Genomic DNA, 144,179 nt, shown 5'->3' with positions numbered 1-144,179 from the left:
TTGACACTTTTAACAAGTGGGGAGATGAATACGGTATAATCGAAAATTTTTGGAGAGAAGTTACTCAATGGGACCGGCGATAATTGTGGCTATTGATAACGAGACCTTGTATGTAGACACACAAAGAGGATAAACTATGCGCATTAGTCATGAGTTAAGCCAGCAATCGATTGGGAGCAAGAAGGGGAGGCAACATGCGCAGGCGCAGCAGCGATGCAAAACCCCTAGATTTGGAGAAGTTGAGTAATAAAAATCAGATAGTAAGCTGGAGCGAAGTAAGGAAGAAGTTTAATTTCTACCTGTTACAATTGAAGACTACAGAGAGAATGAATGGGCTCATTCGAATATCGAACAAATGGATGTGTCAAAATGAACGGCTGCACCGGAACGACAACGCATCTCTTTCAGATCCAAAAAGTAAATGGCAAATATTTTGATTCAAAATTACTAGCTTACTTTGACAGCGACAAACAAAGCTAGATGAGTCATTGACAGCAAACGGCAAGAGCAAACGACAACAGCATCATTATTGCAATCGAATCAATTCGGCAATATTTGATTTACGATAAAAAATTATTCAGAGAATAAAAAGGAAAAAAAGGACTCGACGAAACTTCTTTGAAAGCGAAGGGAATTGGAGGGGAACTCAACTGTGCGAAAACCTTTAATCTAATTCGATCACTGATTTTATTGAATATATTGAAACAAGAGGAAGCGGAGAAGGTGTGCGAGACGGTTGAGAAAAAGAGACAAGCGCAAAAAAATAAAAGATCAAAAGGGTGATTACAAGTACGATAACGACAGTCAAAAAAAAGAAAGCGACGGCGATAAACAAGATGGCCGGTTTAGATAGAAAGCTATATGTCGTCATGCTGAAAACCTCTCGATAGAGGAGAGCGTAGCAGAGTCTTATCGGCTAATGAACCAAGGGATGATTTTAAAGTAATTTTGTATTTACATAGCAAAGATTGGAATGGTATGGAATTGAGACCAGTTCTGACAGACGTGGCGACACCAATTCTTTTAGAAAAACGATTGACGGCTCAAGATGAAGAAAAATTGCAAGATGTCATAAGGAACTGTGGAATCATGAAGACAACAGTGGAAAAAGAACGAAGAGGAGAGAAGGACAAGAATGGCAATGTAATCAACGACCAGTTGTAATCAGGAGAAGATGAGAAAAATAATGAGAGCTCAGGTGATGAATGTGGGGATGGCTGCCCAGACGAATTCGGAAATGTAGTACCAAAACTGGCTTCGCTATGAGCGTGTCGAAGAGATGCCAAGCAGTGAGGAATTGAGCTAAGAGAGACGAAGTGACACGGGGTATACGGAGGATATCAGTCAAGAAGAAAGACTGAAACGAACGGCACGAGAAGACTGAGAATCTCTGAGCTCATGACAGGCGCAGCAATTGAGTTGTGAGAATGCCGAAGCTCAAACTCAGCAGAGTGAGATGGAAATGGATACCTAGACTGATGATCCAGGGATGGACAAAAACTCGACAGCCGCATTGATCGTACAAGTGAGGTTGGGAGAATATAAAAAAGAAGACTATTAACTAATTATACGTGAGGCAGCTGGAAACTAAAGGTACGTTCGAGTTGGACAGAGGAGGAGTACTCAGAGCAAAGTTCATAGGATTACTACCGAAAACGGTCGCGAGCAATTATCCAATGCTTTCATTCAATGTGATTGGCGACGATATTCCAATATTACTGGGAATTGAAGCCATTGAAAAGCTTAAAGTAAAACTAGGTTTTCCAAGTGTTCTGATGAAAACGCCAGAAATATTTCAGGTTTTACAAAAGTCGATATGGGCTTATAATCTGGAGTATTATAAATTTTTGAGAGAAGTTACTGGATGGGACCGGCGAGAATCGTGGCTATTGATAACGAGACCTTGTATGTAGACACACAAAGAGGATAAACTATGCGCATTAGTCATGAGTTAAGCCAACAATCGATTGGGAGCAAGAAGGGGAGGCAACATGCGCAGGCGCAGCAGCGATGCAAAACCCCCAGATCTGGAGAAGTTGAGTAAAAAAAAATCAGATAGTAAGCTGGAGCGAAGTAAGGAAGAAGTTTAATTTTCACCTGTTACAATTGAAGACTACAAAGAGAATGAATGGGCTCATTCGAATATCCAAAAAATTGATGTGTCAAAACGAACGGCTCCACAGGAACGAAAACCCCTCGATAGAGGAGAGCGCAGCAGAGTCTTATCGGCTAATGAACCGTGGGATGATCTTTTTAAGTAATTTTACATAGCAAAGATGGGGGCTCTTTTTCCTTTCCCCCCCACCTCACTCAAATATGAATTTTATGGTCTAACGAGTGGTTTTACAAGGTTAATTATGAAGACCATATATGCTTGTTATGGCCTAATTAGTCTGCATGTCAATTTTCACGACAATCGGACAAAGTGAACAGTATTTTCAAATATAAAAATTTGCAGGTGGGGGGGAAGGAAAAAGAGCCAAGATGGGAATGGTATGGAATTGAGATCAGTTCTGACAGACTTGGCGAGACCAATTCCTTTAGCAGAGCGAATGACGGCTCAAGATGAAGAAAAATTTCATGATGTCATAATCATAACAATCCAAATTCGAGAAAAAAACAATCATTTCTGAATGATATATTTGAATTCAATCTCTAGAAGTTACATATTTGAAGGAAAGGGCCAAAAACGCGCGAAGAATTCTGAACCCGGGCTCTTTTTCCTCCTCCCCAACATATTTGGTCTTCATACTCAACCTCGTAAAACCACTCGTTACACTAAAAAAATGAAGCTCATGTGAGGTGGGGGGTAAAAGGAAAAAGAGCCAATCATAGCTAAAATAGCTTCAAATAACTGATTTGCCAGGCTTAAGAAAATAAGTATCATGAAATGAAAAATTATTACGGAAAAATAACAAAAACTAAAACATTCAGAAGTTTCAAGAAAATGTTATTCGTGATTATTCGTGAATTACAGTTTTACGGTTTTGATAGTTCAAAACTTTTTAACTGCATAATTTAAGCATGTTTTTCATTTTTTCTTAATCTTGGATCTTTTTTTTTATATATTGTTTAATTGTTTCAACCCTGATGATGCACAAAAGGTGCCAAAACGTTCTAATAACATTTTAAAACTACTAAAAAATTTATTTTTCAAACTCCTATTGTACAAAAATCACACCTTTTGTACAAAAAATCAAACAAAGTTTGTGCGGAAGTTTGAATCTGAAAAAATAGAAAAAAAACTGCCTCTAGCTATCACAAAAAAAAACAGATGATTTTAAACTTGTTTTGCAATGCAAAACGAAGCTCCATAAGAATTTATCAATTTTGATGTTACTTTCGATGGGTGTGAGCAGGCGCTTTTTGAGGTCCCTTTCAATCAAACGTTGGAGAGCCTGTTTTTTCTTTGTTATTCTGACGGTTCCAGTCGGTCTAATCGGGGGTCCAGCTGTGTCTCTGATTACAGTTCGTAATTTACGTTCCGTCGTTTTTAGCGGTCGTTTTTTTCGTCCCTCTAAAAATGAGAAGCACGAACTAAATAAGCAATAGTAATAATGATCACTAGGCCCCTTTTTCACTCGCACCTGAAAAAAGCATATGTTTTAAGTTGTGAAGAGTCGGCTCTTACCTCCTAAATCCCTCCCCTTTTTGGCGTTTATGGTTTGCTGGTAGGGCTCTTTTCCAGTCCCCCCCCCACCTTTCAAAATACCGAGTTTTATGTTTGTTTTACGTGTTATTGCGGCTAAATGCGTGATGTTACGCTGTAAAGTAAGAAGAACAAATCTGTTCACAGTTGTCGATTTGTTCACCACGCCAAATTTCACTGCATTATGACAAGGTTAAATAAGCTTTTCGAAGTTGAATTTGAAAGGGGGGAACTGGAAAAGAGCCGCTGGTAGTATCAAGACAAAAAGCCCTTGTGAATAACGGGTTTGGTTAGTTTGTCGATATAGACTCACCATCTGGCCATTTTCCTTCCATTTTTTTAGAGTTGTAAGTCGATCTTGGTTACTTTTTATAATAAAATTGGTTTCAATTGGTTAATTTTTTATGCAATTTACCGAACTGCTTTTTTAATTTTATAATTACTTTGATCGCAACTTCCCACGTGCTCAGTGACTGATACAACATTCCCGCTTTTATACCACACTTCGCATAAATTCAGGGTTACGTGTATTAACCAGTTTAACTTAGTATGTTATGACTGGCTCTTTAAACCAAATTAATTATCTCCTATCTCCACACCCACCACCCACCTCCCCCCGCTAAATCGATTGAGGTAGGAGATTGTTCAATTGGTTGAAAGCTTTCTTTTTCAGTAGATTGGAACTCAGAATTATGCTTGCTGGCTTTACTGCTTTAATGGGAAATTTGGTTATAGGGTGATAAACAACTAAGCTAATATAGGAGCCCGGGTTGAGGTGTTCGACTCATGATTCGACCGACACGATCGAACGGAGTCCGATTTCCGTCGCAAATTAAGACTGATGAATGAACACTATAGTCGAACAAAGTCGAATCATGAGTCGAACAGGGTCGAATCATGAGTCGAGCAGGGTCGAATCATGAGTCGAACAGGAACGAAATCATGAGTCGATCAGGGTCGAATCATGAGTCGAACAGGGTTGAATCATGAGTCGAACAGGGTTTGGTTTGGTTTGGTTGTCCCGGGCTTTTCACTGATTAAGCGGCATTGATCATGCCAGTTCGTCGGATGAACGAAACCACGCTCTCGGGGGCGTTCTGCAGGATTGACGGATCTGGAACCGCTCCCAGGCAGTCGAGCCTCTCCTTAGTCCAGCGTGGGCAGGTTAGTAGATAATGTTCGGCCGTTTCTTCTTGTTGAAGATCGCAGTTGGTGCAAATTGGCGAATCTTCTTTTCCGATTCGGTGTCGGAAGTGTTGGAGATGTGTGGCGCGGTTTAGTCTAAGGCGATGTAAGGCGACTTCTTCCTCCCGCGTTCTGGTCGTCCAGACTGGGAGACTCTGACCGTTTGTGCACCTTCTGTGCCAGGAGTCTGCGGGTGTGTGGGAGAAGTAGGTCGCTCTGGCTCTGTCCTCGCGGTCCTGGATTATCTGAGCTCTGACCGACGAGCCTCGTGGAATTTCTGCGATCCGTCTGGAGGCCGTCTGTCGCCAGTCCTTGCGGAACGAGCTTTCTCCTCTAGACTTCAGTCTTGGCCGCGTGGCAACCGGCTTGGTCAGGTCATGAAGAAAGTGACTTTCCGGGAATCGAGTGTATTTATTAAATAACAGAGTCGCTTCTTCCTGAATGACCTGCTCGATCGGAATAAGCTCTGCTTCTGAGCAGGTTGGGGCAGCAGGGGAGCCAGAGGGGGCTCCTATGATGGTCCGAGCTGCGTTGTAGTTGCAGGATTCTAGTCTTCTGATGTGGGAGTCTGCGAGGAAACAACCCCAGCTACCGGCCGCATACAGCCCTCCTGGTCGGACATACGACTTGTAGAGCTGGCGGAGGTCGCATGCCCTGAGACCCCAATCTTTCCCGGCAAGAGCTTGGATGATTTTCGTCCTGTTTTTCAGTTTCTTCACTGCGATCTCGGTCTGTTGGTTGAAACGAAGCTGCGAATCGAACTTCACACCTAGGATATCCGGGCCAGTGGTCTTCTTCGTCTCCGGGTTGTAGGCATAGGAAACCTCTTCGTGGTTTAGGCGGAGGGTGGGTTGTGCCTTGCCGCAAGTCTCCCGGGGATCCAGGGAGATAATCAGCGCCTCCGTCTTGTCCATGCTGAAAAGGACGTGGTTGTTGCTTGCCCAGTCCGTAACGGCGTCCAGAGCTGGTTGAACAGCCTCGGCTGCAAGCTCTGGGGTCTTCGCAGATGCAACCAGCGTGAAGTCGTCTGCGTACTGATCGGTCTCACTCTCTGGGGCTGCCTCAAACGCTGCACGTGGCAGCCGCGCGGTCGCAATGCAGTACAAAAGGGGCGAGAGCGGACTGCCTTGAGGGAGGCCTTCTTGGAAGAGTCTGAATGGGCTGAGGGTGTCGTTCCAGCGGACGGCGGCGTATCTGTCCGACAGGAAAGCACGGAGCCAGCGGAGGCATCGGGAGGGGAGGCCCCCGGCCGCCAGGTCTCTCAGGAGGCCCATTTTCCACACGCGGTCGAATGCTGCCTTGAAGTCGACTGCTACCAGGACTGACCTGTCCCGTCGCTGAAGCGAGTCGAAGGCTGACTGTGTGACGTGTGTAATGACGTCGAGGGTCGATCTCTTCGGTTGAAACCCTGACTGTTGCGGAGGGATCGCGTCGTGGTCGTTGCACCAGGAGCGGATTCTTCTCTCAACCAGACTCTCGGCCACTTTCGAAATGCAAGAGAGAAGCGAGACAGGCCTAAAGCTCTTGATTTCGTGGGCCGGCTTCTTCTTCTTCAGAATGGGCACTATGACCGCTCTTCTCCAAGCCATGGGGACTCTCCCTTCTACCCAACTGCGGTTTATGAGGTCAAGCAGGCGAGTCTGCCCGCAGTCCGGGAGGTGCTTTAGAAGTAGAGGGTGGACAGTGTCCGTTCCCGACGCTCCGAACAGGGTCGAATCATTAGTCGGCTCTTTTCCAGTTTCCCCCTTTCAAATTCAACTTTGAAAAGCTTATTTAACCTTGTCATAATGCAATGAAATTTGGCGTGGTGAACAAATCAACAACTGTGAACAGATTTGTTCTTCATACTTTACAACGTAACATCACGCATTTAGCCGTAATAACACGTAAAACAAACATAAAACTCGGTATTTTGAAAGTTGGGGGGAACTGGAAAAGAGCCCATTAGTCGAGCAGGGTCGAATCATGAGACGAACAGGGTCGAATCATGAGTCGAACAGGGTCGAATCATGAGTCGAGCAGGGTCGAATCATGAGTCGAACATGGTCGCAACATAAATTTGGGTTGCGCAAATCGCAACATGGGTCGCGCAAAATCGCAACAAGGGTCAAGCAAAGCTGAAGCAATGAAATTGTTGTCGGATTTTTTTTGCTTGCACAAGCGTTATACAGATGCAGATCGCAAAATCATCCAGTATATAAGTATTTTTAATGTGCAGTTAGCTAGATAAACAAATTTGCTGATCATATACAGGACCGCCATGAGAAGGCCTACACATGGTCGCAACCTAAAATATAAGCAATCTTTTTAGGGCAACAACTAACTCGTTACCACAAAAAATGAAAGCTAGAAATCATCCAAAGCAAACATAAATCAGAGGAGTTAAATTTATGTTTACAAAAAAAAGACGACAACTAAATGAAACACACTTACCACGAAGCTAAAATTAGAAATAAATTTTAGTACACTATGCTCAAATCAACATTTTCAAAATATATTTAGAATTATTGCTGAAAAACAGTTTAAAAAGGCGCAGTACACCCTTCGCGTGTGAAATAAAAGACAATCAAATGAGAGTGGAGATTGGTAAATCCAAAATTCGAAAGATAACAAAATTTATACCTTCGAAAACCCGACAAAAATTAAAACAAGATGCTTTTTCACTGAAAGGTCAGAAAAGGTTTTTGTACAGGGGATATTTTTAAAAGGTTTTTGTACAGGGGATGTTTTTGTGTTCTTCACATGCGGGCCGACTCTCACTGACGAGAAACGAATTGCAATCGATTTTATACAAATAAAGCGGCAAAGACCTATGAACTGTTTGCATCAATTTGAAATTATTTTAGTTTGATTTTAAAAAGTAAGGGTTAAAAGCGAATTTCAAGAAAGAAACTGTTCTGTAGTCAATTATTGCTCCTACAGAGCAATGTAAACTCTAGAATGTACCAAGTTTAAATTCTGTATTCTTTCAAAAACCCATTTTCATTTGGATATAAAAATTTTAAATCCCCGACTCCCTGGCTGAGGTGTTCGACTCATGATTCGACCGACACGTTCGAACGGATTCCGACTTTTGTCGCAAAATAAGACGGTCAAACGATCAATATAAACGAACGAACTCGAATCATGAGCCGAGCAGGATCGAATCATGAGTCAACAGGGTCGATATAGTCAAACAGGGTCGAATCATGACTCAAACATGGTAGAATCATGAGTCGAACAGGGTCGAATCATGAGTCGAACAGGTTCAAATCATGAGTCGAACAGGGTCAAACAGGGTCGAATATTGAATCGAAAAGGATCGAATCATGAGTCGAACAGGGTCGAATCATGGGTCAAACAGGGTCGAATCATGAGTCGAACAGGGGTGATTTATTGGTCGAACAGGGTCGAACCATGAGTCGAACAGGGTCGAATCATGAGTCGAACAGGGTCGAATCATGAGTCGAGCAGGGTTGAATCATAAGTCGGCTCTTTTCCAGTTTTCCCCTTTCAAATTCAACTTTGAAAAGTTTATTTAACCTTGTCAGAATGCAATGAACTTTGGCGTGGTGAACAAATTAACAACTGTGAACATATTTGTTCGTCATACTTTACAACGTAACATCACGCATTTAGCCGTAGTAACACGTAAAACAAACATAAAACTCGGTATATTGAAAGGTGGCTGGAAAAGAGCCCATTAGTCGAACAGGGTCGAATCATTAGTCGAACAGGGTCGAATCATGAGTCGAGCAGGGTCGAATCATGAGTCGAGCAGGGTCGAATCATGAGTCGAACAGGGTCGAATCATGAGTCGAGCAGGGTCGAATCATGAGTCGAACAGGGTCGCAACATAAATTTGGGTTGCGCAAATCGCAACATGGGTCGCGCAAAGTCGCAACAAGGGTCGCGCAAAACTGAAGCAAAGAAATTGTTGTCGGATTTTTTTTTGCTTGCACAAGCGTTATACAGATGCAGATCGCAAAATCATTCAGTATATAAGTATTTTTAATGTGCAGTTAGCTAGATAAACAAACTTGCTGATCATATACAGGCCCGCCACGAGAAAGCCTACACATGGTCCCAACGTAAAATATAAGCAATCTTTTTAGGGCAACAACAAATTCGTTACCACAAAAACTGAAAGCTAGAAATCATCGAAAGCAAACATAAATCAGATGAGTTAAATGAATAGTTACAAAAAAGACGATATTTAAATGAAACACACTTACCACGAAGCTAAATTTAGAAATAAATTTTAGTACTCTATGCTCGAACCAACATTTTCAAAACTTATTAAGAGTTATCGCTGAAAAACAGTTTAAAAAGGCGCAGCACACGCTTCGCGTGTGAAATAAAAGACAATCGAATGAGAGTGAAGATTGGTAAATCCAAAATTCGAAAAATAACAAAATTTTTACCTTCGAAAACCCGACAAAAATTAAAACAAGATGCTTTTTTCAATGAAAGGTCAGCAAAGGTTTTTGTACAGGGGATATTTTTTAAAAGTTTTTGTGCAGGTAATATTTTTGTGTTGTTCACATGCGGGCCGACAACAAATTCATTACCACAAAAACTGAAAGCTAGAAATCATCCAAAGCAAACATAAATCAGAGGAGTTAAATGAATATTTACAAAAAAGACGATAACTAAATGAAACACACTTGCCACGAAGCTAAATTTAGAAAATAAATTTTAGTACTCTATGCTCAACCCAACATTTTCAAAACATATTTAGAATTATCGCTGAAAAACAGCTTAAAAAGGCGCAGCACACGCTTCGCGTATGAAATAAAAGACAATCGAATGAGAGTGAAGATTGGTAAATCCAAAATTCGAAAAATAACAAAATTTTTACCTTCGAAAACCCGACAAAAACTAAAACAAGATGCTTTTTCACTGAAAGGTCAGCAAAGGTTTTTGTACAGGGGATATTTTTAAAAGGTTTTTGTACAGGGGATATTTTTGTGTTGTTCACATGCGGGCCGACCCGTACTGACGAGAAACCAATTGCAACCGATTTTATACAAATAAAGCTGCAAAGACCCATAAATTGTTTGCATCAATTTGAAATTATTTTAGTTTGATTTAAAAAAGTAAAGATTAAAAGCGAATTTCCAGAAACAAACTGTTCTGTAGTCAATTATTGCTCCTACAGAGCAATGTAATCTCTAGAATGTATAAGTTTAACTTCTGTATTATTTCAAAACCCCATTTTCATTTGGATATAAAAAAATTATAAATCCTCGACTCCCGGGCTGAGGTGTTCAACTCATGATTCGACCGACACGGTCGAACGGATTCCGACTTTTGTCGCAAAATTAGACGGCCGAACGATCAATATAAACGAACAAACTCGAATCATGAGCCGAGCAGGATCGAATCATGAGTCAACAGGTTCGATATAGTCAAACAGGGTCGAATCATGAGTCAAACATGGTCGAATCATGAGTCGAACAGGGTCGAATCATGAAACGAACAGGTTCGAATCATGAGTCGAACAGGGTCAAACAGGGTCGAATAATGAATCGAAAAGGATCGAATCATGAGTCGAACAGGGGCAATTCATTGGTCGAACAGAGTCGAACCATGAGTCGAACAGAGTCGAAACATGGGTTGAACAGGGTCGAATCATGAGTTGAACACGGTCGAATCATTAGTCGCTCAAAGTCACAAGATCGGTTGCACAGAGTCGCAACATAGCTAATTGGGTCGCGAAAAGTCGCAACATGAGTCGCGCAACGTCGCAACATGGGTCGGGCAAAGTCGCAACATGGATCGCGCAAAGCATGAGTAATGAAATTGTTGTCGGAATTTTTGCTTGCAAAAGTGTTATACATTTACAGACTGGAAAATCGTCACGTTTATATGTACTTTTAATATGCATTTAGCTAGATCAACATATTTGCTAATCAAAAAAACGACCGTCACGAGAAGGCCTTTTCATGGTCCCAACATTAAAAATAAGCAATCTTTTTAGGGCAACAACAAATTGTTACCAAAAAAACTGAAAGCTAGAAACTATTCAAATTAATTATATATCAGAAAAATTAATAAATTTTTAACAAATTTTAAAAAATAGTAATAACTTTCAGTACCCTATGCTCGAATCGACTTTTCCAAAGTATATTTAAAACTATCGCCAAAAAACATTAAAAAGGCACAGCACACTCATCGCGGGTGAAACATAAGAAAATCAAATGAGATTGAAGGTTGGTAAATCCATAATTCGAAAAATAACAAAATTTTTACCTTCCAAAACCCGACAAAAATTAAAACAAGATGCTTTTTCACTGAAACGTCAGAAAAAGTTTTTGTACAGGGGATATTTTTGTGTTGTTCACAAGCGTGCCTATGCGTCCTGACGAGAAACGAATTGCAATCGATTTTATACAAATAATGTTGCAAAAACCTGTAAACTGGTATATGATTATTATCAAAGGAAGACGATAATTAATTGAATTACACTCACCACGAAGCCATAATAAAAAATATTTTTGGTCTAATCAATGCACAAATCAACTGTTTCAAAATATTCAAAATTGTTTTTAAAAACATTTGAAAAGGCGCAGCACCTCTCTTCGCCAGTGAATTATAAGACAATCGAATGGCATTGCAGATTAATAAATGCAAAATATAATATGGTAATGTAACATCAAGAAACATATTGCTTGCAAACTAATCTTTTTGCTCCAAGTATTTATTTTCATGCTGGGGAACGAAAACTTACTGCTCGAAGAATTCTGTAGAGAAATAATCGTTGCAGTTTTTGTCGTGTCACGATGTAGAAGCTCGGTTTGCTGTTCAGTTTCTTACCTGATTTTGCCGGATCGTTTGAAATAGTGGAGGAGACGTATTGAGACGTAGAGACAAATCTTTAAGATTGTCTATGCCCACCAGATGAAATTTTTGTCCCATCAGATGAAATTACCCTAGAAAAGCTTACTCGTAGAGTAATTTCATTAAGGTACACCGTCTGTTTGTCACGCTATCTTGTTTCTGGTCGAAAAGATTCGTGCAACTTCTTATTCTAATACCGATCTTATTCTTACTCTTATATCTCCTAGTCTCACTAAAACTAGTGTATACTGGTATTTGCGGGTTAGGTATCTGGAACATATTCCAAAGTAGAACAACTGTCTTCTAAGTTATATTCAAATTTTTCTGATGCTGAAACTACCCCTAGTTTCAGCATTACAAACCAACGTCATTGTTAGTTATGGATCTTGATTGGTTAGTAAGAAATGTTTTGAAGAGATTCTTTTATCAAGAATATAATTTTTTATCATTACTAGTTTGAAACTGGTTTCAACCATCCTGAGTTTAGGGAACTTATTACTTTTGAGATCATTTATTGTAGCGAAGGATGGATGGAGATGTTTCTTTGTTTTTCAGAGTCTTTTTCTTCTGAAGAAGTGACTGCGTGAAGAAAGGAGAGATGTAGTTGTCTTCGTGGATATTTGTAGTTGTCTTTGTGTTCCAGACGTGTGTATTGTATTATCCTAGATTGTCTTGCATGAGCGTGTCAAGATTTCAGATTGACTCAATGATGTGTCGATTTTGTTATGCTAGAGCAAAATTAGGTTCAAGATGAAGTTTTGACCTTTTTTTGGGAAGCACCAAAGGCTAGGATCTGTACTTGAACTCAACATCGAGTTGGCCATTGGTCTTCTTCAATGAGTTCCTTTGCTGCAATTTTGTGTCCATATTGCTCGTTCCGTTTGCTCTAACAAATTTTTTTACATTGCATAATAAATCTATATAATTTAGATTAAAGTAGAAATTGAGTAATAATGTTGTTTAATTGTTTTCGCAAAAGCGTTTTTGTTTAGTTTTATTTATTTTGAAGAGTCGCTCACGCTAGAGCAGCTCTCGTTCGTCAAAAATAGAGTGCGTGTCGTAAGCGTGGTTATAGCGCGGTGGGTTAGGCTTGCTATAGAACATGCTTTAAACGTCCTACTAGGTGGTGAGGACAGTTGAGGGAGTATAATTTTTCCGTCTCTTTAAGCAAAGTCTCTTTTTGTGTTCAACTTTTGTTCTATTCTATCAGGTGTTTTTCTCTTTTTTAGTTTTTCATTAGGTTCCTTTTATCAAAAACAGGTTGTTGTGTTTTGGGTTTTGCCTTTGAGTTTTTAGTGTTTCAAGTGGTTTTAATAAAACTTGAATGTGGGTTTCAAAAAATAATTTATCCAGTTTTAATCTGAATTTAATTTCGTCTGAGTACCGTGGGACTTTCGTAAAAATGCCGTTCGTTTTGTGGTATTAGTAAGCTGCGTTGGTCTGTTTAAGCTGAGTTATAGTTCCCCCCAGCCGGGTTAAAGGAAAGTTTGAAAGGCATGAAAACAAGTTAGAGTTGTTATCAGTTCTTATTGAAACTGAAATCTCATTTATAAAACATTTCTACATGGGCGAGTTGTGCAAGTTTGGTGGATAGAGTGTGTGAAATATGGTTGAGTAAGAGACAAATATTGAATTATAAAAGGAGCTTACAAAAAAGTTAGTTTCTTGTAATTTATTAGCACCTTTTTAACTTACTACTTCGTATTTTTGAAAATTACTACAGAACTATGAGTTTATTGCATTGGTTATGAAACTTATTGCACTTGGATAATTCAGTTTCATTGCTAGATTAAAATTTGAAGTCATATAAAGAGTTAGTGATTTTTTATTTGGATCTAATTCTTTTAGATGAATGACTGTTGGAATCTAAAAACGAATTGTGAATAAACGCGTATTAATGGTGAGTGTTTTGTCTTATTTGTTAGTGTTAATATCAAAATTCAGCTCTGTTTTAGTGAAAAATCCATGGGGAAAGTAGTTTCTGTCGTGTCGTATGTTATGAAAAGCTTAGTGAGCATGCGGATTACATTTTTAGTGCGAAGCAGAGGCCAAAGAAGTTCAAGCGCTCTGATTTTTTAAAATTCTTTGATAGGTGTAGAAAAATCGTGATTTGGATTAGGTTATACGGCTTGTGATTAAATTTAGTATTATGAATGTGCTCGAGACGGGTTATTTTGATTAGCTGTAAATGTTCGAGGTGAATTATTTTTGGGCGAGCGTCATCAATGGGAAAGGTGTTGGTTAGTGGGTAGAATAAATACATCTGTCTGACGGGATCATAAGTACAGAGGATGCCGTGTAATTTAATAGATTTGAAACAATAGGTAAAACTAAAAAAATATGGTGCCTTGTATTTGGAAATGATACGCATAAAACGATCTAGTAGGTTAAGGGCTGGTGTGTTTGTGATATAATGTTTTTGTAAAAGTTTATAATATGTTTAAGTGTGGGTTAGTTTGGTCTTTGACATAATTTCATGCGAACAGTGCATGTCTCTTTCCTTGGGTGTAAGGAAGTTAAATGTGAGTTCAAAATGGTTAAATTTACTGAAAAATGGTTTGTAGGCTTTGTCGTGTGTTAGTGCGCGTGCGATTATGTTATCAAAATTTTCATTAGTGCTATCCAAGTGGAATATACATTCTGATCTAATGAAAATTTTTTCAGTTAGTTGAGGATTAGTGTTGAGGTCGTCTTCGTGTGGGGTATCTTCCATGTATCTGTTGTTAGCAGTGATGAATGAAAAACCTGTTTGCGCGCGGTGCTATAAATCAGTTTAGGGTTAGGTTTAAGTCAATGGTAGTGAATTGATTCTCGTTAAGTGCGGTGGTTAGTGAATGAATGATGGAGAGGCAGAGTTTGTTATTTTCGAGGTTGTTTTTTAGTGGGCGTTTCAGTGGATTAGTAAAACTGTAGTAGGAAGTCCAGGAGGGTGTAGGAACTGAAACTAGCACATTTTTATCAACGAATAAGTTCAGTTGTTTTATATTGTTCGTTGCATAGTATGTATTTTAGGGGGAAAATGGTAAGTTGTGGAATGAAACGTCTGGGGTTTTAGTGTGTTGCGGGTGATGAGAATATAGTCGAGATGAACGTGGAGACTAATAAAAAGAATGGAGGTGTAGTGTTAGGGTGCTTTCGTTTAAAAGTTTCGGTGTGCTCTAATAGGTGCAATATGAACTGATTGAGTTGAAGATTTGGTTGTTGAGGCTGAGTGAATTAGCTGATGAATGATCATTGCGTTATTTGTGTCATGAAGATGTTGTTGTTGAGTTATAAAATTATCTTTTTCATGCTCTAGTTGATTGTCGGTCATTGGGCTGGGTGCGCCGGGTTGATTACTTGACATTGGGCGAAGAATTTTGGAAGCGTCATTGTATGAAGAAGGGGAGTGAGAGGTTTTACCGGGAAGTTGGGAAGCAAAAGGTTGGAAAGGTAGTTGGGAAAAATATGTAGGGCTGGGCTCGGAGTAAAGGAGTTCACCGGGGGTTTCTGTATCAGAGTTATTAAAATTGGATATGGTGTTGAAAACTGTTTGAAATGAGTCGTCTGAATCCCTGCGTGGTGAGTTGGGTGAAAAACGGGGAAGGGGAGAAGAAGTGTGGTCTGAGAGTGAAATGCGAGATGAGTGGCTTTCGAGGTTTGATGGATAGGAAAGGGAACGGTTGAAGGATCCATTCTGTCGGCTCGTCGTGATTTGAAAAAATGATTGTTTTGAGAACGAAAAAATATTGTGTGCGTTTTCTCTACAATTTGCTCGCATGTGTCGTCAAGTTTTGGTTGATGGAGTGTTATATTGGACTTTGTGGGAAGTTGCTATCTTGAGAGGTATGTTCAGTGATAGCTAGTGTGTTACTATATTTATATGGAACTAAGGATAAAGGGTGATTATTTTGTAGACTGTGTATATGTGGTGGTACTGTGGGTGTTGAATTTGTACTGTCTTGTGGAGTGTCATTTGTGCTTGGTTTTGTTGCCTTCTTTTTGTTCTATTAGCTAGTTTGAGCGTCAAGAAAGATGTCATTAATTGAGGTGGAAAATATTCCAAAAAACCCTGCAAATAAAATGCGTGTTAAGTTTGCTTGTCTATTAACTTGTGTGTGTAATGCACATGTGTTTTAGATTCTTTTGAGTAGTAAAAAGAGAAATGCAATAAAAACAAACATTGCGTTTAATATAGTCAATCATTCTGTTATATAGTAGGGCCATCCTAGAAAAGTTAGGAGCTCGTTTTTTTTTTAAAAAAACTAAAAATAATAACTGGTGAAATATCTTGCAGACGTTTTATTTTTCACCGTTCAGATATACATCATCTCTTATATCTTTAAAGTAGCCGCTATAGTCTTGTTGATAAATATCTGAGAAGCCTGCTGTCTTTGAAGTTTTGATCAATTGACTGTCTTTGTATTGCATCCGTTTTAGAGAGGAGTGCTTGAAATTGTTGGGTTCGAATATGATGCTGTATGTCGGATTTAGAGTAAACACCTTATGATTGTAAATCGATATTTGGGTTATGAGCGATTGCGCGTATGCTCTCGGGTGAAAATTGCTTTGAAGGTGACATTAGTGTAAGGTATGGGGTGAGAAGATAATATTTATCTTCGCTTGGATTAAGCTGTACAACGTTGTGGCTATTTTCAGATCCACAGGGGACAGCTGTATCCCAAAAATATGTGCGTCGTGATAGTTTATCTACAAAATGTACTTTTTAAAAAAAAACATAGGGATTTGTTGGTAGCATCTTTTGTCTACAAAAACATAAAGTGGTGATACTTTTTAGTGCCTTTGTCAGACCAAAGAACGTCTCTTTCACAGTCAACGAATTTAGAGTGGTTGTCTGATAATAGGTATCTTGCGTAGGGTATTTTAAAAACTGCTAAAACGAGTGATTGTAGCGTTAGTGTTCGTTCGAGTTCACATAGATGATGAAGTGTTTCCATTTCAGAGAGTGACATTTCTTGAAAAATTCTACTGATTATGTAGTCCAATTTCATATCAAGATGTTTACCAAAGTGAATCACACCAAAAAAAAACGTTTCATTCATTAGCGAAAGTTCCAGTAGTCCTGAACTATCTTTTTCTTCTTGGCGAAAATTTCTGCCAGTATTTCCTGCATTTTAATAAAATGTTACTGGGATGTAGGATCTTTCGTTGTTTCGACTATGATTTGGGTATGCTGGGTCACTATCTAATTTACCTTTTTCCATGTCGAAACCTTTGTCAGATTTGACAAGAATTTCTAAATATTGGGTTTCGAACAGTGGTTGGGGATACTTACCTGCTACTTCCGTTTCAGGATAAATTAAAAGCGTGTTATTTACATTCTATACAACTATATTTCAATAATTTTGTGAATTTGATCTAATGCGCTCAGGATTGAGTTTATTGAAAGGTATAGATTCTATAAAAATTTTCTGTGAAAATATATCATTCTTGCGTGAATTTTGGCTTCTTGAAAGGTGGTACATGTGTCTTCAGGGAACCAAGTTGGTTGTCTGTGTTTGAGTAGTGGGGTAGCAATGTCCTTGATAATTTTTTCAAGGTAAGCGTTTTCCTTGATACAATATGGTATCGTCTTTTAAATCTCTTGTGAGCTGTAGTTTTTCTAGTTGAATTTTCCACTCATAAAACATTGTTGCTTGGTTGCCTTTATTTTTAGTGTTTGGTTCCCATTTTGAGAGACTAATAATTCAGATGTGTGGTATCCAGTTTTTATCTGGTAAGTCATATGTTAAACGTCAGTGTACGCCATGATAGGGGATTTTATCATTTAATTTAATATGACCTTGTTATCGCTAAAGTTCTGCTTGGTGTGCAGAGCCTGGAAAAACTTGAAAACTAACTATTTTAACAATTGTGCATTTATTTGTGAAGAACTTTAAACGTTGTATTTTGTTTGTGCAATTTGAGGAGAGTAGTGAGATGTAAATGCCGATATTATTTTGATAATAGGATTCTTGGTCGAGTCTATTTTTGTTGCTGTTCGAAACTTGCGAACAATGTTATTTATTTTCTGATAAGGTTGCTGTAAAATTATATCCTGTTAGAAGTTTAGCTCGTGTTTTTGAGTAAGATGTAGCTACTATAGTTGTTGATTCGATTTCTTGTGGTTCCAATTCTCATTGTGTTACTTGATTAATTGAGTGCTTATGAGTGTTTTTGTTGACTTTCTTCAAAATCAGAATGTGTAACAATGAGGTCTTGTGGTCTTGTTCGGTTGGAATGATTTTGACGAGGTATGGGCACTAAAAGTATAGGAGGGGAAAGAGTTTTTTAGAAGTACTATTAAAAGATACATGTGTATAATAATCCTTGAAAGGAGTTGTAAAATGTTTTATAATCTATTGTCTTTTTTTGTGTATCGATCGTACTTGTAGTTAACTGCAGTTGTGATAGATGGAGGGGGTAAAGATTGAGCTGTTGAATTCGGCGAAGAAATTGGTAATGGATCGTGTACCAAAATTCAATTTAACGGTAATTTCGATTTTAAGAGTTAAACTATGTTGGGTAAGGATGTGAATGTTAAGTTCTTGTATGTCTTTATGAATATCGTATCTTCTGTATTGTAGTCTGTTAAGTGCCCAATATGTAGTCGATTACTATCGAGGTGTTGACCAAAAAAAGGAGGGGTGCTACAAAACTGTTCTGATCTAATCTTCAAGGTATACTTTTAATTTGAGGTTCACAATATCTGTCGTCTTGGGGATTTGGAAGTTTGTAGGAAATGTAGTTGTTGGTGTTTGACTTGTTGCTGATGGTGTTGATGGAAGTGAAAGAGTTTCTGGCGATGACAAAGAGGTGTCTGATGAAATGTCTATGGGTTCACTTACCAAGTTTGGTTCACCTTGGGAAAATGTTTGTGTCATCTAATGTTTCTGTCATCCAATGATTCTATGCGAGGAAGTGGGGGGTTAAAAAGATTTTCACGAATTTGTTCAGAGGTTGGTGTTTAACCTAATTTTTCTGATGGAACATTTGGGATATTTTGTTGGGAAATTGTTTGAATTATCGGAGGGGCACTTTGTATTGTGTTAGTGGAAAGATCTAGGGGTCGATGATGGTGTTGAGGGTATGTTAAAATGGACTCCTGGTCAAATGAAGTTTCGATATCGTCGGGAGTGAATATTTTGTCTATCTGGTGAAGATGTTAAATTTTGGTTTTGCTTGGATGTCTGGTTCTATTACGGTCTTGATGAAGTGAGTGGTAGATGCTATTTGTTGGTTCGTATTGTGGTTCATTTAGGGGTGCTTGACGAATATTTGAAATTAATGGTTTGGTTAGTGATGCGTGCTTTTCTTCAAATAAAGAGGGGTTTTCTACAAATGAGATACTTGTAGATGATGGTGTTTGGCTTGTTTGGCTAGTTGTTGGCGTGGTCGGGGGGTCTTGGGATGTAGTGGTTGATGGGAATTCTTTGATAGTATTTGGATTAGCAATTATGAAATAGATCTTGTTTGTTCTTATTTAATTAGGTTTATGTTCTTTATTGTATTTTTCTGCAAAATTTATGAGCAAAATTGTTGCTATTGTAAGGGTAATTATTGTGTCAAAAAAAAGTCGAAAAAAGAGATGGAATGAAGAGTTTCTTTTCTTTGACTGAGTTGAAAAGAAGCATTCGGAAAATGGTTTTCTTGTCAAAGAAATTTTTAAACTTTTTTCATTTGAAGCAAATGTGGTCTAGTTCGCTATTAATGTTTGACGATTGGGTTAGAGTTGAGGAGTTTTTGGTGACAGAAAGTCTGGGTATTTAGGTGTTAGCTTTCTAATTCTTGTTTTCTAATTGTAGGAGGATAAGAGGGTATTTGATATTTATTTAGGTTGTCAAATAGAAGAGTGGGGCTTATTTTTGACCTGGAGGTCTTCAAGATAGAGTTTCAGATCTAGTTCAACTTGGAGAAGTGTCGGCTAATAAAAGTGGTGGCGTTTGAAGAGATATACAATGATTGCAAATCGAAATGATAGGTTGATTTTGAACTAGTTTTTACAAGGAGAATGAATAGTTGTAATTAACAATTACTGTAAAGCTTCAATAAAATGCATTATGTCGTTTAATTAGTTATGGGGGTTTCTGAAATTTTACTTTCCTTAGTATTTTAGATTGTGGGATAAAAATTTTACACATTTTTTCTTGGTTGATTTCTTGGTTGAGGATGTTGTGATTTTTTTTAAAATTCGGATATGAGAATATGTTTTTGTAACTTACGGTCTTTGTTTCTGATTTATTTGTTTTTGGGGTTTGTCTGATATATCAAGATGAGATACATCTGTCGGTTGAGATAGATATTTAGAGTTTTTTGTTTTTTTTTGTTGTATGTTATTTGGTGCGATGTTGTCAACGAGATGTATTCCTGCGAAAGAGTATAATTGTTCTAATTCGCGGAGGGCGTATTCCTTCGGAAAGTATGGTAAAAAATTGTTTCTTTGTTGTATTAATTCTGTTTTATTATTATCTATCAGTTTCTATGTGACATCTGTAGTTTTTTTGTATATTTGAAAGAATCCTTTATGGATAGGTTGTATTTTTTTCGAAATTGCTTTTTGAATGATGAAAAAATACCAGATGCAGAAATTTGGTATTGAAACAAATATTCTTATGTTTAGGTATGATGTTGATTTTTTTGAGATTGAATGTTTGTATAACAGTTTTTTTGCCATTTTAAAATAATTTTCAGTATGTTTTTTTATCTCGATTCACAATCCATTCTGTATGGTTGCAGAGGCTAACTTTAAGATTTGTGAATGGTGAAGATGATCTTTGTCACGAGTGTGAAGTGGTAGGTTATAACAAACTGAATCTTTGTTATATTGATAATAACCTTTTGCGGTTTTTGAGGAATTTGCTCTAAAAAGTTTTGGGTTTATTTGGTTTTTGGTTAAAAGTCATTTTATATGGTCATAGTCCAAGAGTTGTTGTGTTTTGAGAAACATATGCTAATGAGACAGCTTAACGTCTGTTGACCATTCGGTGTACTTTTTTATCATCTCTGTTTATAATACATCGGAGGTTTTCTTGTAATGAACGTTTCATGCCCCTTACTAGTCCATTTGTCCATGGGGGTTGGGAAACTCTAAGTTCATGTCTTATATCATAGAGGTGGGATAATGTTATGATCTCTTTAGTTATAAATTCTGTTCCATTGTCTGTGACAAGGATTTCTGGTAGTCCGAATTTTACTATCCAGCGTTCGTAAAGTGTTGTGTTAGCATGATAAGCGTTAGAATGAGGTACAGGATTGAGTGCTACATAGTGCGTAAATGCATCAACTATTACCATGATATACGAATTTGCTTCTGAGGAGGGTGATATGGGGCCTTTGGTGTCACATGAAACTCTGTGGTTGAAAAATAGACTTTGTGCTTTAGAGTCTTGTTATTCCGCAAATCGTTTTTTATTTGGAAAAATTTTAGCTAGTTGATATTTTATGCAACCGTTGCTTAATATTTTTAGCCAAATTGGTGCAATTGGAAAGTAAAATATTTTGGTGAGTTTGAATATGTTTTTTTTTCTGAATCTGCATGTCCTTCTGTATGTAAGGAATGTGACGTACGAAAAGCAATTAAAATTAAGCTTAATGGGAGGCAGAGTAGTTTTGTTACAGAAGTGTAATGTTCTAAGAAATCAGTATTGTCGTTGATAGCCACACTATTAAACTTTTGGAAATATCGAAGCAAAGTTTAAATAATTAAAATTTTGATGTCAGCTTTTATTGGTTTTGTTTTATATTTGTACCAAGATTCAATTTGCCTGATGACTAGGTGAAGTTTTGGTATTTTTTTGTAATAATTGAGTCTCACTATTTTGGTGTTTGGAAAAATTTTTTTGAGAGAGGTATATTATCCAGGGGGTCTTCATGTTGCAGTGCCGCTTTAACGATGCTCATTCAAGTTTCATCTATGAAACATGGATAAAACCATACTGATGTTTTATTCATGAATCATGACTTACACATGGATATTAGTTCTATGAATCATCCATGAAACATAGATGCAATTTAAATTGGTGTTTCTATCATGAATCGTGGCTGAAACATTGATGTGATTTATATTGTTCTTTCGTGAAACATGGATGCAAATTATGTTAATGTAGGGTAGGGTCCATGTTTTATACTTGGACAATTTTGGAAAATGATGACAATCCTTGCCCGCAGTGACAAAAATGCGAAATCGATCTATTACAGAAAAATTTACAGATTAACGTAAGTATAAAATCGATTTAAAACTTTAAAAACATTGATTTCAAATTGAACAAAATAAAGCAGACTTTTGACCCAAACAAAATCACAAATGAAAAAGAAAACAACGGAATCTTTTAAACTACTACCACAATCTACGACATGGGGATTTAAAAAAAATTGGGTTTTCGAATTGTTTTCAAAAATTGTTCAGACAGTTGCAAAAATTGTTTTATCAATGTGACAGCAATGTATCAATAAAAAAACATAGCTAGTCTTTGTATTTTGACTGGTACATTCCAGAAACAATTCAGAACAATGCAATAGGATTGATAAATTTCTGAATTGCAATGTAGAAGAAAACGTTATTTTTGAAAATATTCTGGTCAAGAAATTTCTTGGTTTTTTATTTTAGTTCCATTTGTGAAAATGTATGACTAGCATTTTCCTTGTGTAGCGATCAACCAGGGTCTACCTTGTAATTATGCAACAAAACTCGGCATGGTGAACAAACTTACTATTGTGAACACATTTGTTCCTCATACCTTTGTTCATAGCATCGCGCATTCAGCTATAATGATCCCGGGTTGACAAAAAAGCTAATATTACACTTTTATGCAATTCCGTAAGTACAGAAAATTACATGAAAGGTCTATGATTAGTGATTTTTGTTATATGGGAATTGTATGACTTGCTTTTTTCCATAAACTAGAAGTTTTGATTTTTTGAATTTTAATTTCTCAAACGTTTTTGGGAAGTGACGAAACCTTGGTTACTCAAAGTAGAGTAACCAAAGGTGTGATTGTCTCACCCTCAAAATGCACTGGAAATGGCCTGAAACATCAAAACTCTGTCTTACCTAAAACAATAAAAGTAAACGACAAATTTTTAAATTTTAGCAAAAATTTTCAACGTTGAATATTTGTAAAAGTTGAATTTTTTTATTATGAGAAATTGATCAAAGCATGCATAACAATGCCATACAAAACAAAATAGCAGTTTGTAGTATTTTTGAAAAAGTTATTACGCAAAAAGGAAAAAATTCAATATTAGTGTCTCCAGGACTACGTTATACACACAAAAAATTAAATTTTGCATGCAAAAATTTTTTTTTGAAGAATGTTTGTTTCAGTACACACTTCGATTTGCGGTTAAAAAAAATTGGGGCAATTTCTAAATTACTTCGACATCAAAAAAATATTGGTCATACATTTTCCATATTTGGAAATTGTATGATTAGCAAATTTTTTGACAAAAAGTTTTTCTTTTTTATTTAGTACAATACAATTTTATGCCAAAACAAGAAAAAATTTCTTCAAAATTTCAATGGCACCATTTTTGCAAAATGTATAAAATTTGTATGACTATATTTTTTATAGAATTAGTTTATGGAATTGTATGATTAGCATTTTTGGTCTATGAAGGTCAACCCGGGATAGCTAAAACAACAATGAAAGTTGAAATTTTGAAATATGTGGGAGGGGAGTGGAAAACCTGAAAAGAGCCTAGATTTTAATAAAGTTCGGTTCAATGAATGATAACCAGCGTGTTTTACATCACATTTACCATATTCAAGGTTTTCCTGAATTGAGATTTGTTTTGGTAATGTTAGTTCATTGCATAATCAAAGTAAATATTAAACCGCCGACTTGACTTTCTTGGTGACCTTAAATCACAAATAAGAAAATCAATGCAATGAAAGGAACTCCAATGATGTGGAATCTCAGTCTTTTTGCTTCATTTTTTGCAGGTAAAGCTAAACTATCTCTTCTTGCGTCATAATTAAACGTATTTTGAGGCTAAAAATGTTTTACGTAGTCCAGAAAAACCATCAAAAAAATTGCTTTATTTAACAGTGGTTCTTTCTGCGATAAAATGACATCATCTTATCTTAACTTGAAGCTTTCATCTAAAATGACAAACAAATTTTTTCCATTTTTTTTAGTTGATATCAGGGGCGGATCTAGGAATTTCTCGAGAGAGGTGGGGCTCATTTCAAAAAATTTCGAAAATTTTGTCTACCTTTTTTTTTAGGTCGACCAAATTGATTTTTTAAGCTCACCCAAATTACTATTAAGACCCTAATTTGACAAACTTTTCTGCGCCACAGTCAAATTTAAAAAAAAAAACAGGCAAAAAAGGCGTTTTAGGCACTTTTGGAAAATGTTCACCAAAAAATCGTGTTTTTCGGCGCGCGCTCCTCCCTCAAAGTTACTCAAAGTTATAATATATTGGCGCATTCAGAAAAATTTTAGGGTCAGTCAGCCAAAAATGGATATCTCAAAATAGCACAAAGGGGGGCCCTTTGCGTCGGCATGGGGTCGAATCCCTGAAAGGGGAGGCGTACCCCCCTAAAATCGCCCCTGGTTGATATGGTATAATGTAATTTGATCTCTACTTTACGTATAAAATTAAAAGAAAATTTTAGAAAAAAAGTTAGAAAAATGGTGTGTATCTATTTAAGTATGGATCAGTTATGGCTCTGCGGGTGACACGACACACTGTCATGGCATCCCCTCTGGATTGAGTCGACTGTTCTATGGAGTTGACATCACCATCCTTGACCTGTTGCCCTTTGACCTTTCCCAGCCGACAGGATACAAATCCGTCCTTCTCAACATCACCTGCGACGAAGGCATTTCTCCCCACCTGCTTATACGATTCCCGTATTGGGCAAAATAGTTCAAAAAAATTATGTGTCTACAAAACATTAGTGAAAATTAAAAAAATATAATGAATAGTATATTTTTTATTATTTTGTGACAAAAAACCCCATTAGAGAAGCACCAGTTTAAAACTCCAGACTTTTTCGTTTTTTTGACAGATTAATTAAACTAGCACTGAATTAACACTGGGGAACTTTTGTAAATTCTAATCCCGGTAACTCAAATTACATTACCAAAACCCTTTTTTTTATGAAAAACGCATAAAAAAATTCCTTAAATAAACTGGCTAATTGGGGAGGAACACATTTCACCGTTCAGACCGCAAATGGGAAAGCAACTTCAATGGGAAAGATTACTCTGTTCCGGATCAGATAGCAACCCTGGAAACGATTCCAGGCGGCTGGATGAACTCTATGGCCCAGATTTACAAAAGTAGCTCAGATGTCAAAAAAATGATGTCTTCAAACGCAGGTTTGAACATGGGTGAAAGTGGAGGCCAGTTTTCGTCAAGTGTTAGTTACAAGTCAATGCGGGATGCTTTATCAAACAGCTCTGTTCGCATTTCGGAAGTTACGACTTTCGTCTCAAGCCTACAAGTTCAACTCGAGTCGTTCGACAAACTGCGGCTAACTCAGTATGCCGAAGATCTGATCACGGCGTTGCCGAGTAAGTTTGTCGAATACCCGAAACCGTACCGAGAGTTTATCGATATTTTTGGAACGCACTTTTTTGCTGGAGGAAACTTAGGTGGTTACATCAGACATTACTTCGAAATTTCCAGCGATTACTATTCGAGCCACGATGAAAAAGACGTTCAAGCTCAAGCATCGGCTTCGTTTTTTAGAAAAATTAACTCGCATGCTGCTTTTAACAACACAAATAATGAGGTTGACAAAAATTTCGATTCAAATACAGTCGACAAACTTTTGTTCTATGGCGGAAGTTTGAACGTTCTGGACGACGAAAGCGTGAAAAATTGGGCTCACACTGTTCCCGAAAACCCTTGGCTGTTTAAAGGAAAGCTGTTTGCCATTTATGAACTGATAAAAGACGCTGAAAAGAAAGAGTCGATGAAATTAGCTGTTGAGTCGCACGTGAATCGAGCTTATTTTGAAGACATTCAGTCTCAATTTTACGGCTATGTGTATAACAGTGTAGACGCTAAGTTGGCTCAAACTGGACAACTTTTGAGCGAAGTGAATGAGATTTTATCAGATGAAAATCAAATCGATCCCAAAACTGCGGAGCATTTGAAAAGGAAGATTTCGTTCCATTGGGGGGTTCCTGGGTGGTGGGACAAAACTGAGCTTTGTTTTCGATGGTATGCCGACGGATCACGTGTTCTATGTGGGGGAGAGGGGGTTGATAACCTGCTGTGTGCGCCTGTTAATAAGTACACGGACTTTTACAGAGACAACTCAGGTTAGATGGAACTTAGTATATTTTAAGTTAAAAATGTCATTTCATTTCTTGTCTTTATATTTGACATCAAACTCTGCTTTGGGGTCGCCAACTCATGACCTTACAAGTCGTAAAAATGACATAAAACATTGAACGAGTATTTTCAAGCCAGTTTTTTTTACACAATAGATACAAATACAGCTTAGCTTGAAAAACTTTAACATTTCATGTTTTAAATTCTTGGGCAATGCTGTAACTTGGAGCTGCTTTTTCCAAATTCCGTTAATTGCAGGCAAGAAAAAACACAGAAGAGGGGGCTGCAAGATGAGCTGGGGTTTGTTCTCGGGAGATGCTTCCATCGACTCTGCACTGGAAAAGGTCAACCTGTGCTTCAAATGGAACAACCATCATTTAGGTAAAGCTGTGGCTAATTTTCTATTTGTATTCTGGCATTCAAAAGTTTATGTACTAATACGGCGCCCTTTAATCACTAGCAGAGTACCCTAATTTAATTTGATACTAAATTGGTTCAAACGGGGAATCGATCCCGGGTCTAAGCTCTAAATTGAACGAATAGTTTTTCCTTTTATGTATGAGTCCCATTTTTTAGTTCCATTTCAGTCCGATTTTAGCCGTTTAGCTATTTTTTTTATGGCGGTGTTTTACATTCTTCATGTGAAAAAGCAGGGGCGGATCTAGGATTTTCTCGAGGGGGGCGGGGCGGATTTCCAAAAAATTTTCGAAAACTCTGACGACCTTTTTTTTGGTCGACCAAATTGATTTTTTGAGCTCTCCCAAAGCACTGTTTTTCCCCTACTTTGGGCTTAATTTTCAGCGCCGCAGTCAAAACTTTGAATAAACAGTAAAAAAAAGCCGTTTTTGGGCACTTTTTGAAAAAAGTTGACAAAAAAATCGCGTTTTTTTGGCGCGCACTCCCCCTCAAAGTTAGCATATATTGGCGCCGAAGGCGCCTTTAGAAAAACTTTAGGGTCGGTCGGCCAAAAATGGATTTCTTAAAAAGTATCAAAGGGGTGACCCTTTGGGTCGGCAGGGGCCGAATCCCTGAGGGAAAAAGGCGTCCGCTCCCCCCCCCCCCCCCCGCGTCACCCCCTAAAAAAGGCCAAATATATGCACTATTCAAAATTTTGCAGAGAACCAGAGTTGTGCCGCAGGTCAAGAGCTACATGCAAATTTTTCTCAAAAACAAACTTTAATTTTCCGAAAGTTAATTAATATATTATTTTTAATCGCATAGTAAATGTTGTTTCAATTAGCTGAAATCTTCGTTTCAATCAATTCGTGCTGAAATCTTTCAATTTTCAATTTTTAGGAGGTTACAGGCAATGTTACGTCGGGGAAGATAAGCCCAAATCAGATGAGCTGTGTGTGGGGCTGAATGAATGGACGGATTACTACAGCGACTATACCAAGAAATTCTCGAACCATCACTACACTTGCTCGATGTCATGGAGCTTGGCACTGAAGGCCCCGTGATCAAATGACAATAAAAAATATGCTAAGCAAGGACGTTTGTGACAACTGATTAATTTAAGCGCAAAAAATTGGGGACAATAGTTGGTCAAAGTTAGCATTTGCTGCTCGCAATGATGCGACAAAAAAGTTTTTGACGGCAAAAAATGTTGTTTTCGAAAATATAACTTATTGCTACAGGACATTAATAGTGCAAAAAAGTTATAAACAATCAGTCATTTCATTTTTTTTAAAATCAGAAATTAAAGATTTAAGCAGGCTTATAAAAATTTTGATACCTTATGCTACTTTTGATCACGGCAATCACTTCAGGATTCTGACCTTGAAATTCCAGAATGGCTGATGAACTCTAAAATCTGCATGCAGTTCTACGGGGACGGAGATGAAGACCAATGTGGGGAAAGAGACACAAAGAGACTGCTGTGTGCTAGGGTGGGCGAGTGGACCCCGTGGTACCTGGATTCAACTGACTCGAGGGAGGGGGGATGTCAAATGCAGTGGGGACTCATCAATGAGTTCACACCTTAGACTATGAAATGAACTCTAAACTAAATAAAACTTGTTCAATTATTAAATAACAATTTTCAATTCAATTCAATCATCATTCAAACTCTAATTTATCAGAGAGAAAGTATTTGCTTAAGTGTGGTGTTTTGTCAACAGAGACCGACTCTGGCCTCAAGCTGAAAAGCACGGACGTTAAACTTAAAGTATCCGTAAATTGTAAAAAAAAAAAACAAATAGCTGAATAACTGGTTAGACAAAATGTTACGACAGGAAAAAAACGTTTGGGCTCAACAATAATCAATTTTTAATAGTAAATGAAAGATCGCGCTTTTCAAGGTTATCCATTGCAAAAAGACTGTTTTACTTGATTAGAAAAAGTTCCTGCGGTATAAAAATAAATGTGGCAGAGACTTTATTAAGAAAGAGTATTGGACTATTCTCAGCATCTATTTTTGCAGACTTAACCGTAACTTTGTTTAAAAAAGTTGGACCGAAACTTCTTCGATTATTTTCTATTATCTGGCAATTACAATGTCATGGCGTTATAATAAACGATTGTATTGAATTTTTTTCGTCTGTTTTCTTGTAATTCAAAAACAATCAATTCTAATCAACTAAAAACCAATAATAATGTTTCTAGTTTTGAACAATGAAATCCATTATAATAGTGTTTCCGAAATTTGTTTGAAATTTTCAAACACAAGTGCAGTATATTCAAACTTGATAATTAGTTTTTTTATACATGTTGCTCAGAAATTTTCATTTTGTTTCAAGTTTTTCTGTTCACATTTTTTAAATTAAAAACCTCTAGTTTTCTCAATTTTTGCTGATTTTAATTTACCATCCTATTATTTCGACTTCTACCAACTCTTTGGAGTTAGGTACCTGCGTGGGTGGCAATGCTTTATTATATCGTTGGGATTGTTAAAAAAAAATTCTCCAAGTCCTAAGAGAAACCGTTTTCAAGATTTTATGGGATTATATGGCAAAAAAAAATTTTAAGCAAAAATAAAATTTTCTCGCAAAAAAATGATTTAATTTTTGTAAAAATCTTTCTTTTGCCCGCATTCAAACTAGAAAAAACTATCGATTAAACATTATCAAAAAAATGGCGATAATTTCAGCAAGATTTTTTTCCCATATAATTTATTTTTATCCAAAAACCTTTGATGTGGACTCACACGTATTTTTTTAATTAAAACATTAGCAATTTTGCTGACTCACTTTCATTTAATGCTCTAAACCTTTCGACAAACGGATGGAATACTTGTGATAGGTGAGTGTTTCTACTGAAAAGTTTTGACTTTTGAACATACAGTTTTGTACATGTCTCCTAATACAGTCTGACAAATAATGATGCACGAAGCATAAAAATGAGCATTTCACCTGCGACTTTTTTTGTCATTGTAAATTCTTTTAGCTGACAACCTGCCAACAATGGCAATTTGGTTGCTTTAGAAAACTGAATTCGCTCTATTTTTTGGTATTATAACATTTGCCAAACTGACAAATCAGTTCATATTGAGTTGAGGCATTTTTTTTGGAACAGCCTCGAGTAGAACTGAATTATTCAAATAACAATTTAAAAGACCATTCCACATTGCAAATCACAGTTTGCAAACAATTATCGCCATTAAAATATACAGTTGTGAAGTAAATAACTTCTTTGTGAGTGATTCATACTCATTTTAGGGGGTTTAATGCTGATAGATAACACACAGGTTTTAAATTGAAAGTAATCAAATTTTTAATCCTTGTCAGGGGCGGATCTAGGATTTTCTCTTACGACCTTTTTTTTGGTCGACCAAATTGATTTTTTGAGCTCTCCTTAGGCACTGTTTTGCCCCTATTTTGGCAAAATTTTGTGCGCCGCAGGCAAATTTTTGAAAAAACAGTCAAAAAAGCCGTTTTTGGGCACTTTTTGAAAAATTTTGACAAAAAAATCGCGTTTTTTTTGGCGCGCGATCCCCCTCAAAGTTAGTATATATTGGCGCCGAAGGTGCCTTTAGAAAAAATTTAGGGTGGGTCGGCCAAAAATGGATTTCTGAAAAGTAGCAAAGGGGGGACCCTTTGGGTCGGCAGGGGGTCGAATCCCTGAGGAGGGGGGGGGGGGGGGGGAAGCGTACGCCCCCCGCTTCCTCCCCTAAATCCGCCCCTGATCCTTGTAATCCAATTATTAGACAATAGATTCTGTTTTTCTGATGTATAAAATCCCTATGTTTTCATATTATTAGTTTTATTATCTAATTGGGTTACGCTAAATAACTTTTTACGGGTAAAAAACTGATTATAATCGATTGCAATCTTAGTTTTGTCGAAGAAGAATGCCAATGATTACTTTTGTACTTCAAACTGCATTTTTTTCTAAAAATTTATTCATAATTTTTGCCCAAATTTACTGGAGACTCATAAAAGTGCAATCGCAAAATTCCGCGGTTTAGCATGGTAACTAGGAGTCTTATTGTTTTTGAAATTCAATAGTTCAATAGCCGGCAATAACAGAACTGCTCTCAACCGCTCATGGAATGAGAAGGAATATTTTGTCCGAACAGCATTTTTTTTTACTTTGTGAGGTACTAAAAAAATATAGTTCGAGGACATTTAGTGACATAAAACTTTAAATTCTACCTAATGTTATCTTTTTTATTGTTTCGCTTTTCCTGTATTAAGTAGTGGCCGTACTGACAAGATTTAGATTACAATCAATTTTAGACAGACAACGCAACAAAAATACAACACAGAGACCAACCAGAGCTTTGCAACACATGCAATGCAAAAAAAACAGGGCGCTACAGAATAGCAAATGAAAAAAAAAACAGAAATTAAATTTAAAATAATTACTTGAAAAGATAAATGGAAAAAGTTGAAAAATTACAGCTACAAAAACTATGTTGCTATCGGAATAAATTCACAAACAGATTTTAAAAAAATTGGAAAAAAATTTGGCGGGCGGCAACCAAGGCGACAAAATTCGGGTCGAAATCTGTTGAGCCGAAAACAAAATTGCTGTCAAAAACAAATTTCATAAATTTCAAAAACTTTTAGATCCATCCAAATTGTACCACATAATCGCTGTGATAAGGGAAGGGATACTTTGCCCTCAAAATAACTATGTCGATACAACATAAACTTGAACTATTTAAAAACTTAGAAAAACGAAAAAAAAAAAACATCAGACGTGGTTAATTACAATTTTGTGAAATTTCAGTTGTAGAAAACGACTGTTTAAAATGGAAAAAAACCCGTGCTTTAAAAGTTAGGTTAAAAATCCTACAAAAAAGTGTGGCGTTAAGAAACACGAAAATAAAACAACAAAACTAGGACGAAAACAACGAATCCTAAAAAAAATGGAGAATTTTTTTTGAAAAGATGTTTATCACCTGAAACGGGCTTTAACTAATTACTATCTAAGCGATTTGATTTCATTTGATTGAAATTTAAAGTATGTCAGAATTGCAAGGCTAATAAAAAAAACTTGAAAAAAAATCATTTTTATTTGATTGCAACTCATCTTAAAACTGTTCTTGCCAGTTTTTGATTTCAGTTTTATACGGATTTTTTTCTGAAAAAAACTTATTTAAATTGATTTTTCGTAATTTTTTGTTCATTCATTTTATACAAATTATATACAACTTATGTTCAAACTTATCAACAGTCAAACAATAGAAGAAACTGGAAATATAAAAATGACGTAAGCTTTTCAAGTAACTTTTCTTGTTGATGTTTGGTTCAAAAAGAAACTCTAAAAACACTAAAATAAACCCAAAAAAAATGCATCTATAGCGTTGATAAAGGAAAAGTCAATTTAGGGTATTTTCCAGAGAATTAATTTTCATAAACGCGGTAAAACTCAGATTTGCTGCTAATTACAAAAGGGATAAAGGGATTCACCCAAACTCAAAAGTTTGGAAAATCAGAGAAGATAAAGGGGTTTACCCTAAACTCAATTGTTTCGATAGGTTTTAGTTCTTTATTAAGACTTATTCGATCCAATTTAAATCAGATTTTAGGCAATTTTTTCTGCAACCGTAGAAGTCCGCTTAAACCTATTTTAAATCGATTTGAGTATCTAAAAGGGCTACTGTAAATCGACATTTATAGTGTATTATCTGTACAAAAATTGATTTGACAGTGAAGAGATACTTCTAGTCCACCTTGCAAATGCTAGATCAAAATCGATTAGAGTTTGAGCTCAGTTCCTATAATCTACTCATTGGCACACTCAAATAAGGATTCGAAAATTTTCCGTTATGGCCCAATAACAAAACCTTTTGCAACCTAAGTTCTTTCGATTGAACAATTTCACGCAGGCATAAATGAAAAAGAATAAGTTAATAGCTATAAACTAAAGACTTCAGAGGTATTAGAGACCCAGAACCCTATGTCGAACAAGGACCAGGAGAACAGATTGAAACAACTGGGAAAAAAAGGAAACTAAGGCAAAATAAATAATAAATAAAGCAGACAAGCGGGTCCAAGCACAGAGGGTAATATTAGTTGAAAAGATGTAATTCAATGAACTGCGTAAGTTACAAGAAGACCAACATATACGCTCGGCAAACAGAAAGATCTATCTGCTTGGGTCAGCTTCAAAGAAAATTCGTAATGCTGGACACAACCTTAACGAAACTTTCCACGACAAAATTTGAAAGAATAAATACCTTAAAGGCAAAAAAGACTGGTAGAGAGCGTATTTGGGGTTTTTTGGAAACTTTAGATGAAGCTTGTAGAATAGCGAAACAAAAAACTGAACGGATAAGAGGAGCTTCGTATCACTTGCGATACAACAAACATTAAAAAAAAGTTCAGTCGACAAAAAAGTTGAAAAAACTAGGTCTAACAAATTTTAAATTTTCGTAATTCACGGTAGAAGTTAGTTTTAGGCAAAGATGTCAGATATTTGAATAGTGAATTGGCAAAAAAAAAAGAAAAAGCCGACAATCTTTGAGCAGTCACAAGTGAGACGGAAAAAACTGATAAGACAAATCCGTAATAAAACAAATAAGCCAACAATCTCTCTTCCTGTCCCCCTGAAACTTTTTAAGTCCCCCTGAAACTTCACTGAACAACAATTCAACAATGAAAGTTGCTTACACGCAAGCAAAGTTTGTGATGTAACAGCTATGCTGTCAAAACTTGAGCAGACAACCGGAAAATTGGGTCATAAAAGATTTCGAAAATAAATTGTCAATAAAAATTGTTTATATTTTCAACTTTTATATTTCAACTGACCTAATTAGTTCCAAACTATAATTTAGACCTAAGCTATAAATAATCATTTTTTTGCCGTTATGCAGATGCCAAATAATTTCACTAAACCAATAAAATATAAACCGAAATGTTTTATGACGAATAAAATTTCTAAGCGTCTACAAAAACGAAACTTAAACCAGTCCGGAGTAGCAAAATTAGAAACTACACAATAATAGTCAACGACACTTGAAATTGAAATAAAAAATGCTTGACCCACTAAAAAAATCTGTGCCGCAAAATCATTCAGTCGACAAAAATTAGTCGGCCTTTTCAATTTTTCCCGGAAAAACTTCTATTTCATGCGCTGAAAATAAAACAAGGTCCGACCGGGTCTTGAATCCCAAACCAAAGTGCGCAAAGACAATTGCATTACCCCAAGACTAATTGGGAAGGGGCCTGGAAGTTGACAAGGTTCGATAATAAAGCAACATCCGTTTCTTACAAATGTAAGAAAAGTTGTTCACAGAAAACAAAAGTCTTATTCCCGATTACAATACAATTGTTTTCTCAAGTGTAACAAGCAAAACTGCAAATTCCGACAGAAATTAATTATGGCAACAATCAAACTATCAGAAACTGCCGATCCTTACTGAAGAAAAATGACATTTTAAACAACTTTAAGTGACAATTTTTGCTGAAGCTTCTTCCATGTGACTCACTGTCCTTATCGAAGAAAATGAACATTTTAGCCGAACTTTTTTCCACGGCAGCATGTTTTAAACAAACTAACAACAAAGTTCAATGAATTGAAAGGATGAATTGTTTTGAATTGAAAGATAATTTTTTAGATAATTTTTTTAGGGGTGAAATTGGAGTAAACGATAGCATTTTTATACATTTTTGCCAGATTGTGGAATCAATAGCTGTGCTTCATCTCTCGGCTGGAAGAGGGAAATGACTATTGACGTCATCGCTAGAACACTGAACGTCATAACTTTTTCCTCTTTGTTGTTATGATCATTTTTTGCATGACATAGATAACTTTAGTTGACTATGCTATGAGCTCGGTTGCTTAAATTAAACGCTTAAACAAATTTCATTTAGTTTCGCAGCTTTATTTTGTTCAATTTGAGCTAGTTTAATCAGCAATTCTTGTTGAGTTTTTCTAAATTGGATTATTATTTTGAAATTTTTTTGAAAACTGTTGATAGTTTTGTGTAAACAATGAATAGTTTCTTGTGTAGTAAAATTGATTCATAGCCGAAAATTGCGTCGAAAAACTGTCAATGAAAGCTCAAAACTACCAAAAAAAAGTAAAGTCCAACTTCGAAACTAAAAATCATACGCGTTTTTTGCATCAACTTTGTTTCTTTGAACGAGAGCCTAGCATGCCGCCTATCTTTAATCAAGTGCACTTGAATGGAATATAATTCCAAACCAAACCGCGAAAAGTCCATTTAGACAAACGTCAGGATACATCAAAAAATGTCTAAACTGCGTTCATTGAAAAGTAATAAAAGTTTAATTGCCAAATATCAAGCTTAGAAAGAAGAAACTTTAATCAAGATTTGGCTGAAAATGAGTCTGAACCCGCTGAAAATTAGAAGTCGACCTCGTTTTTTGTCACCTTTGCAATTTTGCTGTTTGATAGCTGAATTTGCTTTCTTTTCAACAAAGGGTCGAACAGAATTTGAAGAAGAAAAATCAAAAACTAAGACTAAAATTCTAAGATTGAACAAAAGTCACTAAGGCCTAAATAAGGGTATCTACTATGTTCATGACTGTTAAACGTAAAAATTCTGAAGACTTTGTCGCAATTTTAACAATTTAAAGTTGGAAACACCCTTTACTGATTTCCAAAAACGAGCAAAGATAACCGGTGGCTATGCAAGTTGCTCAGAAAGTTGCCCCGACCATAATGAAAAAAAAATAGAAAACCACTTATTCAGGACGTGTCGTAATCTTGTTTCAAAAAAAGGATACAAACGGATAATAATAGTAAACTAGGTAGCTTGACAACAAATTTTATTATAAAATATTTATCAAAAAAAATTGACCGTTTTTTCTTTTTTGGATTTTTGAAAACTTGTTCCAAAAAAGCGGTTGAAAATTCAAAGGCTACTTTTACAGGATAACAGGCTAAGAAATAAAACTTCAAGACTTAACTTAATTTCAAGAACACTGTTACAAACTTATTACAAGTGTAGCATAATTTCTCGATCGAAATAAGCCAAACTTCAAACCGGTCGACTTTAAACCGGTTTTTCTCCGCACAAATTTTTTGCCAAAATTAGGAGCCTAACCGACACAGGAGCCATGAAATACAAGGAAACAAAAAATACCTGACTTTATATTAAACATCAATAAAAAACTTCACAATTCAAACTTCAGCAAAAAAAAAATAAATGCCCTCGAAGATCTTTGAATTTCAAATACAATTCATAGAGAGTTTTTCGATAAAATAAGTTCAAGTTGAAAAAACTGGCGCAAAAAGTAAAATATTTAATTCGGTGGGAAACGTAACAATTATAATCCATTTTTGAATAAGTCGATCAAGTTTTTCAGATTTTTTTTGCTTCGCTGTTCAAAAACGGGGTTTCTTTCCTTTTATTAAGAGAAATAAACGGAACCTAAAAAACTTGAAAGATAAATTGCAAAAAACTTAACTTGAGCGTGAACAATTTTTAGAATTTTTCCTGAAAAAAAACTAACCAAAAAGTCAAATTAAAAATGATATTTTTTCTAGCCGAAACTTACAAGCATATATTCTATGAAACTACACGTTTTTAATTTAATTAGTCTTGGGAGAATATCAAAAAAGCATCAGCCTGTCGGCTTGCGTCTCATCGACTAAAAATAATTTGCCAACTTTTATAGATCGTTTAGGCAGTATAAAATAAAGGACGCAAAATTACCTCAGTCAAAAATAAAGAACTTAAGAGCCAACGCAAAATGTATTTATTAGGTAATTTTAGCTATCAAAATCAAATGAACAAAAAACATGTAACAAAATGATGAAAACATGTCATAAAATACTTTTAAAAATGTCTTAGTCAGAAATATAGTTTTTTATGAAAAAACTAGCCCAAATAATCATTTGTTTTTGTTAACGCTTCAAAAAAATATCATTTTTTTTCAAGTGTAAAAACATATTATATAAAATACGAACCCTACTTTAGTTTGTTTAGCTCAATAAGCAAGCTTATTTCGGCTGCAAAAACTTTTTCCTTGTAATGTATGTGTTAATAGTATCTGTTACCTCCTGTTCAATTGTATTTACCACAAGGTCTTTTTTCCACAAGATAGTCATATAATTTTAACCACGAGTTTAAAAAACTCATATACATGTAACTATCGTTACAGACATGTTTGTCCCAAATCTGTTTCAGTTTTCGCGTTTACTGATTTAAAAACAATGTAACCTCACACGACTCTTTGCTGGCTTTCAATCTGTTTTACCAATACTTATTTAAGTGTCTTCACTAGGTTAAATGACTTATTTTTTAGAAAACGAAAAAACATGAACATACCCAAAGACAATTTCCTCACCATTTTCAATGGCCGGCACAAAAATCTTGCTAAATTGATTAGGCTAATTAATGTTTATCTCACTTAAGTTTTTGTTTGCGATTACTTCTGATCCTTGGGCTCAAAGATCTGGGAGGAACGACCAGCTGAAATAAATTAGTCAATTATAAAAAGGGTTCATTGATATTTCTGAGAATACAAATTTTACAATTACGCACCTTGAAAGCAAAACTTTTCAACTTAAAACAAAGCAAGCAGTCATAGCAACTAATCGAACTAGGAAAATATTTTTACCCATTAAAATTTGGAAAGTACATAATTTCATTCCGAAAAAAGAATTCTCGGATCTTTTTTCAACATTTAAATTTTACATGCAATGCAGCATTTCGCTTAAGCTTTTTAACAATTCATCGAGTTTGATCCAAATCATCCAAACTTATCCGAGTTTGAAGTTTTGCTGATTTCCGATAGAATCTTTGTCGAATTTCGTCTGTTCTCGCCGCTGTACGACTGTGTTGTCGACACCGAGCTTCCAATCGACGGCATCATGTTTCCGCGGCGCATCGCGGGCGAATCAGTTGCACTTATTATCGTCGGAACAGGATTGTTGGCCCATTCGATTGTGCCTTTGTCAGTAATGTTCATCTTCAAAATGGCCGCCAGTTTTTCAACTAACAGTTTGAAACTGAGTTTGAGGTTTTCGTGGAACTCAAACTGGTCCGATTTGATCAGTCGGCCATTTAGTTCCAGTGCATCTGCACATGTGGCAACGAAGTCACTGAAGAATACAAAACATGTATATTCCGCGTCGGCTCTAGGATTTTCTCGAGGGGGATTTTCAATAAAATTTCAAAAATTTCGTCGACCTTTTGTTTGGGTTAACCATTCTGATTTTCCGACCGCTCCCAGATCATTACTAAGACCCTATTTTGAAAAAAAAATTGTCGCAGGCGAGTTTTTGTCGAAACAGGATACCGTTTTTGGGGCAATTTTTGAAGAAAAAAAATGGCCATACAAAATCCCTTATTTTATGCGCGCTCCCCTTTATAATTAGTATTTTTATTGCGCCGAAAAATGGATGTCATAAAATATTACCCACCCCCCCCCCTCCCTCTCTAAAACCGCAACTGTGTAATTAAATCTCAGCTAGCGCAGATAAAAAATTTAAAACCATTTTGAAATCAAAACCTTAAGAGCAGATTATTCAGCAGAACTTTGCAATCAATCCTTTTGATTCAGTCTTGAACTACGAGTAGGATTTGGGTAACAAGCAATTTACTCCTACAAACGAAAGATTTATGATACGTATAGATGGATAAACGATGAATTATGAGTGAGGTCTTACATGTAGATGCGCTTCAACTCCTTGACTTTGTTTGCAGGGAAGCCATACTGCTTTTCATCCTCAAGGAAGGCTCTTGCGTATGCCATAGGTCCCGCATTAACCTGTATAAAAATAAAGTCATACCTCAAGGTTCCTTCTACTTTTAGTAAATTTCTATTACTTATTCTACAGCATGTATGACTGTAGAATACATGTATGCATGTATGACATAAATGTCGAGACAAAACTAAGTATTAATATAAAATAAACACCAGCAATCTGTGGGATACTTTACATTTGAATTTCAAAGGCCTTCGAAAAAAATAGCTCTTGCAAACGTTTGATTGTTCTTGCAAGCATACATTTATTAATTTAAATGTATAATTCTAAAGCTATTCGATCATATCCAATAGACGGAAAACGAGAACCTGAGAAAGCAATTATTTTTTTTATCTTGTGAGTTTCGAAGAAAATATCATGATCTTATCTCTTTACTTATTTCAAAAAAATCGTATGTGTGACTTTTTCTTGCTTCAACCCAGTTAGAAGAATCGAATTAAATAATTTTCCCATTCAACAAGAAATTCTGAAAATTAAATCTGCTTTTGAAAGTAAAAGCGAGCCGGTTCTGGTTTTCTTTTTTTGACAGCGTTCTTTAGGTAAGCTGGAAATTAGACGCATTTTAAATTTAATCAAAAAGAAATGTTTCATAAAATTACGTTTCATGAATCAATCATAAACATTTTTAGCTTGGATGAATTTTTCACCATTTTATTGTTTATAGAAGCCAAAAAAGTTGCATTTACTTGTGTGCCGACACATCCTTGCAGTTTGAGTTGCAGTCTCTTCATGTCTGGCTGTTTGGACACAGTGACTGCCTTGAGGTCCTTGATGCTCCTCTTCATACTCTCACACGCCACCTCGATCGGAGACAGTTCGAAACTTTGCACCATGTCAACTACTATTCGCTTCTCCACGTATGGAAAACAGTGCTTAGCTAGAAAAACAAAAATCATATCACTTTAACTTACTTGGAAATAGGACAGTAAAGTAGCCTTAACGTGGAGAAGTAGCCTTAAGGTCAAGAATTGAAAAAAGAGAAAACTAATAAAAACTCTGCTATCTGTCCGAATCAAACTTCTAAATTACAGATGAAGAGTCACTTGTCCTAGCATCGGCGCAACGTTCTCTTGACCATCCTCAAACACAAGTCACTAATACAGTGCTGATTTGAATTAACCTGACGAAATGAACAAAACTCGAATTTTCAAACGCATTTTTCTCAAATTGGGTTAAGGTTAGACAAAAAATGAAGAGAACAACAGTTGCTAAGAATTTCACCAGAATTATAGAGGTGCAGTTTTTTCTCCAAATTTCTCAACCAAAATTTTGCCCCAAAAATGGGTCATTTTGGCTTTTTTCAGTTAATCAAAAATTACGCTGAAAACATTTTGTTAATTGATGGGAAATATATATCACAAGAAGCCTCTTACACAGCCCAACAAAGTTCCAGAAAAATTGAACCTCCAAAAAATTGAGTAAATTGTTTTATATTTGTTTTTAAACAAAGATTTTGGGTTTTATATCGTAAAAATCACGTTTCTTGACAATCACGCAAAATTTTTTTCTCTTAAGCAAGTTTTTGGAGATTAAACTCTTCTAGAACTTTGTTGCGCTGTGTAAGAGGCTTCTTGTAATATATATTTCCCATCAATTAACAAAAAATTTTCAGCGTAATTTTTGATTAATTGAAAACGCCAAAATAACCCCTTTTTAAGGTTAAACTTTGGTTGAGAATTTCGGTTGAGAATTTTTGGTGAAACTGTAAGCAACTTTTGTTCCTTTCATTTTAGTCTAATGTTTCAAACGAGAAAAACTCGTTGGAAATTTCAAAATTGATTCGTTTTGTCCGGTTAATTTAAATCAGCACTGTATTCGTCAAAGATAAAACGCTAATGCAGCAATAGTGAACCAGATATAACGCTAGTGCAGCAAAATTATACCAGATATAATGCTATTGCCACAAATGAGCAATTTTGATTGAGACTTGGTTTGGAAACAAAGTAGACTTCGTATTATAACATTACGCTCTACTTATGTGAATTTCTGATTTGAAATAAAAAGAGAAACTACAGAGAACCCTTTGGGATGTTAATAAAAAAACAATGAATAGTTAGAAACGCTTCAGAAACTAAAATAACATATTTAGCGAGAGCTTTGAAACCAAGAACTTACAAAATTAAAAAGTTTCGAAAACCTATTTTTTAAACATCGGCTATAGGTCCAAAAAAATTCAGCAATAGTCAAAAATAACGATAAACATATTAAAAACAAAATTGAACCTCGTCAATTCAGATGCAATAAGTGAAGTGTTAGCAAAATTATCACAGCCGAAAATCAATCATTGAAAAAGATAAACAAAGAGACAGCAAGGCACCAAAAGAAAAACGGATGCTAAAACCATGAAGACAAAACTATTGATTGGTTTGCCGAAAATCCAAAAGAAATCGAACTGCAGGCCTATATTAGGGACATAAGTCTAGACATGCTGAATGAAAACAGCTGCTTAAATGACTTTTAAATACGCCTCAAATCGCAGTTTTTATTAGTTTTATTAGAAAAATATATTTAAAACACTCCAAAAATTAACTGCTGAAAATGTTTCAATCAAAAACACTTAAGTATTATTGACGAAATTTGGAAAAACGTCGCAAAAATAAAGGTTTTTGGCAACTTTATTTGGCTTGTGGCAACTAGCCCAAAACCTTAGATATTTCACCTCCTCCAAAACATTGCTTCGCAAAGAATGTGATTACAGCATTGGAAGCAAACTATAAAGAACCACAAAAAAGGACCCGAAAGTAATCCCAACTGCTTATGCTAATGCTATGTTGCAAGGTTATGCTATATGCTATGTTATGCATAAACATCTTGGGAACTGAACATCTGAAAAAATTCATTTTGTAAATGCAGAAAGACAAAATTCAAAACTTACAAAAAACTTATTGGTGTCCAGAGACTCATAATTTACACAGTTTATTTTAATACGCATTAAAATAAATAGCCTGAATGAAATGCCTGCAAATGAACTAAATCAAAGAAGCTGACAAAATTCAGCAAAATAAAAAACAAAAGACATGTGTGCACCATTTTGAACAACTAATGATCAATAGTTAATTTTTGGAGAGTCGGAACCTAGAAACAGCAAACAAAAAAAACCAAGCCAAAAAAGTTGGAAAAAAGTCACTGAACGCAAGAAAAGAGAAAAAAACACTGCCTTACTTTAAAAAAAAAAAAACATTTCGAAATTCGACAAAAAAATATAGCCTTAAGGCTCTTTGAACTTCTAGAACAATTTATGATTTTTTTGATAAAATTAGTTCAGTTTGAAAACACTGCATCGTTGGACATAACTTAAATCTTGCTCAGAAAATTGATAATTGCACTTATGAACTTATATTTCAATCAACACCTTTACACTTTCCCTGTTCGATAGTGGAATTTGCCTACCTTTTAAGAAAGGAATTGAACTGAAATTGAAAAGAAATTCAAACTCTAACTTGCGAAAAAATAAATTTGGGCCTGAATAAATTTTGAGACTTTTCCGACCTACGAAAACAAATCATTCAAAAAAATAAATCATGACGACCTGTAAATGAGGCTGAACAATATTCATCGACCCTTAAAAAAAGTTTAATGCTAAATGAATTTCAAGAATCCTCTATGACTGACTCTTTTTTTTGATAAACCTGCACTTAACCTGCAGTATCTTATGTATAATTTATTTAAAATTAAGTGAATGAAATTAAGCATAGCCAACTGACAGTTGCAAAAGATTAATGAACGCAAAGAAATTGAAAAAAAAATCGACTTCTTCAACTTTTAAATTTCGAACAAAAACTAGATGGCCTTAATACTCTTTGAATTTGTACAACAATTTATGATGGACACTTTTTTGTTAAATTTACCAGATTTGAGAAAACTGGATCAATATGTAAAACTTTCATTTCGCTGGGAAAACTGATAATTTATTTCCCTATTCAAAATTTGCAGTCGATCACATTTTCTTGACTGTTACAATTTTGCTGTTCGGTAGTGGAGTTTGCGGCCTTCCTTCTATTAACAGAAATGCACTGAACTTAAAAAGAAATCACAAGGCAAACCGCGAAAAATCCAAATTGAGCGTGAACAAATTTCAAGACTTTTTCCTGAAAAAAAAACAGCAAGACCTATATAAGAGTCTTCACTACGTTCATTGCTCTTAACAGAACAGGCAACAGACAGACTCCTAATAGAATAGGTATCAGAGTCAGTGAACGCAAGAAAACAGAAAAAAAACACTGAATTGTTTTCATAAAAAAAATCGGCAGTTTTGCATTTAAAAAAAGATAATAGATGGCTTTCAAGATCTTTTAATTTCAAGAGAAAGTACTAATTGCCCTTTTTTGATAAAATTAACCCAAACTGAGAAAACTGTTTTAAGAGGTACTCATAGCCAACAGACAGTTGAAAAGAGTCAATGAACGCAAGAAAACAGAAAAAAAAATACTGACTTGTTTTTAGAAAAAAATCGGCAATTTTGCATTTAAAAAAGATAATGTCTTCAAGATCTTTGAATTTCAAAAACAGGTACTAATTTCCACTTTTTTGATAAAATTAACCCAAACTGAGAAAACTGTTTTAAGAGGCACGGTTTTTAATCCACTGGGAAAACTGAAAATTTAATACCACTTTCCAAAGTAGAAGTTGATCACGTGTGTCGTAACTTTTACACGTTTGCTATTGAATAGTGGAGTTTGCCGTCGTTTTAACAAAAGAACTGAACTGAAAAAGAAATCAAAAGTCAAACTGCGAAAAAGTAAATTTGAGCCTGAACAAATTTAAAGACTTTTCCTAATAAAAGAAAGAAAAAAATCATCGCGACCTATATAAGAGTCTGGACTACGTACATCGACTCTTTAAAAAACAATCACGGCCTATAAAAGAATCCGAACTAAGTTCATTTACTATTAATCATAAAAATTAATGACCCGATAGAATTTAGGCCAACACCAAGAAGTCGAAACTATGCCAAACATTTTCGGCAAGAAAAAAATCGCCTTGGAAGACCGCAGAGCCTAAATGAGAAAATGCATGCATACATGCAGCAACTCCATAGCAAAGAAAAGTCTATTACCCAATTACAATACCCCTTTTGATCCCAAGGGTATCAAGTGATCATTCTCAGCAGGGGCGGATCTAGGATTTTCTCGAGGGGGGATTTTCAAAAAAAATTTCGAAAACTTTGTCGGCACCTTTTTTTAGGTCGCCCAAATTAAGTTTTTAAAAATACCCCATTTTGACCAAATTTCCTACGCCGCAGGCAAATTTAAAAAAAAATAAGTCAAAAAAAGAAAAAATTTTAGGGTCGGTCGGCCAAAAATGGATTTCTTAAAAAATAATAAAGAAGCGCCCCCCCCTCCCCCCAAATCAGCTCCTGATGTAAGGCCAATATCAGTGCCAAAAGTATTGTATATTATAAATTTTATGCTTTAAAACTTGCTCGCAACGAGCCAATTTTTTAATCTATGTACTATAAGCATTGTCAGACAATGCTTAAAGCAAGATCTTGTTTTTAATACTTTCAGAAACATGACTATGGAAAATGGAAGCGTTCAACCATCACGAAATCTACTATCAAATGTTTACAAAACTTTAAGACCGTTAATGTTACTCACTCCTCAAGATAGTCTTTCGGATATACTGTTCATTTAATTGGGTCGCGTGTCTCGCTTGTTCCGGTGCCGACCCGTCTGCTGGTCGGGTGAAGGGAGCCTCGAATACGAACTTGTTCACATTGTTATGCATATCGAAGTCGGTGGTGGTTGTGATTGCCCTATGGTCTGATCTCTCGTTCTCTTCGAAGTAGGGTTCCACGTGGGTGATCTGAAGGAAACCCATTTTGGGATCCAGGTTCTTCGCTACCTAGAACAGATAAATTTGCAAGAAATTAAACTTCAGAGACACATGAAAACCAATCTGAAGATCCATTGGCGATACTCAAAATCAAAAAACAATTTTTTCAAACTTATCCAAAATCAAACTTTTATCCGCCGGAAAGCGATATATTTTATAAACTCCAGAAATCAATAGACAAAAAATTTGCTGGATCTACCGTCTAGTATAAGGCAACAGTGAAATCCGAATTACATTTTTTAACACAGAGGCGAAACGGAGCTTCGCAACACATGCGACGTAAAAACACATTGCGCCACAAAATATTCAATGAAAAAAAGACAAAAGCCAAAAAAGAATTTCTGAAAAATGATGTTGGAAAAAATTACTTGAAAAAATAACTTGACAAAAGTTGGAAACTTACAGCTACTTCATATTTGTCATATTTGTATCAGATGAAGTTCACAAACAGCCCTTAAAAATGGAAATCATTTACCGAGCAGAAACAAAGGCCACAAACTTTGGGTCGAAACCTGTTGAGCCGAAAACAAAACTGTCATTAAAAAAATTCATTAAATTTTAAAGTTCTTACGATCCATCCAAACTGAAACACATAATCCCGAACAGGTATATTTTGCCTTCGAAATTACGCAAAATGTCAGATGAAAGGTCCTCTAAAGATCCTGTGGACCAAGTTGTTTAGGGGAAAAAGTATAGTACCCAATTGCAATACCCTTGCTTACCGCAATGGTAAACGAGCGAAGTCGCATTGAAGAAAAACTTGAACCGTCAACCTCAAAAAGCTCAGTAACACATCCTTAAACGTAAAATACAGAATCCAATTTCCAACTTCTAAGTCGTTCAAGCTTTTTCCGAGCCATATCAGCTTCAGTAATTTCCAGATGAATTTAACACGAACTTGAAAAGGAATCAAGTCAAATCGGAAAATCAATTTTATGCTAAATATGTCTCTATTTATACTAAAAAGTTCCACCAAATTTAGTCTGGTAAAAATTTAGTCTGGTTCATTGACACTAAACAACTTGCTTACCACATCTGAGTCATGCAGTAGTTTGAAGTTCTCCTGTCCCAGTCTGTCCCCATATAGTTTGTTCAGTCTCTCAGACACAGCTGCCAGTGACGTCACATTGGGTTCCTTGTAGATATACTGCTGCCCATCATCCGGCCCAAAAATCTACAGATAAAAAACACGCTGCTAGTTCTCACAAAAATGATGAGCCTCGCGCATTATTGCTTCAATTTGATTGGTTGAAACTAATTCCTTGTCAGAATAATTTGAACTTTCATGACAATATTGGGCCATTTAACAGAAAAGACCTGTTTTGACAGTTTTGAACATCATAATGAGCAAAAAATCTTATAAAATTATATGTGATTAGAAATGAATGAACAACTGATAGTTTTTCCAAAGTTTCATGCATCGGTGTCCAAGAACGTATCTAATGGTTTTCGCTTGAAACACATCCTTGCAACTATTTGGACCAGCCAAATTGATTTTCCCATATGATTAGTTTTGAATGTCGAATTGCGTGGAATTCTCGAAGAGCCAAAACGGCTACTGCTCAAGATATCAGACTAACTTTCCCAAAGAATGCGATTCGAAAGTAGGATGCAAGGAACCTCCTGCCACTATTGTACACTTCCATCATCTTCACGTAGCTCTTGCTGCACTGGTTGTGCAGATCCACCAACTTCTCATACGACCTCGTTTTGTCATAGTAGGGCAGGATCAGTTGTATCACTTTGGGCACCAGTTCAAATCTCTGAGACTGCCACAAGTTTTCAATCGCTGTTTCGAGTAACTTCACGAAAATCTCCTGAAAACAAGTCAAAAACGATTTATTACTAACTCATGCAACTGATAACGAACAAAAATTATATATACAATTTTCACGCCGACCAAAACGATCACTTTAATAAATCTGTATAGAAGAAGAAGAATTAATTTCACTTAACAAAATCAGATACACTATTACATTAAACAAAAAGAATATTTTTTATCACATAATAAATGAATCAACAGTTTACCCAGGATTGTTAAGTGAGGATACGCAAAGGGTTTTCTTCAAACCCACTAGGAGCGTACCCCACAGATTACACAAAAGAAAAGCACATCAATGAGTTATGAATAAGTGATAAATATAATATTTATGAAACCAAATAGCAAAAAGAAAAAAATTATAAGTTTTTTTAGAAATTAATTAACGCCTCATCCACCTCGCGAAAAAAAGCCCTTAAATTCTCTAGAAATTTGGGCAGAGTAACGCCCTCTTTTTGACCATTTTTCAAAATTTCTTGAAATATGACTATGTCCTTTAGGTGCAAAGCAAAACAACCCAAAACTGTATACCCATACTCAGACTGACTTGAATAGTATTAAACTATGTTGCCCGGAATACAGTTCGAGCCGCCTCACCCCGCACCTGAACACAGTCATATTTATAATCATAAAGCAAAAATATACCTATATTCGGCAGATGTATAAACGATATTCGGCAGATGTATCACAACCATATGTCTAAACCTTGTTATCATATTATTCTAACAAAATCGAAGAAATTAAAAATTATAAATCTTGTTAGAAAAAAATCTTCAAATTAATTCAAAGCAATATAATCGATTTGATTTTTTTTAATTAGAACTCATTTTGAAAATATCAAAGCGAATGAATACCGATCTGTTCATACCTGTGAGAAACAGTCGTCCTGAAGTGACCCCTTCTCCTCTAAAACTGCCACTTCATCCTCTTCGATATTCGGACTGATCTCCCTGAATAAACACTTTCCAGTTGGAATCAGCGTGTTGGCGAAGTTGTTCACAGCTGTCGCATTCGGCTGATTCCTAGTTGAACTCAAACTAGATGACATAACAGGTGATTGCGTTATGAGGGAGTTAGCCGCAGCTGATTGCATGCCCGAGATTGAGATTTTCTTGTTGGCGAATGTGGTGGTTTTGATGTTTGCGGTGCTGATTGGATTTGCCACTGCCTGTCCATTAGCCTTGAGGTACTCGGCATGCATTGCAGCGATGTGCAGGTAACACATTGCTGCCTAAATCAGTAGCACAAAATAAACCATGGCCCTTTTTTCAGGAAACCAAAATTTATAACATTTTACCCTCGCATTAATGTTCGGTTTCAAACTTCAATTTGGCGAATCTAAAAGTTATAAAAACAATGAGGTTTTCCAAAAAAAGTTAAGCTGCACATTAATTATCAAGTTTCAGAGTTGGATGTTTAAAAAATGACAATCGACAATGTCTACAACCATGATAAAAAATTGTTGACTAAATCCTCCCAAAAAATCACGACTCAAATACAATAAAATGCACTTCGCTTATTAACGTTTAATTGACCCGAACACTCGTACAATCAGTCTCGTACAATATTGAAATAATAGATGGAAATCTTATTGATTGAAAAACATACAATGAACGAGGAAAATGGAGTAGAGTACCAAGTCCAGTGGTTTACCTCTGAATAATAAGCTTGTTCAGTGTGTTTCTTGGCCATCGATTCCAGCCATGTCTGCCTCAGAGCAGGAGTGCCAGCATAAGAGTCTGCTAGACTGTGCTGCAGATGAAGAAGCATCTCTGGCTCCTCCTCGTGCTCCTTCATCTGACTAGTCGCAATCAAAACCTTCCGGATAGTCTTGGTCAGGTCATTCACAATGCCAGGCAACTTTGTGTGAGTCATTCCTGCAGCAGCAAACAAGGGATCAAAGGTCATTTTCAAACTAGCAGTATGGTAAAAAAAATGAAATGCCAAAAAATGAGAAAATGATATTTTCCAGGTTCTCACCCGTTTAGTTCAATTACAAAATACAAGTTGTAGCTAAGTGAAAGATGGTCTTACTAAATTTTGCATGTGAAAAAATATGTACAAATCTGTTAAGTTGATGATTCCGATACCTAATAACTGTAAAAGTAATTTTATTTACGTTTTGGGAAACCCAATTTTTAAGAAATTTAAATCAATTTATAACCTACCGATTTCCCAAGTGTAAAGATTGAATATGAAATCTACAAGGGAATATATTTGAGAGATCAGTTATAATAAACCACATTATCTCCCTCTTAGAACATCGCGCAAAAGGAATAATCTAGATCTTTTGTGCGGGGCAAACAAGATGATTCAACAATGAATTATAATCCTGGTTACTTAATGTAGCGCAAGTCATTAAATATCACAGGAAACTGAGTCTTCTTAAGCTTTCACAACTCACCACGATGCCAGATTTTTTGAACCCCCATTTCAGGTTAACTATATTGAGTTATATAGATTTTTTTTGAAAAATAGGAAAATGGTCACGTAATGGAAACTGCTAAGCGGAGACAATTAACATAACAAGAAATACAACTAAAAATGCCTCTGGATTCATATAAATCTCATCTCTTATATGCTAAATGTACTTAAAACTCGTTTAGTAGCACTACCCAATTGTAATCAATCTTACCAAGTGGGCGAAATACCCAAATCCAAACAATCATGGTCCCAATAAACAATCTTGTAAAACCTATTGCTCACATCATAAAATTGATGTTCAATGTGGTTGGGGAGGAGGGGGGAGCAATGGATTTAGTATTACCTCTATCACTTGCTGCTAAGTTGTTCACCAACGCCAGAGACTCCTGGAACTTGGGATTAGTGGTGACTGACATGTCACCCACCAGTTGAGACACCGCAACGATACTCTGCAAATGGTACTCATATTTATAAGATGATACAACTCTGGATTACGCCAGTTGGAACTCACACTTTCAGTCAATTAGCGTTTTAGTGACTGCATTAAAAGTGATCGTCCAAGACAAGGAATCTTAGTTCAATTCAACAAATCTAATTATCTGCAAAAAAAATATATAATTTAGTTTTGCAAGAACCTGTAACTGTACGCCGATTATTCACGCGTCCAAAACTAAGGCGATCCGATCCCTACACTTAAAAAGAAGGCACAAAACTCATCGCATATTGCATCTATTTTTAGATAAAAACAAAAGCCTTTTCAAATAAGCTTAAACGGCAAACAAGACTGCTCGTATATCATGCCAAAGCCCTTGAATGTTCCGACTACCCCTTAATTCATATCGAATAGTTTTTGGGGAAGAGATTGAAAACCTATCAATTTTGGACAATATCTAAGTGTGAAATGTTGAGTCGTACGAAATAAATACGATCGATCTGATTAGCTAGCCTCAATTCACGTTGGAACGACTTTGCTGAGCTGGATAATTCGCCACGCATAAATACTTCGCGTTACGCTCTCAGCAATATGAAAAAATTCTTCAAAGCTCGCATAATTTGGTCCAGAACTTGGGCCAATTTGGCAATTTTCAAACCCCCAGAACTTTACAAAAAATAATCGCCAGGTAAAATATCTTTTTACATTTGAACTCAAGAACTCGATATCTTCAATGGGGTATAAAATTTTTTTGGCGAAAACTATTATTTCGATCAGCAAAAATTGACGGAATAAAAAAACCACACCGAGCATGAATATTCCGTTTTCTTCGAAAGTCGAAACAAAAAAAGGAAAATGTATGAAAAAACAATAAGGACACTTGAAATTAGGTAATTACTTCATTCGCTTTGCGAAATCTTTACACTAAACGTGCGATATTCGTTAAGTAAAAAACTACTGAGACTAAGGTATTCGAGACGGGACAATTATACAAAATTTTGCGTGTCCTAATCACTCAGTCAAGCCTGGTTTATTTAAACTAGTTTTACACATTTTACATCCTTATATATCAAGCAGCAAAGAATGATATTTAACAAAGCAGATGTAGCTGAGCATGCTGTTTAATGGAAGTACAAACTTCATCAACTCCACACACAGGATTGGCAAAAATCTGAGGGCATAAGTAGTTAAATTATGCGATGCGGACTGCGGATATTTTTTAAACTAACTATGCGGTACTTTCTGCGGTAAAATTTTAAATCTGCGGGACACATGCTGATTTTCTTTTTCAATTTAAATCTTAACCTTTCTCCAGTATTTGCTTTTCAGGCGTCGGATTTAACTTTTGCGAGAAGTTTTTTCAAATAAAATTTTGAGCAGAGAATACCTTTTTGAGCAGATTATTTGAGATTTTTCACAAATAACTTTATGGTGTTGGCTGTTTATTGAGCAGAAAAATTAAATTTGAGGCTTATTAAGTGGAGTTGTGCGCCGCAGATTTATGCCACAAACTTTGTCGATTAACACTTGAAATTAGGTAATTACTTTATTCGCGTTGCGAAATCTTCACACTAAACGTGCGATATTCGTTAAGTAAACGATCTTATGGCAATACGCACGCCAGCTCGCTTTTGCAAACAAAATTTTGAGAGAGAGCCAACAGAGGGCGGAAAATTGTACTGAGGCAAATAAAAATGTCGAAATAAGCCTCGAAAAAAAATCGGCTAGATCTGCGACCAACTACAACCTGGAGATTGTGAGTCTCATGCGCTCACCACTCAGCCACGCACGCTAAGCACATCAGAAACACTAGCCACAAATAAAGCAGAGAACATAAGCTACAAAATTTATAGCATAAGTTTATAGCGTGATTATAGCATAAGTGCCACCAATTAAGTGAACACTTTCCACTATCAATTAACACTTTTATTTGCAAGTTAGTTAAAAAATAATTTGTACTAATACACCACGCTGATGGCTAAAGTAAAAAGGAACAAAGAAACCAGAAGTACAAATATTTCTACCAGAAGTACCAGAATTTATTTTGATTTTCGCATTACGTACAAATAACATGCGAATAAAGCTCACTTAACTTCAAATGAATCTGTTATGAATGACGCTTTTTTTTGACAAAACTCATAATTTGAAAACATAGTCAATAGAAAGTTACAAAATTTAACAAACTCAAGGAAACGGACAAAAAATAATGATTTCTAGTTTCACAAAAAATACACCACCTTAAAGCTCTTTCAAATTCAATTAACTTTTTTGATTGAATTTTTTTTATCAATCCAAACCGATTTGAGAAACTGGATCAATAGGTACTATCTCAATTCCTCCAATAAAAAATTGAAATGGCAACTAAAAATACAAACTCGATTTTTCATACTATTTGAAATTTTATAGCAAGAGCGTAGTTTATCTCTCATTTTGCCAATGAACTTCGAGTGAACTTGGAAAAATCGAAAATTCAAACAACAATATGTAATAAAGAGCGTGAACAAATTTCAAGCCTAATTTTCTGTTAAAACTAGTAAAATCAGATGTCCTACATGAAAGCATATTCACTTTGTTAGTTAAAACTTAAAATTTAGGAGCAGATGGGATTGAATGAATTCACTTGGAAATCTAAAAAATCAAATCAACTTTTAAGTACATTCATTCAGGTCAGGTTGATCATTTCCTTTCCTACATGAAACGTTGGTCTTATTTTTAACCTGACTGGATCACTGATGGCAGAAGCACCTCATGGCAGACAGTAATGACCAATTGAAATCAAAGTCAGAAATCAAAAATCTGAAGGAAAACATGACAATTCAGCCGTGAGCTTTAGAGAGATTTGGCCCTTGTGGGATTCGATCCTTGTGCCATGAGAATGGTCCCATGTATTACCTGCAAATGGACCCTGGTGCAGTTCTGTCTGGCAGTGAAGATGAAGTTGTTCCTCATGAGGAGGTAGAGCAACATGCAGCTGTGGTACCTGGTCGACTCCAGTCTGGCTGAGAAACAGTGAATCAACTCGAAACACATTCGACCACACAGGGAGGGATCGCCTTTGAACAGCATCATTGGGAACTGAAACAAGACAAATACAAGGTTATTCAACATTTGCAATAATATTTTGCATTTTATGTACAATTTCACAATTTTGGGTTAGTAAAAATTACCGATCCCAGATACAAAATTGGACATTTTCTGCAATCAGTCTCTTGACTGATTCTAAAATCATTCTGTTGACAATCACAAGACTATAGTCATGATGTTTTTCTCGAATTCGGGTAGCTTGCTTTAGTAATGCAATATCAACAGTAATACCTTGCTATTGAGGAGCCGCATGGACGCAAATGCCTGTTGCAACAGAGTTTCCGAGTGATTTGCCCTGAGGAACCCCAAGTAGATCTCAAACAGACTAGTCAGTGTCACACTTCCACTCTGAAGTGCCTCCATTCGCTTTCTAAAGTGAGCAGCCAGAGCGTCTACTGTGTCCAGAACTACCAGTCCAGTTTCAGTAGCCAAATTTGCTTCTTTGAGTGAAGATAGGCCGTTGTCGGAAAGATTTGGAGAGAAAACTCCATTTGACACAGAGCCTGTAATTTAAACAAGTTTCATGCTCACTCACAATTATTCGGCAAAATTCACGAAATGCAAAACTCATTGATGATTACGGATTTTCTAAATAAAAAAGCTAGCCGACCCAAGGCCTCAGTTTCTACCTAAGGCTATGAAAATTTTTTAAACGTCCACTCTGAAAGCAAATTTCCGAGCACTGTTGTAAGGGAGGGGGGCTACATTGCTCAATAATTGAAAAATTCGGCAATAACAGGACACAACAGAGTAAGCCATGAATAATTCAAACACCTTCCTCCTGCAGCCAAACAAATAGCCAGCAGACAGTTGGAAAAAAGTCAATGAACGCAGGTAAACAAAAAAATACGACTTCTCAATTTTCGAATTTCAACGACAGAAATTATGGTCTTACACAGACGCAGATCTAGGAATTTTTCGAGGGGGGGGGGGGTTGATTTTGAAAAAAATTTGTCGACCTTCTTTTTTTAGGTCGACCAAATTGATTTTCTGAGCTCTCCCAAACCATTATAAAGACCCTAATTTGACCCAATTTTCTGCGCCGCAGGTAAATTTCTAAAAAAATACCAAAAAGGCGTTTTTAAGCGTTTTGGGAAATTTTCCACCAAAAAATTGCATTTTTTCGGCGCGCGCTCCGCCTCAAAACTAGTATAGGTTGGCGCCGATGGCGCTTTTAGAAAAATTTTAAGGTCAGTCAGCCAAAAATGGATATCTCAAAATAGTACAAGGGGGACGTTGGGTCGACAGGGACCCGAATTTCTGAGGGGGGTGTGGGCGTCCTCCCAGCCCCTTCCTAAATCCGCTACTGGTCTCACAGCTCTTGGAATTTCTAGAAAAATTTATGATTAACATTTTTTGATGAAATTGGCCCAATTTGAAACATTTTGATCAATAGGTAAAGATTGTTTCGCTGTGAAATCTGATAAATAAACTCTATTTTCGAAGTTACAATCTGATAAATGAACTCTATTTTCGAACTTTTGCTGTTCAATAGTGGATCTTGCCTTCCTACTAAGGAAATGAACGGAACTTTAAAAAATGAAAGAGTCATTTGTTTCAAACCTCGAAAAAGTAAATTTGAGCGTGAACAAATTTAAAGACTTCTCCTGAAAAAAAAATGACCTATATAAAAGTCTGAACAACGTTCATCGACTCTTAAAAATGGCTAATTTTTTAATATCTCAAATATCACAAGAAAAAGAATATATAGCTTTTGACTTCTTCGAATCTCTTCTGACTTACGTTTTTCGTAAAAATTTCCCAACTTCAGATTTTTTGATATCACTGAGCAATCTCTAATTCAAAAATCTAGTTTTGAAAAATAAAAAATGAAGCTTGACTTTCGCCAGCAGTTGCAGTTTTTTTTAATTTGCCTTCCATTTAGCAAACGAATTGCAAATAATCTTCTAAAAACTGAACCTCTAACATTGTCAAGCTTCTTTCAACTAATGTTCTACTTGCTTCAAGAATGGCCGGCTGCTGCTCAAAAGATAAGTTTTTGTTCAATAAAATCTGAAAAAAAATGGGTCGATTTCAATACCTTTTATAACACCTGAAATAAAATAAGGTTTTAAACCCTATCTGAAGGTTTCTTCAGGTATATTAATTTGATTTCAAAAACAGTTCTATCAAACGCAACCTTATTTAAAAAAAAATGAAATTAATTTTTTTTGTTCCACTCAAAATTTTTGTTCCGAACACTGGAAAGCGCGGGAAAGAACTATGGCGTAGGGTGTATTTAATTCCAGCTGAATTTGACCAGCCTTGTTTTGAACAATTTTAAAGTCAACTGAGGTATCATTTTACAGCCCTTCCACTTATGATTCAGATTTCGAAAAGAATTTAAATATAACTTATCAAGCACTTATCAAACAATTTTTCGATGATTTTTTTGCTATGATGAAGGTAGTAGGAACATCGTGTGCTACTTGCATTTGAGCACAGTCAGTTACTTTTGCTATAACTCAACACAGATGGGAAGCGGAGCATGATACCACTTGCTAAAAAATTTTTATTGTCAAGGAAGCGCTAGATGAAGCTTCAAAAATCAAGTTATCTTAGCCTTAAATATTAATTATCTTTGAAGGAACGTTCGAAATTAGACAAAAATTCGAAAATTTCAAATCGGTTTTTCTCGACTTTGGGTAACGTTTCAATATTTTTAAAATGTCGTTCGAATAACGACTGAAAGAGCATTAATATAATATATCACTCGATTTAAGCAGCTGTTTATATGCTGGTACCTGAACACAAGAAACAAGAACACACCCGAATACAATGTTTGGAACAATGAAGCAAGCTAAGGAGTTTTTAAAGGGGAAAAAGTTAGTACCCGGTTGCAATATCCTTTTTAAAAGGAAGGTTAAATTAAATTATAGAACAAAGCCAAGCGTCTTTCTTGTGCGATTCGTACCTTCATTCTTGAAGGGTACAATAAAAAAAGCATTTTTGTGTTGCTTTTGTCCTCTGTATAACATTACTTAAAGCTCTCGGGCATCAAAAAATGAGAAAATATAATTAATTTACATTGTAAACAATTGTAACAATTCTGTTTCATTTGGTTCTGACATTCTTGACACACAAACTTGAAAAAGATACACCAAACATTATTTTTTTCATTTCGAATTTGTTTTTTATTTGAAACGGTCTCTCAAAGGAACTGTGATCAAAAGTTTGGGCATTATGTGAGGCAACAGGCTATTCTTACTAGTCCTTTTGGCAGTTGAAGTCTATTTTCGACATCTTTGTTGGTCGATTTCTTGCCATACTGATGTTCCACTGCCTACGCCTTGAATCAATCGACCATTTATTACACCGAAAATTTAATTCACTTCGACTAATATGCGGTACTTCAATGTTTATGTCCCAGCAGTTTCTTTTTTTTTCCAACGATTAATTTTTCTGATAACGTCAAATTGCGAGCAGAGTAAACCGCAGTAATGGGCGGATGAAAAACACCGATTCCTAATAAGACGCCATTTTCTCAAAATTAACCACGCTTTTCCTTGATTTGATGAAAAATTTTAAAATATTTCCATCGATTTCTTTTCCTCAACCAGGAATTACTAAAAAGAAACAAAGTGAAGACCGACATACAGTGTTAAGAGCATTGCTCACTACAAGGAGACAATTGAAACAACTTAAATTTTAAAAAATTTTAACTCAGAGGAAGAGCGCAGCTTCGTACCACTAGCAATCTAAAAATGATGAAAACAGAAACAAGACACCAATTTCAAAAACCTGATTCAAATTTAATTCGAAAAGTTAAAAAAATTTCATACAAAGCAAGCAAAAACTTATCAATAAGCTCAAAGAAACTGAAAAAAAACATACCGTTTTTTACATCAATTTTCATCTTTCGAAGGAAAAAACAAATCACGTTGAAGCTCTTTGTATTTTCGGAATCCTTCATGATTGATACCTTTGTCATATAATTGACCAAGTTGGAGAAAACTGGATCAATGATTCCGCTTTTAATTCCGCGGCAAACCTGAGAATTATCACTAGAGATGCCATTAAATTGCCAAGGCTTGGAAACATACCAAAAGGGCCACCGAATTTAGAAAAACTGATTCGTAAAATAACAAATTTGAAGATTTTTCGTGAAAAAATACACCAAAAAATCACTAAGACCTATATAAGAGTACTCACTACGTTGATTACTCTTGATCAGGAACGTTGCTTCACACAAGCTAAATGAAATCATCGGCTGAAATAACAAGAAGAACGGAATAAGTGAAGGATGATTGAACCCGAAGTGAAGAAAAAACTTGAAAACAAAAAAAACGCGCCAAAAAGTATTGCCTAATAATTTCAAAAACAAAATTGGCCTGATAATCATTAACTGGATTCAGAACAAAAACCGCATTAAGGTAAAATGACTCTTTAAGAACTTTAATTAGCCAGTGAAACCCCTAAGTAGACCGAAAACTATAGGTATTGTAAAAACTTCTATTACAGTATTCAAAGCAAACTATTGAGCACCACAGCAGAAATTGGACCAAACATTAATCCTACCTGCTTTAGATGCGAGGCTTTCAAAACGTTGGAGCTGTCTACCTGACAAGATTGATTTTGTACCGAAAAACACGAAAACTAACAGAAAACAAAGAATAAATTAGATTTCCGAGTTTGCCATCAAATTCACAAATTGAAAATGTCGTCGATTGAACTAAACAGACTCAAAAGAGGCTCGGTACCTTAAAAACGCAAAGCACTAAAACAGCCCTCAACCAGAACTAAGCATTCAATTTAGGTATTATCGCAAAAAAAATTTGAGAGATTAGTTTTGAATTTTCAAGAATTGCTTTTCATAACTTGAACAATCTCAAATAAAATTACATTGTTCAAAACATTTTAAAAAGTTAAAGTTCAAAAAGCCAACAGATTTAAGGCCGACACCCGAAAGTCTGCATTGTACGAACAGTTATCTACCTTAATTATGCCTCAGTCCATGTGCAACTCAGATGGCTGGCTAGAAGGATGGATCGATGAATAGTTGGATGGTTGACTGGATGTAGAGATGAATAGCTGGATGAATTGATGACTGAATGAAAGGATGCATGACTGGACCGATGGATCGCTGGATGAATAACTGGAAGGATGGATCGAAGTATGGATGGGTGAACGGATTAATGGGTGGATGAATGCATAGGTGGCTGAATGGATTGTGGTGTCCGGGGGCGCGTAGATAGATGAACCAAGGGCTAGCTGGAAGGTCAGATGGCTGCATAGAAAGATGCTTAGATTGGACTGATAGACCAAGAGTGGATAGATGAATTTATGGCTGGATGGATGGGTAGATGGCTGGATGGTTTGCTGAATGAATGGTTGAAAAGACTGTAGGATGAATGATTGATTCGATGAATGGCTTGATGATGGACGGCAAAAGGGATGAATGAACGGATGCATCGATGGGTTATGGGTGATTAGATGTCTGAATGAATGCTTTATGGTTAGATGGATGGTCCAATGGATTGCCGAGTGGATATATCGGATGCTTAAATAAATGTGGTTGGATGGATTGATGGACGATGGCTGGCTAGATGGATAGACGAATAGATAGATGGATGGCTTGATGGATGAATAGATAGCTGGATGTTTTGATGGTCAAATTGGTTGCTGGATAGATTATTGGTTTGAGGGATGATTATTGGTTCGATGGATAAACAGATGATATAACTGATTGAAAAAAACCGGCTGGTTGGATGGCTGACAAAATTGATGGTAGCATTTATGGCTTAATTTCTGGTTTGGTGCCTGAAAGTTTAGATAGGTGGACAAGTGTTTGGGTGGGTGAATGTCTGGTTGGGTTCATGGATAAATGAACGAATGGATGAATGCCTAGATGGCTTGTCGAATAAATAGAAAGCTGGATTGCAGACTGATTGGATGGATCAAAAAATGGGTGGAAGGATGGATAGCTGGATATATGGATGAATAGCTGACTGGATAAATGACTAAATCTACGGATGTATCCCATTTACACTATCCTATATGCCTTGCCTTGCGCTCCCCCACCCCGCTCTGCCTCGTCTTGCCCCGGCGCTGTCATCTTTTGCCCTTCTTGCCCTGCCATCTTGTGCTGCCTTGTCTTGAACCACTCCTCTTTGCACTGCACTGCCTTACTCAGTCCTGCTTTGCCCTGCCCTGAACCTCTTTTTATCTTGCCTTGTGCTGCACTTTCTTGCCCTGCCCTGCCCTGTCCTTCCGTACCCCTCCCTTCCATGGCCCCGCTCTGCCTTGACTTGTCTCTCCTTGCCCTGCGATGGCTTGCGCTGTCCTACTTTGCGCTGCTCTTCCTTGTCCGGCCCTGCTACTTTTTGTCTTGCTTTGCCTTGTCCTGTCCCTCCTTGTCCTGGCCTGTCGCCCACTGCCCTGCCGTCCCTCCTTGCCCTTCCCGTTCTATCCTATCCCTCCTTGCACTGTACTACACTGCCATGCCTCGCGCTGCCCTGCATGGTTCCGTCCTGCCTTACGCTGACCTTCATTGTACCGATCTGCCCCTTCTTGCCTTGCTTTGCGCTTCCCGTATGACAATGTTTAAGTAGCGTTCAAGTTTGTGAGGGGAGTGGGAGAGGATAAGAGCCAAAGAAACAATGTGTGCACATTAATAACATTTCCTCTGAATAATTGCCTATCGCCACAGGCATTCATTCTCTAGGGCTCGATGATTGGCTTTATTATCAAGGACACTCAATTTGCAGTAACAAGCAGTAGTGGATTTAGGGGGGGGGGGCGACGCCCCCCTCCTCAGGGATTCGACCCCCTGCCGACCCAAAGGGCCCCCTTGTACTATTTAAAGATATCCATTTTTGGCTGACTTACCTTAAAATTTTTCTAAAGGCGCCAATCTATACTAACTTTGAGGGGGAGCGCATGCCGAAAAAACGCGATTTTTTGGTCGAAATTTTCCAAGAGTGCCTAAAATGCCTTTTTTCAAAAATTAGCCCGCGGCGCAGAAAATTTTGTCAAATTAGGGTCTTTATAGTGTTTTGGGAGAGCGCAGACAATCAATTTGGTGAACCTAAAAAAAGATCGACAAAACTTTCAAAATTTTTCTGAAAATCCACTCCCCCCCCCCCATCTTGGACATCTTTTTTTTAATATCAATTTCATGCTTTCTATGAATTTTTTATTGAAAATCCTATTTTCATGCTTTCTGTTAGCACAAATTAAAGTGATTCTTGGTTTATAGCATCCAAACTACTTAGGACAAGGAATTGCAAAAATTTGCTCACGGAAAATTGCGTGCACATATGCAACAAAGAATTCTTTTCATAAACAATAACACATAAATGGCAATAATGATCAAATACATAGCTTGGATTGGATTTACCCAAAACAAAGTGACCCAGCACCTTTGATTTTAAAAAAATATTCCGGAATGCTCTTTATCTCGATTATACATTAAATTTGAGGAGGAACGAGCGCCAAAACTGGATGTTGAATAAAATCATTTACTCGTATAAAACCGTGACACAAAAAGCAGGAATTTTCTTTCACCTTCGGATTTGAGCGTTTAATAATGTGATCAAATTTGGTGTCTATTTTTGAAAAGAATTTGATTAGTTTCGGCCATTCTAACCTTCCATCATGAAAACAGCCTCCTGTTTTACCTCCAGTGACACTTTATTAGTCTTTCATCAGTCATCCGATATCATGAGAGCGACAAAAAAAGAATCAAATTATCTTGTATTAATTTTAATATATAGCAGACGGTCATTGATAATTTGTCCTGGGACACCGAATAAAACCGAAAATAACTCTACCTACGCAGTTCAAAACGTTTCCTGTGACTGTTTTTAATCGAAATTTATTTCCACCGTTTATCAATATTTTCATCGTCCTTACGTCCATTTGCTATCTCTATCTTATCCATTAAACCTTTTAATATCTTGAAGTCGGTAGCTCTTGTTTCCGCCTTTCCAACTTCGGCATCTTGATTGAATAACTTTCACGTCACAGGTATTTTTATCGCACCAAATCATTATTTTTTCAAAAATCCGCTTTTAGTACTCATTGACATCATCATGTCTTTCCGTTCATCAACAGTCAATAGCTTTAACTTATATGACATGACTTTCTCCAATAACTCAAGTATGCTCAATCGAAACAACAACCAAAACAGCAGCTTGATGGCAACCAACACTTCCAATTTGTCTCCTGGTCTGGAAGTTAGCACTGAACTTCAAATCGATCACACCAAGTACAAACTAGAAGCCGGCGCCACACTGTTAGTTTGGATGTTGCTGTTTGGCGCTTTCTGTGCTACGCTATTCACAATTCTGCAACTGTGTCGGTCTTTCTATCGTAAGAAATGGAGTGAAATAGATGCCGTCGACTATACTAGGACTCAGAATGGACTACAGGCAATGTACCCGGGGGGTGGGTATGGATCAAGAGACCCATATGCAGGACAAACAATCGCAATGCAATCTGTAAGTTCATTCGACACTTACACTAACTCATCAAACTATATGAAATCCCTAATTGGTCCATATTTTTGATGTACCTTATTGATAGAGAGCAAACGTCCACATTAACTATTGACCTCTAAAGGCACTACAAAAAGCACATAAAATTATGAAACTAACATAATTCACTATGAAATTTGAAATAAAATTTAAAGCGTCAGACATTTTTTTTTGCTAAAGTGATTGTATTATTTCTTCAACTGCCATACAATGAACCGGCCAAAAATAAGCGCATGAAAGTTAAAAATCATCGTTCTTTTATTTAGTGTCCGACGCACATTGATAACAAGAGTAGCCGGCTGCTCCGCAAGTAGCACATTAAGTTCCGATCGGTAGTTTTGCCAGAAACAAATTTTCAAATACATGAAAATTTTCAAATACATGAAAATTGTTTTTTTTGAGCGGGGAGGGACCAGAATAAAGAACTAATAAATACTCAATTAAAAAACTAGCTGTGTAGCCATTTGCGGCCCGGCACCTAACTCAATTTCACTTTCCTAATAACATTTTCTGAGAGAAAAAAAAATTGAACTACTGTTGCATAGTATTAATTTTTAATTGGCATGTGATCTAGAAAAGTGGAAAACGTCGAGGTGCACCATAATTTATTTTCATTTAAGCAGCGAAAAAGCAAAAAATTTGGGTTAAGCAAAAAAAATGATGCTATTTTGAAGTTCAACATTAATCTCATGCATGTACCTGTTATAGGAACAAAGACAGGAAAATAATGCTTATAATTCGAAGGTCAAAAAATATCTCAATATCCAAGTTTCAGATCTTTTCATTAAATATACGGGGGGGGGGGGGGCATAATTTAAAATCAAAGTGAACCAAATTATTCCTGAAAATGCACGTGCTCATTTATAAACATCTGTTGGAAATGAACTGCCGAAACGATTAGAAGTCACATAACTCAATTTTCCACCCCATGTTTCCCAGAAAGATAGACAAAATTTAAAATAGCCAACTCACATTGGGAAAAGAATAATGAACGCAAAGAAACAGAAAAAAATAGGAAAAACATCAACTTTCGAATTTTAAAAAATATATGACCTTAAAGCTCTTTGAATTTCAAAAAAAAATATGAATGGCGGTTTTTTGATAAAATTAACCCCATTTGAGCAAACAGGATCAGCAGGTAAAACTTTATTTAGCTCTTTTTCCTTTTCCCCCCACCTGCAATTTTTTTACTAGTTAAGTTACTGTTCACATTGTTCGATCATTATAAAAATTGACATGAATAATTAGGATGTGCCAAACACATTTGGTCTTCCTATTTAACCTTGTAAAACCACTCGTTACACCATAAAATTGATGGCCGTGGGAGGTGGGGGGGGGGGGGGAGAGGAAAAAGAGCCCTTTATTTCCGCTGGGAAAATTGAACATTAACATCCACTTTCATAGAATTTCAAATTAGAAATCGATCTTGTTTTTCGTTACCTTTACACTATATGACCTTAAAGCTCTTTGAATAAAAAAAATTATGAACGGCCGTTTTTTGATAAAATTAACCCCATTTGTGCAAACAGGATCAGCAGGTAAAACTTTATTCGGCTCTTTTTTCTTTTCCCCACCTGCAATTTTTTACTCGTTAAGTTACTGTTCACATTGTTCGATCATTATAAAAATTGACATGAATAACTAGGATATGCCAAACACTTTTGGTCTTCCTATTTAACCTTGTAAAACCACTCGTTACACCATAAAATTGATGGCCGTGGGAGGTGGGGGGGGGGGGGGAGAGGAAAAAGAGCCCTTTATTTCCGCTGGGAAAATTGAACATTAACATCCACTTTCATAGAATTTCAAATTAGAAATCGATCTTGTTTTTCGTTACCTTTACACTATATGACCTTAAAGCTCTTTGAATAAAAAAAATTATGAACGGCCGTTTTTTGATAAAATTAACCCCATTTGTGCAAACAGGATCAGCAGGTAAAACTTTATTCGGCTCTTTTTTCTTTTCCCCACCTGCAATTTTTTACTCGTTAAGTTACTGTTCACATTGTTCGATCATTATAAAAATTGACATGAATAACTAGGATATGCCAAACACTTTTGGTCTTCATATTTAACCTTGTGAAACTACTCGTTACACCATAAAATTGATGATCGTGGGAGTTGGGGGGGGGGGGGGGGGGGAGAGGAAAAAGAGCCCTTTATTTCCGCTGGGAAAATTGAACATTAACATCCACTTTCATAGAATTTCAAATTAGAAATCGATCTTGTTTTTTGTTACCTTTACACTTTTGAAATTCGATAGTGGAGTTTGCCTCCCTTTTACCAATAGAAATGAACTGAAAAAAAAATCGAAAAGGCTAAACGCGAAAAATCAAAATTTTCCTGAAAAAAAATCACGAATACCTCTATATAAAATTCTTTACAACGTTCATTGGCTATTTTCCCTCCCCCCCCCCCACCCCCGCACCTGCAAATTTTTATTTTTGAAGTTACTGTTCAATTTGTCCGATTGTCATGAAAATTGACATGCGGATTAATTGGGGCATGACAAACATATTTGATATTCATAATTAACCTTGTAAAACCACTCGTTAGACCATAAAATTCATGTTTGAGTGAGATGGAGGGAAAAGGAAAAAGAGCCCGTTCATTACTATCAAAAACAAAATAACATAAAGCAATCAAACTAAAACTGACATTCATAAAAAAATTCCCGGTAGTGCGCTTGTTATGCTAAAAGGAGGCCGGTCAGAGACACTGACACAGGGACACACACTCACACAAAATAACTTCTTTCTTTTATTATAAATATAAATTACATATAAAAGTATAGGCGTTTAGAAGACATCGAAAAACGTTTAGAGACTTGCCCAAGACATAACTGGTTGACGAAAAAACCAACAAGTTGACGGAAAAACTAACTTGTTGTGACAAAGTATATATAAATTTCAACCTACGAGCATTAATGACACAGAGTTGCTTACCCTTGATATACGTTATGACTGTTGTGATAAACTTTTTAAATAGTCCTAGACGATCGTGTATCATAAGATCTAGATGATTGGGTATCATAGAAAAAGGTTAAATTGTTTTTCTTTCGTCGCTCTATTGTTCGCTGGAGTACTAGAAATTACTAGAAATAAAAATGCCTCTTCATTCTTCGCTCTAAGTTTGTTTAAATAGCAAAAATTTGAAACCGATTTTTCTGTTTTCTATTTCTGACTAACTGTTTCTGTTTTCAATTTTTCTCGACGCCAAGAAAGTGTTTTAACACGACAAATCACTAGACGCATTCTCTAGATTATTTGTGGTATCTGTTTTAGCGGGGAGAAATTTAAAAGAAATTAAAACACACCCAAATACAAAGTTCCTCCCCAATTTTAGCAGTTGAAACAACAATACATCACAAAATTAACGCCCGCATTCGTCACGGAGAAAACGTGTCTATTTACCATTTTTGTTTTAGACGTTAGTTTGAGTGGAATTCAACATATCATATCATACAATAGCATACAGATACATTGTTACAGAAAACTATATACAACTGCTATTTTCTTACAATTCGTCGTCGTGTTTGTATCTTCGCCGTTGCTCGCCATCCACGTCAGAGTGATAGTCTTCGGTCTAATAGCTACAGAATGGCCCCCCATTGATGATGCCACAAAACCTCCCGTTGTCTTCTCATTCAAACTATCTCCCCCACCTCCTACTCCACTGGCGACAACCGGAACACCTGAAAATTTCTCGCGACAAGAGCCCCCATTCGACAACTGGGCTGATGGGGCGTTAAAGGTGCTATTCGTGTATATTTCTCTCATTGTCGAAAACTTTCTGTTTGACCCGCTATTGTTTGTTGTTGTCGTCGTTTCGTCTTCAGATGTGTAGTTTCTGCTGTAGTTGAATGACCTAAAACGATGTTTTATTGAAATTTTTGATGATTATAACATTTAATAAAACTTCACATAAGATATCTATCAAACTCAGCTCATAGACAGCTCGGAAAGTGTTAATGATCTCCAGAAAAACAACGCAAAGCGCGACAATTTTCAGAAACTTTTCGAGTTTCATCGAACCGTTTACAATAACTGAAAGCATTTTAACTTCAAGGCTCTTTCTTGGTTGACACTCTTTTGATAAATCTTAAACATAATTGAGAAAAAATGGATTGCTCAGATTTTACTGACACGTGTATGAATGGGTGGCGGATTAAACACATTTTCAAGTCATGTAGCGACAGTTACTTAGCTTTGATACAATTTAAAATTAAAGAAAGCAAGAATATATTTCTCCAACATAAATAAACATAGCCAACTAACAGTTGGACTGGAACAGTAATGAACACAAGGAAACTGAAAAAAAAACTGACCAGTTGCCCTTAAAGCTCTTTGAATTTGAAGAACAAATTATAACGGACATTTTTTTTGTTAAAAATAACCCAATTTGAGACAACTGGATCAATAGGATAAACTTTATATTTCACTGGGAAATCTGATAATCAATTTCCATTCACGAAATTAGGATTCGATCACATTTTTCGTGACCTTCACAATTTTGCTGTTCAATAGTGGAGTTTGCCTTCCGTTTAAAAATGGAAATGAAATGAACTTTAAGAAAATCACAAGTCACCAAGACCTATATAAGAGTAACCACTTAATTCATTCCTCTCAAACATACAATCAGAGCATCTAAGTATAAGACTTGGAGAGGACAGACAACGGGATCCTAGAATCCTCTAAGCAACCACCCTTACAGGTTGGATTAATTACGTAGAAAACGAAACAAAATAATCAATGAAAAAAGACTCGTTCACATTAAGATATTCAAAAATAAAATCTATTTCAAAAACTTAGGGAAAACTAGTGTTCACATCTATGGGCTGCTTGTTATTAAATTGCCATTTTTCATGGAAAACTGAGAAAACTACAAAAAATTCTAAAAACTGCGATATCTCGAAAACAAGGAGGTTAAAACAAGTTAACAGTTTAAAATGAAAACAATTCAACAGTTCAAAATTAGAACAAAAAACATGATTACTTTAACATCGTACCAAGTTTTGCTATTTACCAACAAATACCAAAAAAAGCCATTTGCTTTTTCGGGTCAATATTAGGGAACAGATATTTTATAATTACTAATTACTTATTTTTTCTACACTTGCTTGACACAGAGGCGAAGCTGAGCTTCGCACCACTTGCGATACAACAATTATAGGATGAGCGCACCACAACGCTTAAAAAATAAGCAAATAGAACTTCGAACAAGGTTAATATTGAAAGTAATGGAAAATCGATTGAGAAAATTTAAAAACAAAAAGCATTTTTCTGTGTTTGAATTTATTCTAAGTTTTTCAAAGAAGTTCTATTGAGGTTAATTTTCGGCTATTAAAATTGATGTCACAGTACTACATATGAAGAACAAAAATCGGTAAACAAGCCTACAGAATTGAAGCCGACATCCAATAAGCTGAAACTTTAGTCAAAAAACATACCACGATAGATATATCAGTAGCGAATGCAAAGTAAATTAGACCAGCTGAAGCTGAAACAACTCTTGTTTGATATTTTCTAAGAACACGTACTGATGCGAAAACTGTCAATATAAGAAATCGGAACAAGCAAAAATTGCTCAATTTACAAGTTGATGGCTTATTTTCAACTAAAAAATAGGTTAAAAAATTATTACTTTGAAATTATTGAAATAACAATTTCTTAAAAGTCAAAAAGCCGGGAATAGGTCCAAAAGTTAAACGATGTGCGCTCATGATGATATATTTTTGCCGCCTCAGATTTGGGAGGGTAACTTGGGAGGGCAACTTTTCGATAATTAAGTCACAAAGTTTCAAAAACGGTCAAAAATCGAAACTTTGACATCTCCGAGGGCCATAACTGCTGGTGTAAAAACAGTTGGGCGTAGCTGCTAATGCAGGGTAGCTTCTCACAACTCGTCCTCTCTTTTGGACCGAAAATCTCAGATTTGAGAGGGTAGTTTTCAGGGAGGGTAGAATAGTCAAAAGTTTCAGAAATGGTGAAAAAAATCACAATTTTCCTAAGATCAATTTGACTTTTCCGAGGGCCATTACTTTTATGTCAACAAATTGGGACTAGCCACTTATGCACGGTGGCTTCACATAACCTGTTCTCTCCATTGATACTATGAACTCATATTGGGAAGTAGTTTTCGATTAAAATCAAGAAGTTGGAAGAACGGTTCAAAAATCGTTAGAATGAACGCAATTAAGCAGAAAAAAAACACCGAATTTGTTGAAAAAATCTCAACTTTCGAATTTCAAAGAAAAAAATAGATGCTCTTTAAGCTCTTTGACTTTCCAGAACGATTTATGACTGGCGCTTTTTTGATAACATACACTCAACTTGAGAAAACTGGCTCAACAGGTGCAATTTTTATTCCGCTGGAAAGCTAAAAAAAAATAAATTCCAATTTGGAAACTAGAAATCTTTCACGTTTTTTTGCGCCATTTCCACGTTCGTATTTGGAGAGTGCTATATTTGTCGATTTCAGCAGATGAATTTCAATTGAACTCATCAAGTGCAATATATACCTAATTGCATTCATAAATGCATCAATATGTATGAATGCATATCTGTAGTTATTAGACTTTTATGCCAATTTTAAGAAAGAGTCTTCACTACGTTCATTACTCTTAAACAGAATGCAGCGATGAGACTCGACTAACGTGTTAGATCCCTTCCTTGGATTTCTCAAATCATGAACATCTGGAAAAAAATTAGCATTTTTCAGTTCGAAACTTTTAAAATCAGAAAAGACGATTTTGTAAGTTCCTAATTTGATAGCTTCCAGCAAATGTGCAGAAATAATCAAACTCATAGCTCAAAAAAAATTCTACACGAATGAACTTTTGCTTTTGTTTTCTTTTTGTTCCGACCATTGAAAATGGCGAGGAACTTCGTATTCGTGAGTAATTTAGTTTTTTTCTTTTTGTTTTCGAGACAAAATCAAGTACCACAAATAATCATCAGACTGGTTTGAGTGATATATTATATTAAAGCCCTTTCAGTCGTGATTCGACCACCTTAAAAATTCATTTTTTCTAGTGTCGAGAAAAACCGGTTTGAAATTTTTGATTTATCGTCTTAATTCGAGCAGATAAAGCAAGCGAGCAGGCTTACAACAGCTGAATTATGCCTAATTTAAAACCTTCAAACTTATTTTTGAGCGAGTAAAACTATTTGTTGGAGTTTTTAAGCTTCATTTTGGGAACCAAAATTTTTTTGAAACTTAGTTTTAGTTTTCCTAGTCATTTTTCTACAAAACTGTCTAATTTGCCTATATTACTATGACTGTCTAAAATGCCTAAATTATATTGTTACGTCAGATCCTTTTATCACACCAAGCAGAAAAAACTACATTCATTTGGAAAAAAAAACTATCCAAACCGTAGTTTTCTACAGATTGCGGTCGGAACTTTCTGTGCTACTTGTGAACAATTGTAGATGATTTTACGCACTTCAAAAACAATGACGTTACCGTTTTTTTTTTCAAATCAAAAACATGATAAGCATTGTCTAAAATTACGAGAATTAGGCAGGGCAAAGATAAAAAATCACCAATCAGTCTTCTCTATCAGAATTGTCTTATCAGTCTTCGAAACTACGGTTGCCTTATTTGGTGATACAGGAAAGAATCTGACGATTCAAAAATCAACGCAGATATAAATACCGATTGTTTCACTCTACCAACCGGTAAAAATTGGCTATTTTCAATTTTAATTAGTACAAAAATTTGTCTTGAATGATTCACTATAAAAGCTCCAGCTTCAAAATTTCTGCACTCAAAACAATTTTGATTTAAAGTGAACTTTATAGGAAATGAAAAAACAGCCAACGAATTTAAAGTTATCAAAATATATTTCAACTTTTAAATACACTTTATCGACCGGAATACTTTGTTTCTTTTGATAATTAGAAATTTCCAATAAAAATACATGTCCTAAAAGCTCCTTGAATATAAAACTCCTTTGATGATTGAAACTTTTTCATAAGACAATCTAACAATGAAAACAAATGAAAAATAGATAATTTTTTATACCGCTGAGAAATCTAAAAATTACAATCCGAATGCCAGCAAATGCTTTTAAATGGATAATTTTGATATAGTTTAGTCATATTGACAAATACAGAACAATACAAGTTTCATACAGCCGAGAACTAAATTAATTGTAACTGAAATTAACTGAAATTTATTGTATATCTTCTTTCCTATAACAGAATGTGACAAGTATCACTGGACGAAAAGCCCAAAAGTATAACTTTTGAGCAGTTTAACAAATCTAGGAGCCTAAATCTTTGAAAATGATTATGCTTGAAACATATCCAATAAAAGTAACCCAAATGAGGTAACACGACCGTTAAAACTTTTATTCTGCTTGAAAATTTTTGAATGAATCTGAATTGAATCTGAATTGAATTGAAGACATGAAAATGAATACCAAAAACTTTGCTAACAGAAAGTTGGAAAAGAGCCAACGAACGCAGTTAACAGAAAAAAATTGACATAGCCAACTGACAGTTGGAAAAGAGTAATGAACGCAAGGAAACTGAAAAAACAGACAGATTTTTTCAAAAATCTTCAACTTTTGAACTTCGAAGAAAAAAATCGATAGCCTGAAAGCTCTTTGAATTTGTAGAACAATTTATGATGGAAACTCTTATGCTAAAATTAACCCAATTTGAGAAAACTGGAGCAATAGGTAAAACTTTTATTTCGCTGGGACATCTGATAATTAATTTCCATTTTCGAAATTAGAAGTCGATCACGTTTTTCGTGACCTTTAAACTATTGCTGTTTGATAGTGAAGATTTCTTTTAACAATAAAAATGCAAAAAGAAATCACAAGTCAAACCGCGAAAAATCAAATTGAGCGTGAACAGGACTTTCCTGAAAAAAAAACAAAAAAAAATCAGCGAGACCTATATACCTATAAAAGAGTACTCATTACATTCATTACACTTAAAAATCACAACATCACAATTTCAAACAAAGATGCCCTTGAAGATCTCTTTGAATTTCTAGAACAATTTATAACTGACCAATTTTTGATAAAATTTATCCCATTTGAGAAAACTGGATCAATAAGTTTTACTTTGCTGGGAAATCTGAAAATTAAATTCCACTTTCGAAGCTAGAATTTTGTTGCTGTTCGATAGTTGAGTTTGCCTTCCTTTTAATAAAGGAAATGATCTGGACCTAAAAATAAATCAAAAGACAAACAGCTATTAAAAGTAAATTTGAGCCTGAACAAACTTTAAAGGTTTTTCCTGCCCGAAAATAAAATTCATCCAGATTACTGCGCCATTTACTCATCTGTAATTGGAAAAGGTAGTTTTTTCCTCTGATCAAAAAGGTTGAATAGAACTTGAAAGGAAATCTGAAAACCAACTTGAGCTTGATCAAAATTTTCTGGAGAACAAACAAACGTACCACCTAAATAGGTGTCTTCACTTCGTTTCGTGATACTTGAAAAAAATTCAATAGAAATAACCCATCGAGTGTAATCAGAAGCATTCCATGATTAGATGGAAAATATGCAAGAACTTTGCCAATAATTGTCGCCGGAACCTTGAACTTAAAAAATCTTGGAAAAAATTTCTTGGAAACTTACAAATAGATATCGGCTACAGACTCACAAAACTCTTCCATTGCTTCATAAAGAGTCTTGAAAATGAGTTGAAAAGCATAAAATTTCAAACAACAAAAAGAATCCTCATCAAATCAAATGCAATTGGTGAATCCGCAAAGAATCGAAGATTCATCAGCGAAAAAGATTGAACATAGACACAGACAAGTGGAAGAGCCAATGAACGCAACTATACAAAAAAGGATGCCCTTGAAGCTCTTTGAATTTCTATAGAGGTGACACTTTTTTGATAAAATTAGAGAAAATTAGTGCACCTTATTTGAGAAAAGTGAATCAAGAAGTAAAATTTTTTTGTGACCTCCACACTTTTGCTGTTGGATAGTGGAGTTTGCCTTTCGTTGAACAAAAGAAAGGAAATGAACTGAACTTAAAAACTTAGAGAGAAAACAAAAGTAAATCAGCGAAAAGTAACTTTGAGCCTGGAAAAATGTTACGGCTCTTTTCCTTCCTCGCCCCACCTCACAAAAGCATCAATTTTATGGTGTAATGAGTGGTTTTACAAAGTAAAAATATGAAGAGCAAATATGGTTGTCATGGCCTAATTAGTCAGTATGTCAGGAGCCGAGGAAAAAGAGTCAATTGTAAGACTTCTCCTGAAAGAAATCAACGCAACCTATGTATACAGAGGCGAACCGGAGCTTCGCACCACTTGCAATACAATACAAACATTAGAAAAAACATAGGTCGAGAAAAATTTAAATGTGAAAAAAAACTAGGTGAACCAAAAGAAGTTTTGTTATGACTCGATAAAATACAACTACGGGTCCAGTTAAAGCTGGAGGTAGGTGGTTGATATCTTTTGATTATTTAGTACTGATGCGGAACGAAATGCGTACTTTCAAAAAATACACTTTGTCCAGAATCTTAGCTGCTTCTCTAATGAAATAACTGAAAAGAATGAAAAATTTTGATACATTTTGGAAATTTCCCCGGAGACGAAACAGTTTTTTTTTACAAATATTAGCGAGGCGCCGCTTCTGCGGGAAAATTTCTCGCAACCGTTTTTTATGGTGCTTTTCATCTCAGAAAATCATCATCTCTTCTGCAAAAAGCAGGTAATAACCGCTGAAGTAGGGAAGATTCCCAAAAACGGGGTTTCTCGATTGATTACTTAACCTGAGAATTGACACAGCAGTTTTCGAGAAGGTCAGAAAAATGTCCACAAAATGGTCATAGTTCCAAAGAAAAAATGGTCGTAGCCAATTATAGACGAAGGCTTTCAACAATCTGTTGTTTCGATTAAGCCTTTAGTATTAGATATTGCAAGATAGCTATCGAAAACAGCACAAAAAATCAAAATTTGACATTTCTGAGAATCATAGTTTTTTGTGTAAAAAAATTGAGAGTAGCAGTTTATGCAGAATAAATGCACGCAAGCTGTAATAACAGATTAAACCCAATAACTCAGTTTAAGGAGGGTAGTTCTCGAGAAAATTCATATGCAAAGAAGATTCCTACAACCCGCACTTTGGATTTGACCTAAGATCTCAGATATAGAAGAGAAGTTTACAAGAAAATTTGAAAAAACTTACACAGAGGCGAAGCTGCGCTTCCCAAAGGCAAGCTAGAAAAATGCAAAAAAGAGCTCCAAAAAGAATTAAGGAAAAATTAAAAATAAACATTAAAAAATTTGTCGAGCTTAGGAGTATCAGGTTTTCAAATCTGTTCCGCGACCGCTTGTTATTTTGCTAACACTAGCCACCAATAAAGCAGCTACAGTTTCTATCAAAATGCCAATGTTATGAAAACTCGACCAAAAAAAAACAACTACTTAAATGTTCCGGATTTGAGTCTCCGACCAGTTAATTAGGAGTCTCAAGTCCCACCATCTGCTTCACAGTCGCCTTGAAGTTAACTAGTGGTCCAGCTTAGGCTGGATCTACCTGTTATAATATCTTTAATCAAATATTCTACTAATACGGAAATAAGTAATTTTCAAAATTTCAAAAAAATGGACGCTACCCTGGGTTAAAAATTTCCAAAAAGACCCTAGGCTTTCTCTGCTTGAGTAGGGGATTAACTGCTTATTTAAAGGAGAAAATACTACTTGCAGTTTCAATTGAATTCTTTAACTCAGATCCGAGGGGGTAGTTTTCATCAAAAGTGAAAAAGATTCCAAAAATCGGTCAAAAACCATAAAATTGACTTTTCACTAATCCATTAAGTTTTCTAGACTGAGGCATGGGAATGGATTCTGCTTTTCACACCCTGATTTTTACATCGAAAATTTTCACACCCTATTTTTTTAATTTGAACTCTCCCGAAATCCATATCAGCTTTTCTACAACAACAACAAAAAAAAACAAGTTGAAACAGATTACGCAGCAAAAATCTAAGTTTCAAGGAACTACCAACCTCAGAATCAGCAGGTTGGGTTTTGAATAAAAAAGAATAACTTTCCAAAAAAACAGGAAAACTTTCACAAAAATGGGACATTTACAAGGCCAAATATTTTTTTCGAAATTCAGGGCATAGATTTTTTCGAAATTCAGGGCATTCAGGGCTGCGCAGATAAGATTCGCATATCTGTTTTTTGGTTGAACCCTTAGTCTCCGATTTTGCGGTGTAGGTTTTGAAAAAAGTCAAAAAATTTTAAAAATCAACTAAAATGTCAAAAAATGGGCTTGTTTGAGGCAAAAACTTTTTCAAATGAATTGAGGGAATAGCCGTTAGGGGAGATCTGTTCTTTGTTCTTTTGATTGAAACCTTCATCTCAGATTTGTGCATTCATTGTTTGAGAAAATGGGAAATGAGTAAATAGTGCAAAAAACTTCCAAAGCGTCTGAATAAAAAACTAAAAACAACAAATCCCATACATGATCATAATACATGTTTTGTTTCAAAAGGGACCTAGCATTAACCAAAATTACAGCAGCAAAATATGCCATTAAATTGTTTATGCTCAAATATAATTTATTTGAAATATAGCAAAAGTGCCAACAAATTAGCACTTTTATTTGATATTTCCGAAAACGATTATTTTTTAGGTAAAAAAATGCCAGTTGTCGGTAAAGCTGTAGATTAGCTTATGCTATCCGTTATCTCCTTTAAAACCACAATTTCAGATTTTAGAGGTTAGTTTTTGGAGAAAATAGTGATTCAAAAACAGTTAAAAATTTAAAATTGAATATTTCGAGAGCCATAGTTTAAAAAAATTGAGTGTAGCTGCTTATGCAGGGAGCTTTCCACAACTCATTCTATTCATTGAAACAAAAAAATCAAAAAGATGAGCCAAATAATCCCTCACAGACTTCTTCGAAGGCAGTAGACAGAGAAGTAAGGTAAAAGGAGACAGGAAAGTACGCAGGCACACAAGAGAGTAACCGGTTTTCCATTGATACTCCTGTGTTGAAAATCGGTTGAAAGGAGAATACCTCAAAATTGCAAAACTTTGAGAGTAACTAAAAGTTTTGCTAGCATAGAAAAAATTTCCAAAGCGTATAAAAAACACTAAAAACCCAATTCCATACATTTTCATAATAACTGCTTTTATCAAAAAGTACCTCTCACAATTATTCCAAGCAAGAAATTTTAAATTAGCAACTGAACCACACGTACCAAGCGGGAACGTCGACAACCTTTAAGCAGAGACTAGTTGAGCCGAAAAAAAATCATTTTATGAAAACTGGAAAATTCAAGTCCCAATAAAAAATCAATGAAAAAAAGCAACTACCAAGATACTTGCCCAGAGCACTGGGAAAACCTGTGAGGTTGAATCTGACCCGACATAACGTTAGCAGACCAACGAATGTCAGACAAACCATTTTTACCCCCAAAAAATTCAATTTTATTTCAACTAAAAAAAACACAAGATCCTGTTGGGATACAAACCCTGGACCTAAGTGTGCAAAGACAACCGCGTTACCTCTAGGACAAACGCGAAGGAAACTGGAAGTTGTTAAAATTCGATAAAAAAGTAATTTGAAAATTTGTTAGAAAAGTTGTTTGCGGGAAAAAGAAAGTCTAGTTACAGATTACAAGACACTTGCTTTCGCAAGTAAAAAGAGTCTCAACTCTGTTAATCGACTCTTAAACAGATGACAACTAAACGTTGAAATGAACGCAAATTCCAAGAATGCACACAGAGGCGAAGTTGCACTTTGCATACACAAACAAAAATATGACCAATAAAGCCACTGGGAAAAACTGAATGAGTAAAGTTTCCTAGGTGAAGCACGCCAATGATGATTCTACATAAATGCCAAGTGACGCAAGCGAATTATGACGCATTACCAGAACCAGCCAATTTGAAAAAAAAAGAAATTTACCAATTAACATGCCTCAATTTATAGAGGGAATGCATTTTAACTGGTATACGAAAAATTTCATTCAAAACATCCGATACTGCCCAGTTTCCGACCCTCTTATTTTGTGTCTCTTTCCCTACTTTTACGCTACAGATCCATGATACCTTGAAGCGCTATTTGTAATATAATTGTTTGGTTTAAGATCCTTAGCATTGGCTGTACTTAATAACTGGTCATTAATCAAAATGAAAACTTTCAAAATGAACACATTTTGTCGCGAAGATATTTGCGTCGCAACAATATTTGCGACTTGGGTTGGAAAAAAGAGAGTTTATACTATGACACAAGCTTTGCTTGTGTAAATAACCATTTGTTGACTTGAACAAAAATTCCTGAAAAAAATTGAACTGCAGACCTATGTTGAACAAAGTAGGAACGTTACTCTGTGCTAGCTGAGTACGACCACCTACTAGGAGACAAAATTTCAAACAATTATAAAGCTCTAAGATTAAATTGTCCGAAAAATTCTTAATCATTATCTGCAAAAAAAATGCTAAATTGGGAATTCACATTACGATCCTATATCTCAAAACAATTTCAGAACGAGACAGTCAAAACAGCGAAGCGAAAAAATGTAAAAATTAGCTAAGAGCTTTGCAAATATCTTATTATCGTTTCAAAAATCATTTCAAAACAAAACTTGTATTTTTTTCATAACGTTAGCAACCCATTTACACATACCCAACAGACATGTGGAGAAGAGTCACTGAACGCAAGGAAACAGGACAAAACACTGAATTGTTTTTTGAAAGAAACTTCAACATTCAAACTTTAAAGGAAAAAATAGCCTTGAAGCTCTTTTAAATTAAGAACAATTTCTGATTGTCACTTTTTTTTAAATAACCTAACTTGAGAATACCGGATCAAAGGTAAATTTATGATTCTGCCGGGAAAACTAATATGAAGATCCGATTTTGATACTTGAAGCCATTTTCGTATATTTTGCGTCATTTTTTTTATTCAGTGGAGAGCGTAATTTTTCTTTTGTTTAATGCAAATTAATTTGAACTGACCTCACAAAAAATTTAAGAAAAAAACAAATCAAAATTATGAACAAAAAACTCACAAGAATCAAAACCACTTCATTCATTGACACTCAAAAATGTATGATTTTAAAGCCCTTTGATTTTCAAAAATCTTTTATGGTTAATAAGTAATTTATTTTGCTGTAAATTCTAAAAACTTAATCCTCTTTAAAGACGAAGAGTGAAGTGCATTTTTTAACACCAATTGCATTTTCGTGATTGAAGAGCGTAATTTGCCTTCCAATTAGCAAATCAATTAGATATGAACTTGAAGCGAAATCAAAAGCGAGAAAAAAAAAACAGAAAACGAATTGGCCTTTACTTCGTTAATTTAACACACCTCAGTTGTTTCCATCAAAGCAAAGCAAGTGAACTAACAAAATTAGCTGAGGTTATCATTAATCATCAGATATGAAAAGCTGTTAAATATCTTCGTTCAGTTATTAAAATATAATGAGAAATCGATTAAAATTATAAAGGATATTACAACATTCCTTAATGCTTACATGTGCCTTGAACTATTCAGCAGTTATGAAGCTGTTAAAAAGCTTGGTTCGGTTATTAAAATATGATGACAACAAAACGAACAAAGCGATATATGACATTAGAATATTCCTTTATGCTTACATGTGTCTTGAAACTCGTTTGCTCCATATCCTAAAATTTTTTTGAACAACATTAACTCTAAATTCAAAGAAATGAATATGTTATCTTCAACTATATCAACTATAGCAATTTCATTTTCTCGCTTCAATTGGAAATATCTCAATCGGCTTTCAAACTGAGCTGACCACTCTTTTATTCACAAAATTGTTCATAATCTTTGAGAGGTGAAATTAATGAAGAATACGCCCGTCGTTTTTTTAACGTTCTGAGAAAACTTTGCATTTTCATTCAAATATCCGTGTCGAATTGAACAAATAAAACGGCTTTTTAAATTTCAGGTTGAGTCGACAGCAATTGGATGCCGTAAAATTGTATCACAAAAGCAATTTATGAGTTGGGTCTGAAAGTATTGACAAATTTAGATAAGAATGCAATGAGACCAAATAATAGGCCAGTGTATACATACACTAAATGGCCAGCCCAGATCAAACTAATCTCGGGCAGCGAAGCACCAGATCATCGGTGGTATGAACTAGCCAAAAACATTAGAAGATTGGAAAAAAAAATAAAAGAACAAGGAAACCGAAAAGAAGTTGATTGAATTTCAAGAACTCGTCATGATTGGCACTTTATTCACAACATTAACCCAATTTAAGAAAAGTGGATCAATGGGGAACTTTTTTGTTACGCTTAGAAATTTCAAAATTAAAATCCACTTTCGAAACTAAGTGCATTAATATGTTTCATGAACTTCTGAAGTTATCAGAACATTTAAAGACCTTTCCTGAAAACTAAAATTAAAAAAACCATCGAGACCTATATCAAAGAACTTGAATGTTTCAACTTGAATGATTCAACTTCCAGCTGATGGTATACTGGCTTAAATTTCTACTCGCTTACACTCGAGTTTTTTTTACACAAGACAGTTTAGTTTGACTTACTTGTTGGGATTGTACTGGAAACAATCCAGACATATTTTCAACGCACTCAGGAATCCATATTGCTGTTCATCACTACTGTAGTCCCACCAATTGCTAAGAATGTCCACATTACAATATTTCAACACGTGCAAAAACGCCAGAAGCAAGTTGCGGATCTCCTGACTATCCAGCGTATCAAACCTAACTGTGGAACTGGATGACTTTCTGCTCCCAGAATATTCCACAGGTGAGAACGCGACTGATGATTGCTTTTGAACCGGATGTTCCGAGTTGCCGTGAACTAGTTCCGAGATGCTCTCGGTTGAGATTGACCTGGACAGTGGTCGGTGAGAAGATGGATGTAGAAGCAAAGTGTTGCCGCTGAAGTTTAGTCTGTTCACGTTTTGGACCACAATTCCGAAGAGAGGGACAAATAATGATGTCACAATTGTCTGGTTGTGCTGAAAAATAAATCAAACATAGAGGTTGACCAAATGTCAAGAAGGACTCCAATTGAAAACGTGCTTCAAATTAAGAACATGGCCTACAGTCAGAAAAGGTAGAAACTGTACAAACAAGCAGAACGCTGTTGATTTCAATTCAATGGCGTACAAAACTCCTGAATTAGTTTTCAGCGTTCACATTTTAGGGTTATCTCAAATAGAGATATCATTATTTTTGAAGACTGTTTTGTTTCGTAAGCTATAATTAGGTAAAAACTGTTCTTTGTGCCATTTGAAATTTAAGGCTACTGATAAGTTTTAAATAACAGCCATTTTCAGTACAATAAGGCACCGAATTTGGTACAATAAGGCAAAAAAACAAGAAACCGCAATGTCCGAAACCTTATGAGTGACCTTGAATACAAACCTCATTTGAATATCGGGTGTCAGCCGAGAGCTTCGCGAGGATATTTCTCAGCAGACAGATGGCACCACTCCTTATTTTGGGCACATCGTTGAAGTCAAAACTCACTTCGCCCAAAGCCAATGCAGATAGGAAATGCTTGCCAAAGAACTCCTCATTCAACGTGAACTCCCGATTGAAATCTAGAAAATAATGAAGCTTTTAATAATTATAACGAGCAAACTAAAATCAGAAAATTTTTTGATGGAATAGATAATTTAATTGATTTGATTTTTTCAGAAGCAAAGCTGCACTTTGCACACAAGCGAGAAAAAGTCAAAAAGCAACAGGTGAAACTTATTTAAAGTCTGATTTGCCGCATTCGAACCTCCAAACTGGAGATTAAAAATCACACGACCCAGCATCTGCACCATGTCCGCCTAACAATAGTTTAACACTAGGAACCCAGCTAAACCTGGGGTTCCCTTTTTGATAATACTTTTAAAAATGTACTTTTTAAAAATGTAAGGAGAACACGCTTCTGCAAAGGAGATGACCTCTCCATTTAATTAATTTCTTTTTTTTTCAATATTGGCACGGTCATTTTTGGGAAACTGAACAAGTTCAAAAAAAGGGCCAATCGGTCAAATATTTCTGAAGTCCTTGGCAAACTCCTTGCCAAAATCAGAAAAATCCGCTTCTGTAGCAAATACTTTTACGGCTTGTTCTTCCAATTAATCCCAAATTCTCAGATTTGACAGCGTGATTTTCAAGAAAATCGAAAAAATTTCCATACGAACAAAATTTTGCTAAGTCCAACATTGCTCTTCTACAAAAATTAGGTCGTAGTCGCTATGAAGAAAAATTTCCGAGCACAAGTTCTTTCGGTTGAACACTTGATATTTGATCTTAGATTTGGCAGAGTAATTGTCGAGAAAAGTGAGGAAAAAATTGTTAGAATTACGAAACATGAACTTTGTTTAAATTTAACATTGCTTTTCTGCAAAAACTATGGCGCAGCCGCTAAACAGAAAATTTTTCTAGCAACTGTTCTTTTGACTGAACCCTTTTTGTCCTATTAGGCAGGGTAGTTTTCGACAAAATTCTCCGAAAAACTGTCTACATTTCATTTTTCTAAGTCCAGAGAACTAATTTTCAACAAAAATTAGGGTGTGGCTGCTCATGCAGTTTAAAAATTACTACTCCGTTTTTCCGATTAAAGCATTTATCTCAGATTTGGCAGGGTAGTTTTCGATAAAACTCAAATAATTCCGAAGCAAGAGCAAAACTCCAAATCAAAAATTGTTAAAAAAAAATTTGAGGCGACAACTTTTTCAATCAAACAATTAGGACATTACCAGTTGTGCAGCGAAGACTCACAAAAATTTTTCTTTCTTTTAAACCCTTAGCCTCAGATCTGGAAAGTTTCCAAAAAAAACTATCAAAATTCAAGGCCAAAACTTTTTCTGCCATAACTAGGGCGTAACAGCTTATTCAGGGGAGATACCCAGCACACACTCTTTTGATTGAACCATTAATATCAGATTAGTCATGGTAGTTTTCGAGAAAACGAAAACAATCCACAAAAACGGCTCAGATATTCACCGATTTAAAATTCACAGAACTTCCGGTGAAAAAAAAAGAGCTTAGCGGCATATCAAGGCACACAGGTAGCCATTCTCCATTGCAACAAGTTTTTTTTAAATCGGTTAAAAAGAAAATTTTAAAACTTTGCAATAAATGCATATACTTTCATAAGCGTCTAAAAATCCCGTACATTTTGTTAATACCTGTTTTTATAAAGCAGGAGTTAGGCAACATTAAACCAGCTACAAAAATAAAACGCGGTGAAACAAAATTTAACCTTATACAAAAATGCAAAGGTGCCACCAAAACAAAAAGCTAAGGTGCCACCAAATAATGAGCACCTTTATATCCGACTTGGGTTGAAAAAAAGCGAAACCGTAAATTGATACTAGGCATCAGTTGTGTACCAAGGCAATTAGCGTTTGGGAAATCAACCAAGCCACAGATTAGCACCAATTGAGCATCATTTTTTATGGTTTCAAACCAAGCAAAAGTGCTGAAATTTAAATACAATTACAAAAAAAATTAAAAGCGAAACGCAAAACTTCTTACCCTTCTTGTCACAAGAACCTCAAAAGATCATGGAAGTTCCAAAAACAATTAATAAAAAAGATTTCTTTTTCTACAAAACTAAACGAGGATAATCGTTGAATTATGGTTCAAATTACCTTTTGTCCAAACGGTGCCGAAGTGCTTGTTCCTCGCAATCACAGGCAAACTCAGTGCCACAAAATGCTCGTGAGTGCACACTATACTGAGAAATTCTACTCGCAACTTCACAACTCCTTTTCCGTCGGCTAAATTCAGATTTCCGAATTTAGTCCAGTAAATTTTGATCAAATCAAAGACCTTTCCTCTGTCCATAACTGATAGAAGGTTCTTCAAAAAGAAAGCGAGACTACGATTAGCAACGAAGGTTTCCTTGAATAGAGCGCCGTTTCTATCCATGATTTGTTGAGATAGGGATGTCACTAGCTGTGCGAGAGTTTCGTTGTATATTTCTGAGAACCAGTCAGCGCGAGGAATCTGAAAAACATGGATAAACAATTGCAACGATTTCCAACAGCTAATAAGTCTGACAAGAAGTCGATCAACCATGGTTGAACCTACCATAAGATTTCTGAGGACGCAGTCAATAGCATTTGTTCCAATTAACATAGGGAATTACAATAGTTACTTATCTTAGTGCCATAACTAGGTTCATGCACGAAACTTGCATGTTGCAAATGATGGCTCACCTCCACTGACTTTAACACAAAAGACTGATTGCAGTGAAAACTGTACCATATGGAGACCGTTTAAATCATGGCAATTTTTGATCTGAGGTTTTTGAGTCATTTCTGTTCCGAATTTGAGTTACTTTAATAATAATTCCAAGTATCCCATTATCAAAACATTTTCACAGTTGCGGATTTAAGGGGGTTGTGGCGGAAGCCCTTTCCCATCAGGGATTCGACCCCCTGCCGACCCAAATGGTCCCCCTTTGTACTATTTTGAGATATCCGTTTTTGGCTGCTTGACCTTAAAATTTTTCTACACGCGCCAGTATATTCTTATTTTGAGGGGCCGAAAAAACGCAATTTCGGGTCGAAAGTTTCCAAAAGTACATAAAAACGCCTTTTTTGGCCTGTTTTTTGAAAAAATTGGCTGCTGCGCAGAAAATTTGGTCAAAATAGTGTCTTCAGAGTGATTTGGGAGAGCTCAGAAAATCAATTTGGTCGACAACATTTTCAACAAGAACAACAGGCGGTCACTTTGCAAATAGCGCTTCATGTTTACAACGCAGGTATCTTTACGAAAAACTAATGCAAAAATTTGTTTTTGAAAAAAAAACTTCGGCATTTTATCAAATATATATCATTTATAGGTTAACAAAGCTGCAGAAGATAAACATACCCAACAACAGACAGAAGGAAAAGTTTCAAAAAGCTGAAAATCAAACCCAATTGGAAAAAAACAGTCAATAGATTTTTTATTGCCCCCGGTCCTACTGAATGCAGGATCAACTAAGGTGGGGGGGGGGGGGGGGATGTCATCCATTTTACCGCAGCCGGTCCCACCTTGAGAATACGGATGACACTGGAATCCCTCCAACCGTGACCTAAATGAGATTCGAACGCACGGCCATCGTGTTGACCGACGCTGGCCAATAGATGTTTTTATATAACAAGTATATTTTTACAAGTATATTTTTAATATTAAAAATCATTACGTTTTTTGCGCCATTTGAACTTTGTTTTTAGGGGTGATTTTCTCTACTTTTCAGCAAATTAGTTTGAATGGAACTTTCTAACAAAAATCAGAAGTTCAACGCGAAAAATCAAACAGAAAAAAAAACAATCACGACCTGTATAATTCATTCACTACCTAAAAAAAATCAAAAAGACCTTCATATAGGTCTCATATTCGTTTACTGACATTTAAAAACTTAGCTAGACATATTCTGCACCTTGAAATAGAGTTCGTCCTAAGAATAAAAGTTTTGGCAAAACTTTCCGCTCGCTAATTTCGCGAAAAAAAGGACAATATTTTTTCTGGACACGTAGAAAGATTTATAAAAATTCGTTTCGAATTAAGATTAAAAGGATATCAAAATCGTATCCTGACTACCTTTACAATTTTCCTTGAAAAACCAAATTACGCAAAAAACACCATGCATCAGTGAAGAGTCGGGATCATAACTTCGGAATAATAGTCTGTGCTTCTTGGTTATCAACCGCATAAACGCGATAAGTTATCTAGATATTTTGGATCTTTCATACTTTTGAAAAAAATATTAAACCAAAAACATTGCCAACAGGCATTTAGAAAAGTGTCATGAAACGCAAGGAAACCAAAACGAAAATGAGTGAAATGTTAAAAAAAATCAACTTTCAAAGTTCGAAGAAAAAAATGGTCGGCATAAAAACTCTTGAAAATACAAAAATTTATAATTGATTTTTTTTCGCTTAAAGAAACCAATTTGAAAATCCTAGATCATGAACAGAAAGTTTTAATCCGCTGGACAGTCTGAATTGGACTAAAAAAATCAAAAGTCAAACCGCAAAAGATCGAATTTGGCGTGAATAAATTTTTGCAAAACAAAACGAAAAGAACTCGACCTATAAAAAAACTTCACTACGTTTACCGACTCATAATAAAGGATAGCCGGTTACTGAGCAAATAGCATAGAAGATTGCAGCTACAGTAATCATCAAAAAAAATTTGTCTAAACTTCTGTTTTTCAGTGGGTAGGAATGAGAGACAAAATGTAAACTTGAAAAACTATTAATGGCTTCAGTAAGCTACAATCGTTGTCAAAATTCATAACAAAAGTGTCAATTTGAAGTTTTTAAAAAAATTTTACGCTGGGAAAGAGCAAAAAAAACTTCAAAAACTGCTGATTTGAGCTTAAACAAATTTCAAATCTTACTACATGCTTAACCCTCTCTACTGAATTACTTTACTTGCTCGAAATTAGCCTAAAAAACTAGATACCCGTTTTTTCTCCATCTTTCTCAAAACATTTTAAAAAATTTTACAAGTAATTCTAAACGCGACTGTCAGGGCTTCAAAATGATACATCACTCGTTTTTTATAACATAACTAACAGGCAGTAGTAAAAGAGTCAATGAACACAAAAAACAAAGAAAAAAATTTGACTTGTTTAATGGAAAAACGTCGACTTTCGAATTTCAAACAAAAAAAATATATGGCCTCAAACCTCTTGGAATTTCAAAGTCAATTTATCCTTGACACTTCTTTGATAAAATTAACCCAATTTGAGCAGAAATGTTTTGATACGAAACTTGAATTACAACAACAAGTTATAATTCTTTTTGCTTAAATTTAACCAATATGAGAATCATGGATCGAAAAAGGAAATTTTATTCCGCTGGGCATTCTGAATTGCAATTAAAATGAAATCAAAAGTCAAATCGCAAAAAATCAAACTTCACGTGAACAAACATTAAATTTTCTCCTTAAAAACGAAAGAGAACTCGACCTATAAAAGAGTCTTCACTAAGTTCATCGACTCTCTAAACAAGGATAGCCGGTTACTGAGCAAGGAGCATAGAACGTTCCAAGCAAACTAATGAATAAACACTATTTTTTGTCTACAATTGTGTTTTTCAGTGGATAGAAATGAGATAAAAACGTAAATTTGAAATACTAGTATTGGATTCAGTAAGCTACAAATATTGTCGGAATTCATAACAAAAACAAGCAAATAGAAACTTTTGCACTGAGAAGGAGCAAAATGAAATTTCAAAAGCTGCTGATTTGAACTATAAACAACTTTAGAACCTTACTTTATGCTTTACGCTCTCTACTTAATCGCTTTACTTGCTCGAAATTAGTCATCACAACTGTCAGGGCTTTAATATGATAGATTTGATAAGTTCATTGATAGATTCTATTCTAATGATACTTTGTGGCACCTTGTTTTGCTTCGAAAATTTTTTAAATAAAGCCAACATGCAGTTGTAAAAGAGTCAATGAACGCAAAGAAACAGAAAAAATTGACTTGTTTTTTGAAAAACCTCAACTTTCGAAGTTCAAAAAAAGAATGTATGGCCTTAAAGCTCAAGAGAAATTTATAATTGACAACTTTGTGACAAAAATTACCCAATTTGAGACAAAACGTTTGGAAATCAAACTTGAACACAGAAACGTAGCTGATTCGTACCACTTGCGATACAAAACCAGAACTAGCTAAGTCAGCAAAAATCGAAAATGTCAAAACAACTGAATTATCACAATGAATCAATTTGAAACAAAAGCATGCCAAGACAATAGACTGCAAAAATCGCATCAGAAGAAAACTGGCTTAGAGGGTATTTTCGTTATAGCTTGGTAAGTTTTCTTCTGATGCAATTTTCACAGTCTATTGCTTTGGTATGCTTTTGTTTCAAATTGATTCATTGTGAAAATACCCTCTAAGCCAAAAAAATAAACAAGTCCCACTCACCCTCAAAACAGCCACAAACACACACACATACACACTTTATTTGCTCGTCAACTAAAACAATTTGAGGCCACTGAGCCGATATCATATACGCCGAAACCTATTAAGTCGAAAAAAAAAGAAAATAAATGAAAAAACCGAAAAAAATCAGGACTAAAAAATATTAGGTCCCCTCGCCATTAAAAAAACACACACGCACAAAAAAAATTGTTGCTCGTTAAAAGACGCAATGTGAGTCCATTAAACCGACATAATATAGGCAAAACCTATCAATCAGTAAAAAGTTTTAAAAAAGCCGAAGAAAAATGTTGTCATGAAAAACATGAACTGTATTTTCTCCTAAGAATTTAACATCTAGTGCGATCCAGTGAGCATTTAAACTACACTACCATTGAAACTACTTAAAATTAGGTCACTAAGCCGATAAAATATAAACCAAATGCATTTGGTTGGAAATAAGTTTTTGGGCGAAAAAATCAAAACGAAAATTTACGAAGTCAAGGAATTACAAAAAGCAGAAATAAATCAAAACAAAAAGCATCTACAATTTAAATTGCGCAGAGCAAAAGAAAAACATATGATGTGGCAACTAGGCCGACAAAACATAGGCAGACGAATAATACACAGATAATTTTTTTTGAAACGGAAAGTTTCTCATTTGAAATTAAAAAAAACACTTCCTGTCAGGTTCGAACCCGGAACCTTTGCAGTCCCAGGCATATTCGTTATCTCTAGGCCGAAGGTGCCAGTGACGCAAAGGAATTTTAAAGCATTATGAACTGAAAGTAAGTTTCCCATTTCTAATTTTGACCATTTTGTGAACAAAGCTCTCTACGGGAAAAAAATCTAGTACTCTTGTTTACTTATGTTTTTTTTTTCTAAAATTAAACCAAATTGAGAATCGTGCAGCAAAAAGTGTATTTCCGCAGGCCATTCTGAATTGAACTTAATAAAATGGCCTTAACGCTCTTTGAATTTTATCAGCTATTTATAACTAGCCCTTTTTGGAAAAATTAACGCAATTTAAGAAAACTGGATTATTAGGGGAAGTTTTTATTCCACTGCGAAATCTGAGGAAAAAAAACATTTTCTTTTTTGAAACAAGAAACCGATGATGTTTTTCGCACCATTTCAGTTTTCATAATTGGGGAGTGCATTTTGCACACCTTCTAGCAAATTAAATTGGAATCGAATTCAAAAAGTGCATTTATTTCTAGGGCACTCATTTGTGCCTTTATAAGTATCACGACCAATATATGAGTCTGAGCTACGTTCATCGACTCTTAAAACCAGAAAATCGAGTTGTAGAAATAATGACCGACAACACTACTGGGAAAAAATGAATGAGTAAAAGTGACGCAAGCCAATTATGACGCATTAGCAGTACCAGTCAATTTGAAAAGAAATTTACCAACTAATATGCCTCAATTTATAGAGCGGACGCATTCTAACTAATATACGAAAAAGTAAAACATCCGACCCAGCTGAGGTTCGAACCCTCTTATTTTGCTACTGGTCTCCTTCCCTACCTCTACGCTACAGAACCATGATACCTTGAAGCTAAAGTGCTATTTGTAATATAATAGTCTGTGTTAATATCCTTAGCATTGCCTGTTCTTAATAGCTGGATCAAAATGAACACTTTCAAAATGAACACATACTGTCGGAACAATTGCATCGCAACAATATTTGCGACCTAGGTTGGAAAAAAAGAAAGTTCATACAATGACAAAAGCTATGCTTGTGTAAATATAAGTAATGAAAGTGGCTGCAGGACTTGAACCACCTCTGAAACGGAGAGCTACAATACAGGTCAATTTCCATCACACTAAGGCACATCACATTGCCTTGCTGTGTTCAGTAGTTTACACACTCTTTTAGTAAACACCAAATAGTAATGAAGTCGCGGATGAAGCCAATAAATTGTCAAATATTACTTGAGCAGCACAAAAATATTCTAATTACACATAAATTGACCATAAAATTATACCAGTTAAGTTGATTGGAAAAAGTGAACTCGTAGTTAGTACAAGTGCTTGCATTTGTGTTTAGACTTAGCGTCTAAAAGCTTCTTCAGTGAACAAAAACTATTCTATTCTTTTCCCCCACCCTCGCGAAAACCCTAATGGCCCTGTACTATACTATTTTCAATCTAGCTATTGGAATTCTTGTGTACTACGTCCCTCACCTTGGTTTTTTGTTCCCTCAGAATGGTTTGAGCCATACTCTTCACTACAATGTCGAAGAACACCCAGGTGAAGTAGAGTAAGTTGCGGTAGAAGAACTCATCTCCAGAAGTGAACGACAGAAGAGATACCAGAGAGGATACTATTCTGTAATGTACAGAGCTTCGGTTTGTGTTCGCTGCAACACGTTCACTCGGCCCAGTTCTGAACACGAGCTGAAACGAACAATGAACACTTGAGATTCCTTTCGGATATGAATAACAACTCAGCCAAGAGTTCAAGTCTTCGAAAAAGCTGACCGACAGCATTTACACAGGCGAAGCTGCGCTTCGCAAACACTTGCGAGAACACGATCAAAAAGCAAAAACTCGGGTACGTGTCGGATTCGAATCTGCGACCTAGCAAATTTGGGTCTCACGCACTAACCACGGATGCTTAAAATCCCAGAAAACTAGCAACCAAAAACGCAGCTATATGCTAATAAATTGCCAATTCAATGCAGCAAAAGTAGCACCAAAGACAAAAAGACACAATTTTGGAACCAAAAAGCCAAATTATGAAACATAGGCGCTACGCGCAATACACCGAAGGCATAGAAACTGAAGCAAAAACCAAACAACTTGAACAACTAATAATTGAACAATAACAGTTCTAGAACAAAAAATCGTACTAATACATGTATACACCAATATTTTGCTATATCGAGAAAGAGCCTGAAATAACAGTTCTAGAACTAAAAATCGTACTAACACATGTATAGATTAAATTTTTGATATATCAACGAAGATCATAAAATAACACTTCTAGAACTAAAAATCGTACTAACACATGTATACACCAAAATTTTACTATATTGACAAAGGGCCTGAAATAACAGTTCGTGAGCTAAAAATCGTACGAACACATGTATACACCAAAATTTTGCTATATTGGCAAAGATCATGAAATAACAGTTCGAGAGCTAAAAATCGTACTAACACATGTATATGTCAAATTTTTGCTTTATTGACAAAGATCATGGAATAACAGTTCTAGAGCTAAAAATCGTACTAACACATGTATACACCAAAATTTTGCTATATTGACAAAGATCATGGAATAACAGTTCGAGAACTAAAAATGGTACTAACACATGTATACAATAAAATTTTGATATATTGACAAAGATCATGAAATAACAGTTCGAGAATTAAAAATCGTAATAACACATGTATACACTAAAATTTTGATATATTGACATAGATCATAAAATAACAGTTCGAGAACTAAAAATGGTACTAACACATGTATACGCTAAAATATTGCTATATTGACGAAGAGCCTGAAATAACAATTCTAGAGCTAAAATCGTACTAACACATGTATACACCAATATTTTGCTATATCGACAAAGAGCCTGAATAAACGTTGTAGAACTAAAAATCTTACTAACACATATATACACCAAAATTTTGCTATATTGACAAAGAGCCTGAAATATTGACAAAGGACCTGAAATAACAATCGTAGAACTAAATGTCGTACTTACGCATTGTAGATCAATTTCTATAGCTATAATAAAATACAAAAGATTGTGTTTGTATGTGTAGCAAAACGCCTCCTGTCGTTTCAATCGGCCAATCGTATAAATTGGCATGTAGACTCATATGGGTCTCCGGAATAACTAAAAATCGTACTTACACATATACTTACAAGAAAGAGCTAAAATGAAAAAAAGCTATTAGTCTTATTATATTGAGAAATTGTGAAGCAGTCTCAGAATTGACAGTATGTAGCAGTAAAGCAATCCGAAAAACAAATCCAAAAAACAAAAAAATATATATGAACAAATAACCAAACAAACAGACCCATAATATGAATAAATGAAAATAAATAAATGAAATAAATACACATACATAAATAATAAAAGCAAAACTAAATGAAAGAAAGAATAATTAAATAAATATAGAAATAAATATCAACAAATAAACAAAACACACCTGATAAATAAATAAGCAATAAAAAAATAAATCAATACATAAATAAATAAATAAATACATAAATAAATACATAAATAAATAAATAAATAAATAAATAAAAGCAAAAGTGAAATGTACAAATAATTAAATAGACATGAAAAAATATATATGAACAAATAACCAAACAAACAGACCCATAATATAAATAAATGAAAATAAATAAAATAAATAAATACACACGCAGAAATAATAAAAGCAAAACTAAATGAAAGAAAGAATAATTAAATAAATAAACAAAACACGTGATAAAAATAAACAAAAATAAATATGTACATACATAAATTATAAATAAATATAAGCAAACTAAACATAATTAAATAAATAGAAGAACAGATAATTAAATAAATAAAGATGAACAAATAAAGAAACAAACATACGCAATCACGTGACATAGCGCGATATAGTCCAGCCCACATGATAATTGATAACTGTGGACGTTATTTGTCGACACTTGACAACAGACAACATTAAAAAAAAAACCCCGTTACACGATACCATAACACCTTGACTAAAGTCTTCGGTGTAATAAATTATGCATTTCAAAAAAAACTGCGAAATACATTGGGTTGGAAAATTTCTGAAATCGAGCTTTTTGTCATTGTACTGCTGCTTGAAACAAATAACTTTTTTTCGGTTCATTTGATGAATTAAAAATGAATCAACGGTGTAAACTTTTTACTACTCGAATGTCAAAGCATATGCTATCAATAAGCTGTGAAGGTGCCCCAAAAAAGGCACCAAAATTTGGGACTTAGGTTGGGGAAAAATAGAAAGTTCGCGCTAGTACAGTTCGCAAGTGTAATAAGTTAACATCTATATAGTTCAAGAAAAACTGCTACAGTACATCATCGCAAATCAATTTGTTTGAAGGCGCGAACACTCAAACGAGAAATATTAAATTTTCCGGAAGAAATTGTCTGCAGGAAAATTTGCCCAACTTTGTTCATAATTTGATCTCGAAAATTGCTGTACCGATTCAGGAAAACGATAACTTTTATTTAAGTGAACAGCAGCGCACAACTTAAATTTCGGCCTACCCTGGTATAATCAGTTAGCAGATGTATGCGGCCAATTCTGTCCAGTGTCGATGCCACGTGCACGAGGAATCGCATGATGTTAATCTGGACATCTGAGTTTGTTTTCGTGATCAGGTCAAGAACTTTGTTCACGATGATTGGAAGATAAGCCACAAGTTCTGCTTCATCAATCGCGTGAGCGGCCTAAACGATCAAAATGTACGCACGAACGTCATGAATCAAAATTAGTAGCTTTTTTTGAATACTGAATCGATGACTTAAACAAAAATTTCCATTGAGTTTTTGTCCATCAAAATGAGAGCCCTATTTTAACGCCGTTTCCAGTAATGGCTCTGTAGTTATAAAGAAACGTAAGCATCGACAATCATGCCCTCGTACAAAGCCAAACTATCAAATGCAAACATGGTTAAATTTAGTTTAGGTAATATTACTGAGAGCATTGTTAAAAATTTTTAAGTACCTTGACATGTTGCAGAATATCGACTCCTTTAACAATTTTTCCAGTGACTTGCTCGCCTCCATTTTGCAAGACAGTAACCGCACTACTCTCACTGTCAGTTGGTGACACTGAGGGCGCCTCTTCACAGTGGGCGAAACTTTGAGTACCTCCGGAAGCGTCAATTTCAGCTGTTTTTGTTGAATTCTCAAATAAATTTCTCAGAAACTTTGAGTGCGGCAAAACTGAGCTTCGAATTTTGCATGAGAAGTTGAAAATATTTTTTCCACCGTCCAATAATTTGATTCTATCTAGTTTCTGCGATGTAGAAGTCATATTTTCCAGTGAGCTTTTCTGTAATGGCATAGGCTCGTCACTATCGAAACTCAGGTATCCCGGAACTAAAGATGCCGCTACTGGAATTGCAGTGCTAAATTCAAGAGTACCAGTTGAATCTTTGAAGCTACTTTGGTCCAAAATTGAACCTAAAGAGATCCAAGCGTAACCCACACTCGTTTCCAGAGACGACAACGAAGCTCCTGCCTTCTTACCGACAGTGGCACTGTTACTCGTGAGTTTCGAAACTTGGTCACAACTCACGTGATAAAATGTGAACAAAATGTGATGTTTCGAATTAAGTTCAGCAGGCAGTTCGATCTTAATTTCATCCTGATAATCTGGATTCGTATTGTGATGTGCAATAGAGGTCGTGTACTGGTCTGTAAAACAACTGTTCTGACCTAATATTGCGTTGTAGATGCACAAAAGAGATGCGGCTTGACAGGAATCGTTTTCGAAAAACTTTACATTGCATGCTATGTTGCGAGCTTTCGCGAAAACTTTCTGAGAATCGAACTTAAGTCGCATTTGATTTACGAACATTGTGTTAACATATTCTGAATGAGGGTTATCAATTAAATGCGAAAAAGGTGAAAACAGAAATGCTTCTCGTGCGAGTCGTTTGAAAACGTCTTTAGACATTCTTTGATTCGTAGTTTGTTTTTCGTTTGCTTTTGGAACCAGAAATGGGTTCAATACTTCAGTCTGATTAGAATCCATGAAGGTCATATTTTGAAACGTGAACACAATGTTAGCATCAGGTAAAAACCCAAATCGGTTCGCAAATTTTTCTGGTCTATCCAGATAATTCTTAGAATCCACGAGATTGCGTTTGACGCTTTCTGGACCCAATTTACACTGGTCAATTTTGACCAAGGGCGAAGAAATTCTATGAACTCCTTTCGCTTCATCAGCGTAAGTGCTGACTAGGTTTGCAGGTACTGGAACTGCTGCCCAGCAAAATGGAGTTCTGAATCTGGACCCAAACTTCTGACAAAACATGTGTAACTGCTTCAGATACTTTTGAACACTTTTATTTTCCTGGTCAATTCCCGACTTTCCGTACACATCAAACGATGACGTAATTGCACCTTGTAGTACTTTTTCTATTCGGACATACACAAAAAGGTGTTCTATCGGGGTATCTTCAGGAACTGTAAAAACGACTTCTTTTAGAAAATTAACTCTCGAATCATCGACTATATGACTTCTGACAGTTTTCTGAGGTTGTTGTGATTGATTTGGGTTATCGGGGTTCACTGGTAAGTCGTCGTATTTGATCATTTTCCAGACTGGTCCGGGGTTGCCGTCTATCCAGATGTCTTCTGATATTTTAAGTCCGGAGTTGACATTATGCAGACTGATGACTGTGAAGAAAGGCTCCATCTGAAATGAGACAATTGATCAGTGGAAAAAGCGATTAGGTGATTAATATTGTTTCTTTCCATAAAGCAAAAAAAACGAGTCAGTGATCAAAAATGGACAATATTTTTGACCACTGTAGAAAAACGATAGATTTTTTTGTTCCGACCATTTAAAAAATGGGTAGGAACTTTGTATTCGGATGTTTTTTTAAACAAAATCAGGTACCACAAAAAATCATCGGACTATGTTGAGTGACATATCATATTGAAGCCCTTTCAGTCGTGATTTGAACGACGTTAACAATTTCCAAAAAATTCCCGTCTTGCGAAAAACCTATTTATAACTTTTGATTTTTCGTCTATTTTCGAGCGAGCAAAGCGATCGAGTAACGTTCGTTATATATGAAACATAGCATTTTGGGCTAAATGAGCGCGAGTTTACTAAAAGGAAAACTAGTTTTAGACGCTTCATTTAGCGCTTCTCTGGTAAATAAAAACTTTCAAAAACAATAAAAAATTTTAGTTACAAAAATTGAATAAGTTTAAAACAAAAATTATTTGTTTCATTTTTCATTTCGATATTTATTGATTTTTTGAACACAATTGGAACCGTTTATGCCTAATTCATTTAACTTACACGCGTTCGTGTAATTCTATCATCACACGACGCAGAAAAAAAGACACTAACTTGAAAAAAAGACACTAACCTGTTATTCTTGCCTTATATTGTCTTCACTTTTTTTTTGCAAAACTTAAAATATTCTCACATTGTACTGTTTGGTTCCATCCTGTGCCACCTTCAGTGGGAAGTCCAGCTTTTCAAGTGTCATCAAAATATCCAATCTGCCTTTATTCGCTGGTTGATACGGAGGTGCCATATCGTCCTCCTTGTAGAACTTCATGTTGTCTTCCATCTCCAAGTATGTTTGCTCTTCGGCGTCCAAGTCTGTGTAGATTGAGAAGAGGGACAGTCTGTCTTTCTTTCTCGCTTCAGCTACTGATCTGTCAGTTTCCTTGCAGTACCTAGTTTATTTTATTAAATTCAACTCATCGTCCAGCTAATTTCATCCAATTAAAGCATCAATTTTTCAACACCGCCAGGCACTAGCCTTCAAATTTTAGCCGTAGATTAAATCTTATATAAAACTTGTGTAAAAAGCCAAAATCAACAAAATTTCAATGTAGCTCCTGGTCACATAAAGCGAAGTTATGAATTTTCCTTTTGAAATAACTTCCCTTGTAAAATAGCAGTAAATCTCTAGTTTATAACATTATCTTAATTTGGAAAACTCATGGCAGCCACTAAACATTTTGTTTAGTACAATCAGGGGCGGAACTAGGGTTTTCTCGAGGGGGGGCGCGGATTTTCAAAAAAAAGTTGATTTTGAGCTCTCCCAAATCACTATAAATAACCCTTTTGACCAAATATTCTGCTCCGCAGGCAAGTTTTTGAAAAAACAGGCCAAAAAGGCGTTTCTAGGCACTTAATGGAATTTTGACCCGAAAGTTGCGTTTTTTCGGCGCGCGTTCTCCCCTGAAAATTCAAATGGATCTGACTCATTCGATGCATACGACAAACCATACCTCTGAATGTCCGATCCCAATTCTGGATCTTTTGTGGACCCTGGTGCAAAAGGGGCCAATGTTTTACTCTTGGACACAAATGTGTTGGAAAGTGACTTTGTCCTGCTAGAAGGAGCATGTTGCTGCTGATTGACATCTGAGACGTCAGATACATCTGAGTTGTAGCTCTCGTCATCAACAGTGCCCACTAAAAAACGAAAAAAAACTAATCAATTTTATTTTCATTTGTATCATGCTACTCCAAGACTCATTGAAAAACCAATAATCCTCCCACGAAAACGAAAACAAATATGGCACAAAAAAAATTTGAAAAACCGTTAGCTGAGTATTCAAGCCGCCTAAGCACTGCATAAAATGAGAGAAAATTGTGTTCAAATTTATTTCGAAAACAGGTTTGCCATAAATTGAACAATCACATATCTACGCACTTCTCTAATCAGCCTAGTGGCATATTAGACTGCACCAATAGCAAAAATTTTTAGACTGAGTTTTTTTAGTCTGAACATTGAGATACCTTTTTCGAGTCTAAATCACGACTCAATTTTTCACGACTCAATATTTCATGACTCAATATTTCATGACTCAATAGTTCATGACTCAATATTTCATGACTCAGCTTTAATATGATATAATAATAATAATGATAATAAATATTATAAATTGTTTCCAAACGATATCTAGTTACAGAGTTATTTAAAAAAACTTACAAATACAAATTGGAATAGTTTGGGCGAACACCATTAAGCCAGCACGGCCCTTTTTCAGGTTATTAAACGTAAGCCTTTTTATTCGCACCTTTAAAACCTTCTCGATAAAAAATAAGTTTTTTTTTTGTTTTCTTGGGTAGTCTTTTCTACCCATAACCTAAAAACCAACAGAAACAAATTCTACACATTCAGCAAAAAATGTCCCAAAGCATGCCCACTAAAACTGTATTTACCAGAATGTTTTTATCCAAAAATTTATGATTAAACCTATTCAATTGAAACCGAGAAGTCCCTTTCAAGAAATTGACCCAGGCGAGAAAAAATTTACAACAATAAACATTTTTCTAATTTCAGGTGTAATCGACCCTCTGTTGAGTTTATTTCTATTTATATCTAACTTGTGAGTTGATTTCCTCGTTGAAAACATCACGGTTAACTCTTGTTCAGTAATGGCATATCTCAATGGATCAATCTGGCACTCTTATAATAATCGACTGACATCAATCGAGGTATTTGTGATAAAGGGATTTGAGTGAAAAAAAAATCCCACTTTAGGCTATCGTTCAATCTAAAAAGTCTCATTGTCTTATTTTACATAGAAGACAGTTTTTACACAGAAGCGAACTTGCACTTCGCATTCACAAGCAAAAATATGACCGATAACGCTACTGGGAAAAACTGCATGAGTAAAACTTAGAGTCTACACAATTTCTTAACATCCCCCCACACGCAATATTAAGTACAAAGTGATAAATTTCGCCCCTAGTAACAAATCAATTATGGCAAACAAGCTTCCTTCAATCTTTTTTGGAACGATTTCTATGACGGAGTAAATATCCGCTTACGCGTTAATAGCGCGAAATATATCGCCCGTTAATTGTCCAAAATTGGCCAAAAAGGCAATTTTCAAATCCCCATAACTTTAAGAAAAATAACCACTGGTGAAATATCGTTCCAAATTTAAGCTCAGGACAACAATATTTTTTGAATGATATTTAAAAAAATCTCGTCAACAATGTCTATTCAAAAAGTCTGAATTTTGTCTGAAGAAAAAAAAATCATACCGAGAACAAATATTCCGTTACTTTCGTTACGAAAGTCGGAACAAAAATAGTCTGCATTAAATCCTTAGCATTGGCTGTACTTAATAGTTGGTTATTGATCAAAAATTTTGGTAAATGAAATTATTGAAAACCTATAAATTTTGGACAGTATCAAAGTGTGGAATTTTGAGTCGTACGAAATTAATATGACCGATTAGCTAGCCTCAATTCAATTTGGAACGATTTCCTTCAGCTCAATTCAACTTTGTTTTGCGGGACAGTTCGCCACGCGTAAATATTTCGCGTAACGCTCTCAGCATCATGAATAAACTTTTCAAAGCGAGCATAATTTAGTCCAGAGCATGGACAATTTGGCAATTTTCAAACCCCAAAAATTTACAAAAAAGAATTGAAGGTAAAATAACTTATTAAATTTGAACCCAGTAACTTGATATCTTCAATGGGGTAAAAAAACTTTGTTGAAACCTATTATTTCAATCGGCGAAAATAAAAATTGACTGAATAAAAAAACCACACCGAGTATAAATATTCCGTTTTCTTCGAAAGTCCGAACGAAAATCCCCAATTGACAAATTATCTGTGGAAATAAATGAACACAAAAACTAAATACAGAGATTTGCTACCTATAATGGAAACAAGTCTGTTCATACTAGAACAAAAGCGTTTCTTCTGTAATTAGCCAATCGAAATCCAAAAAGGTTATTGCAACGATTAGCGGGAAAACAATCAGTTTTCTTTTATCGGCATAGTCCAAATGCATGGGCTAAATTATCAGGTTAGGCTTTTGCTGGAATAACAAAAACCAATTTAATTCACATGCTTACAAATTGCCAATGCCATGCAGCAAAAGCGGCATCAAATACAAATAGACACTATTAAGTAATAGTTTGGAATATAACACACTGAAGGCATCCACACTAATTTTGCATGCAATAGATTGGAAAGCATAACGCCACATTGTGTATGAAATATGCATTTCAAAAAGTTGCGATATATATTATTTAGAAATTTTCCGAAATCGAATTTTTATTATTGTTAAGCTGTTTGAAACAAAGCTTTTTTTCGGTTCATTTGATGAATTTAAAATGCATCAACCGTTAACTTATAACTACCGGAATGTCAAAGCACATGCTGTCATTAAGCCGTAAACGTGCCCCAAAAGTGGGAACAATATTTGCGACCTAAGTTAGAAAAAAATAATAGTCGTAGTATAATATAAACGCTCACTAACCTTCGCTATCGTAAAAAGGACTTGGTCAATTTGAGAAAAATTGGTCAAATCGTCTTTTTTCCACTGGGATATCTTCATTTAAAATTGACCTTTGAACTCACGCTTTTTGCGGCATTTGACTATTCGAGAGTGTAATTGTACCGACCATTAGAAAAAATGGAGAAGTACTTTGTATTCGAGTGTTTTAGTTTTTTTTTCTATTTTTCTTTTTGTTTTCCAGCCGAATAAAGCAAACGAGTAAAGTAATGATAACTTGTAAAATTGATCATTTAGTCTAAATAATTTAAATTTTTTAAACAATAATGAGTTTATTAAGCTTTATTTGGCACTTCTGGAAAAAACTGGATCAATAGGTAAAATTTTTGTTTCGCTGGGAAACCTGATAATTCAATTTCATTTTCGAAATTAGAAGTCGATCACGTTTTTCGTGAACTTTACATTTTTTCTGTTCAATAGTCGAGCTTGTCTTCCATTCAACAAAGGAAATGAAGTCAACTTTAAAAGAAATCAAAAGTCAAACCGCGAAAATCAAAATTGAGCGTGAACACATTTTAGGACTTTTTCCTGAAAAAAAAATCACCAAGACCTATATAGGAGTGTTAACTGTGTTCATTACTCTTGAACAACCTTAACTCACACCGCCAAATAAAAATTGATCGTGAACGAATTTCAAGATTATGTTAGAGAAAAAAAAGACCACCAGGACCCGACACGAACCACACTTCGTTACTTAACGTTAAAAAATATTGTCCTCCAAGCAATGATTTCTGTCTTTCGGTGCTTTACAGTTTACTAGGATTTAAGATATTCTGGAAATGGAACAATAAGGAAATAGACTCGAAACTACTTACCAGACTGGTTTGAGCAGCTCTGTGCGTCTAGTGAGTTGGACGTGATAATGGCCCTATGTAATACAGATGCCCACTCCTCCTGTTCCGCTTCGCTCTCAGTTGCCACTTGTAGTATCTGTCTGTTCTCAAAGTGCAACTCAATCACAAACTTACTTCCCCCCGACGAGAAACTGGACTTCGAAAGAGGCAGCTGAAATATAAAGCTATTAATTATTTGTATCATTATGATGAAGCTTTTTCTCAATCAAGGCTTCGGATTTTTGAAGAATATCTTCCAAATAAAAAAAAGAAAGCCGACGAAATAAAACAACATTGCGTGTTATTTCAAAGCAAATTGTCAAAAGAGATTGAACGTAAAATACCACAGAAGTAAATATTTGCTAAAAATTGAGAAATTTAAGAAAAATTATTTAAAGGTTAAAAAGCACGATACTTTTTATCCAAATCTGGCATTCAAAGAATGAAGACAAATCGTAAGTTGGTCATTCACTATGTCAATAGATATTTCTAAGCCGTTTAGGCATAGAAATATAAATTTGATAGTTTTTTCTAGTACATTAAAAGTTGTTTTATATCGACTTTACCTTTGAGGCGGATAGACAGCTCTCCAAGTTGAGACAACCCTTGTGCACTTCTTTCTTCTCGTCTTTCCAGTAGTCCAGATTGAAGCTTCCATCTTGGATCTGCTTCAGGGCAAAGAAGCGCTTCTTGAACGAGTTCTGAAACAAATCAAGGATGTATTTAAAATGAGTTCCACTTGAACGTACATCTGACATTCAAAAAATCTGCACATCTACGTTGCACGAAATAGTTGAAGATGACAGGATTCGATAAAAAATCAAACGCAATGAGAATTGCAACCTCACTGGATGAACTCAATCATGAAATCGAGCTGACCTTCGAGAAGAAATGTTTCTCCCCTTTTCTGTTGAACGGCGTTTTCCACAAGTAACCCTGCTTCACGATATTATTTTCTCGAATCTAAAACAATATCAATCATCTTACATAGACTTCATGCATATTAGCCCAATCTGACTTTCATTATTGAGTATGGATTCCCATTTGAAGGCAGGCTCAAATTAAGCAACCATTTAAATTATTGGCCATCTGTTTCAACGCGTCGTCGAGATGTTTAAAATCACATTTTCGACAGAAACTTTTAATTGATTTCTGTTGTACTTATTTTTTGAATGTTGTTTTACCTGTTGTGATAAATTGATGCTGTTTTCCACATCCAATTCGAATCTCTGAGTAGGCAGTGCACTGAACAGGTGACTGGAACCTGTTAATTCATTCGTGCTGGCGTCTGCGACTGATGAGTCACGCAGGAGGGAGAAGTAGGACCCAGAGAGGTTGGCATGTTTGAACTGAATTGACTCATAGTCGCTACGGTAGAAATCAATGCACTAAAACACGAATAGCGAATTGCAAGTGGCAAATTGTCTCCGAATTCGGCGCATTAACATTGTCTTTGATTATAAAAATGTTTGAAAAAAGTCATTTCATCAAAAGCATTTTAACCTGAAGAAGGCTTGAAAATCTAGGCTCGAAAAACTATTTTAAAAATGAAGCACATATGAAGTGCTAAGAGATAGTTTGGCGTGATCCGAGTTCAAGAAAATTTTTCATCAGGTACATATCAGCTTAATCAAAAAAAAACTGAACTGACTTTGTCTGAACTGAACTGACTATGTTCGGTTACAAGTCTTTTTTCAAGATCTGGAAGCGGCTAATCCAAATTTGATAATGCTTGATATTGATAAAAGAATCATATGTAATCCAGAACATTGTTAAGTTTCGTTAGACATCTTCGTAAGCACATAAATTTCAGCAAAATTTAGTTCAAGATCACAGTGAAACTCCATTACCAAGAAAATTAGCTAGCAGTTTACACCACTCATGCAGTGCGTCATGAAAATCCATTCACACAAAACCAAAGAAAAAACCGGTTGAATAAACGAAAAAAAAACCCGAAAACTCAGCAACCAACAAAAACGGATTTAAATATCGCAAATTTGGAAATGAAAGAAACCTGATAACGATTTGAAACCAAACCGATCACAAAACAACAAAAATCGATTTAAATATCTCATAGTTTGAAATCAAAGAAATCTGATAACGATAAAAACACTAAAAATTCTATTAACTACCCGACCATTAAAAAACAAATTTAAAAACATAGCCAACTGACAATTGGAAAAGAGTAATGAACGCAAGAAAACAGAAAAAAAACTGACTTGTTTTTTGAAAAAACTTTAACTTTCACATTGTGAAGAAAAAATATATACCCTGAAAGCTCTTTGATTTGCATGAACACTTTAAGATTGGAGCTTTTAAAACAAAATTTGAAAAAACTGGATTAATAAGTAAAACTTTTGTTTCGCTGGGAAATCTGATAATTCAATTTCATTTTCGAAACTAGAAGTCGATCACGTTTTTTGTGGCCTTTACATTTTTGCTGTTTGATAGTGGAGCTTGCCTTACATTCAACAAAGGAAATAAAGTGAACATAAAAAAAATCAAAAGTCCAACCGCGAAAATCAAATATATGCCCTTAAAGCTATTTGAACTTAAAAAAAACTAACAATTGGTGCTTTTTTTGAAGAAATTAACCTAAATTGAAAAAACTGGATGAATAGGAAAATATGTTATTCCGCTCGAAACCTTAAAATTAAATTCACTTTCGAAACTAGAAGTCGTTCACTTTTTTTCGACATTCAAATTTGGAGAGTGCTATTTAGGTAAATTTCAGCAGATGGAGTTCAATCGAACTTAAAAAGCATATATTCCTAAGTGCTTTTAGAAATGCATTAAAATGTATCAATGCACATCTGTACTTATCAGAGCATTTTGGAACTTTTCCTGAAAAAAAATCACCAAGAACTTTATGAGAGTCTCCACTACGCCCATGACTCTTGAAAACGCTCGCGAAAATTTTAAGATACCTAATGGAAAAAAATGTATGATACTCACCGCGAAAAAACTTTGAAGCGGAAGACCGAATAAAAACCAAACAAAAAATGACAACAGTCCCTAAAATATAGCCAACAGACAGTTGGAAAAGTTTAAAAGAAAAAGGAAACCGAATAAAAATAAAATGATTGAAAATTTTTGAACAATTTTCATCTTTTCAAAAAATATATTTCAATCTGAAAATTATGATAGTCAGATACTGTTTATAATTGGCACTTATTTCGTTATTTTTCTGAAAGTAGAAGTCATTCATATTTTTCGTGAGCTTTTCACTTTTAATTTTCGATACAGGAGTTAGTCTTCCTTTTGAAAAAAGAAATGAAGTTCTTGAAATCTTAATTCAAACCGCAAAAAATCAAACTTGAGCGTGAAATAATTTCAAGAAAATTTCCTGAAAAAGCAATAAATTTACACGGCCTACATTGCGTCTTCACTACGCTCACTGACTTTTGATATGGCCTTTAAAACTTTTTCATGAAAAAAAATCATCTAGGTCCAAATAAACAAAAACCACTTCGTTCTTTTATTCATGAAAAAAATTTCAACAGGAGAAAATAGAAATAGCCAAAAACTTATAAAATAATGCAGATAAACGCTTAAAAACCAGCCACCAACAAAAGCCACGCAATTTTGGCCGAAAACGATCAACCGGAAAAAAATCATGAATTTTGTTCGAATAAGTTCAAATTGAAACCAGAGACGAACCGGAGCTTCGCACTACTTGCGTTACAACACAAATATAAAAAAACATGAAAAATACGAAGAAAATGAAAAACGTTTTAAAAACCGAAAAAAAAAGAAAAATGTTTTTTTTTTTTAAAAAATGAAACTTTCTTGTCTCGATGAAAGATAACTAGGGGCCCAGCTAAAATTGGAGGTAGCTGCTTGATATTTTTTGAATGTTTTATATTGATGCGGGATGAAATGGGTTATTTCAAAAATTGGGTTCGGCAAAAACCTTGATTGTTGCTCTACTAAAATAAGTGAGAAAGAAAATTTTTGAGAAATTGACATCATCCCAAAACGATAAAATATATCTTGCAAAAAATAAGGAGTCGCCGCTTTTATAGGAAAAAAAATCGGAACCATTTCTTTCCAAAGAACCCTTCATCTCATATTTGATTGATTAGTTTCTAAGAAAAGTCAAAAGGTTTCTAAAAAACAACCAAAAGTCCATAACTTTCCGAAATCCATAAACTTGTTTGCAGTGGAAAGGGCGGACTTTCCATTGGCATACTTTACAGAAAATTGGTAGCGTTGCTTGAGAAACATTAACCTTTTTGCAAACAATTTTTAAGATTCTCGAAAGCGCCTCAAAAAAAATTAAATAAAAACCCAATTCCATGATTTTATTTTTTTTAAAAATAAAACAACTTAAAGCTCCCCTGAAACTACAATGATAAACAATTGCAACTACCATTATAGTTGCTTATAGCACAAGGAAAATCCGTGAAGTCGCAACTAGGCCGACAAAACTTGAGCAGACAAACGAAAGTCGAACAAATCATTTTTTACAAGAAAAAGTTCAATTTCATACATACTGAAAAAATCAAGGTCCTGCGGGACTCTAACTACAGACTGCAAAAGCAACCACGTTAGCCGCCGGCCACGTGGGAGGGCACCTGGACGTTGTAACGGTTCAATAAGAAAGTAAGGTCAATTTCTTGTAAGAAAAGTTGTTTACGGGAAAAAGTCCAGTTCCCGATTACAAGACACTCACTCTCGTAAGTGTAAATAAAGTGTAACGAAAAATTAATCTAGAAAAAAAGAGAGTTCGTGATGCGGAATATAAGCCGACAAAAATAAATAGACAGAAAAAAGTATGAAAAAAAGAAAAAATTTCGAGTTCAAAAAAAGAGGTCCCGGCCCAGATTAAAACCCCGGAAGCCGACGAAATCTATGAAGCCGACGAAAAAATCAATTTAATTCTGAAAAAGTTCCCAGTAACAAACATTGCACCCAGGAGTTAAATTTCAGTTTTCATGAAATTGAAGAGCATGTCAGCAGCATATCCGCGATTGATTCAACTGATTTTGTTAAACTGTTGGTTAACACGAAAAAAGTCTACATTCCGATTTGATAACGCTTGCTAATCGAAAGCGGAAATATATTTAGCGAATAATCAGTAACCGACACACTTGTAAATTCAGTTTTGCTGGATATAGTTGTTGTCAATTGAAAATAACTGAAATTCAGTTTAAAAAAATTAAGCCGTCAGCCACGAAGCCAAAAAATTGGAGCATAAACGTTAGCTATAAAAACATACAGGGCGGCGCAACTTGGTTTAAAATGTAAGAAAAGGCCTATTGTCAAAAATATCAGGAAAAAAGCTGACGATTTCATAAGCGAACAGTCTGATGAGTTTACGCAAAACATGGTCAACAGGCGGCTGGAAAAGTGTTTATGAAACCAGCCGGTGAAAACAAAACGTCGTGAATATTTATGAAGCCCTTTAAAGGGTTTTGAGCCTTCGGTTTTCGAGAATCTTTTATGATTGACACTTATTTGAAAAAATGACGAAAAATTTAACGGGGGAAAATTCAGTGCCCAGTAGCTATACCCTTGCTTATTGGAAAGGTCAAAACTGAATCCGTATGTAATTTTGCATTCGACTGGCAAATGTAAGAATGAAATCGACTTTTGAAACTAGATTGATTGAATAGATAGATGAAATTCATTGGCACATTTGAAACGCTTATCTTGCTGTTCCTTCAGCAAATGAGTTTTCAGTGTTACTGAAACGCTTGACTTGCTTTTCATTCAGCAAATTGGAGTTTGGATTGAACTTGAAAAAAAATCAAAAGCCAAACCGCGAAAAATCGAAAGTGAACAGTTTTTCCCTGAAAAACGCAAAAATCACACATCGAAAGCCAAGTACCCAGTTGGTTCGAAGGAGAAACTTGGAAAAGTGTGAGTGATCTCCCAGAAACCGCAAAAAATCATTGACTTTTCGAACGTTTTTCTATATTTTCGAAGATAAAATACATCACATTAATGTTCTTTCACTTTCAAGAGTCACATGACTAAACCACGACTTAGCTAACGCGTATTGGTTTTAATTACTTCCACTCTTTACTTTATTCTTAGATATCAGGCAGCAAAGAATGAGCTTAAGTAAATCGGAGCCAGCTATATCTGCTCTAATATTTTCATTTCTCAGATAAACACCTTAGTTATGCGCAAAAAAAAATCTTAAATTGAAGCTTTGGTGCTGGTCGAGCTTTGTCGTAGTCGAGCGATAACTCACGAAGGAAGGCAAGCTCAGGATCCTAACTAGAAATCAAGACAAGAGATAAAACACCAACTAGCCCCATCAAGCACAAGTATTACAATTATGATAGTTGGTCTTTGAATTACACAAAGGATCTTCGGAAAAATGTTAAAATCATAAAAATAAACGATTCAAAATAGTAAGAGCATTGTTTTTTTTTCTATTTATTGGCTGCATCAAGATAACTGAGGTAACCCTATTCCAATTTTTGAGTCAATTTCGCTTCTTCAAAAACACAACTATCATTTCTATACAGAGTACCGTACTTACAGATTACTCAGCAAACTGAATAAAGTAAAGTACTGGAATAAATTGAAGCATCGGTTTCTTTTTTTGCGACCTAGAGTGAAATGAACGATAATATTTTGAATATGAACATGCTTACACATGGATTAAATCTTCCGCGCAGAAGAGGATAAATTACGGATACTAATTGAACAAGTTTTAAGTAATTCAGCTTCAAGAAGCGTCGTTTTGAACTAAATACGAATTCATAAAAACTAACCTCTTTTGTAAATGGTGCCTCGACTTTCAGCAACTCAGCACTGACAACAGTTGGATTCACTGCTGTTGACAGCACACGCCCTTTTTTCACCCACTGAAAAAAGCAGGCATCAAGTGAAAAATTGAAATAATTGATTTCACTGATTTATTCAACCTTTCGTAGATTTTGTTGAATTTTTTTTTCGTAGGTATGGGTTTGATGTCAGATAATCATGACTAGGACTATTATGATTTGCGATCTAACGTGAAAGTCGAAATAAAGCTCATGGTATCAAATCAAGCAAGGGGCTAAATACCTTCACTACGTCACCTAGAAGTATTTCAACGTGTAAAAACGATGTCACCTGTTTTAACAAGGGATGTGCAATGCATTGAAAAAACGAATTCATTGAATGATTGATTTTAGAGAATTGAAATTGAATTGAATAGCAATTAGGCTTAGCGGTATTCAAAATTTAATTTGGGCGTTGAAAGTAAACGTGTTTCCTTGAAACTTGGATAAGGCCACTAAAAACCTGCTAGCATAAAGTTATCTGCGTGACTTGGAATCGTAGGGCCAATGGGTGAGTTATCGTGACCAGAGCACGACAAAATTTGTAATTTTGTCGCCCATGAATGTCAGGATGCCTCTTTTCTTCGAAAAAGCTCATAAAACTCAAAGTTTTGATGTTTTAAAAAAATTGGTGACGTCTTATCTCTTAATAAAGGAATTGAAACGTAAAATCCTGTGGTTAATTATGACGGGGGGGGGGGGGTGCTTGCTCACTTGGAGTGATTCAGGCATCATGCCATGACAAGAAAAAACGTTGGAATGTAACAGACTTCTATTTGCTTTGGTACCTTGAAATCATCAGCTGGAAACGTCAGGAGATCTTTTTCAATGGGGTCTCTGAGGAGAGCGATCTGCTTCTGCGCATTTTCCTCGTAGTTTCCCACCTCCAGCAGAGAAACATCCGGCAGAACCTACAATAGTCAACGCGAAGATGAACACAAAGGTGAGCCTAGCAGATGAAATCTTCAATTAGTGTGGCCTAAAATTCCCCCTAACAAATCATAAGTGTATTTCACGACAATATCTTGATCTTTGGTTGTCAACATGTCAATAAATTGTAAATAATCAGATTTATCGCCAGCAAAATAACAGTCAATCAAAACCGAATCTTGATTTTTTTCTAACTAATTATGGCCAACAGGCAATTGAAAGAGAGTCAATGAACGCAAAGAAACGTAACAAAAATAATTATTACTTGCTTTTTGAAAAAATTTCAATTTTTGAGCTTTTGTTTCTTAGAATTTCATAAGTAGAAGTTTTTTTTCCGAAAACTAAATAATTAAACTTTTTTCCGTTTCCTGGCGTTCATTGACTCTTTTCCAATTGCCTGTTGGCCGTAAAGTTAGAAATTGCCAGCTGGAAATTCTGACACTTTCCTGATGAAATCAACCCAATTTGAGGAATCTGGACCAATATGTTTTTTATTTCTCTCTCGGAACTAGCTGGAAGTAGATCGTTTTTCGTGCCATTTAAACTTGTTTGATAGTGGAGTTTGCCTTCTTTTTAACAGAGGAACTGAACTAAAATTTAAAAAAGTCAAACCGCAAAAAAATCAATTTTGAAGACTTTTTCCTAATTAAAAACAAACAAAAAATCATCTATATAACAGTCTTCGCTATGCTTATTGACTCTTAATTTACATCACCTGGTTTTTGGTTTCCTGGATTGATACATTGGCTGAAACTCTCAGTTCTGCTGCCTTCTGTGCTTTCCGCGATTTCACAAACTTCCTTTCCATTGAGTTCAAAATCAATTGATTACTGAAATCCAGATAAATGTGATTTTGGTTAATTAAAGATTGAACATTAGTTAACTGTCACTGGCTTCCTTCAATGATTAGGTCACGTGATTTTAGCAGCCATACGTGTCACTTCTCTTCTTCATTCGTACCAACAGTTTGTATTACCATTAGCGCTGGTTTGCACGTAAGATTAAACATACAAACTGCATGGCTGCATCTGAAAATGTTTAAACGATTGCAGGTGTAATTCAAGTGGATAATGCAATATTTGATCAACAAAACAGTTCTGTATGAATTGAAGTCTTGGTTAACTTGTGAGTTCAATTATGGTTAGATTTTCCGGATCGTTCTCAATATTTGCGATTCTTGCTGCATTCACCGGCCATTGGGTTTTATCTAGCTATTATAAATATTAACGCTCTAAAACGAGTGGCCCAACGGGTGATCGAATTTAAAATCTGAACCTAAATTTTTTTTTATCTTTTCTTAAGATTTCAAACAATACTAATTCAGATGGTTAGCGATGAGCTGTAGATTGTCAACGTATCCCCTGATTTGTCTTAAGGAATATAAAGTAATCAGTTACGCGCAGTATTCAGATTGTAGGTGTAAGTATTTCAGAGCTCGAATGTCGCCATTACGGACGAATTAACATGGGTTCGATAAAACACTCGTGGCCAAAAAGACCTAGTCCAATTAAATTTTGTAGACGCAGACATTCTGAAGAAGTTTGCTGAGAAAATCTGTTCAATGATTTAAGAAAAGCCTTTCGAAAGAACACTTGAAAAAAAAAACGATTTTGAAATTTTGTTCGAAATTTTTTGTTTTCTTGTAAAGGGCGACTCACTTGTTGAAAAAACTGCTGCAATGAGAATTAATAATTGCTGAAGTTACTATTGAATAGTAAAAACACAAGCAAACTTGATAACAACTTAACCGCTACACCACATAGCTATCACTAACTATCACGAACGCTTTGCTAATAAATACAAGTCAGTAAATATACGCTTAAATCACTCTGGTATAGTTTTCTGTTCGAACAACAAAGAAACAAGTATGCGCAAAAAGTTTGTATTGCTATGTGCGACTTGGGTTTGAAAAACTGACAAAAACAAACCATAGGAAAACATAAATTCTATAAAACAAGGAGAAACAGAAAGCTTCAAGTGTTATAAAATTAATCACGAATAATAGACGAGACAAATTCGGGAACTGTCGAATAAAATAGATGTATCGAAATTTAATTAGTTTTGAAAAAAAATAACAAGCGGTGAAAAGAAAACTTACCACGCAAAAAGAAAGCCGTAAGTACCAGAGCAGAAACCATTTTAAAAAGTGATTAAAAATTTGTTCGAGTCCCCCTCCATCAAAACACTCACATGCACACGAACAATTTCTTAGGTCATCAAGCGACGCAATATAAGGCCGCTAAGTCGATAAAATATACGTGGGAATCATTTGGGCAGAAAACATTTTTAAAGCGAAAAAAAGCAAAACAAAAAAATACGAAGTCAAGGTAAGTAAAATTACCACCAGCAGATTAAATCAAAACACTTAAGGCAACTACAATGTAAATTGCGTATATCGAAAAAAAATAAACGATGTGGCAACTAAGCCGACAGAACTCAAAATCCTTTTATGGTGGACACTTTTTCAACAACTAAGCCAGTAGGAAAAACTGGGTCAATTGGAGAGCACAATTGACTTTATTTTATCAAGAAACTTGAATTCAGCTTAATACACAGAAGCAAAGCAGAACTTCGCAACACTTGCGATACAAAGCAAGCATAGCATCGCAAGCTTGCGACTAAAAATGAGACGGTAATCACTAGTCAATAAACTTTTTTTGAAAAATCGAAGTCCTGAAAAACAGCCTCGAATGTAAAATTTTAGCAATATTTACCGAGCGTTCACTACGCCGACAAAAAATAGGTACACGCCCACTTAGCCGACAACAAAAATTACCATTAAAGTTGTTCTAAAAAAAATTCGAACAAATGAAATAAAAAAAATAAAAATTTTACACCACAATATTGTTTTTTTTTTCAATGATAAACAATTTCCGGTCAAACCACATAAGATAAGTTGATAAAACAAATAAAGCATCATAAGCTGAAATCATTATAATAAAAAAACACTTGTTTAATATCACAGTTGTTAAATTAAGAAATAATAATTGGGACGACTACCAATCATAAAGAAAAAAATATTTCAGCAGACCTAGAAAAATATAATTCCATTTTTCCCGGAAAAATTTAATTTTATATATGCTGAAAAAAACACGATCTGAGTGAGACTCAAACACCTAATCTTAAGGTGCAAAGGCTACAGCGTTCCCCCTAGGCCAAGTGGGAACGAACCTGGAAGATGTTAAGAGAAGATACATAAATAAAGAAAAGTTGTTCAACGGTAAAAAGTCTTCTTCCCGATTACAAGACACTTACTCTCGCAAATGTTATCACAATTCAAGCCATACAGAATGGCAAGTAGCACAGCAGTTCTGGAAACTTTTACCTGTTACCTCACTTGTCTCTAACAAATATTTAATGGTAAAAACATTCTAGCCACATCAGAACATTCTAGCCTTCTAGCCCTCAAAACACACACACGCGAAAAAAAATTTCTTGCTCGTCGAACGAGGCAACATATGGCCACTAAGCCGATGTAATATAGAAACCCATAGGCTGAAAAAAAAGACAGAAAAAAAAATCAAAAAAATTTGAGACTTACAAAAAGTTATTAAGTTAACGTTACGACTAAGCGACATCCAAGTTCTTAAGATTCAATAAATAAAGATAATTAGCTTTGTTACAGAATTGTATGAAAGTTCTTTACGGGAAAAAAGGCTAATTACCGATGACAAGACACTTGCTCTCGTATGTAAAAAATAATAAAAATAGAAAAGGAAAACCAAATTGGAGCGCAATCAATAAGCAGACGGTTATTTCAATTGAAATAAACTACATATTCTAGGCAAGAATAGCCGGTTAATGTGCAAGTAACAGAATGTTCCGACCACAGTCTTAAAAAACGCAAAAATGTTTTCTCAAATTGATGTCGTTTTTTCTGCATGTTGTGATAAAAAAAAATCTGAACAAAAATTGGAACATGAGCATATTTGAGAGTCATAGTAAAATGGGTCAATTGGAAAACAGTTTTTAAAAAATGAAAGGAAAACGAAAAAAAAAATTCTTTTTTTTCTCAAATATTTTTGATTCCCAAGCTAAAAACTCCAAAAACTAGTTTAACTTGCTCAAAAACAAGTTTTAAGGTCTTAAATTAGGCATAATTCAGCTGTTTTAAGCCTTCTCGCCTGCTTTATTTGCTCGAATAAAGATGAAAAATCAAATTTCAATATCTTTTGGGACATTTTTTTGCATTTTCAAGTTTTTGATTCCCAATATTGCTTTAAAAAACTCTAAAAACTACCCTTACTTGAGAAAAACTAACGGCTTAATTTAAGCTTAAAAAAGCTATTGCAATTACTAACTACTTAACTATTTAGCTCGAAATTAGACCAAAAATCAAGATTTTTAAACAGTTTTTCTGGTCACTGATAAACATTTTTCAAACTTTTTTTTATTTCGTTCAAAACTGAAAGGGCTTTAAAATGATATATCGCTCAACCCAGTCCAATCTGTGGTACCTCATTTTGCGTGGAAAAAAGCAAAAAAAAAACAAACACTACCGAATACAAAGTTCCCCCCCATTTTCAATGGTCGAAACAAAAAACACATGATCTAATTAAGGGTCTTCATTAACACTTAATCAAGCTCAGCAAAACAAATCGACTCATTTTGAAGCTATATTCAAAGCTATTAAACGTCGGTTACAGTAAGAATAGCACTTTAAGTCCAACACAGCAATCTTTGGGCAAAACATCGTGAAAGAAAAAAAATAGTTGACTGTTGTGTACGCGGCAAAAAAATTTCCAATCAATTATTTGCAAAAAAAAATGCTAAAAAAATCAAATACTTTCATGAGTCGGCGGAAGAAGAGGAGAGTTGTTAACTTTCCTTGCTTGCATCAAATGTAAAAATGAAGTCTGAAAAGTAAAAAATTTAGACCGTTTTTCTCGAAAAGATTTAAATACCGATTGAATCATGACTGTAATTGCTCCAATATGAATTATGACTTCAATTAATGACAAGATCTGATTTTCTTGGGAATGTGAAAAAAAATGATCGTAAGATTCAAATTTCAAGTAGTCAAGTAGTGATTGCTTATTATGTTGCAGCACTCTTAAGTAGTTTGAATAACGGACACATTCGAGGCCACTTGTAGTCGACACTGATGAAAAGTTTTCGGAATAGGTGCTCCATAATATCGTCCTATTGCCACTCTGCCAGTGCGCCTTTAAATTAACTTCTTGTTTGATCGAGGTTTCATTTAAGGCTTCACACAATAATAGCCACTGATGCGTCCAAAATACGTTCTGTGATTAGAGGCTGAAACTTTTCGTACCATTATATGTCCCAAATTTAAATTTAAAAAAACATATATTTTACCTATCATCATTTTTCTTAAATTATTGGGGGTTTAAAGGTTGCCAGTTAGGCCAATTAACGCGCGATATGTTTCGTGCATTACGTCGTCAGCTGAGATTTAATCCATCTTAAAGATGGTATAAAATTGGATTGAGGCATGCTTTTTGGTCTATTTAATATGGCTATATGCGAAATATATCACGTTGTCCTTTACATAGCATGTGGGACATGATTTCAACTTTTCTCAATTTTTTTTTGGACTCTTTAGACATTAAAATGGAGTCGAAACATTCACGGCTTTGCCCTGATACGAGCAGTTTTGTGTTCATTAACAAACAATTTAAAATCCTTCCATAGACTAGAAGAGAGAAGCATTTCGTGCAGTTGGATATTTACTCAAAAAGTCGACCTAAAAAATCCAACGATCTAAAAAACAAATCCATAGTTGCAATCGAAAGCAACAAATACTCTTCGTCACTTTCGATACAAAAAAAACACTAAGCATTTAGTAATTAACAAAAACGGCAAAGAGGAGCACAAAAAAATCAACCAGACGAAAACAAGCCAAAGAATTATGAGAAAACAGATCTAAGGTTTTTATAGCATGCAAATTTTACCTGTCACTTTTGTTTAATTTTAGCATTTCAAAAACTCTTAGAAATCTCAAATTAACGTCTTAAGTAATCAGTTTCATAAAAAAATAATTTGATCGGGTCAATTCAGCTTTATTATGATTATCGTTTCATTTGATTCTCATCTAATTTCTCTATCCGTATAATAATATTTTAACAGAACGAGGAGTTAGCTTAGTGAAGAATAGCTGGTTGCTGTGCAAGTAGCACATATGCTTCGATCACAATGATTTAAAGCACAAAAATCAAAAACAGAGAAAGTTTTAAAGATTAATTCTAATTATTTTTGATGATTTTATCAGAGGGTGTTTACGTTAGACAAGAAACTGCAGAATGAGCGCCAATTATGCTTTAAAATTGCATTGGAATAGAATTGAGCGCTATCAAAATTGAATCATGTCACCAATTTTTGTAAAGTTTGTTATGAAAATCGAGAAGTTATTACACCCGTTTTTTTCGTCACAGATGTTGTTTCTGATTTTTTTTTGAAAATTCTGAATTACGATCAAAAGGGTTTTATAATGATACCAAACTTATACACCCGGGCGCTTTCACTGATATAGTCCAAATTGGCTGGAAATTTTGCTCCCAACCCCTTCATTCTAGCAAATGAAATTGAAGTGAAAAAGAAATTGAAGTGAAAAAGAAATTGAAGTGAAAAAGAAATCGCGGAAATTCAAAGAACGAAAAATCAAATTCTAGCTTGATCTTTTTTCCTGAAAACCAAACAACCTAAATAAATGTCTTCGCTTCGTTTATTGACTTTTCAAAATGACACTTAATTTTAGCTTGTCCTTTCGTTATTAGAGAGCACAAATTCCCTCTCGGAAAATCTTACAACTAAAATCCATTTTTTATCACAGCTTTGCACTACTTGCGATGCAACACAAACAAAAAAAATCGAAAAAAAAATTAAACGTTGAAAAAAAACTAGATGAACCAAAACTTTCGTTTGTCTAGCTGAAAAATAACTAGGTACCCAGCTAAAGCTGGAGCTATGTGTTTGATATTGAATGAATTTACTTATCTGATGAGGCACGAAAAATTTGATTTCAAATACTCCCCACAGATTTTTCGAAGGCTGTAGACAGAGGGGTCAAGTAAAAAGAGAGTCAAGGGGAGTATTCAGACACACAATGGAGTAGAATGTCTTTCAATTGATAACCCTTTTTGAAAATGAGCTGAAGATAGCCTCTCAAATATGAGTTACCCCTCTCAAAAAAGCTCCCTGCATGAGCAGCTATGCCCAAAATTTTTATACACATAAAATTAAGGCCCTCGGAATGGTCAAACTTTTGATAGTTTTTGAAATTTTTTAAATACTCTCGCCAACTACCCTGCCATATTTGATATTTTGGGTTAAATTCAAAGAACGGTTTGTGGGAAACTCATTTTCTTAAGCGGCTACTCTCAAAATTTTCGGAAACCAAAAATTATGGTCCTCGGAAAAGTCAAATTTTTGATTTTTTTGTTTGTTTTATTGACATTTTTTGAGAACTACCGTCACAAATCTGAGATTTTGGGTTCAATCAAAATTACAGCAGAGTGAAACCCTGCTGCATAATTTAAAATTGAAATTTTAGAAACTGAAAGAAAACAAACAGCTTTTTTAAATATAGAGCCACAGCAATTTATTACATCACGCCGAGCATGAGCTAAGAGTTAGCTAACTTTTACAAATAGAAAGCCGGTTATATGACCCAAATTACTGTTCATTTAACCTTCTTGTAATTTAAAAAGAAGGTTGTTCTAAATTTTATTTAAGAATTTTATAAACGAAAATTACCTCAAGAATGTTTCAAGACTTTTAACAAAAAACAGTAGCAAACAAAAACTTTTTTGCGCATCAAACGGCGCAAAAAGAAGCTACTAAGCCGACATAAAACAACCGAAATTTATGAAGCCACAAATTTAGAAGAAATGAGAAATTAAATTTTTTTAAACCGAATTAAAAAATACGACAATGAAACGAACCAAAATCAGGCCACTAAGCCGATAAAAAAATAGGCCGGAATAATTTTGACCGAGGAATTATTTTTAAGCGAAACAAAAAAAACTAACAAACACGAACAAGGAAAAAAATTAAAAACTAGGAGTAAACACAACACTAAAAGCAACATTATAGAAAAATGCGCGCAGCAACATTGCTTGTTTAATCAAGGGCGTTTATGAGAGGGTGGAATCAAAAAAGAAATCAAGTCAAACAGCGAAAAATCACAATTGAGCGTGAAAAAATTTTAAGATTTTCCTGAAAAAAACGTAAGTTTTTTGTGGGCTGTTTTTTTTTCAAAAACTTGCATGCGGTGCAGCATTTTAATCCAATGCAGAATAAGGTCCTTATCGCGCTTTCAGAGCTCGGAAAATCAATTTCGTCGCTATCTAAAAATTTTCGACAAAATTTTTTGGAAAATCCGCCTGTGCCTTTCTCCAACAACCCATGTTAAAAGCCATTTAACACTGACGTATGATAAAGTCCACCATCGAAAAATTCTAGACATGCAACATGTGATTCTATTTTTTACTCACCTGAGAACAGAATTTCCTTTTTTAAAAGTCTCGTCAAATTAAGCAATATTCACCATGCACACATGCAGCTTTCCGTTAGTAAAATAATGACGTTTTTATCAAGAACTTAAATTATATCCATGATTGATTGATCCGAAATAACAAGCGAAAGTAAATTTTTATCTAAAGGCAAAAGTGTATAGAGACAGTAAAGTGAACAATAATAAATTTATAAAGCAATAACTCTACCCGCGAATACTCAATATTCTCCAAGTTTTCATCTTTTTGTAATTTATGTACAAAACAATAGCAATTTCTTCTCGTACAGGTCGAATTCCAATCGAATTTGATGACAACAAATGGGTAAATTCTAGTGTTCTGGACTTAACTTCAAACATTCTAGAGGGTCTACGACTTGACAATAGTTGGCTGGAAATAGACCATCTTTTCCATTAAGAGTACCCTTCAGCCATCCTGGTTCATCAGTAAGAACGACTGCAAACACACAACTGGGTTAATTAATTCACTAACTTGGCACCAATTTGAGGTCAAAATAGACGTTTGATGTTTGAAGAGAAATGGAAATGAAGTTACCGTTAACTATGATTTGGTTCGCATTGAATGACAATTCTTCTCGATTTGGGTCGCCAGTACAATCATACAGAGTTCGCACGCAGCTGAAAGACAGTTTGAGTTTAGCATGAGTTCAGATAGTCTTAGCTGCTGGCTGCTTTAGTAGGTTATGATAATGTTTTAAAGTTTCCCATAAGTCTTCTGTTAAGTAAAAATGATATATGAATTTGAAAATCCCCTTTATGGCACCAATTTTATGCACAAAAAGCCTACTGTAAAAGAAAACCCAATAGAAATACACATTCAAAATTATAACCTCATATGTGAACTGATTCTTCATTTGATCTCGATCAAGATCTCAATTGATCTCTTTGGCCAAAAATATCCTTTTTCGAAGCATGCCATACAATTGCCCACTTTATTTGGCTATGATATCTTTTGTCATGATAATCTATTTCTTATGCTATAAATCGCAATCCAAAACTGGCTTACGTATTTTTGGGTCCGAACGGATTCATTTTGTGTATATCTCCACCGTCGTGCCTGAAAATCATTAAATTAGTCAAAAAATCTTAGACATGTATTTTATTTTCTACCATGTTTCATCATTGCTAGCTAAATACTTTACCATTAATTAATTGCTTAACCTGGAATGAATTCAAGAACTTAAGCTAAGCTATATTTGAATAAAAATAGCAATATATGATTAAACAGGAACAGATCCAAATAAGCGATAGAGAGATTAAAATGACGGTCAGACAGCGATCAACTTCAAGGACAGATTTAAATTTTTGAACCAATCTTAATGTTAGTTCTGAGACTCATTTCACAGTCTTGTTACCGATTTCTGTACATATCGTTAAGCATAGCTCCCGTAAAGATAGCTCCTTTCGCATCTGAAAGCACGCTGTCGTAGCTGCCGCTACTTCCCGCTCCGCTACTGTTCGTGCGACTGTACATCGGCATCTTATGATCGCTTTCTGTATTGAGTTACATATTTGAGCTTCTACTTTAAACAAAAGATATTTTTGCATAATATGGACACTTTCAAAAATTGGGAGACCACAATTTAATGTTTCCTTTAATGCTTGATGGTGAGGCAAAATGCCACAGCTCGGAAAAACAACCAAAAACGTGCATATACTTCTTCATCGGGGAACAACAGCGGTTCTCCGTAACCAACTTGTAACAGCTCTCGTATGTTGGTCCTTTCCTTCGTAAATAAACGTAAAATCTTTCTCAACCAAAAAACAGTCTCCCAAAATTCCATTTAGCTTTTACGAGTAGGAGCTTAAATTTGCTATCAATTTTTCAACCTCTTTCTTCCAATTGCTCCTCGGATCCAAAATGAACGTGCGAGTTAGTTCTCAAGTAGCCTTTTTTCTTCTTCAAACAAGGACTGTTCTTAACTGAAGATGGTAGACTTCCGGTTTCTAATCTGTTAATACTTTCATTGGCCAATTCTGAAATGACCTCTTTCTTGCTTTTATTTGACCTCTTCAGGGGTAACAGTGGGGTCAAACTTTTCGGTCTTAGTCTGTTAACTTCTTTGGGCTGGGGCGAAATGTCAACTTTTTTCACAGATGAGTTAAAGTTGATCACGTCGTCAAAAAATATTTCCGAATCGCCATGATCTTTCATTACATTTTTCTCATTTTTCGACTTCTGTTTATTTTCTTCAATATTAAGAGGTGCCATGCTCTTAGATTTGCGACTGAACCCGCGAGGTAGCGAGACACCGATGCGAAGAAGTGGCGCTTTGTATGAAAAGCCACCGCTTGGGCGTCGCTCACGAGGCTTGACGTTGATGACTTCCTCCCCTCGAGACAACGAGGAGCTGCGAGCACTGTAGACATACATATATTCCACGCATCAACATTTTCATCAACTTGGTGGCTTTCTTCAAATTTCGGAAAAATTAAAAACGGAACAAATAGGAATGAAATGAATTGGCTAGAACGATAGTGAAATGTTAAAAAGTCTCAGATACCAACCCATGCAAATCAGTTATCGTTTTCAAAATTACATGCAATTATAAACTCTTACATGTGAAAGATCAGAATCTAAATTATAAGCAAGAGGAAAGATAAAATAAGCTCAAAACAAAGCAAGCACGATGAGATTGATTGGGTGTGTTTATGATGGTGTTATGACTAACGGTCTATTTTGAATGGGCGAATAGGTGAAGTTGTTTGCCGATAGATGATTCTCATTGGGTGAGGAAGGCGATGTTGTCTGAATCTGATGAGCCGAGGGGGAATTTTTAATTCGAGAGCCCGATGAAGTATTCCTTCAGAACAAACACAATAACACAAACAAACAGTGACCAAACGCACATTACACTTAGTGAACTACAGGTAAACACTTAGCAAGGCAACAGTGGGTGAGACAACAAACATCATTCTGGTAGTTATATAAACCAGCCGAAGTATGAACCACCGACCATACAAAACTTCAGAAAAATGATCAGTTAACTTCGGTCAGTTCAAATACTCAGCCAATTTTTAGTTCAATTATACTTCGGCTGGTTTATTCGCAATCATCATTTTAGGCTCAAAAAAGGAAAAATGTCAAAATATAACATATAATCAGCCATCAGAAACAAGAAATTTTTCTATGGAAGAAAGTAAATCGAACAATGTATTACGCTCATTTTCATTCCAGATGTTCCACACAAAAAAAAACAATTAAGCGTTGGAAATCATTCTTTTTTTTTTACCTTATTGTAGGATTGCTGAAAATGCTATAGCGTCTCATTTAGAGACCAATGTGTTTTGAAAGGGTTCAAAAACGAGTGTGCTAAATTAGTGCTTTCTACTATATCTAAACGGGTTCGTAAATTGGAACAGTAGTGCACATTCCATGACAGGAGCATTTCCCGAATCACTTACCGTTTATACTTTGGTACAAGTATGATAGCTGGGCCTCAATGAATAGTAAAAACGTAAGATAGATCACGCCACTTTATAATTGAACAACACAAGCTAGCACATTTTGTTTTGTTTCTGAACCAATTTTTTCACAAAAACTTCTGGAAGGGATCCGTCACTATTAATGTTGGGAACTAATAAACGGATCCGTCACTACAGGACCCAGCAAGCATACTTGTACTAACATTCTTTTAAGATTCGCACTAGAACAACTCATGCATCAAACTGGTTCTACTTACAATGAACTCGGTCTCGGTGCACTTTTGTGGCTCTTCAAGCTACTTCTGCTCGCTGCACTGCGATTGAACAGTCCTGCTCTTCCAATCGTGAATGTGGAATATTCTTCCGCAGCACCGTCCACTAGAGACTCCGCACTTGCACTTCTCGGGTTTGCATCTTTGATTGCTCCTCCTCGTGATTCAGTGGCGGTTGCTGGAAGAACTGACCGGGATACTCTAGCTGATGGTTGTTTAGTTGCTGACCCAAAAGGTTCCGGGGTTGTTTCAAAGATCTGAAATCATATCTCAGATTTTTTTTCACAATCGCTGAATCAAGTGACGAGAAGTTTTGACGAATAAAACTATCAAAAATCTAGACGGAGTCAGTAAAATCTTCCACAATATGACATAAAGTATGAAGCTACACCATTCACAGCCCATTCGATGCTATGTGCTTAACTAGGAATAACAGAGATGAATATATTGGTCGAGTAAAAATGGTGAAGCCTGTTGAATAAACAATATTCTGAGCCGTATTTTAATATCTCATCAAAAATGAAAATGAAGCTTACTAAATTATATTTTTTACACAGGTAGGGGTGGTTCGAAAAAGTTGTCTAACTTTTTCTAGACCAGCCATTTCAAATTTTCGAGCTTGATAAACCATAGAACAGTCAAACTTGGCATTACTTTCTGCCCCGCAGGCGGTTGTGTTGAGTTTTTGAACATTTTATGAAACTTGAAACGTTTTTGAGCAAATCACGAAGAGTTTGATTTTGTTCTGGACTTCCTCCATCTCAACATTAAAACATAGCCAACAGACAGTTGGAAAAGAGTCAATGAACGCAAGTAAACAGAAAAAAAAACTTTCAAATTTCAAAGAAAAAAATAGATGCCCTGAAAGTTCTTTGACTTTATGATTGGCCCTTTTCTGATGAAACTAACCCAATATGAGAAAACTGGATCAATATTTAAAATTTATATTTCGCTGGGAAATCTGAAAATTGAATTCCACTTCCGAAACTAGAAGTCGATACGTTTTTCGTGACCTTTACATTTTTGCTATTCAAAGAAAATGAACTGAACTAAGAAAGAAATCAACAGCCAAACCGCGAAAAAGTAAATTTGAGTCTGAACAAAAACAGAAAATCATCGCGACCTATATAATAAGAGTCTGAACTAAGTTCATCGACTCATAAAAAACATTGACTGAATTTTAAGAGTTGGTCGACCAGAAAATAGGGCCAAATAAAGAAGGGACCCTTTGGTAAGATTTGAGAGCCCAGAATTGAGGGGTGCCCTATCGGCCGGCAGACTTCTGGCTTGCCTGTTGGTAGTTGTTCAGAATGAGGAGCACTATCTGATTCACGAATTTGATCTCCATCACATTCGCAATCGACTTCCCCTCCGAATGCAACAGACTCGTTCCCACACACGTAGACAAGTTGGCTGCATTCATCTTGGTCTTCTCACTGGCTGCTATGATCTTTCCGAAGTGCTGGTTCAGTTTCTTGAATGCTTGGAAGTGGTTTTTGGGCATCTGATGTATTATGGAATGCACATGGTTGATCTGTTGCTCCTTAGAGTCACAAGTCTCTGAAATAAGGTCATTAAAAACGGTTAAGAAGCTTCAATTTAATTGGATTGGAGTCTCTAAAAGATTTTCAATTAATCAGTCTTATAATGAGATAATGAGGCGAATTTTTCATACACCAACAAAAACGAACCAAAACAAAACAAATATGAAATGATATCAAAAATATGTACAAAAAAGAAAACGAAGACTCCTCTACAATCGATGGCCCGCAGTTCATCGAATTAAATCTCATGAAATGACTTTCATGGTATGTTCTGCCATAGCAACAACTCACTTGCCACATTGATCAATTTGTAATAGAGGTGATAAGGAATCAACGGCTCCTTAAGTTCAGTCAGGAACCTCTTCAAAGCACTGGTCAGAGTCTTGACTTCGACGCCATTTGGATCCTGCATGATGGATCCCACGTCTCTGTAGATGAAGAAGGCCTCCAACAACTCCGATACTCTCTTTGCACCTCCTGGTCGCCTGAAGGGTCCCTCAGTTTCAAGTCCTCCTGAAGATACGATCAAAATGATGAGTTTTGAGAATAATTTCAACAAATGATCTTCATTGACTGGCTATTCTTCTCCCTTCTCGCATTTAGCATTAACAAAGAGGTCAATAATTTTGCAAGTTACATTCTTTGCTAGTACAAGATTGGATTCAAAAAATACCTTCTTTACAAGATTGCTCTTTAAAACTACCTTCTTTTTCAATGGCGACTACAATGAAATCAATGAACTCCAGGCCCCGAGCATCCAACTCGTACATGCCCATGCTTTGGAATTTACGGTAGTCCTCGTAAATCTGGGAAAAACACTCAGATTCAAAATGCAAGCTATGAAACCATGTCATATGAATTAATTAGACAGGAACTGAATGAACATGCTAACCGGTTCCTCTCCTTCCATTACATTCAACCACTGCGCTCTATCTTCATTCGATTGTGCCTGCATCGTCAATTGCACGAGAACCCTACAAACAATTTAAAATTCCTAATCTAATCGTATAATTGTCAAAACTATTGCGCGAAACTAGACAATGTCAGCGTACTTATCAGAGTTTTCCACTGTCAAGTCGAATAGAAATTGTCTTTCGCTTTCACTAGTTGCCCTCCTGCAGCACTGCTTCACTTTGAAGAACTCGACATTGAGCTAGAACAAAAAAATTGCCAACAGACAGTTGGAAAAGAGTCAATGAACGCAAAGAAACAGAAAAGTTGTTTTGTGAAACAACTAACGCTCGAATTTAAAAAATACATGGCCTTAAATATCTTCGAATTTCAAGAGAAATTTATAATTAGCACTTTTCTGATAAAATTAACCCAATTTGAGAATTGGGATTGGTAGGAAAAGTTTTTCTTCCGCTGGGAAAACTAAAAATTAAATGCCAGTTTCGAAACTAGAAACCGATCAAGTTTTTTGCGCCATTTCAGCTTTCATAATTGGAGAGTTCATTTTGCCTACATTCTAGCAAATTAACTTGAATAGAAATCAAAAAGTGCATATATATATATATATATATATATACCTAAGGGCATTAATATATGCATTTATAGTTATGAATGCACTTCTTTTGTTATTAGTGAATTTTAAAACTTTTCCTTAAAGAAAAACTGAAAAAAAAATTATAACGAGACCTATATAATAATCTGAACTACGTTCATGGACCCTTAAAAACAATCAAATAAAGCCAACTAAAAGTTGGAAAAGAGTCAATGAACTCAAAGACACCAAAAAAATGATTTACTTTTTTAATTTTTCGCGTACATTTCATGATTAAGAATACTTTTATATTTTTTCGATACTTTGAAATATGACCTCTCATACGAATAGCTGAGACATTTCAAGAACATTTAATATTGGCACCTTTATTATAAAGCTCGTTATGTATGACCGATGCCGCGCCACTGATTCAGATGGGTAATGTGCTTTTGGTAAATGGCTATTGCACCGACCTCAAGCAAAACGCAAGGATCACTGTTGGCATCGAGCCACCAGCCTCTAGACTGAGAGACAGAAATTAATCTCTTTGCCTTTAGGTCGAGAACTCACATTTTTAGGTGGGTTAACTTGGTGATACTGAGTCATTGCTAACTGTCTCTCTTTGTTTCTATACTGACAAAAGTACTTGGAAGAGGCTAAATTGGAATGCGCAGTCGATACTAGCATCTTCTTCTTGTTCGTATCATACACCCACAGGTATCCCTGTTTGTCGTAAAGGGTTTTCTTCTGCTCTATTGCTAGTTGCGGGTCCTTTAAGATATTCGCACGGAGTGCTTTCGCTTCTTCTGCAGTTAGCTGAAGTTGCTTTTGGCTCTAAAATAGCTACGTGACTGTTATTTGTGTTGCAATGACTTCCCGGCGCAAATTAATTAACATAGCCAACTACCAACTAACATTTGGAAAAGAGTAATGAACGCAAGGAAACTGAAAAAAAACTGACTTGGTTTTTCAAGCGCCTTCAACTTTTGAATTTCGAAGAAAAAAATAGATGGACTAAAAGCTCTTTGAATTTGTAGAACAATTTATGATGGTATGTTTTATGAAATGGATGGTATGGACTTTTTGTGTTAAAATCAACCCAATTTGAGAAAACTGGATCAATAGGCAAAACTTTTATTTCGCTGTGAAACTTGTAATAAAATTCCATTTTCGAAATTAGAAGTTGATCACGTTTTTGCAACCTTTACATTTTTGCTGTTCTATAGTGGAGTTTGCCTTCCTTTTAATAATGGAAATGAATTGAACTGAAATGAAAAGTCATCACAAGTTAAGTTAAACGGCGAAAAATCAAAAGTGAGACGTGAACAAATTTAAAGACTTTTTCCTGAAAAAAAAAATCAGCAAAAACTATATAAGTCTTCACTATGTTCATTACTCTTAATAATAACCTAAGGCGTTCAAATGTGGAATGACAACTGAAGTTAACCTTACCGAGGCAATAACATCTTCTAGGAAAGGATAATAGCCCTGGAACCTCTTCACGTTTTCCAGGTAACCTGAAACGCAAAGAATCTTATTAGTGCTTGAGCATGGAAAGTTTTGGAAAATCCCAAGACAGCGAAAACGGGCATGAATAAATTTCTAAAAAGTCACAAGGATAATCCGCGCAAAAAAGTACAAACGGAAATACCGCGTCACACTTCTGAGGTCGCTTCTGCAATATACAGATGCTTAAATGTGGTTTCCCAGGAGCCTTCTTTACCAATTACATCATTAAAACACATTAGTGTATCGGTTTGGTTATCATCATCCTTGACAAATGAACATGGCTGACCCCAAATGAAGGATGCTAAGTATGTCCTTGTGAACTCGTAAATGTGCTGGATGAAGTTGAGTCTCGTCTGTTCTTCTCCTTCTAGAACATTCCAGACAACGTCAGTGGAGACACTGTGAAAAGTAGCAGTGTCCTGCATCATCGTTCGATCCATCTGAACATGAGAGCAGGGGGATTGCACGAGTCAGCAGATAACTCAGTTTCAATCGAAATGAGATAGATACAATTAGGTGTTGCTTCTTATTTCGAAAAACAATTTCTTTTCAATATTTTTTCCACAGTATTATTATTTACATGAGAGCAAGCCTCCACTGGATTGCAGAATACCGTCTTAAATTTTGATTTATGGAATCTTGTTTTTTTGGAAACCGTTTTTCATAAAAACTTACCTGAAGCACAACTTTTTTTGCCTGAATAGGGTTTTCTTTGTTTTGGGAGACGTTGTCAAATCAAAAGTTTCGACTAAAAATTCTGACCCCCATCAAAAAAGTCTTACATTCTCGCTTGCATTGTTTGATAAGCTTCAAAGAAGATAGTTTTCACTGAATTATCAGGGATGTTTCGATCATTTTCTAAGAATTGAAATTTTAGAAACTGAAAAAGAAAACAAACAGCCATTTTTTAAATAAAGAGCCACATCAAATATTTACATCACGCCGAGCAGGAGATAAAAGTTAGCTAAGTTTTACAACTAGAAAGCCGGTTGGTTATACGACCCAAATTACTGTTCGTTCAACCTTCTTGTAATTTGAAAAAAGGTTCTAAATTTTATTTAAGAACTTTATTATCTATTACGAAATTTATCTCAAGAATGTTACAAGACTTTTATCAAAAAAAACAATAGCACAAAAAAACTTTTTTGCGCATCATACGAGGCAAAAAGAGGCTACTAATCCGACATAAAACAACCGAAACTTATTAAGCCAAAAAATCTGAAAAACCAGAAGTGAAATTTCAACAAACCGAGTAGAAAAACACAACCATGTTAAATAATGCGGAAGGGAGCTTAGAAATTTTGTTTCCCTTGAACGACCCAAAATCAGGTCACTAAGCCCATAAAAAATAGGCCGGAATAATTAGGTCCGAATAATGTTTTTAAGCGAAACAAAAAAAAAGGAAATAAGATGTCAAGGTGAGTCAAATTACAAAATATTGCAGGTTTAAATCAAATATTAACAGCAACAATAAAAAAAAAATCGCACAGCAAAGAAACGTTCTCTGGATACGGCAAATAAGCCGATAAAAGTAAATCATACAAATAATTGGCCGACATTTTTTTAAAACTGACTTGTTCCCATTTAAAAAAACAGATCGAGGTCAGATTCGAACCTAAAACCTTTGCTGTCCCAGTCGTATTTGTTACATCGAGTATTAATGTGTCGGGGACGCTAAGAAACTTGAATTAATTGTGAAACAAGCTCCCACTAGAGATGAACCAAAGGTCCAGATGTGTCCTGTCAACAAAGTTATTTACCAAAAAAAACCCAATGCCCGATTACAATACCCTTGCTTATCACAAGAGTAATTGAAAAAAACTATGGGTATAAATTTAAACATAGGAGCGAAGCCGCGCTTCGCAAACAATAGCGAGAAAGCGACATAAATCAACTCTAAAAAGAAAAAAAGTGGGTATTAGTCTCGATTACTTCTATCTGTACAAGCAGAGCCAATCTAAAACCTTACGCTCGGAAGTAAAATGAAGCATAGCCAACAGATGGTTGGAAACTGTCAAAGAACAAGGAATATGAAAATAATTACAGAAACATTTTTTATCATTCTTCGAAGAGAAAAATATAATTATTTTAAGAGCACTTTGAAATGAAAAAAGCACATAATTGACCCCAATTGATTTCTCTCAAATCTTTCAAACCTATCTCAAAAAGAGTAAATGATCAAAGACAAAATTTTTAGACTTTGCTGCGGAACTCAGAAAAATCGAGTCAAATTTTGCAACGAAGTTATTCATGTTTTTCGCAACATTTACAATTTTTCCATTCGATAGTGGAGTTTGCTTTCCTTTTAAAATTATAAAAAGAGAAAAGAAGAGATCTTGAAATGAAATCAAAAATTAAACCGAAGAAAATTCAAAATAAGACTATTCCTGAAAAAAAATATATATATATCAAAACTAAAAAACATGAAATGTTTTGTTGAGTCTCGTAAATATTTTTTCAGATAGAATCTCGTGAATGCTTTTTCAGATATACATTTGACACAGGTGAAGCTGAGCTTCGCAAACACTTGCGACCTACTTCGATCAAAAGATTTTGAGTCTCACGCACTATAAACTCAGCCACGCAAGTTTAGCAAACGACAAACACTAGTCACGAATAAAGCAGCTACATATGCTAATAAATTGCAATGCCAGCAAAAGTGGCACCAAAAACAAATAGACTCAATTTTGCATGTAATAATTTGGAACATAACAAACTGAAGGTATCCACACTAACTTTGCATATATTAAATTGGAAAGCATAAAGCCACATTATGTATAATTTATGCATTTCACAAAATTGCGAGATATTTTGAGTTAGAAAATTTCTGAAATCGAGTTTTCATTATTATGGTTATGTTGTTTGAAACAAATCACTTCTTTCGGTTCATTTGATAAATTTAAAATGCATCAACTGTGTTAGCTTATAATTATTCGAATGTCAAAATACATGCTATGAAAAAGCTGTAAAGGTGCCCCAAAAGTGGCACCAATATTTACTATTTAGGTTTGGAACCGAAGTTTTGGGAAAAAAGAAGGTTCGTACTAACACACTCGGTTCGCAAGTGTTAATATGCGTTTAGAATATATGCATTATAATTCTTCATTTCTAAACAAAAAATTGAAAATTCAATGAATATCTCAGTTTTACATATTTAGCAGTCGAAAATTAGTTCGGATTAAGGACTATTTCGGAAAAAAAAACTTTGATTATACTAATCAATTCAGTCAAATACCTTGGAATGTTTTGTATGTAGGGCTGCGTATTTTATCGAACAAGGTGCTATTTTGGGAAGAATATTTTGGTGATAGTGATCAATTGAGTCATATACGTTGGGATGTTTTGTATGTAGGTTTCAGGTATATTTTTTATGGTGTAAGGTGCTGTTTTGAGCAATCACAAAGGCAAAAAAATTGATAATAGTCTCAAGTTGTCAACTTTCGAACTTAAGAAAATAATAGATAACCTTCAAGCTATTTGAAATTCTAGAACAAGTTATGATTGTCACTTTTTTATTACACTTTCACTGTTCGATATTAGAATTTGCCTTCCTTTTAACAAAGGAAATGAACTGAACTTGAAAGGAAATCATAATTCAAACCCCGAAAAAAATAATTTGAGCCTGAACAAATTTTAGACTTTTCCTGAAAAAAAAATCATCAACACCTATATTAAAGTCTAATCTATGTTCATCGAATCTTAAAAAATATCAACACCTACAGAAGAGTCTGAACAGTAGCGGATTTAGGGGGGCGGGGCGGACGCCCCCTCCCTCAGGGGGGACCCACTGTCGACCCAAATGGTCCCCTCTTTGTACTATTTTGAGATATCCATATTTGGTGACGGACCCTAAAAATATATACTAATTTTGAGGGGAAGGGGCGCCGAAAAAATGCGATTTTTTGGACAGCATTTTCCAAAAAGTGCTTAAAAACGCCTTTTTTCAAAAGTTTGCCTGCGGCGGAGAAAATTTGCTCAAATTAGGGTCTTTATAGTGGTTTGGGAGAGCTCCAAAAATCAATTTGGTCGACGTAAAAAAAAGGTCGACTAAGTTTTCAAATTTTTTTTTGAAAATCCAAACCCCCCCCCCCCCCCCTCGAGAAATTCCAAGATCCCCGCCTGGTCTGAACTATGTTCATCGACTCTTAAACAGGGCCCTAATGTAAACGAAGTGCCTCCAGTTTTTCAATATACTACTTCGGAGATGTCAACTAAGCAATGAATAAGCGAAAATGAGACAGGTTAATTAGGTCTGAGAAAAAGTCTTGAAAACGACCAAGCGACGTCTTTATTGCAGTATTTGGTTAGAATTAGCGGGACCTGGGACCCCTCTAAGACACTAGTACCGAATTTGTAAAATTCCATTAAGAGAAGTTCTAAGACAGCGGTTTTTAGCTCATCTACCGTTTTTATGACAATTGGATACGTGCACAGAAAGTCGCAGGTGGGGAAACGGTGGAAGAGGCCGGCTTGTGTTCAATCCCCTTGCAAATTACAAGAAAATTTTATCTGCAGCAATTTTTGCCGTATAACAGAAAAGATCAAAATCTTTTAGCATTGTAGATAAGCTTTTGAGGAAAAGAGAAATCAATTTAATATTTACTACAATTATTTAGAGATAATCCAGTAGATCCGGACAATCTCGTCTATTTCCCACTGACAAAAACTATATACCCCAACAGCCCGCCCCATTTCCACTAGCCCCCCCCCCCCCTCACCATTCAAATTTTCGATTTTCCTAGTTGTTTTACCTGTAATTATGGCTAAACGCGTAATGTTTTGATGCAAGGTATCAAGAACAAATGTGTTTATAATAGTTGGACTGTTCACCATGCGAATTTTCATTCCATTATGACTTTTTCAAAACTGAAAATCAAATGTAGGGGGAAAGTGGAAAACAACCGGGGCCGGGGGTCTGAGATATTGATCCGATTTAATTTAAAGAATCTAATTCCAGAAAAGTATGGCCTCCTATTTTAAATATCCATTATGAACGAAGATGAAGATGATCTCCCGTAATTGAGAAAAGAACGTATCATTTTATTTGACTTGACAGCACGCTGTAATTGGGTGCATGACGCATTAATCAGTAAGTTTAGTGAACAAAAATAATGAATAAGTGAATGATTCTAACCGCAAGACTGTCCTGAAAGACATGCAAATTAACATTTTAAAATGATGGTTATAATTGGAATTGTTAAGTTGATGGATGGTGACAAAATGGTAAAAGTTGTGACAAGTGTGGGTTTCGAACCCACGCATCCGAAGATACTAGGGCCTAAACCTAGCGCCTTAGACCACTCGGCCAACTTGCCTTGCTGATAAGAAAATTAAACAAAACAAAACGCGTCTATTGTGGTTGGTGCATGTCCGATCATGCAGGGGTATATACCAAAAATCTGGTACAGTGCTGATTTAAATTAACCGGACAAAACGCGTTAAACTTGAAATTCAAAACGCGTTTTTCTCAAATTGGGTTGAGTTTAGGTGAAAACTTTTGAATACAAAACTTGCTTAAAACTTCGGCAGGATTAATATGGTGTAATTTGTTTTGCGAAATTCGGGCCTAAAATTTTACCCTAAAAATGGTTAGTTAATCAACCAAGTTCTTAGTTAATCAAAAATTACGCCAAAAAATACCCAGTCGATCACATACATAATTATATCAAAGTGATCTCCTTACGTAGCGCAACAAACTTTGAGAACTGTTTATTCTCCAAAAAAAAATGCAAATCGTTTAAAAATTGTTTTTAAATAAATAGTTGATATTTTTTATAGTAAAAACGACCTTTTTTGTCTATCAAACAAAAATAAATTCACTTATACAATGTTTTGGAGAATATACTCTTCTTAAAGTTTGTTGGGCTACGTAAGGAGCTCACTTTGATATAACTATGTCTGTGATCGACTGGGTATTTTTTGGCGTAATTTTTGATTAACTAAGAAAAGCCAAAATGACCCATTTTTGGGGTAAAATTTTGGGCCCGAATTTCGCTAAACAAATAACACCATTTTAACCCTGCCAAAATTTTAAGCAAGTTTTGTCTTCATAAGTTTTGACCTAAACTCAACCCAATTTGAGATAAACGCGTTTTAAATTTGAAGTTTAGCTCGTTTTGTCCGGTTAATTTAAATCAGCACTGTATTGCATTTTAGGTCCGACTAGGCTAATTATACTATTTAGACTCAACGTCTTAACTACTATACCTTACAACCTTGATCAAAATTGGTTCAAGAGCTTGACATAGCAGTTTCTGTGTTTGTTACATTGCTAAATGAACAGAAGGACGTATGGGAAGTCACCGAACAGACTGACCTCTTCGAAAGATCCCATGCCGGATGAGATTGAAATGGGAGTGGAGTCCTGCTGATTGTTCTGGCTCTTCTTCTTGGTGGAGATGGAGAGGTACTTCTCCTGACTGTGACAGTACTTCTCCGTCGCCTTCTTGAACTTCTTGTAGTCCTCCTTCACAGTGTCTGCGTGGTTCCTCTGGTAGTGCTGCAGACCAGCCACTAAGGCGTCCAGGCCTGCCTCTTGCTAAACGAGAAGAGAAAAAACTAAGATAAGTAGTGTTGGCTCTGGAATTCAATAGAAAACTCCTGCAAACATTGATTCACGGGCGTCTCTCGTGCCAAATGAAAGTTCAGCGGAGCAACCGTTCGCTTATTTAAATACTTCATGATTATTTTCAGCTATCCTTTAACAAAATAAATTGATCAGTTGTCCAAGTATTCTGCTGTGAAAGACAAACCTTCAGTTGTTAAGACGGTTTAACCAAACCAAATCAAATCGTTTATTCGATACAGTGAAGAGAGTACAATCTGCAAAATCATTCACTGCATCAGGGTAGCTAGAACAGGCTGTTCAGCCTAACAAGTAGCTACCCCCGGGATAACTATTACAATTAAGCAACGACAAAGATCAGTTCATGCTAATTAGAAAAAATTGTCGATCAGCTGTACATTATCAATAATGTAGTTTTCCTTTAAATTTTTTAAAAAAGTTTGACAGTTTCTCATCAGAGTAAGTTTCAATGTTATCTGGAAGAAGCCTATTTGACATCAAAAGGTTGAAGCATTTCACAATTTTATAAGAGAGAGAATTTTCCATCAGTTTTGTTTTGCAGCGGTAAAAGGGAATCAAAACCACAACGGAAAGATCCAACACTCGAAGCTGTTGGATCAAGTTAACAAGAGTTATCAAGTTAAATGATGGAAATTTATTTTCAGTTTTTTTCAGCCAATCAAAATTGAGTCTTCAAAAATTTCAAGAAGTCGCGAAAATCTTAAAGAAAGAGAATAAATCCAATAAATCCAGGCTATTTAAAGAAATATGCACATACATGGCTTTTCAAATTTTAACGAAAATAAAGTCTGGGATTGGAAAAACACGAAAACCAATTTTTTTAAAAATGAAAAATAACCCAAAAAACGTGTTGTGTATCTGCTGCTATAACTCACTTTCTGTTAATAATGACTTCGGTTTTGTACAATATACATTTAGCCAGTAGGAATGTCTAGTTTTCTGATTGGTTAGAAATTTTCCATCATTCGGTCCCTCCATCTTCAGAATACCCCAGGCTGGGTAATGCGTGTTATATTTTTTGCTTTAACTATTCGCACTCAATTTCTCAATAAATGTGTATCGCCAATAAGTTTCATTTGCACCCACATGTATGGGCATGTAAATTTTTAAAGTTGAACGCTGCTGGCGTTTGTAAGTTGTAAATTAGCTTATTGTTCCGAGCTTCGAAAAAAAGATGGAAACAAAAACTTTTCGAATACCTCTTCGGCTGATTTTTGGGATAAAGTTAAGATCCCTCCCCCCAGATAGACTAAGTTAAGATCTTCCACACCAGCATTTAATTCGCATTAAATTTGCTAAGCGCTGCATGTAAAATGCTCGATTCTGATTGGCTGAAACTTTCTAACGTAGAACCAAGTTAACACCCTTCCCCCCCCCCTCCAACGGCTTTGGGGGGATGTTAACTTGGTCCGATTTTTATACTGATTTGCGTATATTGATGCTCTGAGCACAAAATAATGGGACTAGGAAATTAGACAAGCAATACAGACGACCGTAAGAAAACGAAATTTAGACAATAAATCTTTGTGAATTTAGACAATAAAAAATGGGTCAACAAAACTTACTTTTAGAATCCAGTCAAATGAAAACAAAAAGGAGAATATGATAACAGAACTGATCAAAATTTTTATCGTGAGTTAATTATAAAATATTAAATCAAAAAACTTACATTTTTGAAATGCATATATTATACAACTGACATTAATAACCAGGGGTGTTCAAAAATTAATGGCGGGGGGGGGGGGGGGATTTAACTGCAATTAATGGGATGCAATTATTCGACTGCGGTATTTTTCAAACCCATTAGTTGATGGTAAAGCAAACAATTAATTGGCAATTATCAAGTATTTATAAAGCGTATTGTAATAGTATTGCAGGCCTAATGTAGCCTGGATTTTCTTTCAGTGTGAATAAAAAAAAGTAAATTCTATTGGCTAGTGGAATTGTTTACATATTACGACAAAAGCGCGTGTGACATTAACTGCTCCAGTGAAAACAAAGCAGCATGACTACTAATTCATTTCGTAAACAAATATACGAAGGGTCTTTTACACCTGGAGCATTAGAGATTAAATGGACATGTACATGTGGAAAAACTGTCCCGCAGAAAAAAGGAAAGGGCTGGACAAATCTATGGAACCACAAAATTGCAGTTCACCAAGACTATGAAAAAACGGAACACCAGAGCACACTTATCGACTACGTATCATCACCGGTGGAGAATGTGTTTGGGTGGATCGACTGGATCACAGACTGCTTGTATCCTTTCAGTTTTGTCGAAAATGAAACAAATCGAAAGTATAGAAGCTTGAAGCCGATTTCTCGCAATACTCCACAAAAATACATGATTGGTTCATCGGCCAAAGTTGAAAGCGAGGACAAAGATAAGTTGAAAGGAAAGTTCTGTATTCTGATGGATGGGTTGTCCAAAGGCAGCACCCATTACGTGGCACTTTTTGCTGCCCTTCCAGATTCGAAGGTGAGCGCAGGTTATTCCACTGTTTTGTTGTCTTTTTCGCCATTATACGACGAGACCAACTTAAATGCAGACGAACACAGCAGGTTTATAAAATGGGTTGTTCAAAATTTGAATGGAAAGAACATGGAAACATATGTTATTTCGATAACAGGCGATAATTGCAAGGTGAATAAGTCGTAAACTCGGAAGCTCAGAAAGACCTTAGTGGGTTGCGGGTCCCACCGGCTAAACCTCGCCAATAAACTTGCTTGAACACAAAGTTATTCTGAAAAAATCAACACGTTTATGGGCAAGTTCAAAAACTTGATTCTCGGGGCAAAAATGAGGAAACTCACATCATTGGTTTCGGTACAACGCAACGTCACGAGATTGAGTAGTACGTTTGATATGATAAAAAGAAACTAAAAACTCATTTCAGTACATTTGAAAATGATACCGCGCTGGCTGCATACTTGACCTCACCATTCGAAAACAATCTGCTAGAGAACCTGCTCAATCAGTTTACTAAGCTGAATTCAGTTACGAAAGCGCTGCAAAGAGTAGAAATCACAATATCTGACATGCGGGCTCTGTTCGACAAGGTCATCAAATCTCACCCGATGACATCCAAATACCTGGCTTCTGATGCGTCCATTGTTTTTGATGTTGTGTTTGAATCTGCTATCACGAAAATTCAGAACAAGAACGAACGTTTTATGACTCAAGAAGAAGTTCTGGCCGTGAAAATGCTGAAGAAAAGCGAAGATGAACGAGCTTCAGCAACAAGCATCTCAGAGTATTTTGCACAGAGTATAATCAAAGACGATTTTGCACAGAGTATAATGAAAAAGAAGAGAATGTGCGACTCCGGGTCCGACTACGAAGGAATTCTGTGTATTACCTACGTCAAACATGGTGGAATGCTTTTACAGCACAGCAGGTATAGCTCTAAGCAACTACCGGCATCGACTTTTGCCAGCAAACTTGGAATGTCAGCTATTCCTTGAGTACAATCGTCGACTATAGGACAAAAAGACACTGAAGTTTGTTATAAATCATCCTAAAATTGCAGAACAATAAAAATATGTTTTGTTGAAAATATGTTTTGATTGAGAAAGCCCGTTAAATGCAATTAATTGCAATAATTGATTGATAGAAAGTCCCCATAAAGTGATTGCCTTGGAAAAAACTAGATTTATGATGGGACAACTCAGCCAAAATTTACTTGTCGTCTGACTTCCTAAATCAACAAAAATATATTTATATTTCCCCTGTGATCCTTTTTCGTAAATACGAAGATTTTAATTATGGATAACTTGAGATAATTATTGCGCGCTATATAAAAAATTAATTTGTAGCGCAAGTGGCGAAATTATCCGTCTCAAAATCGGTCTCAAAGTTTAGTTTATAGTCCGACTATGGGAGAGCGTTTTTCTATGGAGAGCTAATTACCACGTCTGATCCCAAAAACTGTTCTCGAATATGAAAAGTGAGCTCAGAAAAATGAGGAACTTCAGAGAGGACATCTAGAGGGGAACTTCAGCTCAAAACAGAAGAACCTAAAATTACTGAGAAAACACAACGCTCAAAAACACCGTGACATTCTAATTGACAATTCAATGGCTCCTTAAAATTAACAAGGTTTTATGTGCTTAAAACAGACAAAAGAAGGCCACAGACAGACCAACCCGCAACTCAATTTCTTAGAGCAATAAAAAAAAATTGGTGCAAAAAGTGAAAACTGTCAAGAGTGATGAGAGATTTGTACACAGAAGCGAAGTTGTACTTCGCATACACAAGCAAAAATATGACCGGTAACGCTACTGGTAAAAACCGAATGAGTAAAACTTTGAGTCTACAAAATTTCTTAAGTCACGCAAGCCAATTATGACGCATTAGCAGTACCAGTCAATTTGAAAAAAAAAAGAAATTTACCAGCTAACATTCCTCAATTTATAGAGCAGACGCATTTAAACTAGTATACGAAAAAGTTCATTAAAACATCAGACCCTGCACAGGTTATAACCCTCGTATTTTATTGCGGGTCTCCTTCCCTACCTCTACGCTACAGATCCATGATATCTTGAAGCTTAAATGCTATTTGTAATATAATTGTCTGTGTTAAAATCCTTAGCATTGACTGTATCTCTACATAACTGCTAAGTGATGCAAGCCAATTATGACGCATTAGCAGTACCAGTCAATTTGAAACAAAAGAAATTTACCAACTAACATGCCTCAATTTATAGAGCAGACGCGTTTTAACTAGTTTACGAAAAAATTCATTAAAACATCCGACCCTGCACAGGTTCTAACCCTCGTATTTTATTGCGAGTCTCCTTCCCTACCTCTACGCTACAGATCGATGATATCTTGAAGCTTAAATGCTATTTGTAATATAATTGTCTGTGTTAATATCCTTAGCATTGGCTGTATCTAATAGCTAGTTATTGATCAAAATGAACACTTTCAAAATGAATACATTTTGTCGCAAAAATTGCATAGCAACAATAGTTGCGACTTAGGTTGGCAAAAAAGAGAGAGTTCACATTATAACACAAGCTTTGCTGGTGTAATAAACAGAGATTTGTATAAACAGTGATTTTTCCGATGAATTCGCGGAGAAACTGGAGACAAATTTCTATATGCTTTAGAAAATTGGTCCAAAAGATTTGCTAGGACTAATTATATCAAGTAGCATTGTCGAAGGTATTATAATTATTTCTGGCAACTGGAAATCGTATCATAACTTGGCAAAAATGTAGCTATGACCAGCAAACTGAAACACTACGACTAAGCTTTGAATCTATCTAAGTTGCGCTTGTAATCAAGTGAATTGTGCCGAAGGAAGGCGCAACAAAGCAAAATTTGAAAACAAGAAGTATTGAGGAACTTAAAGAACTTTTTTGGATTCTTATCTGTGTGAGTTTATGTAGCGCAAAATAAAAAAGACTGACAACAAGGGCTTTTTGATGAAATACTTTATGATATTAGCATGCTTAATCAGCCAATTCAAACTCACCTTTTGACGTTTTCAAAGATGCATTGGAAAAAATTCCAAAGCAAACTGAGGCAAGCTAATCGCCACCAAATAACGCCTAACAGATTTTTTAGAAAAACCCTTTTTAACTTAATCTGGCGAGTGAGATGAAGAATAAACACCAATTGCGATATAAAACAATAAATCAGCTTTGTTAGAAAAACTTATAAAAAAATTAATAAAGCTTATTTTGAAAAAACGCGAGACAAAATCTGTGAAACAAGCATCGAATGAAACCTTACTAAGCGGAAAAAGCCGAGCAAGTTCGAGCAGAAACTCTTTAAAGCAAAAAAAAATAAAAATACTTAAAGCAAAAAATTTTTTTTTAATAAATCGAGTTGGTATAATTACTACCACCATTAACAGCAATTTTGGAATAGGACGGATGTTTAAAACGCTAATATGCTAAAAATCAGTGTGTTGCAGTAGATCCAACGGAGGAGACGCGCCCTGTGAAAAAAGTTACTTAAAGGGAAAAGGTCTAGTACCCGGTTGCAACACACGAGCTGTCGCAAGTGAATAGAAAAAAATCTTTAAAAATTTCTTGATAATGTTAGTAACTGCTAATCTTCATATTATTTACCCAGATACGAGCAGTCTAGTTTTATATATCCTCTTTTTGGTAAAATAAGTACCGATGCGTGATAAAAGCTCGTCGGTCGCTGTTATAACCTCAATCAGACTTGACGATAAGAATTTAGACTTAGCCGTTAATTGACTTGGCCTTAACGTTTTCATTTACATTGAGTTGGCACGAAAACATTTTAGCAATTCGGAATCAATAATATAATTCAAATTCAAAATTAGCATTCTCAACAGAAAATAAACACTACCTTACCACAGTTTGACATTTCTCTTCTTGCATCTTCATCATATCCACAAACTCATGCACTGCATTATCTACACACAAAAAATAACTGATTTCAAAATGCCTGATTCGTTTAAGATTTTTTCATTCAATAATCAATCAGAGTTAGACTAACATGCGACCTCCTCGTCTCTCGTCATGTTTTCTCCATGGGGCACCGGGTGCTCCCTGATTGAGTCCAGAAGGACCTTATACGCAGCCAGGGTTTCTAAACAGGATATACTTATTTATAGATGTGGATTTGGGCAAGGGGATCCAATGAGCACAAGATGATACAAAATTGCGGTGAAGCAAATTGTAAGCTGGAAAAAAAATGATAAATTAAAAACAATTGTCACTTTTCGCAATATTTTTAAAAACAAAAATCAGCAAACATATTTGAAGAAATATAAATAATAAAGAAGTTAAGTCTAATTCCAAACGAATTATTGAACTTAATTTTTTTTCATCTCAGGCAAAGGTTAAAAATGTATGAACGTTATTTATAGGAGCCAAGACAACTTAGGACAGAGAAATACGTTTTAATAAAAAGCAGAAAAACTGATCTCCATTTTTAGACTGGTGGTATATAAACAACCCGAAGTATAAACCAGCCGAAAATACTTGAGTATCATATATTACATAAATAGTTATGAAACAATTATATAAACAGAGGCGAAGCTGCGCTTCGCAAACACTAGCTAGAATACGACAAAAAGCAGCTTTATAAAAATGTATTATGAAAAAATAGAAATAAGCCCCGAATAAGTAAAAACTTTGCTACGTATTGGCTTCGAACCTGGACCTTAAAAACTAGAGTCTCACGCCCTGCCCTCGCAGCCAGGAAAGCTTAGAGTTAAAAATTTCTCAAATCGAGTTTTTATTATTGTTATGTTGTTTGAAACAAATAACTTTTTTCGGTTCATTTGACGAATTAAAAATGCAGCAATTGTGTAAACTTATTACTAATCGAATGACAAATCGCATGCTATCAAAAACCCTTAAAGTGCTACCAAAAAGGGCACCATGTTTTGCAACTTAGGTTGGAAAAAATAGTCGTAGTATAACACTAACGCTGACTAAAGTTCGCTAGCGTAAACAGGTACGAAAGTCATGCAAATTTCATTCCTATAATGTTATTTTTCGGCTGCCTCATATACTCTGTGCATACTCGGTTCGTTTATACAGTGCTGATTTAAATTAACCGGACAAAACGAAAACATTCAAATTGAGTGAGGATAAGACAAAGAGTGAAAAGAAAAACGGAGTAAAAACACCCTTTTTACAGAACACGCTTTTTATTCAAACAACAAACATGCTCGAAACTTTTATGTTGCACCAAAGTTCTAACAGAGGCCCCGAAGCGATAAAGCCTGAGTGAGACCTCCACGAGATGATGAGTCCTGCCTTGTGAACAATGTTGAACTCGGAGGAAAATTCTAGTGCCCAATTGCAAAACACTTGCTTTCGCAAACGTAAAAAAAATCAACAAACCGATTACATATACAAAGATTACACACCATTAAAAATTTTTCGAAATCTATGGACCCGAAAACAAACAGAACTAAGGGAATATAACAGAAGGAAAAAGAGCGGAAAGCAACAAAAGATGAATTAATGTTCACACGTTAAAGAGCACACTGATTTTTCTTGACAATCAGAAGAAAACGTCGGAATATTTTAATGCAGCTCGAATTGCGACTCGAAAGGATTGAAAAAGATATCACTCGGTCTTAGCTGACGTTCATTAGTTGTAACCTGGATTTAATTGAAAAAACATTTGAATCCAAATTTGTCCAATCAGAACAACGTCGAAAAAGAGTTTTTTGGGGGTCTCACCAGTTTGTCCACTATGAAAATTCTCTCAATAGCGCAGATTTTTGCTTCAAAGAAAAATCATTTTTCATCTGATAATGCTTTACAGAAACGAATGCGTGTCGGAATGTGCTAGAGTGATACCTTACATATTCAACAAAAGTAGAAACAAAATTACGATGATGATGATAGAAATATTAATGGACTTCAAATATTAATGTTCTTCAACACAAAACCGATCTTTCCAAATGCAAACAAAAAAAACGTCAAAATGGTATAAAATTCATAAAAATACAAAAATAAGCATTAAAAAGAAAAACCAGTGATTATCTGGGATTTGAACGGCAACTGCAACAAGTCCTAGTACCAATTAAACAAGTTCTTGTGCATTCATTGTCATCCAAAAGAGACACGACTAACTTTTCTGTTGCTCCTTCAGTATCAGTGCATTCTTGATGACAGTCTTAAAATGACTACTGATGTCTTCGAATGTCGAGTACTTCCCTCTCAGAGTGGATCTGAAGTGAGGACTGTCCAGAATACATTCTGTGAACTCCAATCGATTGCTCCACACACCATCCGGAGTATCCACAGCCATTTTTGCTTATAACTTTTTCGTTATAACTAATTTTTGGTTATAACTTCTGATTAAGCAATTGCTTGTTCTTCTCAAGCTCACAATAAGCTCTTTCAAAAATTCGCGCCTACACGCTTTTTTGAGCTCTTGGAAACCTTTGCGATTTGCAGTTTTAAAGGAGCATGTTGACGTAACAATCACTCATGAAATAATTCGAAATTACTAAATTAGATTCGAGACAGCTAGTTATTTGAAACCTCCAACAACTTTAAAGTAGGCCAGGATGGTGTTCAAAACTTGCATTCAAACATCGTATCAATCTGAAAGCATATCACATAGCATACAGTTTATCTGCACTGTCCTATTTAGAGCTGGTTTTGAAACAATAGCTCCGAATTCAGGTCGAGTCTTTTATGTTGCTTAAAAGTAGCTATTTGTTATTTGGAACAAGAAATCTAAGATGTATCGAATGTCATATAACCTATTATTAAGTAATGCTAAAGACGCATGTAATGTCAACCTCAACACCATTTATTGAAAATAGATCTCAATGCTACTGATTTTGTGATGGTCATGCTAGAAAAACAATTATATTAGGGAAACCTCAACCAAATTAGACGACAACTATTCCGCGCTAAGATTTCTCATTACTTATCAGTCAATTTGCAGACCACATGTAATGCGAAGAGAGGAATGTTTCGACAGCGGAACTCTAATCGACACTTCAGGAAGCGACCGATCCGCAAAGATAGGCGATGTTTTTATCTTCATGTGACCCCTGACCAAGTCAGCTAACTCCGAAACCAGTTCATCTCCTGAGGTTGAAGAACGAGGCACCAATGCAAAAAGACATGACATTGCTAGTCCCAATTTTTTCGCTTCCGCCCATCCGAATTCATTGCTCAAAACAGGGAAAAAACACGGATCTTCGTCAATTTTGAAAATCATATGCTTCGGTTTTTGGATCCCGTGTATTTCCATGTTCCTTGAGACCAGAAAAATGCCGTCGATAGGGTCATTGTTTCTCACAAATCCGTCAAATACTTCCAGACTTCTCTTAGCTTGTGTTGCACACTTATCCAAAAATTTCACTAAGTTTTCGCTGTCCTTTTCATCAATGCCTTGTAGCAAGTTGTTGTGTGGATTGCAGGGATCTATAATATACGGCTTATTCTTATCAGGTTTTTTTTGCAAGTACGATCCAAATAAAAGCTTTTCCTTGTGCTCAATTTGAAGTTTTCGACACGAAAGGTGATCCGCCAATAAGTCCAGGAACTTCCGAAATGCTCCTACCAATTTGTACGGTTCTATCGGCAGCACATTGCTAGTCACTTCAATCGCAACCGATTCCAGAATTCTCATTTTTGTTCCAGTTTTCAACTCAAAAGGGCAACAAGACGTTACCCACAGTTTTACAATTCGAATTAGCTGGTGCGCTTTCTGACTTTGACCTTTCAACCATGCTGAATTCAATTCACAGAAGGAATGCTTCAATTGAGTTTTACCGATATCGATACGATCTTGTTCATTTGGGAGTTTCTTGAACAGTTCGAGTAGTCCTGATGCTTGCTTCCACGAAAGCGATTGAAAGGTTTTTTCAGGTGTCAACTCCACGTCTTTCTCAGAGTAATATACAGACGCGTCCAGTCCAACTCGAATAGTAACTTTTAATCCTCCGGAAAGCGATACAAACAAATTATCGCTGGACTCTGAACAAATGAAATCGTTTTCATTCAGAATTTCTTTCCACTTATCCATGATTTCTGCAGCTTTCTCGTCAAATAGCTGAACAAATTGAGATGATTTCCATGAACGACTTAAGTCGCCAAAGTCTAAGAAAATTACACAGCAATATTCGGGTAATATCCAAGTAGTACTTTGAGTACCTGCAGCGCCTTTAAGATGAAATCTGACAACTTCTCTCTCGGTGTAGGTGGACTTGACAAGTTCGAACACGTCGTGACTAGTTTTTTGTGCAATAATCTCGGCTCCTTCTAGCGCTATAAGACCATGGCTAACTGTTGCCAATATTTCATCAGCATTGTTTATTTGAGATTTTCTTCGCGCCATTGTTATTTAACTAAGTTCCCAAATTTCTTGTTCAGAATTTTGTTACGCCTGCTTGTTGTTAAAAAGTGTTTAAAATTAATAGCATTGTAATTGATGCAACATTTTGAACAAGCAATAAAAGCTAGAATATGACCCTATTTACGAGCAATGTTATTACATGCCATATGTTGCTACCATTTACAAGAGGAGCGCGACAAACAAATCGGAAATCAATTTATCGCACATATGGTTTTATAAATTTTTTTAACAATTGCCATCAGAGGCGCGGCAGAGTTTTGCAACAATTAAGAGCAAAAAAAAGATGAACAAAGTGGTGAAGCGGAGTAAAGCATTGCAAGCTGTCGAATAGAATATGAGACGGAAATCATTAAGTCAAAAAATATCTGATAAAAAAACAACCCTTGTTTCGACTGATGCTCAATTGCAGGAAAACACAGTCGCAAATCACAATCCCCAGGTGAAATAAGACTATAATATAACTTGCGACGGGCCTTCAAGCCGACAATATCAGGTCGACGACCGTTCAGCCGAAAAACACAGAGCAGCCAAAAAAATTTGAGCTACTAAAATCCACCACTCCTACACACAAAAAAGTATGTAAAAAATTGGCCCCAAAGGCCTTGAGGTTCCATAGTGGAGCAAGCTAAATTTCTTACAGATTTGTTAAGAAAAGTGGTACAGAAAGAAAAAATCTAGGAAGAAAAAAACTTAGCTTTCGATTACAACTCACCCACTCTCGCAAGTGAAATTACCTAACACAACTAAAATTACAAAATATTTTGGAAATAAAACCACTTGCATCAAACAAAACAAGGATCGCCGGCTGCTAAGCAAGTAGCACTGATGTTCCGGCCGCAATGATTTATTTAAGGAAAAATCGTTTAGAAAATCAAAAAATTTTTGTAAATTACCACATGATTTCTGAATTCTATAAAAACTGTAAAATTAGAGCTTAATTTACATGAAAGACCGTAAAAATTGCGATAGAATTAAATTGGGAGTCATCTAAGTTGAGTTCAGTTTCAGCAAAATTTTGTTTGCAAACTGAAAAAAATCAGACACATTTTATCCAACACAGACACTTTCGAGCTTTTCTGGAGAAGAATTACCGCAGAAAGAGCTCCAACACGATTTCACCTTTTAAGTCGTACAGAATGGCAGGTAGCTCTGAGCGGTTTGGGAACTTATACCTACTACCTCACTTGTCTCCATCAGATCTTCAATAGTAAAGAAAAATTATATTTTCTAGCCACATCAGAAAAATTTCGTTAACCACAGACTGGAAACCTTCAACTTTCATTGGCATTTGCGAAAGTTCCGATGAAGAAAAGTTGCCAGTCGAGTGGGTCTTCAACGAGTGAGGCAAACATGAACATAGCCATAAGACTTTGTCAACTTATTTCTCTTCTCTTTTTTTTGAACTTAAAGATACTTGTTTAGACGTTTATCGTCAAGTTTTGCAAAACATTCACAAAAGTCTCTGTTAAATAGAACAAAATAAATGATTGAACACCGAACTCTTGTTTCAAGCTTATCTGAAACATGCTACATTCACCATGCAACATAAAATCGTTTTCATTATTAGCCATTTACCTACTGAAATCAAAACTTCCCAAAGAAAACAAGGATAGCCGGTTACTGTGCAAGTCGCGCAGAATGTCCCGAACAGTCTTATAAAATTACAAAATTGTTTTTTCAAATTTTTGTCGTTTTTTTTTCGGCGAGGTGAGATAAAGGATTCTGGGGGAAAAGTAGAGCTTAGTCATTGTCGTCAGTAATAATAAAATATGCAAAAGTTTCGAAGACAATTGAAAACAATTTTCGAAGACAAACAACGAAAAAAAATCAAAATTTAAAACTATTTTTTTCAAAAATTTTTCCCAAACTTTGAAGTTTTTGATTCCTGAGATGAAGCTAAGAACTCCAAAAACTAACATCATTTGAGTAAAACCAAAAATTTTCAAGGCTTAAAAAAAAAGAATAAATAAGCTAATATAAGCCTGCTCACTCGCTCAAAATTAGACGAGAAATCAAAAATTTCAAACCGGTTTTTCTCGACAATGGGAAAACTTTTGAGAAATTGTAGTTTTTGGGAAACTAAGTATTCTGTACTAAGTATGCATTTCAAACACACACGCGCAAATAAAACTGGTTTCTTCATCTTTTATGCGGGATTGAATTTGTATATGCTGGTAATTACACAAAATAATGTTTCAATTCAAGTTTCTTTTAAAATACGGTTAATTTTGAACGGATCTAGGCTACTCTCAAAATTAGATTATGAAAAAATCATATTTTCTTCCGCAAATCGGATTGGGGCGGGGAAAGGAATTGTACGGTTGAACCGCTATCCTTAACTAAAATTAAATTGGTAGATTGGTTTAATCAACATTTGGAAGATGGTGTTATTTGTGATGGTGCACAAACAATAACTTTTAAAAACCGGAGTTTCTTTTTAATTTGAGAAGACAAGGATACAGCAAAAAACTTCATTAAAGAAAAAAAAGCAATCAGAAACTGTAATCTGTAATTGAGCAATGTAAACATTCGGCGTTTTCAATTGTCATTGGAAAATTCATGAAATCCAGTTTTTCTCGTCTTTTGATAAAAGGAATGAGCTGAGAGAAATTATAACTATTTTAAAATCGTCGATCCGTTTTCTGGCTAAGTAATATTTATTGCTCGCTGTAACTTCAAAGTCAACACAGAGGCGAAGAGGAGCTTGCGATACAATGCAAAAAAGCCGCATAGTCAAAAAAAGAAATAAAATAGCTGTCGAAAAAAACTAGATCTATCAAAATGAAACCTTTTAAGCCAAGTAAAGAGAGAGAGAAAACGAATTAAAAAAACTGGAACTGGAGTTGTAAATTTTACCAGCAACCTAAAAAAACAAATTTCGAAGTCGCCTGTTAATTGACAAAAGTAGTCTTGATGATGACCAAAAAAATTCAGTCAGCCTGTGAATAAAGTTGTTTACGGGAAAAAATGTCCGTTTGCAACAAACTTGCTTATTGCAAGGGTAAAAAAGTAAAAAAAAATGTACCTCGTTTTCCCCGTCAGTTTTTGTGTTATTTGAAACAGCTCGACCAACAACAAATCACTTTCATATAACCCAATCACCACAACTGAGATTTATTTCCGATGACTGTCTCTGTTTTCGATGGCAACATAATTGCTTTTAAGGAATCGAAAGAGGGTTAATGCGATATAACTTTTGACTAACTTCTCTGTGCTACTGACTGGAATAAGCTACAAGTTAAACAAAATGACGCGTTGAGAACTGTCACCGTCTGTGTAAGAATGACACATATTGGCCGACTGCACAACGAAATGCTCAATACAATTGTTACTTGGCAGTCGCCCTCCCCGTTGAGCGGATCATGAAACAACAGTAAGTAGTAGTAGTACTAGAACGGTTAAAGTCTACACCAAGAACCACCTAAACAAATTGCTTTACTCAATTCCACCAGAAAAAAACGATAGTGTAGATGAATAGGCTCGATCGTGATGCCAGGTAAAAACTTGCTCAGCTCCGACTAGGATACTCTCCCTTGGTGAATAATTATCGGAGTAGGTTAAAACCTACAAACGTCTGTGGAATCTGTGTTAATAGGCCTCATTAAAGTCAAGGCCCTCATGATGTTAATCACATATTTCACTGTCGAGGAAGACCGACAGATCCACATGTCCTCAGTCTCTGGACTGACCTCCTCCGGGTAGCTATACTTCCTTCAAGAAATAATAAGCATGCCGGAGGATGCTGGCCTCACAACAACATAACAAGACGAGAGGCCCACTTAGACGAAGTCCAGTCTCAAACCGACGTTCAACTAACCCACAAATTAGATATGCCTTATATATCCCGACGCGGGCCAGCGACACTGGACTGTGGACGAGACAAAGCAACTCAAACTAACTTTCATCTCCTACCGAGATAAAGGAGAAACAAAAACGAAACGAAACCCGCTGCCTATGAAGGAGACGAGGCAACAACAACAGCAACAACTAACTTATACGACCACCACAACTCTGCTTTTTTGGGCAATTAAATTCCAATTAGTTGTTTGCGTCCATTTTCAATTTGTTTGAAAAAAGCGCTCTTTCTAGGTATTGCCAAAAAGAGTACAGGCTCGAGTAAAATTGCAATACCCGTGCTAATCAGAAGGGGAAAAATAAATGTTCGCAGCCTTCAGTTGAATTTAAAAGTCTCCCAGCAACAGATACACTACTAAACGTTAAAAGATTAACACATACTTTGAATCGATAAATTTATTTAAATAGTTTTGTCCTCTATAAAGGCGATTAGGCTTCAGTAAGGTATATAAAACTTCACGAGTATCGAGAAAAACTACTTGTCTTATTTAAAAGCATCTGGTTCTTAAGATTAGTGACAAATGTGCACCAAAATGATTCAAAGCACAAACTTACTAAATCGTGATTTGTAAGAGATCATGTATGTATGTGATTTTAAAGCTTAGAGAATTTCCAGTGAGCTGAAAAACACAACCAAATGAGGAGTCTTGAAAGTAGAAATTCTATTTAGGCTACATAGAGAAAACAATTCCCCTCATTAAAACAAGTTTCATCAATGTTTTTCAATGTCAGCAATGCAATAAACCTGTCATCATATGTTTCTCACAAACAAAAAAGCGTTACTTTGAATACTAAAGCACTTTTATTCAATTTACTTTTAAACGCTTTGACGTATTCATTGTCGTGTGCTACTTGCGATAGTCGTACTGGTGCAGTTCTTTAGATTATTACATCTACTTACTCTATGCTGCTGTTCTTATATATTTATTACAAAGCATGGCACGTTCAACCTCCGTTCTTGCTCGTAGTAGCGTAGTATTGAGTTAACAGTCAGTTGGAAATACGCAGTTTCTACCACATAAAATCAATTTCTACGCTCTTCGATTACGTTGTTTTGTCTTGCGAGCTCAATACTGATTCTACTTTCACTCTAAACATTTTCTGCAGCTTTGCGTATAATTTAATTTGTGCAAATCTACAGACAAAATATGCCCCCTAAAGCTAGGCTGAAGAGATCCACGACCATCCAGCAAACTGTGGAAGCATCGCAATCATTTGTTGGCTCCATTGGAACCACTAGAAAGCGAAAAGCGCCGGTGACAGTAGAAATTGATGCTCCCAAGAAGAAAGTGAAACTAGTAAAGCAGCAGACAATGAAAGTCACGGCAAAAGAGGGCAAAACAATAACGAAAGGCAAGGCGAGAGGAAAAACTAGAGGCAAAACAGCTGCAAAGAAGCCCAAGGTTTGATCGCTTGATTTTTGAATAGGCGCGATGACTTAAAAAAATGCCCAGCTAATTATTTTTAGATAAGGCATATTTTTCATTTCGACCATAACAACAATAAGCAGCCAAACCAGATACTCGATGATCTTGAAGGGTATAAAACTAACAATAAATCTGCTTTTAGCTTGCAAAGCATACAACGATGAAAGCAACCAAAGCTGAAGGTGAAAGATTGCTAGGCAAGAAGAA

The 144,179-nt window shown here is 35.4% G+C and overlaps 4 protein-coding genes, 1 long non-coding RNA gene and 1 other non-coding gene across 11 annotated transcripts in view; 2 read left to right on the top strand and 4 right to left on the bottom strand.

The window, feature by feature from the left end:
• Positions 1-23,461: 23,461 nt before the first annotated feature.
• LOC134851656 (perivitellin-2 67 kDa subunit-like) lies at positions 23,462-27,977 on the top strand. Its single transcript, XM_063867833.1, has 6 exons — positions 23,462-23,576; positions 24,291-24,461; positions 24,811-25,914; positions 26,186-26,308; positions 27,224-27,378; positions 27,697-27,977. The coding sequence occupies exons 1-6, from the start codon at positions 23,522-23,524 to the stop codon at positions 27,910-27,912; spliced, it is 1,824 nt and encodes a 607-aa protein (XP_063723903.1). The 5' UTR covers positions 23,462-23,521; the 3' UTR covers positions 27,913-27,977.
• Positions 27,978-36,779: 8,802 nt separating this feature from the next.
• LOC134852106 (dedicator of cytokinesis protein 11-like) lies at positions 36,780-106,299 on the bottom strand. Of its 3 annotated transcripts, XM_063868388.1 has the most exons (29): positions 106,210-106,299; positions 105,267-105,381; positions 104,410-104,532; positions 103,571-103,663; positions 98,024-98,227; positions 97,719-97,802; positions 97,406-97,540; positions 96,822-97,011; positions 92,969-93,155; positions 92,152-92,407; positions 89,706-91,406; positions 89,246-89,428; positions 86,193-86,405; positions 79,725-80,082; positions 77,494-77,672; positions 76,645-77,084; positions 75,725-75,754; positions 63,649-63,995; positions 51,883-52,154; positions 51,460-51,642; positions 48,478-48,583; positions 47,364-47,587; positions 46,579-46,941; positions 45,472-45,708; positions 44,922-45,065; positions 43,654-43,900; positions 38,743-38,933; positions 37,958-38,058; positions 36,780-37,390 (listed from the first exon to the last, which is right to left on the bottom strand). In XM_063868388.1, exons 2-29 carry the CDS (start codon positions 105,357-105,359, stop codon positions 37,039-37,041), a joined length of 7,236 nt encoding a protein of 2,411 aa, XP_063724458.1. In that variant the 5' UTR covers positions 105,360-105,381; positions 106,210-106,299; the 3' UTR covers positions 36,780-37,038. The 3 variants fall into 3 exon arrangements, with proteins under 3 accessions (XP_063724458.1, XP_063724457.1, XP_063724459.1); XM_063868387.1 differs by lacking the exon at positions 106,210-106,299 and having other exon boundaries at positions 105,267-105,575; XM_063868389.1 differs by lacking the exons at positions 75,725-75,754; positions 106,210-106,299 and having other exon boundaries at positions 105,267-105,575.
• Positions 106,300-113,096: 6,797 nt separating this feature from the next.
• Positions 113,097-136,927, bottom strand: LOC134852205 (rho GTPase-activating protein 26-like). 4 transcript variants are annotated; one of them, XM_063868528.1, is made up of 18 exons: positions 136,446-136,927; positions 134,347-134,439; positions 134,202-134,263; positions 127,596-127,817; positions 126,414-126,425; positions 121,566-121,719; positions 121,223-121,287; positions 120,341-120,604; positions 119,340-119,440; positions 119,180-119,261; positions 118,991-119,093; positions 118,579-118,800; positions 118,035-118,303; positions 116,729-117,000; positions 116,279-116,293; positions 114,052-114,102; positions 113,581-113,663; positions 113,097-113,481 (listed from the first exon to the last, which is right to left on the bottom strand). In XM_063868528.1, exons 1-18 carry the CDS (start codon positions 136,621-136,623, stop codon positions 113,357-113,359), a joined length of 2,373 nt encoding a protein of 790 aa, XP_063724598.1. In that variant the 5' UTR covers positions 136,624-136,927; the 3' UTR covers positions 113,097-113,356. The 4 variants fall into 4 exon arrangements, with proteins under 4 accessions (XP_063724598.1, XP_063724596.1, XP_063724599.1 ...); XM_063868526.1 differs by lacking the exon at positions 116,279-116,293 and adding an exon at positions 115,718-115,849; XM_063868529.1 differs by lacking the exon at positions 116,279-116,293.
• Positions 114,118-115,709, bottom strand: LOC134852206 (uncharacterized). The gene is made up of 2 exons (XM_063868530.1): positions 114,876-115,709; positions 114,118-114,539 (listed from the first exon to the last, which is right to left on the bottom strand). The coding sequence occupies exons 1-2, from the start codon at positions 115,417-115,419 to the stop codon at positions 114,397-114,399; spliced, it is 687 nt and encodes a 228-aa protein (XP_063724600.1). The 5' UTR covers positions 115,420-115,709; the 3' UTR covers positions 114,118-114,396.
• On the bottom strand, positions 126,513-126,594 carry Trnal-uag (transfer RNA leucine (anticodon UAG)). Its single transcript has one exon. It is a non-coding gene; the product is annotated as a tRNA-Leu (tRNA).
• A 6,433-nt stretch (positions 136,928-143,360) lies between the features above and the next one.
• LOC134851554 (uncharacterized) overlaps positions 143,361-144,179 on the top strand; it is a 1,115-nt gene continuing 296 nt past the window's right edge. Inside the window, exons 1-2 of the long non-coding RNA XR_010164238.1 lie at positions 143,361-143,948; positions 144,115-144,179. The exon at positions 144,115-144,179 is cut by the window's right edge and continues 296 nt beyond it. This is a non-coding gene — a long non-coding RNA (uncharacterized LOC134851554). The remainder of the gene's footprint in view (positions 143,949-144,114) is intronic.

Source organism: Symsagittifera roscoffensis, chromosome 7 (assembly GCF_963678635.1).
Source record: "Symsagittifera roscoffensis chromosome 7, txSymRosc1.1, whole genome shotgun sequence".
Taxonomy (NCBI): Eukaryota; Metazoa; Xenacoelomorpha; order Acoela; family Convolutidae; genus Symsagittifera; species Symsagittifera roscoffensis.
This window is presented reverse-complemented; position numbering and strand designations above follow the sequence as displayed.

Bases quoted from the DNA above. Each gene is read 5' to 3' on its own strand.
- LOC134852106 (XM_063868388.1), bottom strand. From the start codon at position 105,359: ATGGAAAGGAAGTTTGTGAAATCGCGGAAAGCACAGAAGGCAGCAGAA. The intron at 104,533-105,266 runs GTGATGTAAATT...TGACTATTGTAG, and splicing joins TCCAGGAAACCAAAAACCAG to GTTCTGCCGGATGTTTCTCT. The intron at 93,156-96,821 runs GTAAGTAGTTTC...TTCGTTTTTTAG, and splicing joins GAGCTGCTCAAACCAGTCTG to TGGGCACTGTTGATGACGAG.
- LOC134851656 (XM_063867833.1), top strand. From the start codon at position 23,522: ATGAAAGGAACTCCAATGATGTGGAATCTCAGTCTTTTTGCTTCATTT. The intron at 25,915-26,185 runs GTTAGATGGAAC...CGTTAATTGCAG, and splicing joins CTTTTACAGAGACAACTCAG to GCAAGAAAAAACACAGAAGA. The intron at 26,309-27,223 runs GTAAAGCTGTGG...TTCAATTTTTAG, and splicing joins ATGGAACAACCATCATTTAG to GAGGTTACAGGCAATGTTAC.
- LOC134852206 (XM_063868530.1), bottom strand. From the start codon at position 115,419: ATGTATGTCTACAGTGCTCGCAGCTCCTCGTTGTCTCGAGGGGAGGAA. The intron at 114,540-114,875 runs GTTGAAAAATTG...AACTCAATACAG, and splicing joins GGAGCAATTGGAAGAAAGAG to AAAGCGATCATAAGATGCCG.
- LOC134852205 (XM_063868526.1), bottom strand. From the start codon at position 136,623: ATGGCTGTGGATACTCCGGATGGTGTGTGGAGCAATCGATTGGAGTTC. The intron at 119,094-119,179 runs GTTAGCATGTTC...TGTTTTTCCCAG, and splicing joins TAATGGAAGGAGAGGAACCG to ATTTACGAGGACTACCGTAA. The intron at 115,850-116,728 runs GTAAGTAGAACC...TTTGTTCTGAAG, and splicing joins GCACCGAGACCGAGTTCATT to GAATACTTCATCGGGCTCTC.